Source organism: Panulirus ornatus, chromosome 30 (assembly GCF_036320965.1).
Source record: "Panulirus ornatus isolate Po-2019 chromosome 30, ASM3632096v1, whole genome shotgun sequence".
NCBI lineage: Eukaryota > Metazoa > Arthropoda > Malacostraca > Decapoda > Palinuridae > Panulirus > Panulirus ornatus.
The window spans coordinates 26,733,100-26,854,995 of NC_092253.1; the positions used below are offsets into that span (position 1 = coordinate 26,733,100).

The 121,896-nt window shown below is 41.3% G+C and overlaps 1 protein-coding gene across 1 annotated transcript; it reads right to left on the minus strand.

Moving 5' to 3' along the window:
• Positions 1–15,673: 15,673 nt before the first annotated feature.
• LOC139758521 (UDP-galactose translocator-like) lies at positions 15,674–121,174 on the minus strand. The gene is made up of 7 exons (XM_071680041.1): positions 121,101–121,174; positions 72,188–72,307; positions 58,443–58,516; positions 57,135–57,275; positions 52,892–53,518; positions 34,058–34,193; positions 15,674–16,308 (listed from the first exon to the last, which is right to left on the minus strand). Exons 2-6 carry the CDS (start codon positions 72,234–72,236, stop codon positions 34,068–34,070), a joined length of 1,017 nt encoding a protein of 338 aa, XP_071536142.1. The 5' UTR covers positions 72,237–72,307; positions 121,101–121,174; the 3' UTR covers positions 15,674–16,308; positions 34,058–34,067.
• Between the last annotated feature and the right edge of the window lie 722 nt (positions 121,175–121,896).

Genomic DNA, 121,896 nt, shown 5'->3' on the forward strand with positions numbered 1-121,896 from the left:
CCTCCACCTTCGACACATATATTCTCTTGGTCAATCTTTCCTCACTCATTCTCTCCATGAGCCCGAACCATTTCAAAACACCCTCTTCTGCTCTCTCAACCACGCTCTTTTTATTTCCACACATCTCTCTTACCCTTACGTTACTTACTCGATCAAACCACCTCACACCACACATTGTCCTCAAACATCTCATTTCCAGCACATCCATCCTCCTGCGCACAACTCTATCCATAGCCCACGCCTCGCAACCATACAACATTGTTGGAACCACTATTCCTTCAAACATACCCATTTTTGCTTTCCGAGATACTGTTCTCGACTTCCACACATTCTTCAAGGCTCCCAGAATTTTCGCCCCCTCCCCCACCCTATGATCCACTTCCGCTTCCATGGTTCCATCCGCTGCCAGATCCACTCCCAGATATCTAAAACACTTCACTTCCTCCAGTTTTTCTCCATTCAAACTCACCTCCCAATTGACTTGACCCTCAACCCTACTGTACCTAATAACCTCGCTCTTATTCACATTTACTCTTAACTTTCTTCTTTCACACACTTTACCAAACTCAGTCACCAGCTTCTGCAGTTTCTCACATGAATCAGCCACCAGCTCTGTATCATCAGCGAACAACAACTGACTCACTTCCCAAGCTCTCTCATCCCTAACAGACTTCATACTTGCCCCTCTTTCCAAAACTCTTGCATTCACCTCCCTAACAACCCCATCCATAAACAAATTAAACAACCATGGAGACATCACACACCCCTGCCGCAAACCTACATTCACTGAGAACTAATCACTTTCCTCTCTTCCTACACGTACACATGCCTTACATCCTCGATAAAAACTTTTCACTGCTTCTAACAACTTGCCTCCCACACTATATATTCTTAATACCTTCCACAGAGCATCTCTATCAACTCTATCATATGCCTTCTCCAGATCCATAAATGCTACATACAAATACATACAAATCTTTCTTTTTTCCTTCAAACTATTCGCCATTTCCCGCGTTAGCAAGGTAGCGTTAAGAACAGAGGACTGGGCCTCTGAGGGAATATCCTAACCTGGCCCCCTTCTCTGTTCCTTCTTTTGGAAAATTAAAAAAAAAACAAGAGGGGAGGATTTCCAGCCCCCGGCTCCCTTCCCTTTTAGTCGCCTTTTACGACACGCAGGGAATACGTGGGAAATATTTTTTTTCCCCTATCCCAGGGATTATATATATATATATATATATATATATATATATATATATATATATATATATATATATATATATAGGGGAAGAGTGGTTTGGGAATGTCATGGGAGTATGTGATAGAGTGTAAGAAAGTAAACTCTAGACTGATATCGGTAAAACTGAAAGTGGATAGAGAGAGATGGGTGATTATTGGTGCATATGCACCTGGGCATGAGAAGGAAGATCATGAGAGGCCAGTGTTTTGGGAGCAGCTGAGTGAGTGTGCTAGTAGTTTTGATGCACGAAACCGGGTTATAGTGATGGGTGCTTTAAATGCAAAGGTGAGTAATGTGGCAGTTCAGGGAATAATTGATATACATGAGGTGTTCAGTGTTGTAAATGGAAATGGTGAAGAGCTTATAGATTTATGTGCTGAAAAAGGACTGCTGATTGAGAATACCTGGTTTAAAAAGAGAGATATACATAAGTATACATATGTGAGTAGGAGAGATGGCCAGAGAACGTTATTGGATTATGTGTTAATTGATAGGTGCACGAAAGAGAGACCTTTGGATGTTAATGTGCTGAGAGGTGCAACTGGAGGGATGTCTGATCATTATCTTGTGGAGGCGAAGGTGAAGATTTGTAGAGGTTTTCAGAAAAGAAGAATGTTGGGGTGAAAAGAGTGGTGAGAGTAAGTCAGCTTGGGAAAGAGACTTCTGTGAGGAAGTACCAGGAGAGACAGTACAGAATGGAAAAAGATGAGAACTAAGGACGTAAAGGGAGTGGGGGAGGAATGGGATGTATTTAGGGAAGCAGTGATGGCTTGCGCAAAAGATGCTTGTGGCATGATAAGTGTGGGAGGTGGGCAGATTAGAAAGGTTAGTGAGTGGTGGGATGAAGATGTAAGATTATTAGTGAAAGAGAAGGGAGAGGCATTTGGACGATTTTTGCAGGGAAATAATGCAAATGACTGGGAGATGTATAAAAGAAAGAGGCAGGTGAAGAGAAAGGTGCGAGAGGTGAAAAAGAGGGCAAATGAGAGTTGGGGTGAGAGAGTATCATTAAATTTTAGGGAGAATAAAAAGATGTTTTGGAAGGAGGTAAATAAAGTGAGTAAGACAAGGGAACAAATGGGAACTTCAGTGAAGTGGGCCAATGGGGAGGTGATAACAAGTAGTGGTGATGTGAGGAGGATATGGAATGAGTATTTTGAAGGTTTGTTGAATGTGTTTGATGATAGAGTGGCAGATATAGGGTGTTTTGGTTGAGGTGGTGTGCAAAATGAGAGGTTAGGGAGAATAATTTGGTAAACAGAGAAAGGTAGTAAAAACTTTGCGGAAGATGAAAGCCGGCAAGGCAGCGGGTTTGGATGGTATTGCAGTAAAATTTATTAAAAAAGGGGATGACTGTATTGTTGACTGGTTGGTAAGGTTATTCAATGTATGTATGTCTCATGGTGAGGTGCCTGAGGATTGGCGGAATGCTTGCATAGTGCCATAGTACAAAGGCAAAGGGGATAAAAGTGAGTGCTCAAATTACAGTTTAGTATTCCTGGGAAATTATATGGGAGGGTATTGATTGAGAGGGTGAAGGCATGTACAGAGCATCAGATTGGGGAAGAACAGTGTGGTTTCAGAAGTGGTAGAGGATGTGTGGATCAGGTGTTTGCTTTGAAGAATGTATGTGAAAAATACTTAGAAAAGCAAATGGGTTTGTATATAGCATTTATGGATTTGGAGAAGGCATGTGATAGAGTTGATAGAGATGCTCTGTGGAAGGTATTAAGAATATATGGTGTGGGAGGCAAGTTCTAAGAAGCAGTGAAAAGTTTTTATCGAGGATGTAAGGCATGTGTCCATGCAGGAAGAGAGAAAAGTGATTGGTTCTCAGTGAATGTAGGTTTGCAGCAGGGGTGTGTGATGTCTCCATTGTTGTTTAATTTGTTTATGGATGGGGTTATTAGGGAGGTGAATACAAGAGTTTTGGAAAGAGGGGCAAGTATGAAGTCTGTTGTGGATGAGAGAGCTTGGGAAGTGAGTCAGTTGTTGTTTGCTGATGATACAGTGCTGATGGCTGATTTGCGTGAGAAACTGCAGAAACTGGTGACTGAGTTTGGTAAAGTGTGTGAAAGAAGGAAGCTGAGAGTAAATGTGAATCAGAGCAAGGTTATTAGGTACAGTAGGGTTGAGGGACAAGTTAATTGGGAGGTAAATTTGAATGGAGAAAAACTGAAGGAAGTGAAGTGTTTTAGATATCTGGGAGTGGAATTGGCAGCAGATGGAACCATGGAAGCGGAAGTGAATCATAGGGTGGGGGAGGGGGCGAAAATTCTGGAGCGTTGAAAGATGTGTGGAAGTCGAGAATATTATCTCGGAAAGCAAAAATAGGTATGTTTGAAGGAATAGTGGTTCCAACAATGTTATATCGTTGCAAGGCGTGGGCTATGGATAGAGTTGTGCGGAGGATGGTGGATGTGCTGGAAATGAGATGTTTGAGGACAATATGTGGTGTGAGGTGGTTTGATCGAGTAAGTAATAATAGGGTAAGAGAGATATGTGGTAATAAAAAGAGTGTGGTTGAGAGAGCAGAAGAGGGTGTTTTGAAATGGTTTGATCACATGGAGAGAATGAGTGAGGAAAGATTGACCAAGAGGATATATGTGTCACAAGTGGAGGGGACGAGGAGAAGTGGGAGACCAAATTGGAGGTGGAAAGATGAAGTGAAAAAGATTTTGAGTGATCGGGGCCTGAACATGCAGGAGGGTGAAAGGCGTGCTAGGAATAGAGTGAACTGGAACGATGTGGTATATCGGGGTTGACGTGCTGTCAGTGGATTGAACCAGGGCATGTGAAGCGCCTGGGTTAAACCATGGAAAGTTCTGTGGGGCCTGGATGTGGATAGGGAGCTGTGGTTTCAGTGCATTATTACATGACAGCTAGAGACTGAGTGTGAACGAATGTGGCATTTGTTGTCTTTTCCTAGCGCTATCTCATGCACATGAGGGGGGAGGGGGTTTTTATTTCATGTATGGCGGGGTGGTGATGGGAATGAATAAAGGCAGACAGTAAGAATTATGTACATGTGTATATATATATATATGTCTGTGTGTGTATATATATGTATACGTTGAGATGTATAGGTATGTATATATATATAATAAATATTTTTTATTATTATTTTGCTTTGTCGCTGTCTCCCGCGTTAGCGAGGAAGCGCAAGGAAACAGACGAAAGAAATGGCCCAGCCCGTCCACATACACATGTATATACATACACGTCCACACACGCAAATATACATACCTATACATCTCAACGTATACATATATATATATATACATATATATGGGATAGAGGAGAAAGAATACTTCCCACGTATTCCCTGCGTGTCGTAGAAGGCGACTAAAAGGGAAGGGAGTGGGGGGCTGGAAATCCTCCCCTCTCGTTTTTTTTTTATTTTCCAAAAGAAGGAACAGAGAAGGGGGCCAGGTGAGAATATTCCCTCAAAGGCCCAGTCCTCTGTTCTTAACGCTACCTTGCTATCGCGGGAAATGGCGAATAGTATGAAAGAAAAAAGAAATATATATATATATATATTTTTTTTTTTTTTTTTTTTTTTATACTTTGTCGCTGTCTCCCGCGCTTGCGAGGTAGCGCAAGGAAACAGACGAAAGAAATGGCCCAACCCCCCCCATACACATGTACATACACATGTCCACACACGCAAATATACATACCTACACAGCTTTCCATGGTTTACCCCAGACGCTTCACATGCCCTGCTTCAATCCACTGACAGCACGTCAACCCCGGTATACCACATCGCTCCAATTCACTCTATTCCTTGCCCTCCTTTCACCCTCCTGCATGTTCAGGCCCCGATCACACAAAATCTTTTTCACTCCATCTTTCCACCTCCAATTTGGTCTCCCTCTTCTCCTTGTTCCCTCCACCTCCGACACATATATCCTCTTGGTCAATCTTTCCTCACTCATCCTCTCCATGTGCCCAAACCACTTCAAAACACCCTCTTCTGCTCTCTCAACCATGCTCTTTTTATTTCCACACATCTCTCTTACCCTTACGTTACTCACTCGATCAAACCACCTCACACCACACATTGTCCTCAAACATCTCATTTCCTGCACATCCATCCTCCTGCGCACAACTCTATCCATAGCCCACGCCTCGCAACCATACAACATTGTTGGAACCACTATTCCTTCAAACATACCCATTTTTGCTTTCCGAGATAATGTTCTCGACTTCCACACATTCTTCAAGGCCCCCAGGATTTTCGCCCCCTCCCCCACCCTATGATCCACTTCCGCTTCCATGGTTCCATCCGCTGCCAGATCCACTCCCAGATATCTAAAACACTTCACTTCCTCCAGTTTTTCTCTATTCAAACTCACCTCCCAATTGACTTGACCCTCAACCCTACTGTACCTAATAACCTTGCTCTTATTCACATTTACTCTTAACTTTCTTCTTTCACACACTTTTCCAAACTCAGTCACCAGCTTCTGCAGTTTCTCACATGAATCAGCCACCAGCGCTGTGTCATCAGCGAACAACAACTGACTCACTTCCCAAGCTCTCTCATCCCCAACAGACTTCATACTTGCCCCTCTTTCCAAAACTCTTGCATTTACCTCCCTAACAACCCCATCCATAAACAAATTAAACAACCATGGAGACATCACACACCCCTGCCGCAAACCTACATTCACTGAGAACCAATCACTTTCCTCTCTTCCTACACGTACACATGCCTTACATCCTCGATAAAAACTTTTCACTGCTTCTAACAACTTTCCTCCCACACCATATATTCTTAATACCTTCCACAGAGCATCTCTATCAACTCTATCATATGCCTTCTCCAGATCCATAAATGCTACATACAAATCCATTTGCTTTTCTAAGTATTTCTCACATACATTCTTCAAAGCAAACACCTGATCCACACATCCTCTACCACTTCTGAAACCACACTGCTCTGAATATATATATTCAAGATATTCCTATGAGTCCACGGGGAAAATGAAACACGAACATTTCCCAAGTGCACTTTCGTAAAATAATCACATCATCAGGGGAGACACAAGTGAGAAATATACCAGTCAGTTGATATACATCGAGGAGATGAAGCTAGGTCGCCATTTGGTAAGCATGTGATTGTCCAAAACATGTATATATATTTATATATATATATATATATATATATATATATATATATATATATATACATATATATATATATATATATATATATATATATATATATATATATATATATATATATATATTTCCCTGGGGATAGGGGAGAAAGAATACTTCCCACGTATTCCCTGCGTGTCGTAGAAGGCGACTAAAAGGGGAGGGAGCGGGGGGCTGGAAATCCTCCCCTCTCAATTTTTTTTAATTTTCCAAAAGAAGGAACAGAGAAGGGGGCCAGGTGAGGATATTCCCTCAATGGCCCAGTCCTCAGTTCTTAACGCTACCTCGCTAACGCGGGAAATGGCGAATAGTTTGAAAAAAAAAAGATATATATATATATATATATATATATATAGATAGTGAGTGGTGGGATGTAGAAGTAAGATTATTAGTGAAAGAGAAGAGAGAGGCATTTGGACGATTTTTGCAGGGAAAAAATGCAATTGAGTGGGAGATGTATAAAAGAAAAAGACAGGAGGTCAAGAGAAAGGTACAAGAGGTGAAAAAGAGGGCAAATGAGAGTTGGGGTGAGAGAATATCATTAAGTTTTAGGGAGAATAAAAAGATATTCTGGAAGGAGGTAAATAAAGTGTGTAAGACAAGGGAGCAAATGGGAACTTCAATGAAGGGCGCAAATGGGGAGGTGATAACAAGTAGTGGTGATGTGAGGAGATGGAGTGAGTATTTTGAAGGTTTGTTGAATGTGTTTGATGATAGAGTGGCAGATATAGGGTGTTTTGGTCGAGGTGGTGTGCAAAGTGAGAGGGTTAGGGAAAGTGATTTGGTAAACAGAGAAGAGGTAGTAAAAGCTTTGTGGAAGATGAAAGCCAGCAAGGCAGTGGGTTTGGATGGTATTGCAGTGGAATTTATTAAAAAAGGGGGTGACTGTATTATTGACTGGTTGGTAAGGTTATTTAATGTATGTATGACTCATGGTGAGGTGCCTGAGGATTGGCGGAATGCGTGCATAGTGCCATTGTACAAAGGCAAAGGGGATAAGAGTGAGTGCTCAAATTACAGAGGTATAAGTTTGTTGAGTATTCCTGGTAAATTATATGAGAGGGTATTGATTGAGAGGGTGAAGGCATGTACAGAGCATCAGATTGGGGAAGAGCAGTGTGGTTTCAGAAGTGGTAGAGGATGTGTGGATCAGGTGTTTGCTTTGAAGAATGTATGTGAGAAATACTTAGAAAAGCAAATGGATTTGTATGTAGCATTTATGGATCTGGACAAGGCATATGATAGAGTTGATAGAGATGCTCTGTGGAAGGTATTAAGAATATATGGTCTGGGAGGCAAGTTGTTAGAAGCAGTGAAAAGTTTTTATCGAGGATGTAAGGCATGTGTACGTGTAGGAAGAGAGGAAAGTGATTGGTTCTCAGTGAATGTAGGTTTGCGGCAGGGGTGTGTGATGTGTCCATGGTTGGTTAATTTGTTTATGGATGGGGTTGTTAGGGAGGTGAATGCAAGAGTTTTGGAAAGAGGGGCAAGTATGAAGTCTGTTGGGGATGAGAGAGCTTGGGAAGTGAGTCAGTTGTTGTTCGCTGATGACACAGCGCTGGTGGCTGATTCATGTGAGAAACTGCAGAAGCTGGTAACTGAGTTTGGTAAAGTGTGTGAAAGAAGAAAGTTAAGAGTAAATGTGAATAAAAGCAAGGTTATCAGGTTCAGTAGGGTTGAGGGTCAAGTCAATTGGGAGGTAAGTTTGCATGGAGAAAAACTGGAGGAAGTAAAGTGTTTTAGATATTTGGGGGTGGATCTGGCAGCGGATGGAACCATGGAAGCGGAGGTGGATCATAGGGTGGGGGAGGGGGTGAAAATTCTGGGAGCCTTGAAGAATGTGTGAAAGTCGAGAACATTATCTCGGAAAGCAAAAATGGGTATGTTTGAAGGAATAGTGGTTCCAACAATGTTGTATGGTTGCGTGGCGTGGGCTATGGATAGAGTTGTGTGCGCAGGAGGATGGATGTGCTGGAAATGAGATGTTTGAGGACAATGTGTGGTGTGAGGTGGTTTGATCGAGCAAGTAACGTAAGGGTAAGAGAGATGTGTGGAAATAAAAAGAGCGTGGTTGAGAGAGCAGAAGAGGATGTTTTTGAAATGGTTTGGGCACATGGAGAGAATGAGTGAGGAAAGATTGACCAAGAGGATATATGTGTTGGAGGTGGAGGGAACGAGGAGAAGTGGGAGACCAAATTGGAGGTGGAAAGATGGAGTGAAAAAGATTTTGTGTGATCGGGGCCTGAACATGCAGGAGGGTGAAAGGAGGGCAAGGAATAGAGTGAATTGGATCGATGTGGTATACCGGGGTTGACATGCTGTCAGTGAATTGAATCAGGGCATGTGAAGCGTCTGGGGTAAACCATGGAAAGCTGTGTAGGTATGTATATTTGCGTGTGTGGACGTATGTATACACATGTATATGGGGGTGGGTTAGGCCATTTCTTTCGTCTGTTTCCTTGTGCTACCTCGCAAACGCGGGAGACAGCGACAAAGCAAAAAAAAAAAAAAACGTAAATAATAATTACAATTATATATACATGGATCGAGTGATATGAGATGTAAGCATAACTAGGGAAAAGGGGTGCAGAGATGGAGTGTGGCAGGGAGAGTTCGTGGTTAGTAGCAAGCCTGTTTGCGGATGATACTGTGTTATTTGCAGAGAGTGATACAGAGTTGCAGAAGGTTGTAAGTGTTTTATGATGTGTTTAAGCATGGGAGATTAAAGGTAAATGCAAGTATAAGTAAAGAAATGGGGTTTGAAAGGAAAGAGAGTTAAAGAATATATTTTGTAAAACCATATAGAGTGAAAGATGAGTGTACTAAACTGTGCTGTGGATATGGGGGGAAAAAAGACTGGAAGAAGTGAGAGAATTTAAGTGCTGAGAGCTGTTTTGGTTTAGTGCAGTGATATGGATGGAGAAATAAAGGAGAGAACAGTACAGGGTATGAGTCATTGGGTGCCTTAATGGACGTGGAATGAGGCACAGAGGTCAAGACTCCAGGCTGTGGAAATGAGCTATTTATTTAAGAAAAGCATGTGGTGTGACTAGATGGAATGAAGAAAGAAATGAAAGGGTGTATGAGAGATGTGGTATGGCAAGGAATACAAAGTGAGTGAATTGTGGAATAGTAGAACAGGTGAAACGTAACATTTTGAAATAGTTTGGGCATGTGGAAAGAATGCAAGACTGGGAGTTTACAAGGATAGTGTATGATAGTACAATTAAATAGTACAATTAAAGGGGTTAGTGTGAGTTGAAGACCACCAGTGACATGGGCAAATAGGGTGGAGGAATACTGGAGGGAGAGAAACAGAGGATGAATGCGTGGAATGGTGTATGCGAGGGAGGCATGTAAGGATAGGGTTAAGTGGATATTCTTTTGCCTCGGCTACCCCTTGTTGGGAGTTCCCAGAGGGAGCAAGTGTTAGGGATATAGACAGACAGATCTGTGATATAGATAGACAGATCTGTGGTGTTTATGACATGTAAGAGAGCAACGGCAACATTATACATTCTATGAGTGTAGATAACTATAATTTTCAACTCGTCAACATTGGAAAGCAACCCAACAATGCAATACATCATGACAGAGTTTAAAAATTCTTTGTCTTCTTTAACCGGGAGGTCCCATTCACTGTGTTGTGAGTGGTACATGATACACTGGAATAAGCATTCAAGCAGGATACATCATTCACAATGGCCAAAATGATGGGTGAGGAAGCAATGAGTGGTGAGGGTATGAAAGCGTTGGGTGTGATGGGCAAAGAAGCAGCGAGTAGTGAGGGTGGGAAGGATAAAAGAAAAAGCTGATTGCTGAGGATGGTGGGATGGATAAACCAGTGAGGGGTGAGGATGGGGAAGCAATAAGTGGGGAAAGTTAGGAAGAAGGGAGCAATAAATGGGAATGGTAGGGAGTAAGGGGGAACAGGAATGGAGAGGATGAGGTAACAGTGAGTGGGAAAGCAGAGATGTATGGGGGGGGGGGAAGGTTGGGAGAACAATAATTGGAGAATTAGTGAGGAGGATTGGGGAAAGTGAGTTGGAAGGATCAGGGAGCAGTACGAAGGAAAGCATTGGTCTGTGCTTCACCATAATTTTGGAATCTCCTTAACTAAGCAAGGCATAACACTTACCCTTCTCCACTCCCTTGGTATTGCATCCTCTTCCAGCAATTTTCTGAACAATGTCCCATATGGCTTGCCATTTGTTGCTGCACACTCTCTTAGTTTTGTTGCTGCACACTCCCTAAGTTTTGTTGCTGCACACTCCCCAAGTTAGTACAAATGGAGAGACTTCATCAGGATCATGTGCATTATAAGGATCAAACCCCTTTAGTAATCTGCTTTTGTCATTTCTATCAGTTTCAATGCATTCCAATTCCTCTTCCCTATCTAATCTCATTAAAAGTGGGGCTATAGAGTCCTGAACTTTTCAATTTCAATGCATTCCAAGTCCTCTTCCCCATCTCATCTCATTGGAAGTGCACTTTAGATACACTTCTGAACTTATTTAGGTCTGCACATCTCTGTTCATCCCCTAATAATCTGCTTATGTCATTTCTATCATTTTCAAATGCATTGCAAGTCCTCTTTTCCATCTCATCTCATTGGAAGTGAGGCCATCATGTCCTGCATTTTAAATACACTTCTGAATTTTTCACTTAGTGTTTACATACCTATTCACTCTCCTATACAGCTTTTCACTCTCAAGCCCTTAGTGTGATGAGCTGCTTTTACCTGCAATTAACTTTGGACAAAATTATGGAAAGGTTTGCATTTTCTCCCTTACTATCTACAATACAATAATTCCTCAACTTACATTATGCTGAATAAAGTTATTTTGCAATTACATAACTGAATAGTTATAACCATTTCTTGCAACAACATTGATGTTATTTTAAAGTTATGATGTTTCCAGCAGAGGTGTGACAATGTTGTGTTGTTTACTGTAAATGACAAAAGAAAGAGTCATAAAAAAGGAGAGCAAAAACCTTAGAATTGTTGTTGAATATAGCTAAATGTTTTGAAGCTGATGAATGTGTGCCTGACACTGTTCAGGTGCACTTATGTCCAGCAACAACAGAAAGGAATATCATTAAAGATTCTGTCAAGATTAAAGAACTTTCAAAAATTGCAACTGCCTAATCTACTACTCAAATGATTACAAGTGGGTTAATAACTGATGTAGAATGGTTATTTTGAACAGTATTTGACAGTAGGATCAGCATGATGTTGAATGCATGCCAGTATGCTTTTCAACATGGAGAAAGCAAAGAATTTGTTTAAGGATTGAATCTTGAGAGAGTTCTATGATGAAGCCTTTACATTTATCTGCTGTATTGTAATTTTCTTCTGTTTCCCATTTTAGAAAGTTAATACAAGGAGGGGAGGATTTCCGGCCCCCCGCTCCCGTCCCCTCTAGTCGCTTTCTACGACACGCGAGGAATACGTGGGAAGTATTCTTTCACCCCTATCCCCAGGGATAATATACATATATATATACATATACACACACACACACATACACGCACATATGCACATACACACACACACACACACACATACATATATATACATATGAAAAATGTAAGAAACAATTTAGAAAACAAACTTTCCTTTCCTCAAATCAACAATACCCATGATAACGTTTTAAATACAAGTCAGTGACCAAAAAAAAAACTGGCTTCATTAGTTTAGGTGTCCTTTTCTTGACGTAGCAACCACCTACATGGTGCTCAGGCAGCTGTCATATATATATATATATATTTTTTTTTTTCCAAAAGAAGGAACAGAGAAGAGGTCCAGTCCTCTGTTCTTAACGTTACCTCGCTATCGCGAGTGAATGTAGGTTTGCGGCAGGGGTGTGGGGTGTGTGATGTCTCCATGGTTGTTTAATTTGTTTATGGATGGGGTTGTTAGGGAGGTAAATGCAAGAGTCCTGGGAAGAGGGGCAAGTATGAAGTCTGTTGGGGATGAGAGAGCTTGGGAAGTGAGTCAGTTGTTGTTCGCTGATGATACAGCGCTGGTGGCTGATTCATGTGAGAAACTGCAGAAGCTGGTGACTGAGTTTGGTAAAGTGTGTGGAAGAAAGTTAAGAGTAAATGTGAATAAGAGCAAGGTTATTAGGTACAGTAGGGTTGAGGGTCAAGTCAATTGGGAGGTGAGTTTGAATGGAGAAAAACTGGAGGAAGTGAAGTGTTTTAGATATCTGGGAGTGGATCTGTCAGCGGATGGAACCATGGAAGCGGAAGTGGATCATAGGGTGGGGGAGGGGGCGAAAATTTTGGGAGTCTTGAAAAATGTGTGGAAGTCGAGAACATTATCTCGGAAAGCAAAAATGGGTATGTTTGAAGGAATAGTGGTTCCAACAATGTTGTATGGTTGCGAGGCGTGGGCAATGGATAGAGTTGTGCGCAGGAGGATGGACGTGCTGGAAATGAGATGTTTGAGGAAAATGTGTGGTGTGAGGTGGTTTGATCGAGTAAGTAACGTAAGGGTAAGAGAGATGTGTGGAAATAAAAAGAGCGTGGTTGAGAGAGCAGAAGAGGGTGTTTTGAAATGGTTTGGGCACATGGAGAGAATGAGTGAGGAAAGATTGACCAAGAGGATATATGTGTCGGAGGTGGAGGGAACGAGGAGAAGAGGGAGACCAAATTGGAGGTGGAAAGATGGAGTGAAAAAGATTTTGTGTGATCGGGGCCTGAACATGCAGGAGGGTGAAAGGAGGGCAAGGAATAGAGTGAATTGGAGCGATGTGGTATACCGGGGTTGACGTGCTGTCAGTGGATTGAATCAAGGCATGTGAAGCGTCTGGGGTAAACCATGGAAAGCTGTGTAGGTATGTATATTTGCGTGTGTGGACGTGTGTATGTACATGTGTATGGGGGGGGGGTTGGGCCATTTCTTTCGTCTGTTTCCTTGCGCTACCTCGCAAACGCGGGAGACAGCGACAAAGTATTAAAAAAAAAAAAAAAAAAATTGTAATTTTCTTATTTAGAAGGATTTTTAACCTCATTTGTCAACAAAATGTTTCCAATCTATCATCTGAGAATCCAAATCTTATTTATTACATTCTTCCACAGGAAAATCCACTTTAACATCATTTAGATTAAAGTTGCATTCCCCACAAACACACTGACAAAGTTAATCTAGGGCTTCCTGATCATTTTCAAAGTTTTTCTCTTCCTTCTTGTTTGTCTTGCTATGCTTAAACTCCTTACTTTCTTCTGCCTTTGAAGTGCTGGTTGGCCATGCCACCTAATCTCTCCCAAAATATATTCCTATCTTATGCTTTTGATATTTTTGAATGCACTACATCTCTCTCATCTAACTATCCCTCACTATTTGTAGCCAAAGGTACCCATGCTGTCTCTTATTGTAGCTTTCAAAGGTCGTTCCATAAAAATTAATTTCCCAAGTTCTAACAAACTCTAGTTCTGTGTATTTTATAAGATTGTATCTCCCATCTGAGTCTAGCTTCTACTTTGATCCACAGTTTATGTCCTTATTAACTATGATGTCATACTTGAGCATAATATGATCACTTTTACCCACTGATGTACATATTCTAAATCTCCACGTTATTGTGTGTAAAGCCAGTATCTAGTAATGATGATGTGTCAGCCCCTCTGGTACTATTGCACCAGTACAAGAAAATTTTCTGTATACACATGCCCCTCCAATAAACTCTAAATTCACCAGTTTATTTCTTCATAACTGATTTCTCCCACTAACTGACCATCTCTCAGGGGTACATGCCTTGCTGCTTCCTCTACCAAACTGATTGTTCCTTCACTATTCAAAGTAAATAATAGTTCTGGTTCACTACAATTCTTTTGAAAATTACAGATTACCATCACCAATATGCAAGTCTTTCCAGCAGTCTTTCTTTGAAGGAACTAATCATCAGCACTTCCTAAAACCTGTCAGTGAGCAGATGATTTTTTGACTCCCTCCTATATAGAAAAAATAATGAAAATAGGCACTGAATTCATAAACATAATTCTTTATCTTCAGAAACGAGACTTGACTCTCTTGTTTAGGAAAAACACTATCTCTTGAATCAGCCAAGCAAAGTAAGTATGTAAGTTACTTTCACATTATGTAAATTTTTTAGTGGTAAGGAGCAGGAAAACTATTAAAACCCTTTTGATTCCTTATAAATCAAGAGTAAAGCAATTACATCTAAAGAAATACATATAATTTTCTAGATTGGCCTATCCGAAGTACTGGCAGCATGGTCATGATTATGGGCACTACTGGCAATGGTAAACACCATACATAAAAGTGGCAAGTCATAAGAAAAGGCACAAATTCATCCACTGTGGTTACTAGCAGGATGTTGAAGTCTCCAGGCAGCTCCAGTGACATATTGGTTTGGGTTACAATGCACATGGAGTTCATTTCATGGCAGGAAGTTGTGGGCATAGACTGATGCCAGTAGCATCTTGCCAAGAAAGCGGAGAGTGGTGCCAGTAACACTAAAGGGTAAAGAAAGCAAATCCCCTTTCCTTTTTATTTTCTCCTTCCCTCTTTGCGATCAAGTACTCTTCTGAAGAGATTAGGTTAGATTTCATTTCTTTAGTAGTTTTTATGTTATGTTTTTGGAGTTCACCAGTTATGGAGACGATACTGCTGTGGACACCCCCTTGAATGAGTTTCAGTTGGGACAAGCCTCAAATATAAAGATAGATAAACATGTTGACTGATGTTTATACCCCAACTATAGCTAGTTATTTCTTATTCAATATGTAGACTCCATCTGTTTTCCATTTACTAATAGTCCATCTGCAAACACATACATTACTTCCAAATTCAACTTCGTTTCAAACAGCTTTTCTGGTCTCTCTCTCTCCACTAGTGAAGGGGCTGTTCTTGTTTCTAGTGTCTTTTGATTCCTTTGTTTCTGCCTTCCAGTTGTATTATAAATTCATATCTCTCACCCTTACCATGATCAACACCCAACTGAATTTCCTTTAATTGGGAGCTTTCTAAGCCTACTGAAGTACCTCCTGTTTAAATCATTCCATGCTGAATGCATCCTCATGGGACATAAATGACAAGCAGGGACAATGAAATCTGGACTATTATTATGATTAACAGAACTGAAAATACTTTTCATATAAAGGATTCAGGATCCCAAAACAATCAATACAGAAACTATTTTGGGTAACTTGTGAATGATCAGTGTGTTTTATTTCACAAAAGCTGTTAATGAAGTGTGGAGCAGAATTACACAAAAATTCAGGGACAAATAAGCAACAAAAAATCATCTCATTTTACTAGTCATCATACATAACAATGGTTGGCTAATATGAAAGCTAACAGGCCCCTGCTTACTGCTTGTTTTCATCTGTTGCTATCTATATAAGACTGAGGAGTTTTTTCTTTACACAGAATATTTCTTTCACAGTCACAGTACATTTCTAGGGGAACATGTGCCCAGAAATAATAATTATGCCAACTTTACTTTGGAAGATAACTGTTCAAGAGAGAAGGTCAGGGTCTTCAATGACCAGCTAGGCATTTACAATAAAAAAATAAAGCCCCACTATTCGATATGTTTACGAGTTGAGAGAGCAGAGCAGTACCAAATTTAATTATAAATACTGAACACACAAGTAAAGCTAACAGGGGACTCTTGCAAGGCACCAACTATATAAATATAAAATACCAACTATAAGCAACCACGGAACTTTAACAATTAAAATTCAGTCATGATAAAAATTAACAGCATTATCCATGTTACAATACAAAAATATATACATATATATATACATATATATATATGTTGATGATATGATGGGAAAATCACAACAATGTACATTCCTGTATGCCAATTCAAACACATATTCCACTTGCATTCTTGAAGTGCAGTCTCACTCACCTACAACACCTTCATCTGGAAATAAAAGTAAAAGTGCATTCACAAACTTTGGCATACATGCATGCGAGGCAAATGTGCAACAGATAAAATACCACATACTTTGTTATGATCACCCATAAAAGATTTAATAAAATAATATTTATTTATAAATAATAAATATCTATTTTATTTATCTATTTATTTATTTTACTCTATCGCTGTCTCCCACATTAGAGAGGTAGCGCAAGGAAACAGACGAAAGAATGGCCCAACCCACCCACATACACATGTATATATATACACGTCCACACACGCAAATATACATACCTATACATCTCAATGTATACACACATAGACATATACATATATACACATGCACATACTTCATACTGTCTGACTTTATTCATTCCCATCGCCACCCCACCACACATGAAATAACAACTCCCTCCCCCCACATGTGCGTGAAGAAGCACTAGAAAAGACAACAAAGGCCACATTCGTTCACACTCAGTCTCTAGATGTCATGTATAATGCAATGAAACCACAGCTCCCTTTCCACATCCAGGCCCCACACAACTTTCCATGGTTTACCCCAGACACTTCACATACCCTGGTTCAATCCATTGACAACACGTCGACCCCGGTATACCACATCGTTCCAATTCACTCTATTCCTTGCACGCCTTTCACCCTCCTGTATGTTCAGGCCCCGATCACTAAAAATCTTTTTCACTCCATCTTTCCACCTCCAATTTGGTCTCCCACTTACTTGATCAAACCACCTCACATCACATATTGTCCTCAAAACATCTCATTTCTGGCACATCCACCCTCCTCCACACAACTCTATCTATAGCTCACGTCTTGCAACCATATATCATTGTTGGAACCACTATTCCTTCAAACATACCCATTTTTGCTTTCCGAGAAAATATTCTCAACTTCCACACATTCTTCAACGCCCCCTCCCCCACTCTGTGATTCACTTCTGCTTCCATGGTTCCATCCACTCCCAGATATCTAAAACACTTCACTTCCTCCAGATTTTCTCCATTCAAACTTACCTCCCAATTAACTTGTCCCTCAACTCTACTGTACCTAATAACCTTGCTCTTATTTACATTTACTCTCAGCTTTCTTCTTTCACACACTTTACCAAACTCAGTCACCAGCTTCTGCAGTTTCTCACACGAATCAGCCACCAGCGCTGTATCACCAGCAAACAACAACTGACTCGCTTCCCAAGCTCTCTCATCCACAACAGACTGCATACTTGCCCCTCTATCTAAAACTCTTGCATTCACCTCCCTAACAACCCCATCCATAAACAAATTAAACAACCATGGAGACATCACACACCCCTGCCACAAACCAACATTCACTGAGAACCAATCACTTTCCTCTCTTCCTACACGTACACATGCCTTACATCCTTGATAAAAACTTTTCACTGCTTCTAACAACTTGCCTTCCACACCATATATTTTTAATACCTTCCACAGAGCATCTCTATCAACTATCAACTCTATCAATAAAATCATAAATAACAAACATCCAGGAAATAAATGATAAGTGCAAATCATGGGGAGTCATTTTCTTTTTCATATGAAAGGACATAGATATCTATGTTATACTGAAGTCATTCAAAATATATTACATCATTGAAAATAAGGTATAATCAAATTCAAAAGTTTGCATACTAACAACTAATTTATCATTTATCAATTTTTTTGAAATAAGCCGAACCCATAAAACCTCAAGAATGGAACATATATGGTCATAAAAAATAGCTGGCTTTAACATGTCATAGACATTTTATAGCATCAAACTTCAATTCATAAACTTTCTTGCTAGTGCATAATCATAGTGACCTATATCTGTCCTGGAGTAAGATCCCCTTTATTAAGAATAACACTGTTCACTGTCAGAGAAGCATACGAACTTCTAAAGCCATTAGATTACCATTATATAACCTTGAGGTTATATGATAAATGTAAAAACCTACAATCATTTTGTATTTCTGGCTATATATTAAGTGCTTATTGAACCACATCCTTGATTTTTCTTCCCTTTCAGGACCCAAAATTCTTTCCCAAAACTATGTCCAGAGAATAATCTTTAAATGGATTTCATTGATAATTATAAAGTGTAAATCAAGTTTACGTACACTAAATACACTTCTTTTACTAAAATATTAAAGCACTAATCAATATGTTAGTAAATACATTAACCTTGCATAAACCTGATCATTCACAATGAGGATTTATCACTGTTCTTAATACTGAGCTTTCAATATCATTATCAAGTTAACCTTTGAATGACTTTGGCATTTCAAAAATGTTCTATAAATGGTACAACTGTACACTATGACTCTACTTTTATATGAATGAATGAATGACCTGATAAATTAGCTTCATCATTCTGTGCAGGACTTTTCTTTTTTAACCAATAACAATGACATAGTGAGGCAGCCAAAAAGCCATCCTATAACAGCATATCATCTTTGTCTACATCTCAAATAGTTTTTTTTTTTTTTTCTTTTTTTTTTTACTTTGTCGCTGTCTCCCGCGTTTGCGAGGTAGCGCAAGGAAACAGACGAAAGAAACAGTTAGGTAGAAAAAAAAAATAAAATAAATCCACACCAGTAGATCATCTTTGCCTACATCCCAAGAGCCATTTCCAGTAGTTGATATGGGTGGTTCTCAGAGAATTCTACCTAAACATTTGGATCATTCAATACATATATACATTTATGACTTGGATACTGAACATGTATATGAAAATATTCATTAGGTAATTCACCACATGAAGCAAAAGTTATCTATAAGTCAATCCAAAAACTATTAGAACAAGGTATGTATGCATTTAACAAAATCAACTAATTTCCAGATCAGCATATGATGTAGCATACTTGTTCCCAATATGGACCAAAACTTTCACTTTTGATCCAAAAAAAAAATACTTTTCCATTTTGAAATGTAAGTAAACTGAGAAGCATTATGGTTCAATACTATTTCAGATTTCTAAATATTCTGGAAGAAGTTATGGTGACCACTTCTGATTGCCGGATGATTATGGACAGGGAAAACACAGTGATATACAGATCTCATCTCAGCAGTCCACTGAGATTTACTCAAGACTAACATGCAGATGCTGTAATAAAAACTGATGCTCCCAAATGATGAAAAATATTTTGATACCCTAACAAGTCAAGTAACCCAGGCAGGTAGAGATAAAAGGAAACACTAAACCAGAAGGGTGTTCCATTATGTCACCTGCACTGCAGCATAGTCGTTGGGACTAAAATAAGAATAGCCGGAAATATTATATGGACGATACCAATAATATCCATATAAAGCTTTCTCCATGGCCAAACACTGAAATTTCTTCAAGTTGTGAACTGGGTCATTCCTATCATATAATGCTTGATGAAGAAACTTTATCAATTGTATATCCTCTTCTAGATATCAGAAGTTAACCCTCATGTTTTTCTCATTTACTAATTCATGTAACAAATTCACTACATACACATGAATGACATGACTCATCACCGTGTTGCTGAGCTACTTCTAATGATTTTACGTCAGTAATATTCCATCCTCGACAAAATAAGTACATTTGTGCTGTTATATGATTAATATGGTACATGGCTTCACAACCTAACCTGGCATAACAGGTTATGTAGGTTGGAAAATATCCAAATATCTAACATCTATAATGAGAATGCTGTGAAATTCTTAAAAGTTGTCTATGAATGTCAATACTACACTATAAAGTAAACCTGAACTAAATCATAAAAGCTAATATCCAACAATTCATATAATATCACAAAGTATTACAAAGCAATTACAATTGCTAATGAAATCTGGTATAAGACTTCAATGCTAATTGCTAACGAAATCTGGTAAAAGACTTTCCTAAAACATACTATATTAACTAATATCATATATACAGGTAAATGTTATGATCACAATATGATCCACTGTGTTGCAATTATTCAGTCTAACCTTTACATGCCCACAATTTTACTCCAACATGCTTTAATTTTCATGCAAAAATTAATAAAAGTACTGTCATGTATTTCCCTCTACAGTCTGTCTGGATGCAGCAACAATAACAGTTAAATCATGCTAGCTGTCATCTCTAACATAAACATATGCAAATAAAACTTAAGGAAGACACATTAAGAAGCAGTTCTCTACACACACACACACGCACACACAGAAAAAAAATGCATCCCAGGATGCAGGATAAACACTTGAACCAATTAAGTCTATACAACAAAAAATGTTCAGTAATTATTAATGTGAATGTGGCTAACAGATCCATCTGCATTTCAAAACTGTAACACAAAGGATAATTTGACACACTGTTAAGACTGTTCTGGAACTAATGTTCTACTTGAAGTGATTCATGCATAATACGATTACCATGCACTGCATGAATTGACAACAAAGGGGAAAAGCTGATGCAACTAAATAGGTCTTGCGAGGTGTCAAAATGATTTATCTGTTAAAAGATGATATTGGTAATAAAGCAACCTAGTGTTAGGAGTTGGTCAATATTTTTGATAGATCATAAAGTATCTAAGTTACTTAAGAAAAACAGTCTGTATTTAAGTTACTTAAGAAAGACAGTTTCAGTAAGGTAAGGAAACAGAAGATTCATCTGTCATGCATCACCTGCGAGTGTCAGGCCATAATGAAACATAACATGAGCAAGATCTATACCAGTAAAGTTGCCAGCATAAAAAACTAGACTTCACTATGAGCTTTAAACTATAGCAACTTGGTTTCCTAGTCTACGAACACAGTGTACTTATAAGAATTTCATGGAGAAAGTTGGTCACTGATCTTGGACATTATCAGCTCAGGGGTGAGAAAGCATCAGTCTTGAAAAGCACAATATTGTCATACAAAGTCTCAACCAGCAATGCAAGTATGAACTAGTTTACATCAAACTTCCAAGAAACAGATAATTTCTCTTATTTTAGCAGTAAATAAGTATCAAAGATCACCTTTAAACAACAACTTGACTAGGAAGAATAGCAGTTTGCTGACCCACAAAATGTTACAGCATTGATATTGACCAAAATTCATAGTTGGATTTCTGAGCTGGGCATGTAGCTTCTTAAATGGTACAGAAAGTCAAATCATGAAAATCATGGAAGCTCTAATAACATGCTGCCAAGTCTTTGTGTGCTAAGTCATAAACTCAGTATGTTTATTAGACAAATCTAAAAAACTTCTAATCACTTCATTAAGCCATTTACAGAGGGGCCAAATGTGGCTAAAAATCAATCTTCATTCCATCATATTAAGAAGTACTTTTAATTTCAGTTCTAAGAACTTTTAGACCTGACTAGCTTACTGTCAGAGTTCTACAAGCAATATTTCAGCAGTTTATTAAAAAATACAATATGAAATTATGCACTTGTGCCAAAATGACAATTTTAGCCTCCAAAGGCATATGAGACCCTAATAACTTAAAAAACAAGGAAAGATGCAATCTTCAATTCATCTTTAAATAATGAAAGTTCTCCAAATAATACAGTGACCACTAATGAAGTAGGTGCAAGCAGGTCTGTGGCAATTATATTGACACAAATCACTTTACCCATCATAAAATGTTGATGGTGTCTACCAGTGAACTTGGTGCCCTCTAGCGAGCAGTGACAACCACAAAACATGATGGTATACCACATGAGCCCACCTCAAGAGCAGTTTAGCTGTTGTAGGAGGCAAAAATGTCACTGTGTGCTCCCCATTTATGCCCTGGATTTTTGTTATCTTTTCCCCCTCTTAGTACCTCTACCATCCAATATGGTTAGAAATACGGACCTTACATGAAGCAAGGTTAATAAGCCATTTAAGGAAATTTCTAATATTACCAGTGTGAGCTTCTGATCAGTATAACAATGGGTAAAGAAATTTAATGGTCATAGCAGCACCACTCCACAGACTCAAGTAGAATGCCCTGAGAAATCCAGAAAAACTTCACTTTGAATGTTCTTATGCATTGAGTGGATGCAAATGCCATGCTTGAGTGCAAAAGAGGTAAAAGTAAAACCTTAGACTTTTCAGTGATGTGTCAGTAAAGACAAAGCAGCACTGTTTAAACAAGGACCTTAGATACTGAAGCTGCATCTCACATCACTCGTAACTCATAGGCACCAGAAGAGAAGGTCAATTTTTGCAAGAAATACGTGCTGTGGAATATGGCTAAGTTCAGAAGTGTCTTCTGGAAAGATGAATCCAGTTTTCCTGTGACAGGAAGCTAAAGCAGACAGGTGTACAGTCAACAAGGCTGTGATCCATTTGACCCAAAGTAAATTACAAGCACTGTGAAGTTCCCTACTTCTCTTACAGTGTAGGATTGTTTCAGTTATTATGATATTGGGGACCTTTTAATGATATCAAAGAACAAAACTAAGAAGAGACATGGTTACCTTAAGCTCTTCCAGATTCACTCAAAAAGTGCAAAGCCGAAGTGTTTGTGCAAGATGGAGCTCCATGTCACACTGCTAAATTAGTTACTGATTGACCTATGGACTGTGCAGTCGAGTTTTTTGGTGACTGTCCCAAGATTACACCAGATATGAACCCAAAATAAAACTTGTGGGCACTTATGAAAATGAGATTAGGTAACGGATACTTAGGCGCTACCCAAGCTGGAGGCAGCCATTTGTGAAATTTGGGCAAAGATGGAACCTAAATGGGTTCAGAACCTTGCTAACTCAGTTCCTGGTTGTTTCAAGAAGTGTATAAAGAGGAAAGGGAAACCAATTAAGTACTAGTTGATGGTGAATACATGGTCTTCATTGTTTTATTTCATGTTTATCCTTGATGGCTTTGCCACAGCCCCCTTGCACATACTTCACCGATGGGCAATGTATGCAAAGAAAACCATGTAGGTTTGAAGAGATGATTTTGCCATAAGTAAAACAAAACAGCATAACTCATATAATGAATATAGTTAGTTTCTGCAGTTCAAGAATTCAGGGGTCAGTATCCAATATGCAGCAACACCTAATACATCAAACTGTGTGTTCTAATGCTCCTAATGTAGTGGCGATCATTTATTACACCAATAAATGATACCTAAGAAACAACTCAAGATTCAGCAGCAATATCTGGAACAGCCTCTTTCAGTAATTTTCCAGCTTTACAAAAGCATAACATGGTAGTATAAGATTTACCTAAATAAATACTATTCCTCTTAGTAAGGAAAGTAATTTTATCTGATCCTTTAGGCTTTAACATGACAGCATCAAGTCTTTTTGCCAGGTCCAGGTTTTGCTTGAAAGCAGTTTTGATGGGGCTTGAAGATAATTCTGATGGAAGCAATTTCTATTGGTGTGGCCTCTGTAACTGGTAAGGAGTGAATGGCCGACTCGAGTGGCACAGCTTCTTGAAGTGACATGTCGAGACCTCTCCACCAAGGAATCTGATATTTGTTGCCATCTGATAGCTTTGTAATTGAATAACATTTTGTTGAGCATTTCAACCAAAGAAAATTTCTCACAGATGTCAATACCTATGGCTGGAGCTGAAACATTTTGCAAAGTCCTTCTCATTTCATGTCTGTGCTACAAATGCTCTTTGTTTCCTAAGTATGTATGGTGGAGTGAAACAGATGTTCCTGCTCTGCTATGGCTGTTTTCTGGTAAATTTTCCCATTGGTGTGAAGGGTTGTGCCTGTTCCAGTGAATGTTTCAAACTAAAATCAAATGGTCTTACATTAGGACAGTGGGGGGTTCTAAGGCCAAATCCTTGGGGAATATTAACTTTCCAACACAATATGCATGCGAACAAAACCAGTTTCAAAATGCAGTATTGCATCAAAAGAAGCACTCTGAAAAAGATTATTCAAGATATGCAGAACCTGAGAGGAGCCAGGAGCCAGGACCTTGGGTCAATAACTTGGGTTTCTATTTATGTCTATCAGAGGCCAGGTAGTCTATATCCAGACAAACTAAAAGTAATACTGGGACTGTATCACCATCCAACATCACTGAAACCTCTATCCTGGTTGGTTACACTTAGACGATTGCCTCATCACTACATGATCTAAACGAAGCATGTACAAAAATGGAGTCCTGACTTACAATGGAATTTGAATTTACGACTGTATCTAATTTGTGTTCGGAAACTTTTTCCATAAACTGCTAGTATGATGTGCCTTAGGGTAGCTGTCATATGATCTAAACACCCAGTAGCTGAAGCAAAAATTAATGCAAGCACACCTGGAGTAATGGTCTACATGAAAGGCTTTAATCAAAAGAAAACATAAATCCTTTTGGGAAAAATACATTAAATCTCAATTAAAAAAAAATCTGATAAAGAATGCTAATCACAAGACTGCCTGAACTACCAAGAAATGACAGTAGTTTTTAAAACACATGTAATGGATACCTTAACATTAGCATCAGAGATAATCTATTGCATAGCTAATACAGCAAGTAAATAAAAGAAACTATAAAACAAGAATACATCAAAGCTTAAAATGGGCCTATAAAATGGAATATCATAAGGAAATTATTTCATCCTTAAAATTAAAAAACAGCTCCTTCACCAATAAAATACTATTCTTGAATTATATGTCGACATCTGGTACTGTACAGTCTTATTCCACAACTTATTCCCACCCAAAGTTGAAGGAACCAATCACTGATAAGAGATTTATATAGATAATATATGCCATCAGCTCTAATCGGCAAAAAATCATCAACAGGGGTCGGTTACCGACACCTAATTCTGGTAAATGGGCTCATATCACACAGGCCCCTGCCTTACTATAGAATGTACATAAATTAGAGTGTGGCTCAGACAGCAATAAGAAACTACTACTGAATCTGCACATACTAAGAAAACATGAAAAGTGCTCTTGAATTCAATATCAAAGATATTCAAATTCTAATCATGGCAAGGCAAGTCAGAGGGATGATCATGAGCTGGGGTTGTAGCATTCATGTTCCATTTAGCATCACCACATGGTTTAATTGCCTATGAGTGCTATGTTTAAGTGGTTGGAGTTGTATATATGGCTTATAAAACTACATTCTGAATTCTGAAAAGATTCTACCATCCATAAAAGTCAAAGAAGGATTTTAATATTCAAAGATTTTAACGTTATCCTGACAACAGATATTGTACCCCCAAACAACACTTCTGTGCCATAACAGACACTGAACTCTCCTTCAACACACTCCTCTACATACCCAAGACCTTGGCTCCTCTCCCACCTTATGAGTCACTTTGCCCTCCATGATTCCATCCACTGTAAGGTCCATTCCAAGGTATCCAAGGCAGTCCACTTCCTCCAGGTCCTCCCTCCATTCAAACATACCCTTAAACCATCCTGTCTCTTCTTATTGTATCTTGTCAACTTACTTTTGATCCCATTTACCTTCAACTTTCTCCAGTAACACACAATACCAAATTCTGTTACAAGCTTCTGGAGTTTCTCTCTTTGATTTCACCACCAGAACCATGTCATGTTTCACCTTCCAGCCCTCAGTTTGTCCAACCCTCTAGGACATCTTGTATTCACCTTCCTCACCAACCCATTCATTGTCAGGTTTTTAAAGACCTAAGGTGACAACACATATCCTCAATGAGATCCCACCTTCAAAGAGAATCACTCATCCTCCTCTATTCCTACTAACACACATGCCGTACTGTCCACATAAAAACACCTCACAACATTTAATAAATTTCAATTTACCCCATATATTCATAATACCATCAACAAGACCTCTATCATATGCTTCTTCCATATCCATATTTGCCACATCAAATTCACTCCCTTCTTCCAAGTATTTCTAAAACAACTTCTTCAAAGCAAACATCCTGCTCCATAAACACTATCTCTCCTGAAGCCACACTGCTCCATCTCAATGAGATGATCTGTCCATTCCAATGCCCTCTTAATCGCCATTCTTCCATACGCCTAATCAATACACTCAACAGAATTAAACCTCTGTATTTTGAGTTCACTTTACACCTCTTGCCTTTATAATCATCTTTTCTGGAACACTATGCTCTCCTCAGTAATTAGTGTAATAGAGAATAGAGAATATCAGGCAAAATTTCTGTGTACATAACACTGTAAACTGATTCCAAAATTGAAAGAGCATTTCTATTTTGCAAGTTCACTTCAGGCGGGCAATCCCAAACTTGAACACTTGGACCAGGGCCATGCTTAATTTTGAATTTGCCCATTTTTGGGTCTCTCAGCCTGACATGTACAGATAAGCCAGAGATACACAAGAAAGCCATATGCATACAATATTTCATATGGATAAAGAGTGCAACAACCCTGAGCAGGTAAAGCTGAATGCAATCATACCAATTTCACAGGAAAACCAGAAAAAGCCCAGAGAAGATATTTCTCCAAGCTATTGGCGTGTTCACCAAGTGGATTATCAGGCATGGTATGTTACCAATAGTCTCAGCAAAAAAATCCAACAATTACCATATAGAATAAGACTTTCATATGTCAGGAATTATTTGCAAAGCAAATCCTATTACTTATCTATGGTTGGGATACTGTATGTCTGGCAGCATGGTAGTCTCTGACGTCTGCTAAGTGTCATTTGTCATGTCTGCTAAGTGTCAATTGTCACCTCAGTTACCCATGTTATTGAGAGTAGTGGCATGCACCTTTTGCTCATTACCCTTACTTCTAATAATAAATTCACCATTTCAATTCCAGATATTTTTTTCTCAACCAGTAACTAACCATGGGTCATAAGTTGTCCCAAGAAGAAAAGGTACATATTCTTGCTTACAAGCAAAAAATGTGTCTGTGTGTAAGATTTCAAGATGTACTGGCAGTGTCAAGTCCACAATCCAGACAAATGTTGCTTTAACTCATAGGCTTCCTTCTCACATCATCCCTCCTTGAAAAGCTGGGTCTGGTTGACCTAGGAAGACCAATAAGGTGACCAAAACCCTAAAAAAGTATGAAGTGTTGAAAACTCCAATCTTATCTGCAACTCAGCTGAAAAAGTCACCCCAAAATCAATGCAGGGGTGTCAAGAGAGAATAAAACAACACTACTTGGTGAAGGATTTCAAGTTGCCATCACACCAAGCTGCAAAGAAACCCCTTCTCACACATCTAATACCAATAAAATGCCTAGCTTTTGCTGTAAGTACAAAAATTTGATAGTACTCCCATGGCACAAAGTGATGAAACCTCCATCTAAATGCATCACAACAAGGCAAGGAAGGATGTGACTGTCAAGTTATGTCAGCCACTATTCACCTCATTACACACTGAAAACAGTAAAGCATCCTGAGTCTGTGATGGTATGGGGTTGTTTAAGTTGGGTAAGGGGTTGAGAAGGGTTGTATTTTCTCCCTAAAAAATATGAACAATAATAGAGAACATTACTCATATGTACTCAATTATTTGTAGGATTTTTTTTTATCATGGTTCCAATGCTTTTATGCAAGACAGTGTACCTTGTCACAAAGCAAGCTCAGAAATGCAGTGGCTAGCAAAGAAAAATTAGAAGTGTTTGATGAGCCAGGAAACTACCTGATCTAAAGCCAACAAAAAATTCTTGAAATATGATAAAATAACCAATCACTGTGCAACACCGCATTAGAGCCCATGCTGCAACAGGAAGTTAGAAGGATATGGACAATGAATACCTCAGGAAGTTATCAGATTCAATGCCAAACAGGATGAAGCAGGTAATTATAGCTACAGACAACATAATAGAATACAAAAATGTAAGAATGTAAACTTAGTTTCATTTCATAATATTTATGCAAAAAAGAACGAACAAAACTGTGGCAAATCAGGAATGCTGGATTTTTAACAGAAACTGTAAAGCAGAGATACACTGCAAGTCCAATGTCACACAATCCTGCAAACAAATAATATGAAAACCAAATAATATGAAACCAGAAAAGTTCAGATATGAGGAATATCTCCATGCTGCTGTGATTTTCACTAGAATAGCCTTCTTCTGGAATATTCCAACTTTTGGGTCACCAGATTTGGGATTGTCTATCTGTAGTATCAGGAGATAATTTGTCATTTTGTGATCAAGTATATGGTGTTCAGAGGGTATGGCGTTGTTTATCTGTATTCCATACGGTACATTGTTTATAGAAATTTGAACTTCATTTTGGTTCAAGTGCTGTCCATCTATTAAGTCCATATGTGCCTTTCTGTTAGCAGCAGCTGCTGTTAATAAATCCCGCATGCTAAATGCCTGGTGGTGAAAGTTTCTATGTATAGAAAATATTTTATTTTCATTTATTTATTTTGCTTTGTTGCTGTCTCCTGCGTTAGCGAGGTAGCGCAAGGAAACAGACGAAAGAATGGCCCAACCCACCCATATACACATGTATATACATACACGTCCACACACGCAAATATACATACCTATACATCTCAACGTATACATATATATACACACACAGACAAAAATGTAAGAATGCACATAATTCATAGTCTGACTTTATTCATTCCCATCGCCACCTCGCCACACATGAAATAACAACCCCCTCCCCCCTCATGTGTGCGAGGTAGTGCTAGGAAATGACAACAAAGGCCCCATTCGTTCACACTCAGTCTCTAGCTGTCATGTAATAATGCACCAAAACCACAGCTCCTTTTCCACATCCAGGCCCCACACAACTTTCCATGGTTTACCCCAGACGCTTCACATGCCCTGGTTATATCCACTGACAGCACGTCGACCCCGGTATACCACATCGTTCCAATTCACTCTATTCCTTGCACGCCTTTCACCCTCCTGCATATTCAGGCCCCGACCACTCAAAATCTTTTTCACTCCATCTTTCCACCTCCAATTTGGTCTCCCACTTCTCCTCGTTCCCTCCACCTCTGACACATATATCCTCTTTGTCAATCTTTCCTCACTCATTCTCTCCATGTGACCAAACCATTTCAAAACACCCTCTTCTGCTCTCTCAACCACACTTTTTATTACCACACATCTCTCTTACCCTTACATTACTTACTCGATCAAACCACCTCACACCACATATTGTCCTCAAACATTTCATTTCCAGCACATCCACCCTCCTGCGCACAACTCTATCCATAGCCCACGCCTCGCAACCATACAACATTGTTGGAACCACTATTCCTTCAAACACCCATTTTTGCTTTCCGAGATAATGTTCTTGACTTCCACACATTCTTCAAGGCTCCCAGGATTTTTGCCATCTCCCCACCCTATGATTCACTTCTGCTTCCATGGTTCATCCACTGCCAAATCCACTCCCAGATATCTAAAACAGTTCACTTCCTCCAGTTTTTCTCCATTCAAACTTACCTCCCTAACTGAATTGACCCTCAACCCTACTGTACCTAATAACCTAGCTCGTATTCACATTTACTCTCAACTTTCTTCTTTCACACACTTTACCAAACTCTGTCACCAGCTTCTGCAGTTTCTCACGTGAATCAGCCACCAGCGCTGTATCATCAGCAATCAACAACTGACTCACTTCCCAAGCTCCCTCATCCACAACAGACTGCATACTTGCCCCTCTTTCCAAAACTCTTGCATTCACCTCCCTAACAACCCCATCCATAAACAAATCAAACAACCATGGAGACATCACACACCCCTGCCGCAAACCTACATTCAATGAGAACCAATCACTTTCCTCTCTTCCTACACGTACATATGCCTTATATCCTCGATAAAAACTTTTCAGTGCTTCTAACAACTTGCCTCAAACACCATATATTCTTAATACCTTCCACAGAGCATCTCTATCAACTCTATCATAGGCCTTCTCCAGATCCATAAATGCTACATACAAATCCATTTGCTTTTCTAAGTATTTCTCACATACATTCTTCAAAGCAAACACCTGATCCACACATCCTCTACCACTTGTGAAACCACACTGCTCTTCCCCAATCTGATGCTCTGTACATGCCTTCACCCTCTCAATCAATACCCTCCCATATAATTTCCCTGGAATACTCAACAAACTTATAACTGTAATTTGAGCACTCACCTTTGTCCGCTTTGCCTTTGAACAATGGCACTATGCAAGCATTCCTCCAATCCTCAGGCACCTCACCATGAATCATACATACATTAAATAACCTTACCAACCAGTCAACAAGACAGTCACCCCCTTTTTTATAAATTCCACTGCAATACCATCCAAACCTGCTGCCTTGCCGGCTTTCATCTTCCACAAAGCTTTTATTACCTCTTCTCTGTTTACCAAATCATCTTCCCTAACCCTCTCACTTTGCACACCACCTCGACCAAAACACCCTATATCTGCCACTCTATCATCAAACACATTCAACAAACCTTCAAAATACTCACTCCACCTCCTTCTCACATCACCACTACTTGTTATCACCTCCCCATTAGCCCCCTTCACTGAAGTTCCCATATGCTCCCTTGTCTTATGCACTTTATTTACCTCCTTCCAAAACATCTTTTTATTTTTTTTATTTTTTTTATTATACTTTGTCGCTGTCTCCCGCGTTTGCGAGGTAGCGCAAAGAAACAGACGAAAGAAATGCCCACCCCCCCCCCATACACATGTATATACATACGTCCACACACGCAAATATACATACCTACACAGCTTTCCATGGTTTACCCCAGACGCTTCACATGCCTTGCTTCAATCCACTGACAGCACGTCAACCCGGTATACCACATCGCTCCAATTCACTCTATTCCTTGCCCTCCTTTCACCCTCCTGCATGTTCAGGCCCCAATCACAAAATCTTTTTCACTCCATCTTTCCACCTCCAATTTGGTCTCCCTCTTCTCCTTGTTCCCTCCACCTCCGACACATATATCCTCTTGGTCAATCTTTCCTCACTCATCCTCTCCATGTGCCCAAACCACTTCAAAACACCCTCTTCTGCTCTCTCAACCACGCTCTTTTTATTTCCACACATCTCTCTTACCCTTACGTTACTCACTCGATCAAACCACCTCACACCACACATTGTCCTCAAACATCTCATTTCCAGCACATCCATCCTCCTGCGCACAACTCTATCCATAGCCCACGCCTCGCAACCATACAACATTGTTGGAACCACTATTCCTTCAAACATACCCATTTTTGCTTTCCGAGATAATGTTCTCGACTTCCACACATTCTTCAAGGCCCCCAGGATTTTCGCCCCCTCCCCCACCCTATGATCCACTTCCGCTTCCATGGTTCCATCCGCTGCTAGATCCACTCCCAGATATCTAAAACACTTCACTTCCTCCAGTTTTTCTCCATTCAAACTCACCTCCCAATTGACTTGACCCTCAACCCTACTGTACCTAATAACCTTGCTCTTATTCACATTTACTCTTAACTTTCTTCTTCCACACACTTTTCCAAACTCAGTCACCAGCTTCTGCAGTTTCTCACATGAATCAGCCACCAGCGCTGTATCATCAGCGAACAACAACGGACTCACTTCCCAAGCTCTCTCATCCCCAACAGACTTCATACTTGCCCCTCTTTCCAAAACTCTTGCATTTACCTCCCTAACAACCCCATCCATAAACAAATTAAACAACCATGGAGACATCACACACCCCTGCCGCAAACCTACATTCACTGAGAACCAATCACTTTCCTCTCTTCCTACACGCACACATGCCTTACATCCTCGATAAAAACTTTTCACTGCTTCTAACAACTTTCCTCCCACACCATATATTCTTAATACCTTCCACAGAGCATCTCTATCAACTCTATCATATGCCTTCTCCAGATCCATAAATGCTACATACAAATCCATTTGCTTTTCTAAGTATTTCTCACATACATTCTTCAAAGCAAACACCTGATCCACACATCCTCTACCACTTCTGAAACCACACTGCTCTTCCCCAATCTGATGCTCTGTACATGCCTTCACCCTCTCAATCAATACCCTCCCATATAATTTACCAGGAATACTCAACAAACTTATACCTCTGTAATTTGAGCACTCACTCTTATCCCCTTTGCCTTTGTACAATGGCACTATGCACGCATTCCGCCAATCCTCAGGCACCTCACCATGAGTCATACATATATTAAATAACCTTACCAACCAGTCAACAATACAGTCACCCCCTTTTTTAATAAATTCCACTGCAATACCATCCAAACCTGCTGCCTTGCCGGCTTTCATCTTCCGCAAAGCTTTCACTACCTCTTCTCTGTTTACCAAATCTTTTTATTCTCCCTAAAATTTAATGATACTCTCTCACCCCAACTCTCATTTACCCTCTTTTTCACCTCTTGTACCTTTCTCTTGACCTCCTGCCTCTTTCTTTTATACATCTCCCACTCATTTGCATTATTTCCCTGCAAAATTTGTCCAAATGCCTCTCTCTTCTCTTTCACTAATAATCTTACTTCTTCATCCCACCACTCACTACCCTTTCTAATCTGCCCACCTCTCACGCTTCTCATGCCACAAGCATCTTTCGTGCAAGCCATCACTGTTTCCTTAAATACATCCCATTCCTCCCCCACTCCCCTTACGTCCTTTGCTCTCACCTTTTCCCATTCTGCACTCAGTCTTTCCTGGTACCTCCTCACACAAGTCTCCTTTCCAAGCTCACTTACTCTCACCACTCTCTTCACCCCAACATTTTCTCTTCTTTTCTGAAAACCTCTACTAATCTTCACCTTTGCCTCCGAAAGATAATGATCAGACATCCCTCCAGTTGCACCTCTTAGCACATTAACATCCAAGTCTCTCTTTCACACGCCTATCAATTAATACGTAATCCAATAAAGCTCTCTGGTCATCTCTCCTACTTACATACGTATACTTACGTATATCTCTCTTTTTAAACCAGGTATTCCCAATCACCAGTCCTTTTTCAGAACACAAATATACAAACTCTTCACCATTTCCACTTACGACCTTGAACACCCCATGCACATCAATTATTCCCTCAACTGCCACATTACTCACCTTTGCATTCAAATCACCCATCACTATAACCCGGTCTCGTGCATCAAAACTACTAACACACTCACTCAGCTGCTCCTAAAACACCTGCCTCTCATGATCTTTCTTCTCATGACTAGGTACATAGGCACCAATAATCACCCATCTCTCTCCATCAACTTACACTTTTACCAATATCAATCCAGAGTTTACTTTCTTATACTCTATCACATACTCCCACCACTCGTGTTTCAGGAGTAGTGCTACTCCTTCCTTTGCTCTTGTCCTCTCACCAACCCCTGACTTTACTCCCAAAACATTCCAAAACCACTCTTCCCCTTTACCCTTGAGCTTTGTTTCACTCAGAGCCAAAACATCCAGGTTCCTTTCCTCAAACATACTACCTATCTCTCCTTTTTTCTCATCTTGGTTACATCCACACACATTACACACCCCAATCTGAGCCTTCAAGGAGGATGAACACTCCCCGCATGACTCCATCTGTTTCCCCTTATAGAAAGTTAAAATACACGGAGTGGAGAGTTTCTAGCCCCCCCACTCCTGTCCCTTTTAGTACACATATACATACAAAAACATATACATATGCTTGCTTGCCTTCATTCATTCCTGGCACCACCCCGCCCACAGAAAACAGCAACGCCACCCCCTACATCATACAGGCCACCCCCTACATCATACAGTTCAACTTCCATCCATCTTTCCATTTCTTGCCATTAGAGGAATCACCCAATATCTATGCCCCAGCATGCACACTTTAGATCAAGCCAAAATCTTCATTATTGGAACATGCCCCTTTGTTGTATGCAGAACGTGCTTCCTGATTCTTGAGATTTCACCTTTACAATTTCAATAACCACTCTTCTTTGTATGTGAGACAGCATTTCTTTTTAGAGTGAGCTCCACTGATGGTACATGCTGTTGCCTTCCACTTAAACATAGTTTATGATGGTCTCCATGGTCTTTTGGATTGCCCTGGTGGTGAAAAGCAATATGAGAGTTCCTGACCATAACATATTAAAACACCAAACTGGACAGCTTCCATTTCAACTGGTCTTAATTCATTAATTCACACTACCTTATTTTCCTGACAAAACTCAGCATTTCTAATCATTAGAATATACTAAAATTAACTTATTTCAGTTAATATCCCTTCAGTTAAACATTTTACTACAGTTATTCATCATCTGCAGTTAAAAAGACAACCAAAATTAAAGACCAAGTTTGCTCTACATTTAACCACTTTTGTTGTATAAAATTATCAATTTTCAGTTTACCATCAAATGAATTACTACAATTTCTGATTATTACAAGGAATAGTTTGATATTATGTTAGAATCTCCCTCATCCAACGGAAAGGTCCCAGAAGCAAGTATTAAAATGTTCATGCACTAAATGTCAAGATTGTGGATAGATGACTAACACCAGCTTCTCTCTCTCTCTCTCTCTCTCTCTCTCTCTCTCTCTCTCTCTCTCTCTCTCTCTCTCTCTCTCTCTCTCTAATATTAGTGAGTATGCATTTTTCATTCAACACATATTACAACTATAATTTGTACTTTCAGCAAATACAACTTTAATTTGTACAAACCACTAGGGAATATGTCTGCCTTATACATGAAAGGAAGCACTGACAGCTGCAGTAGCAAGTCAACAAAAATGCTCTCTCTCTCTCTCTCTCTCTCTCTCTCTCTCTCTCTCTCTCTCTCTCTCTCTCTCTCTCTCTCTCTCTCGTTTTTTTCTGGTCTGAGTTCTGGTTGCATTTTGAAAACCTATAAGATTGTTTAGATCAATCAATTCCGGGATTCAGAATGAAAGACTAATAAGTAAACATGATAAAGTTTGAGATGCTGTGATGTTACCTACAGAGTGATGCCAGCAGCAGACACTCTAGTAAAGTAGCCTTTGTGACAATAAACATTACATATTTCAGTAGGTTGGCAAGGTTATGTGCACTTCCCATCAGCCCCACACACATGCAGCTTTGAGAAAACAGTGTGCTATAACTGTGTAAATAAGCATGTCCTTGTGCAACACTCATACCTACTGATTCACATGTTCACCGTATCCTTTCAACGTTGCAAATCGTTATATTGGCATTACAAGGGGCACCATGAAAGTGTACCCATCTTTATCTAGTGAATAAAAGTAAGTTGGTACCAGTCTATGATACAAAAAATGTACCTCAGAGCATCAGGAATGGCCAGAAGAGTAATAACCTTCAGGTTAGGAGCACGTCTGATGTTTCCAAAGCAATCTATTACAACGAAGTAGGTGAAGAGAAGCAATGGTAACTCCTGTCTTCCCACAACTCCAGATTACTCAATAGAATGTATGGGGGCTGCATGCCAAATGATGTATCTACTTCTGCATTCATGAGGAACAGAAACACAATGACTATAACAAAGACCATTTTGAAAGATGTCACTCATAGCAGTTACTACAGTAACAATGTGGCTGGGGAAGTGCTACCCATGATGCACACAACCCACAGACAGTTTACCCTCCCTTGCTAGTGGTTGTCAAGAAGACATTGGGAGGCTAGCTAAACACCTAAGGCCCATGCATGTCAACTGCTTGTAAATAATCAACAAATTTCAACAGTCATTTTTATCTAGGACCCCCACACCTACCTGCCAATTTTACTCCTCTTCTATCTATCCATTCATGTCATTCATCACAATATGCTTCTGCTCCACTACTACTGCCTATACATCTTTCTCTACATCTCTAGAAAGTATTACAGTTCTTTCTAGTTCTCTGGAAAGTATGAAACAACTTCTCTCTGTTAAAACATGGCACAAATGCAACTACCAGCACAGCACAAAAGCAGTTACTGATTTGATCTGATTTTGTAGAATTTATAAAGTTCTTGGTATCCCCGGAATAGAGTAGAAAGAAACTGTCCATCTATCTCCTGAACGTCGTAAAAATCAACTAAGAGGGGCAGGAGAGAGTGGCTGGAAATCTTCCCTTCCCGTAGTACTTCCCAAAAGAAAGAACAGGGCAAGGAGCCAAGTGAGGAATTTTCTCTCCAAAGCTCTACATATGTTCTTGACACTAACTCACTCATGCAGGGAAATGGTGAGCATGTATGAAAAAAAAATAAAGTTCTAGAATCTAATGCTTAGAAAAAGATATCTAAAAACTTAAAACTATTTACAAAGCATTAAAACTATTTACAAAGAATTACATATTTTGGCTTTAAAATATATCTAAAAACTTAAACTAATAATATAAAATTATATATTTTGGCTTTCTTTGAAAAAAAAAATCATCAGACAGGAGGAACACTGTGGTTTCAGAGGTGGTAGAGAATATAAGGATTAGGAGTTTTTTTTTTCAAGATTATGTGTGAGAAATACCTAGAAAAAGAGAAGAATTTGTACATGGCATTTACAGATCTTGAGAAAATATATGACAGGGATGATAGAGATAGAGATGCCTTGCAGAAGGTAGTATGAATATATGGTGCTGGAGGAATGCTGCCAAGAGCAGTGCGAAGTCCTTATCAAAGGTGTAAGGCATGACTGTGAATAGGAAGGGAGGAGATTGAGTGGTTCCCAGTGAGGGTCAGTCTACAAGTGTGTGATGTCACCATGGCTCTTTAATTAATTTATGGATGGGGTAGTAATGAAGGTAGTAATGAAGGTAAATGCAAGAGGCCTGAAGAGAGCAGCTGAGTATGCAGTCTTTTGGGGATGAGGGAGCCTGGGAAGTGAGTCAGTTATTGTTAGCTGATGATACAGCACCGGTAGCAGATTCAAGGGAAAAACTGCAGTAGTTGCTGAGTTTGTTCAGGGGAGTGTGTGAAAGAAGGAAGATGAGAGTAAATGTGAATAAAACAAGGTTATTAGGTTTAGTGAGGCAGAGGAAAAGGTTAGTTGGAGTGTAAGAACGAATGGAGAAAACTGGAAGAAGTGATGTGTTTTCAATACCTGCGAGTGGACATAACAGTAAACAGAATCATGAAAGCAGAAGTGTCATAAGGTGGGTGAGGGGGAGAAGGTTCTGGGTGCATTGAAGGATGCATGTAGAGAGGCCAGCATCTAGGAGGGGAAAGTGGGTATGTTTGAAGGCATGGGCTATTGATTTGTGCGGAGGAGAGTGGAAGTGTTGGAAATTAAAAGTTTGAGGACAATAAGTGGTGTGAGGTAAAGCAATTGAGTAAGTAATAAACGGGTAAGAGAGAGGAGTGGTAATAAAAGGAGTGTGGTTGAGAAAGCTGAGGAGAGTGTGCCAAAACTGTCTGGAAATATGGAGAAAATGATTAACAAGAGTTTGACAAAGAGGATATTTTTCAGAAAAGGAGGGAACAAGGAGAAGGGGAGACCAGATTGGAGATGGAAAGATGGAGTGAAAAACATCTTGAGTGACTGCAGCCTGAACATGCAGGAGAGTGAAAGGCATGCCCAGGATAGAGTAGCAAATGTGGCCTTCTTTCATCTGTTCCTGGTGCTACCTTGCTAACAAGAGAAACAGTGGTCAAGTATGAAAATAAATCTATATTATCATCACATCAAAATTTTTCCAAAACTTTCATTCCATAGTTATTACATAATTCTTACTTGACTCTTAAGACACATATATTTTTTGGAATTCTATTGGCACATGTTCTGTGCCAATACTCTAACTGTTTATTTATCTATGTCTCTGACACCTATTCCCTTCTGGAACTCCCTCAAGGGGGTGGCGACAGCAACAGAGCCTCCATAACTAGTGAACTCCAGTGCTGCTTCTCAGCCTTTTGTGCCTGACCCTTAACAGGCCACTGGCGGAGGGCAAGTCTAGCACGTTTTTGCCGACTACTTTTACCTAATGTTTCTACCTAAAGCTCCTTCCTAAATGTTCCTACCTACTACTTCTATCTATTGCTCCTACTACACACAGCATTTACCACATGAAAATCTAGAGTTACAAAGAATGAGCTGTTTGAGTTATGTGTTGTCAAGTGTTATGTAAGACAAGGTGAGATTGTATGTTTCTGGACAGAATGCCAGTAGTCCATGTGAGGGTGAAACAGAACGAAAAGACAGCTACCTAGGTAAGGGGACTGCAACTTGTCAGCCGCTTTAGTATTGGCTCACTATGCAGCTGTCACTAACCCTCCCAATACCCAGACGGGTAGTACTGGTAATATACCTCCCTGCTCACTGTCTGCCTACCAACGACTACCTACTCTAACAGTAGGTCTCATACATTAGGAAAGGTCTCTTTTTATAAGTGACCATATCAACACAGTGTGATCAATCTTGTTCCAGGTGTACCTCACGTATGTGGGAAACAACAAAGAAGTATGTAAAAGAATTATTCCCCCCTGTATCATTTGGCAATCAATTTGTGGTTCAAGTAGTAAAAAAGATGACACACAAAACTTCACTCCAGCTCAAAACATAAGGAGAAAAATGGCCATCTCAATGAAGGAACATGATCTTCACATTTCTTTCTTTTTCTTTCATACTATTCGCCATTTCCCGCGATAGCGAGGTAGCGTTAAGAACAGAGGACTGGGCCTTCACATTTATGTCTCTAAATAATGTATCAAGTGCTACATGTCTCAACAGCTCTCCTAACTCACACATAGACTGCACATCTGGAATATGAAACAAGATGGATAGGAGATAATTCTCAGGCTCATGTAACACTGCTACGAATGACAATACAAGCCACAAGCCACAGCAGAATGAAACTGTGGGTACTAAACACAGAAGCTTCCCTAATCCATTACATGGAGAGATTTCAGCTGAATACAAACAGGTATCCCAAATACCTATTTGAGAGTGACAGTTGGAAACATATAATGAGTAAACACAATAACTTTTGTGATCACAATAAGAATATACTATTCAGCTCAGTGGCCTGTTAAGGGTAACACACTAAAGGCTAAGAAACAGCACTGGAGTTCTTTAGTTGTGGGGACTCATGCTGTGGCCCCCTTTGTGAGGGAGTACCAACTGGAACAGGCATCAGAGATAGAAAGACAGATAGAACTCAAATACAATTCTAGTATACTTTGACCTGTCTTGTACTGTGGACAAGAAATTTTTCTTGCTGGAGTTGTTCAAGTTGACCACAAACAGAGAAATAATGATGAATTCTTTTATGGGAGCTGACTATCTGGCCAACAAGAGATAATGATCATGTTATGTTGATGATCTGTCAGAGTGGACTTCCTCATGTCAGAGTCCAGCTGCTTTCATCTGACAGGTTTATCAGATTTTGTCTTTCAAACTTTATCAAGTGCTGAAAAAGCTAGCTTTCTTCATCTCTTGCACAAATGAACTGCAACTTGGATGACTTATTACTGAGAAGCACATCCAAAAGTTACAGAAGCAGGAATATGACACACATGTAATTTGCTAAAGGTTGTTACCCAATTATCTGATAATCCTTAAGGCTTCACATATCACAGGGTGAGGAATTCTACTGAAAAATATGAGATTCATTGTCATATAGTGTTAAAAATGGCTAGCTGCCAGAAAAACTTAGACAGCCTACTGATTCATAAGCTAATGCAGAAAAAGAGCACAAGAAATCCAATATACCATTTAGTACAAGAGTGCAGCACAAGATTGCTTCAAGCTGGCTTTAAGTGCATTTGTGCAACAGGACTCAAGTTGTACTAAAGAAATTGAAAGGCTGTCCTATAAATACTATACTACTACTTCCTATAAATACTATACTATCACTGGTCAACATACTGTTGTTTGCAAATTAAGATTGAAAACACACAAAATCATATGAATATATATATATATATATATATATATATATATATATATATATATATATATATATATATATATATTTTTTTTTTTTTTTTTTTTTTTTTATACTTTGTCGCTGTCTCCCGCGTTTGCGAGGTAGCGCAAGGAAACAGACGAAAGAAATGGCCCAACCCCCCCCCCATACACATGTACATACACACGTCCACACACGCAAATATACATACCTACACAGCTTTCCATGGTTTACCCCAGACGCTTCACATGCCTTGATTCAATCCACTGACAGCACGTCAACCCCTGTATACCACATCGCTCCAATTCACTCTATTCCTTGCCCTCCTTTCACCCTCCTGCATGTTCAGGCCCCGATCACACAAAATCTTTTTCACTCCATCTTTCCACCTCCAATTTGGTCTCCCTCTTCTCCTCGTTCCCTCCACCTCCGACACATATATCCTCTTGGTCAATCTTTCCTCACTCATTCTCTCCATGTGCCCAAACCATTTCAAAACACCCTCTTCTGCTCTCTCAACCACGCTCTTTTTATTTCCACACATCTCTCTTACCCTTACGTTACTTACTCGATCAAACCACCTCACACCACACATTGTCCTCAAACATCTCATTTCCAGCACATCCATCCTCCTGCGCACAACTCTATCCATAGCCCACGCCTCGCAACCATACAACATTGTTGGAACCACTATTCCTTCAAACATACCCATTTTTGCTTTCCGAGATAATGTTCTCGACTTCCACACATTTTTCAAGGCTCCCAAAATTTTCGCCCCCTCCCCCACCCTATGATCCACTTCCGCTTCCATGGTTCCATCCGCTGACAGATCCACTCCCAGATATCTAAAACACTTCACTTCCTCCAGTTTTTCTCCATTCAAACTCACCTCCCAATTGACTTGACCCTCAACCCTACTGTACCTAATAACCTTGCTCTTATTCACATTTACTCTTAACTTTCTTCTTCCACACACTTTACCAAACTCAGTCACCAGCTTCTGCAGTTTCTCACATGAATCAGCCACCAGCGCTGTATCATCAGCGAACAACAACTGACTCACTTCCCAAGCTCTCTCATCTCCAACAGACTTCATACTTGCCCCTCTTTCCAGGACTCTTGCATTTACCTCCCTAACAACCCCATCCATAAACAAATTAAACAACCATGGAGACATCACACACCCCTGCCGCAAACCTACATTCACTGAGAACCAATCACTTTCCTCTCTTCCTACACGTACACATATATATATATATATATATATATATATATATATATATATATATATATATATATATTTTTTTTTTCATACATATTTGCCTTCTCCCGCACTAGCAGGGCAGTGTTCAAGAACAGATGACTGAGCATTGGAGGGAAAACTTCTCACCTGGCCCCCTTCTCTGTTCCTTCTTTTGGAAAATAAAACAGGAGGGAAGGATTGCTAGCACCCTGCTCCCATTCCTTTTAGTCGCATTCTATGACACACAGGGAATACATGGGTAGTATTCTTTCTTCTATCCCCAATATGTGAAGTGTCTGGGGTAAACCATGGAAAGGTCTAGGGGCCTGGATGTGGATAGGGAGCTGTGATTTTTGGGGCATTACACATGACAGCTAGAGACTGAGTGTGAACAAATATGGCCTTTTTGTCTGCTTTCCTGGTGCTACCTTGCTGAAGTGGGGAGTAGCAACAGGAATGGATGAAGGCAATCAAGTATAACAATAATAATAATAATAATAATAATGATAATAATAATGATAATAATAATAATAATAATATTAATAATAATAATAATAACAATAATAATAATAAAAATAATAATAATAATAACAATAATAATAATAATAATAACAATAATAATAATAATAATAATAATAATAATAATAATACCTCACAAACGCGGGAGACAGCGACAAAGCAAAATAAATAAATAAACATAACAATAATAATAACAATAACAATAATTATCCCTGGGGATAGGGGAGAAAGAATACTTCCCACATATTCCCTGCGTGTCGTAGAAGGCGACTAAACGGGAAGGGAGCAGTGGGCTGGAAATCCTCCCCCTCTCGGTTTTTTTTTTTTCAATTTTCCAAAAGATGGAACAGAGAAGGAGGCCAGGTGAGATAGGTAGTATGTTTGAGGAAAGGAACATCGATGTTTTGGCTCTGAGTGAAACGAAGCTCAAGGGTAAAGGGGAAGAGTGGTTTGGGAATGTCTTGGGAACAAAGTCAGGGGTTAGTGAGAGGACAAGAGCAATGGAAGCAGTAGCACTACTCCTGAAACTGGAGTGGTGGGAGTATGTGATAGAGTGTAAGAAAGTAAACTCTACATTGCATGGGTAAAACTGAAGGTGGATGGAGAGAGATGGGTGATTATTGGTGCATATACACCTGGGCATGAGAAGAAAGATCATGAGAGGCAAGTATTTTGGGAGTAGCTGAGTTAGTGTGTTAGTAGTTTTGATGCACGAGACCGGGTTATAGTGATGGGTGATTTGAATGCAAAGGTGAGTAATGTGACAGTTGAGGGAATAACTGGTGTACATGGGGTTTTCAGTGTTGTAACTGGAAATGGTGAAGAGCTTGTAGATTTATGTGCTGAAAAAGGACTGGTGATTGGGAATACCTGGTTTAAAAAGAGAGATATACATAAGTATACGTATATAAGTAGGAGAGATGGTCAGAGAGTGTCATTGATTTACGTGTTAATAAATAGGTGCACGAAAGATAGACTTCTGGATTTTAATGTGCTGAGAGGTGCAACTGGAGGGATGTCTGATCATTATCTTGTAGAGGCGAAGGTGAAGATTTGTAGAGGTTTTCAGAAAAGAAAAGAGAATGTTGGGGTGAAGAGAGTGGTGAGAGTAAGTCAGCTTGGGAAGGAGACTTGTGTGAGGAAGTACCAGGAGAAACAGAGTATAGAATGGAAAAAGATAAGAACAAAGGACATAAGGGGAGTGGGGGAGGAATGGGATGTATTTAGGGAAGAAGTGATGGCTTGAGCAAAAGATGCTTGTGGCATGAGAAGCGTGGGAGGTGGGCAGATTAGAAAGGGTAGTGAGTGGTGGGATGAAGAAGTAAGATTATTAGTGAAAGAGAAGAGAGAGGCCATTTGGACAATTTTTGCAGGGAAATAATGCAAATGACCCAGAGATGTATAAAAGAAAGAGGCAGGAGGTCAAGAGAAAGGTGCAAGAGGCGAAAAAGAGGGCAAATGAGAGTTGGGGTGAGACAGTATCAGTGAATTTCAGGGAGAATAAAAAGATGTTTTGGAAGGAGGTAAATAAAGTGCATAAGACAAGGGAACAAATCGGAACTTCAGTGAAGGGGGTAATGGGGAGGTGATAACAAGTAGTGGTGATGAGAGAAGGAGATGAAGTGAGTATTTTGAAGGTTTGTTGAATGTGTTTGATGATAAAGGGGCAAATAAAGGGTGTTTTGGTCGAGGTGGTGTGCAAAGTGAGAGGGTTAGGGAAAACAATTTGGTAAACAGAGAAGAGGTAGTAAAAGCTTTGCAGAAGATGAAAGCCGGCAAGGCAGCGGGTTTGGATGGTATTGCAGTGGAATTTATCAAAAAAGGGGGTGACTGTATTGTTGACTGGTTGGTAAGGTTATTCAATGTATGTATGACTCATGGTGAGGTGCCTGAAGATTGGCGGAACGCTTGCATAGTGCCACTGTGCAAAGGCAAAGGGGATAAAAGTGAGTGCTCAAATTAGAGGTATAAGTTTGTTAAGTATTCCTGGGAAATTATATGGGAGGGTACTGATTGAGAAGGTGAAGGTACGTACAGAGCATCAGATTGGGGAAGAGAAGTGTGGTTTCAGAAGTGGTAGGGGATGTGTGGATCAGGTGTTTGCTTTGAAGAATGTATGTGAGAAATAATTAGAAAAGCAAATGGATTTGTATGTAGCATTTATGGATCTGGAGAAGGCATATGATAGAGTTGATAGAGATGCTCTGCGGAAGGTATTATGTATATATGGTGTGGGAAGCAAGTTGCTAGAAGCAGTGAAAAGTTTTTATCGAGGATGTAAGGCATGTGTACGTATAGGAAGAGAGGAAAGTGATTGGTTCTCAGTGAATGTTGGTTTGCAGCAGGGGTATGTGATGTCTCCATGGTTGATTAATTTGTTTATGGATGGAGTTGTTAGGGAGGTGAATGCAAGAGTTCTGGAAAGAGGGGCAAGTATGCAGTCTGTTGTGGATGAGAGAGCTTGGGAAGTGAGTCAGTTGTTGTTCTCTGCTGATACAGCGCTGGTGGCTGATTCATGTGAGAAACTGCAGAAGCTGGTGACTGAGTTTGGTAAAGTGTGTGAAAGAAGAAAGTTGAGAGTAAATGTGAATAAGACCAAGGTTATTAGGTACAGTAGGGTTGAGGGACAAGTTAATTGGGAGGTAAGTTTGAATGGAGAAAAACTGGAGGAAGTGAAGTGTTTTAGATACCTGGGAGTGGATTTGGCAGCAGATGGAACCATGGAAGCAGAAGTGAATCATAGAGCGGGGGAGGGGGCGAAATATCTGGGAGCGTTGAAAAATGTGTGGAAGTCAAGAACCTTATCTTGGAAAGCAAAAATGGGTATGTTTGAAGGAATTGTAGTTCCAACAATGTTGTATGGTTGCAAGGCGTGGGCTATAGATAGAGTTGTGCGGAGGAGGGTGGATGTGCTGGAAATTAGATGTTTGAGGACAATATGTGGTGTGAGGTGGTTTGATCGAGTAAGTAATAAAAGGGTAAGAGAGGTGTGTGGTAATAAAAAGAATATGGTTGAGAGCAGAAGAGGGTGTTTTGAAATGGTTTGGTCACATGGAGAGAATGAGTGAGGAAAGACTGACCAAGAGGATATATGTGTCAGAGGTGGAGGGAACAAGGAGAATTGGGAGACCAAATTGAAGGTGGAAAGATGGAGTGAAAAAGATTTTGAGTATATATATATATATATATCTTTTCTATCTTTTCTTTCTTTCAAACTATTCGCCATTTCCCGCATTAGCAAGGTAGCGTTAAGAACAGAGGACTGGGCCTCTGAGGGAATATCCTCACCTGACCCCCTTCTCTGTTCCTTCTTTTGGAAAATTAAAAAAAAAACAAGAGGGGAGGATTTCCAGCCCCACGCTCCATCCCCTTTTAGTCGTCTTCTACGACACACAGGGAATACGTAGGAAGTGTTCTTTCTCCCCTATCCCCAGGGATAATATATATATTTATTTATTTATTATTTCATTTTGCTTTGTCGCTGTCTTACGTGTTTGCGAGGTAGCGCAAGGAAACAGACGAAAGAAATGGCCCAACCCACCCCCATACACATGTATATACATAAATGTCCACACACACAAATATACATACCTATACATCTCAATGTACACATATATATACGCACACAGGCATATACATATAAACACATGAACACAATTCACACTGTCTGCCTTTATTCATTCCCATCGCCACCCCGCCACACATGGAATAACATCCCCCTCCCCCTCATGTGTGCGAGGTAGCACTAAGAAAGGACAACAAAGGCCCCATTCGTTCACACTCAGTCTCTAGCTGTCATGCAATATTACCCGAAACCACAGCTCCCTTTCCCCATCCAGGCCCCACACAACTTTCCATGGTTTACCCCAGACGCTTCACATGCCCTGATTCAATCCACTGACAGCACGTCAACCCCAGTATACCACATCGATCTAATTCACTCTATTCCTTGCCCGCATTTCACCCTCCTGCATGCTCAGGCCCCGATCACACAAAATCTTTTTCACTCCATCTTTCCACCTCCAATTTGGTCTCCCACTTCTCTCGTTCCCTCCACCTCCGACACATATATCCTCTTGGTCAATCTTTCCTCACTCATTCTCTCCATGTGCCCAAACCATTTCAAAACACCCTCTTCTGCTCTCTCAACCACGCTCTTCTTATTTCCACACATCTCTCTTACCCTTACATTACTTATTCGATCAAACCACCTCACACCACATATTGTCCTCAAACATCTTATTTCCAGCACATCCACCCTCCTGCGCACTATTCTATCCATAGCCCACGCCTCGTAACCTAACCTAACCTAACCTTCAAACATACCCTGTTTTTGCTTTCGGAGATAATGTTCTTGACTTCCACACATTAATCAAGGCTCCCAGGATTTTCGCCCCCTCCCCCACCCTATTGTTCACTTCTGCTTCCATAGTTCCATCCGCTGCCAGATCAACTCCCAGATATCTAAAACACTTCACTTCCTCCAGTTTTTCTCCTTTCAAACTACCTCCCAGTTGACTTGACCCTCAACCCTACTGTACCTAATAACCTTGCTCTTATTCACATTTACTCTTAACTTTCTTCTTTCACACACTTTACCAAACTCAGTCACCAGCTTCTGCAGTTTCTCACATGAATCAGGCACCAGCGCTGTATCAGCAGAGAACAACAACTGACTCACTTCCCAAGCTCTCTCATCCCTAACTGACTGCATACTTGCCCCTCTTTCCAAAACTCTTGCATTCACCTCCCTAACAACCCCATCCATAAACAAATTAAACAACCATGGAGACATCACACACCCCTGTCGCAAACCAACACTCACTGAGAACCAATCACTTTCCTCTCTTCCTACATGTACACATGCCTTATATCCTCAATAAAAACTCTTCACTGCTTCTAACAACTTGCCTCCCACACCATATATTCTTAGTACCTTCCAGAGAGCATCTCTATCAACTCTATCATATGCCTTCTCCAGATCCATAAATGCTACATACAAATCCATTAGCTTTTCTAAGTATTTCTCACATACATTCTTCAAAGCAAACACCTGATCCACACATCCTCTACCACTTCTGAAACCACACTGCTCTTCCCCAATCTGATGCTCTGTACATGTCTCCACCCTCTCAATCAATACCCTCCCATATAATTTCCCAGGAATACTCAACAAACTTATACCTCTGTAATTTGAGCACTCACTCTTATCCCCTTTGCCTTTTTTTTTTTTCCCAAAAGAAGGAACAGAGAAGGGGGCCAGGTGAGGATATTCTCTCAAAGGCCCAGTTCTCTGTTCTAAACGCTACCTCGCTAACGCGAGAAATATGTGAGAAATACTTAGAAAAGAAAATGGATTTGTATGTAGCATTTATGGATCTGGAGAAGGCATATGACAGAGTTCATAGGGATGCTCTGTGGAAGGTATTAAGAATATATGGTGTGGGAGGCAAGTTGTTAAAAGCAGTGAAAAGTTTTTATTGAGGATGTAAGGCATGTGTACGTGTGGGAAGAGAGGAAAGTGATTGGTTCTCAGTGAATGTAGGTTTGCGGCAGGGTTGTGTGATGTCTCCATGGTTGTTTAATTTGTTTATGGATGGGGCTGTTAGGGAGGTGAATGCAAGAGTTTTGGAAAGAGGGGCAAGTATGAAGTCTGTTTGGGATGAGAGAGCTTGGGAAGTGAGTCAGTTGTTGTTTGCTGATGATACAGCGCTGGTGGCTGATTCATGTGAGAAACTGCAGAAGCTGGTGACTGAGTTTGGTAAAGTGTGTGAAAGAAGAAAGTTAAGAGTAAATGTGAATAAGAGCAAGGTAATTAGGTACAGTAGGGTTGAGGGTCAAGTCAATTGGGAGGTAAGTTTGAATGGAGAAAAACTGGAGGAAGTAAAGTGTTTTAGATATCTGGGAGTGGAACTGGCAGCGGATGGAACCATGGAAGCGGAAGTGGATCATAGGGTGGGGGAGGGGGCTTCTGGGAGCCTTGAAGAATGTGTGGAAGTCGAGAACATTATCTCGGAAAGCAAAAATGGGTATGTTTGAAGGAATAGTGGTTCCAACAATGTTGTATGGTTGCGAGGGGTGGGCTATGGATAGAGTTGTGCGCAGGAGGATGGATGTGCTGGAAATGAGATGTTTGAGGACAATGTGTGGTGTGAGGTGGTTTGATCGAGTAAGTAACGTAAGGGTAAGAGAGATGTGTGGAAATAAAAAGAGCGTGGTTGAGAGAGCAGAAGAGGGTGTTTTGACATGGTTTGGGCACATGGAGAGAATGAGTAAGGAAAGATTGACCAAGAGGATATATGTGTCGGAGGTGGAGGGAACGAGAAGTGGGAGACCAAATTGGAGGTGGAAAGATGGAGTGAAAAAGATTTTGTGTGATCGGGGCCTGAACATGAAGGAGGGTGAAAGGAGGGCAAGGAATAGAGTGAATTGGATCGATGTGGTATACCGGGGTTGACGTGCTGTCAGTGGATTGAGTCAGGGCATGTGAAGCGTCTGGGGTAAACCATGGAAAGCTGTGTAGGTATGTATATTTGCGTGTGTGGACGTATGTATATACATGTTGTATGGGGGTGGGTTGGGCCATTTCTTTCGTCTGTTTCCTTGCGCTACCTCGCAAACGCGGGAGACAGCGACAAAGCAAAAAAAAAAAAAGAAAAAATATATATATATATATATATATATATATATATATATATATATATATATATATATATATATATGTCGTAGAAGGCGACTAGAGGGGACGGGAGTGGGGGGCCAGACATCCTCCCCTCCTTGTATTTTTTTTAACTTTCTAAAAATGGGAAAAAGAAGAAGGAGTCACGCGGGGAGTGCTCATCCTCCTCGAAGGCTCATACTGGGGTGTCTAAATGTGTGTGGATGTAACCAAGATGTGAAAAAAGGAGAGACAGGTAGTATGTTTGAGGAAAGGAACCTGGATGTTTTGGCTCTGAGTGAAACAAAGCTCAAGGGTAAAGGGGAAGAGTGGTTTGGGAATGTCTTGGGAGTAGTCAGGGGTTAGTGAGAGGACAAGAGCAAGGGAAGGAGTAGCAGTACTCCTGAAACAGGAGTTGTGGGAGTATGTGATAGAATGTGAGAAAGTAAATTCTCAATTAATATGGGTAAAACTGAAAGTTGATGGAGAGAGATGGGTGATTATTGGTGCATATGCACCTGGGCATGAGAAGAAAGATCATGAGAGGCAAGTGTTTTGGGAGCAGCTGAATGAGTGTGTTAGTGGTTTTGATGCACGAGACCGGGTTATAGTGATGGGTGATTTGAATGCAAAGGTGAGTAATGTGGCAGTTGAGGGAATAATTGGTATGCATGGGGTATTCAGTCTTGTAAATGGAAATGGTGAAGAGCTTGTAGATTTATGTGCTGAAAAAGGACTGGTGATTGGGAATACCTGGTTTAAAAAGCGAGATATACATAAGTATACTTATGTAAGTAGGAGAGATGGCCAGAGAGCGTTATTGGATTACGTGTTAATTGACAGGCGTGCGAAAGAGAGACTTTTGGATGTTAATGTGCTGAGAGGTGCAACTGGAGGGATGTCTGATCATTATCTTGTGGAGGCTAAGGTGAAGATTTGTATGGGTTTTCAGAAAAGAAGAGTGAATGTTGGGGTGAAGAGGGTGGTGAGAGTAAGTGAGCTTGAGAAGGAGACCTGTGTGAGGAAGTACCAGGAGAGACTGAGTACAGAATGGAAAAAGGTGAGAACAATGGAAGTAAGGGGAGTGGGGGAGGAATGGGATGTATTTAGGGAATCAGTGATGGATTGCGCAAAAGATGCTTGTGGCATGAGAAGAGTGGGAGGTGGGTTGATTAGAAAGGGTAGTGAGTGGTGGGATGAAGAAGTAAGAGTATTAGTGAAAGAGAAGAGAGAGGCATTTGGACGATTTTTGCAGGGAAAAAATGCAATTGAGTGGGAGATGTATAAAAGAAAGAGACAGGAGGTCAAGAGAAAGGTGCAAGAGGTGAAAAAAAGGGCAAATGAGAGTTGGGGTGAGAGAGTATCATTAAATTTTAGGGAGAATAAAAAGATGTTCTGGAAGGAGGTAAATAAAGTGCGTAAGACAAGGGAGCAAATGGGAACTTCAGTGAAGGGCGCAAATGGGGAGGTGATAACAAGTAGTGGTGATGTGAGAAGGAGATGGAGTGAGTATTTCGAAGGTTTGTTGAATGTGTTTGATGATAGAGTGGCAGATATAGGGTGTTTTGGTCGAGGTGGTGTGCAAAGTGAGAGGGTTAGGGAAAATGATTTGGTAAACAGAGAAGAGGTAGTGAAAGCTTTGCGGAAGATGAAAGCCGGCAAGGCAGCAGGTTTGGATGGTATTGCAGTGGAATTTATTAAAAAAGGGGGTGACTGTATTGTTGACTGGTTGGTAAGGTTATTTAATGTATGTATGACTCATGGTGAGGTGCCTGAGGATTGGCGGAATGCGTGCATAGTGCCATTGTACAAAGGCAAAGGGGATAAGAGTGAGTGCTCAAATTACAGAGGTATAAGTTTGTTGAGTATTCCTGGTAAATTATATGGGAGGGTATTGATTGAGAGGGTGAAGGCCTGTACAGAGCATCAGATTGGGGAAGAGCAGTGTGGTTTCAGAAGTGGTAGAGGATGTGTGGATCAGGTGTTTGCTTTGAAGAATGTATGTGAGAAATACTTAGAAAAGCAAATGGATTTGTATGTAGCATTTATGGATCTGGAGAAGGCATATGATAGAGTTGATAGAGATGCTCTGTGGAAGGTATTAAGAATATATGGTGTGGGAGGAAAGTTGTTAGAAGCAGTGAAAAGTTTTTATCGAGGATGTAAGGCATGTGTACGTGTAGGAAGAGAGGAAAGTGATTGGTTCTCAGTGAATGTAGGTTTGCGGCAGAGGTGTGTGATGTCTCCATGTTTGTTTAATTTGTTTATGGATGGGGTTGTTAGGGAGGTAAATGCAAGAGTTTTGGAAAGAGGGGCAAGTATGAAGTCTGTTGGGGATGAGAGAGCTTGGGAAGTGAGTCAGTTGTTGTTCGCTGATGACACAGCGCTGGTGGCTGATTCATGTGAGAAACTGCAGAAGCTGGTGACTGAGTTTGGTAAAGTGTGTGGAAGAAGAAAGTTAAGAGTAAATGTGAATAAGAGCGAGGTTATTAGGTACAGTAGGGTTGAGGGTCAAGTCAATTGGGAGGTGAGTTTGAATGGAGAAAAACTGGAGGAAGTGAAGTGTTTTAGATATCTGGGAGTGGATCTGGCAGCGGATGGAACCATGGAAGCGGAAGTGGATCATAGGGTGGGGGAGGGGGCGAAAATTCTGGGGGCCTTGAAGAATGTGTGGAAGTCGAGAACATTATCTCGGAAAGCAAAAATGGGTATGTTTGAAGGAATAGTGGTTCCAACAATGTTGTATGGTTGCGAGGCATGGGCTATGGATAGAGTTGTGCGCAGGAGGATGGATGTGCTGGAAATGAGATGTTTGAGGACAATGTGTGGTGTGAGGTGGTTTAATCGAGTGAGTAACGTAAGGGTAAGAGAGATGTGTGGAAATAAAAAGAGCGTGGTTGAGAGAGCAGAAGAGGGTGTTTTGAAGTGGTTTGGGCACATGGAGAGGATGAGTGTGGAAAGATTGACCAAGAGGATATATGTGTTGGAGGTGGAGGGAACAAGGAGAAGAGGGAGACCAAATTGGAGGTGGAAAGATGGAGTGAAAAAGATTTTGTGTGATCGGGGCCTGAACATGCAGGAGGGTGAAAGGAGGGCAAGGAATAGAGTGAATTGGAGCGATGTGGTATACCGGGGCTGACGTGCTGTCAGTGGATTGAATCAAGGCATGTGAAGCGTCTGGGGTAAACCATGGAAAGCTGTGTAGGTATGTATATTTGCGTGTGTGGACGTATGTATATACATGTGTATGGGGGGGGTTGGGCCATTTCTTTCGTCTGTTTCCTTGCGCTACCTCGCAAACGCGGGAGACAGCGGCAAAGTATAAAAAAAAAAAAAATATATATATATATATATATATATATATATATATATATATATATATATATATATTTTTTATTTTTTATATATATATATGTAAATGCCCATACATGCACATATACATACATATACATTTCAATGTGTACATACACAGACATATACATATATACAAATGTACATATTCATACTGGTGCCTTCATCCATTCCTGTCGCCACCCTGTCACACAGGAAACAGCGTTCCCCCACCCCCCGAGGTATAAACACACATATTCATCCATTTCTGGTGCTACCCCGCCCCACATGAAATAGCATCGCTACCCCCTGAGACAGAGGAGTATGAATACTGCCAATGCACCCCTGCTGTAGAAAATGACAAATGGGAGCAGAACCATCTGGCTGGAAATCCTCCTTTCCATGAACACTCTCTGGTGAAGGAACAGAGCAAGGAACCAAGTGAGGACTTATCCTTCTACGACTCAGTCATCCATTCTTGATGTTTCCTCGCTAATGTGGAAAACGGCATGTATTATAAAATAATACACATATAGTTTTTAACTAAGAACTAAAGAATACTTTGTCATGCTTAATGGCAAATGTCAAAGGACAACATAGCCTCTCATTTCAATCAGTCTCATTCAAGTGTACTCGAAAAGATTTTACTAATATGATAATACAAAGCATTTGAACTAAGTGAGAGAATTATATTGCATAACTTAGTGTTTGTAAAGAAATGTGCAAGAATACATAAATTCTGTCAGTAAATAACCAAGCTCCTCATATGAAAAGGCTAACAGTGTCTACCCTGTTTCCCAGTTTTCATGTGGTATCAAACTCTCACATTAGAAGGATCAGCTTAGAGTGAAGTCTTTGATAAGATAGACTGACCAGCCCTTCACACAACAAATATCACTCCATCAACCATAGCCAAGAACAGATATAAGCCTGCATCTTAGTGTTAAAAAGCAGAGCATTACCATTACACCACCAATACCCCCCTCAATGCGTATATTTAGAAAAAAAGTTTCATAAGTACAGTCCTCTGTGTATCCAAAAGTTAACAAACAACCAGGTTATATTTTCATGCATCAAACTTTTTGCATTCCATGAAGGAGTGTGAGAAGGTAAACAGAACTTTTGGCAGTTGCATAATAAAGCCTGAAACACTCAACATAATCATTCAATTTACACCCTCCCTACCATGGGGTTAGCTGCAGGTTTCTTGGGCTCATGGCTGTACAGGAAGATTGAGCCAATCACTAAGGCTGCACCAACTACAAACTGGAAAGTTATTACAAAACCAAACATGAATACTGAAGACACAGTAGATATAACAATGGCTAATGAGGTTGCAAAACCTTTCAGAATATTATCTGCATACTTAACAACCATAGCTACGAGAAGTCCTCCAACTGCATTGAGGACCACAAGGTACCATACATAAGCGTCATACCCAAATAAAAACCCTTTTTCTGTGATAGTAGAGTAGTCATTAAAAAATGAAGTTATTACACCTAATGGTATTGAGAGGAAGGACAACTGTACATTCCTGACCCAAACTGAAACATCTGACCCTTTCAGTATTTTTTCAAAGTAGATGCCAGCAAAACCAGAGCAGCAGCACGCAGCTATAGCGGCTAAACAGCCTAGCAGACGATTCTGCCCAGCATCAGTGGAAGTGGTTCCCTTATCAGATGAGGAGAGCTGAACAAGAGCAACACCCACTGTAAGAAGTACCAGTGATACCCATTGTGTTCCCCGAAGCTGTTTACGCAGGATCAACACAGCAAAAATGGCAGTTGTGAGAATCTTCATCTGGTAGGTAACCTGATGGGGACAAAATAAAATTCATCTCAAAAAGTGAAACGTATGTAGCTCATAAAATATTTAGTTTATCCAATCACCTACGCATTTACAGTGATATGTAAAAATCTTAACATATTCTAATGGTCAAAACTACCATTCACTATATGAGATTTCCCACTAAGTAGGAAAATTCATTCCTGATTAGGAAGGGTTAACTACATCAAAGCTCTGGACGACACACACTAATTTGAATGACAAAAAAAACCTCCTCAACCATTTCTATGTACTAAATAAGATATTTTGTTATTATATATTGATACAATGTAGTAAGATCTTGCAAAATAACACATCAACTGAGTGTGAAGACTAGTCGTGTAAATGACATAAATCAGGAAGGTATAAGTAGAGGTATGCTATTTCATATATTGTATCTATTGTACTATCATCAAAATCCATTCCCAGTACGACTGGGTGGCTCTTGCATACACAGCCTCTTAAATCAAGCATATACTTTTTTCTTAAATTCCCTTCAAAATCCCTTTCAGTAACTGTTTTCTCATGCATATATGGGTTTCCCAGGCTCATTTTTCATCAATCATAACACAAGATTCTAAAATGTGCATGTGCCTGTACACTACACATATGTGTATTCTAAATATAAACACAGTACATATAAAGCAGCACTTACCAATACCCTATACATAATTAGATGTCACTAATGGTGACTATTAGGCAAAGTTCTATGGCACAAAGCACTTCAGTATCCATGGTTAGGCTGGATGTGGCATCTAAAGTACAAATATAGAATGAATCATCATACAAGGCAAGTGTTGACTGGCTGAAACACAAGGGAGCACCATTTACATAAGAGAAAATGCTTCTTAAAAGGAGTTTTGAAAGGAACTTCCCATATTTTTCAGACTTTTTATGAATGGTACAAATTTTGGCAGACAATTTTTAAACGAAAGACATTAAGCTGTGAGCAGATGTAAAAACAGCCCATGTATGCACATGCTATATACAAATTCTGTTCAAAAGGTATAAGAAGTACCTCAACAGTAAAGAGAATTTAGCTGAAATGTTACACAAGTTCCATGATGCTTTGGCTTCAGCTATACCCCATTACCTCATGCTAGCACTTCAATGTATCTATTTCTTTTTTTTTTTTTTTTTTTTTTGCTTTGTCGCTGTCTCCCGCGTTTGCGAGGTAGCACAAGGAAACAGACGAAAGAAATGGCCCAACCCACCCCCATACACATGTATATACATACATCCACACACGCAAATATACATACCTACACAGCTTTCCATGGTTTACCCCAGACGCTTCACATGCCTTGATTCAATCCACTGACAGCACGTCAACCCCGGTATACCACATCGCTCCAATTCACTCTATTCCTTGCCCTCCTTTCACCTTCCTGCATGTTCAGGCCCCGATCACACAAAATCTTTTTCACTCCATCTTTCCACCTCCAATTTGGTCTCCCTCTTCTCCTCGTTCCCTCCACCTCCGACACGTATATCCTCTTGGTCAATATTTCCTCACTCATTCTCTCCATGTGACCAAACCTTTTCAAAACACCCTCTTCTGCTCTCTCAACCACGCTCTTTTTATTTCCACACATCTCTCTTATCCTTACGTTACTTACTCGATCAAACCACCTCACACCACACACTGTCCTCAAACATCTCATTTCCAGCACATCCATCCTCCTGCGCACAACTCTATCCATAGTCCACGCCTCGCAACCATACAACATTGTTGGAACCACTATTCCTTCAAACATACCCATTTTTGCTTTCCGAGATAATGTTCTCGACTTCCACACATTCTTCAAGGCTCCCAGAATTTTCGCCCCCTCCCCCACCCTATGATCCACTTCCGCTTCCATGGTTCCATCCGCTGCCAGATATCTAAAACACTTCACTTCCTCCAGTTTTTCTCCATTCAAACTCACCTCCCAATTGACTAGACCCTCAACCCTACTGTACCTAATAACCTTGCTCTTATTCACATTTACTCTTAACTTTCTTCTTTCACACACTTTACCAAACTCAGTCACCAGCTTCTGCAGTTCCTCACATGAATCAGCCACCAGCGCTGTATCATCAGCGAACAACAACTGACTCACTTCCCAAGCTCTCTCATCCCCAACAGACTTCATACTTGCCCCTCTTTCCAAAACTCTTGCATTCATCTCCCTAACAACCCCATCCATAAACAAATTAAACAACCATGGAGACATCACACACCCCTGCCGCAAACCTACATTCACTGAGAACCAATCACTTTCCTCTCTTCCTACACGTACACATGCCTTACATCCTCGATAAAAACTTTTCACTGCTTCTAACAACTTGCCTCCCACACCATATATTCTTAATACCTTCCACAGAGCATCTCTATCAACTCTATCATATGCCTTCTCCAGATCCATAAATGCTACATACAAATCCATTTGCTTTTCTAAGTATTTCTCACATACATTCTTCAAAGCAAACACCTGATCCACACATCCTCTACCACTTCTGAAACCACACTGCTCTTCCCACATCTGATGCTCTGTACATGCCTTCACCCTCTCAATCAATACCCTCCCATATAATTTACCAGGAATACTCAACAAACTTATACCTCTGTATCTATTTCTTATTAGAGGTAAAATTGTGTGGGTGCTGACTTAAGGAGTAAACTTATTTTCAAGACTTAAGCAATAAAACCATGACTTAAGATTAATCATACATTTTTTATGATAAATGTAGCTCCTAGCCAGCCAACTTCACTGTAAGCATTAATGACAAAATGGCAGCACATCCAATGCCTGCTAAAAAACATGCATACCTAGTCAGACTAAGTCTTGTTAGCAGTTTCCATGATAAATGAATCACAAAGACAATATGGACAGGAGTTCTTTGTCTCTGACAGATATATGATTCAATTCCTCTTGTTAACCATTTGATCTCAATCATGGTAAACATCACAATCCATGGTAAAGTGCAACTATGATGTTCTTAGTGTTTTTATACAATGCTCACTAAAACTTCACCCATCTGCAAACCAAGACTGAGAATCTCTAGGCTTCAAAGAAGTAATTCTATAACATACACAACATGGCTTGTCACTTTCCATGACATCTTTATAATCTACAACAAGGCATTTAACCATCATGGTTTTTTCACATAAATGTAAAGTTTCCATGTCTGAACCCCCTCCTCCTTATACTATCTTGTGTACGTATTTGTTAATGAGGATCATGATTGGCAGGCCTGCATGAAATGGTTGTCTTGAGAGGGAGATATATCACTGGAGGAACTGGGCTTTCCATACATGGATCCAGTTTTTTGGACAGAAGAAAACTGTCAAGAATGATTCCTGTATGCAGACCCCCTTTGCTACTGTTATATGGAGCAAAATCTCATTTGACAACTCTGTTTCAGCAAAATCTAGGTTAATAGTAAAGACTAAAAAACTGTATAACATAATTCAAAATAAAATCAAAGTACTATTATAAATTCATCCAATATTCATACAACTAACTTACTCATAAATTCTTTTACAGCTTTGAATGCACTTCATCAAAGTAATCTTTTATGAAGACATGCAATGATCATCTGTCAAGAAGCATATTTTTACCTGGTAGGTAGCAGCATCTAGGTTAGAGGCACTAACATATAGCAAGTTGTTCTGGACGAGGTAAATGAATGAGGGGACACACACTTTGAGTGTGTCAACCTTCTGCTGCCAAATTTGAGTGTACAGTGCCATGAAGCAGTGCTACAAGAAAAAATAAGTCATTAGTTAACCTTCTAACATCTGAAGTATTGAACTCATCATGACTTAAAATGAATGGTAACATTATATCGTGAGTGATGTGGCCAAGAAATTCTGCATAAGCAACTGGCAGAGAAATTTCTTGCCAACATAATATGGTCATGTGAAAACTGAAGTAATTTATCTAACTAAAACAGAAAAGAAAAAGGGAAAAAGAATCTCTCCCTGGCTACTCATATCGACTCAGAATCATAAGCTATTGATGATGTGCTTCTCCTCAGTTTGAGGAAACTAATCCATAAAAAATCTTTTAAGCAAAATTAGAGATTAGTCCTCACAAAAAAAAGTAATGGGTCACTCCTTTCCAAGTTTTTAAGAACTATTATTTTGTGGGGACAAGCAAGCCTTTTTTTTCACACAGCATGGAAAGTCCAAAACAAGGACATAGCCCCAACACCTATATAGTATCTGAAAATCAACTATTTATGTAAAACAGATTATGTATTGTACATCTGACAGTGCTGTGCCCTGAACATTTATTACCTGATAGTCTGAACACACACATAAGTGATGTGTCAGTTAATTAATATATCACTGAGAAATAAAAAAAGAGGCCCTTTCATATGGTAAGACAAAAAGTCTGTTCCTTTTAATTTATTCAAAACTGCTGCATCAAGGGCAATCTAATATCAAGAGTAACCAAAGTCACTGGGTTAACCAGTAGGAGAGCTAAATATCAACATTCACAAAGAATGCTGCTATCTGACTATTACAGGTTCATACAGAAAGTACCAAGCAAAAACAAAAACTCATTAATGAGTGAGGTTAGGGTAGATAGATAAAAATTCATATAAGAAAAAGTGGTAGTAATACAATAACACAAAGAGGAACAAAAAAAAAGTAAATCAATGAAGTACAGTAGGGTGGTGATGAAGTATGACAACAGATGATTATCTGATTATGATATGAACATTTTGTTAAGGAAAGATGAAGGCCATAGGAAAGAAGAAAGTACAAGAGTAGGAACAAAGGTGAAAGGAATTCAAAAATGAAAAGATAATAATCACAGCAACTGAAAATTTCACAAGGATCATCATGCATTTAGTGTGATGCAGATCATTAGGTGCTCTCTGCCAGACATATACATAATGGTGAAGCATTACAGCTTACTTGTAAGGAGCCCTCTTGTTTGAACACTAATAGGAGAGAAGCCAACAGTTTCACAAATTCTGCCATCACTACAGCTGAAAAAAAAAAGCCATCTTAAAACAATCACATCATGCCCTACAGCAAGAAGACATAACTACATACAATCATCACTTTCTGGAGAGCAAGTCATTTAGAGAGCTCTCAGTATATTTATCACATACAGGTTATGAGTAATGTTGACATCTTAAGGATCAAGAAATAAATGAGTGTCCAAACATATATCAAACAGTATTTGGGTAACTCGTAAAAACATAATCAAACCTCATCACCCTATACCCAGTGTTCTTATTCTGGGTGACCTTCCTCTCTTGACCTCACTTATGTTTAATCAATTTTAAGCTAAAGATCTAGAAGCAAAGTTTTTACTATCTCCTCCCTTCAAAGTGCATGGTAATACCATGATAATTTTACAGTGATGATTCAAATAAGAAATATTTCAAGGCAACCAGGGACAGAAAATAAAATTATTTTTGCTAAAAAAAAGCCATTTCTACATACAGTACTACTGACTGGTAGTGATCATTAAAGCCCCCTAGTATCTGAAAGGTATATGAAAGCAGGAAATGAGCACAGGGGCTATGAAAGATAAGTAAATAATAAATGCTGGAGATGACCCACAGCTTTTCCATAAATTCTTCAGGAAAAATATTAGTTAAAGAGCAGCTAAACAGGCTAAGGGATTCAAAGGGAAGCTTTGTTGAGAATGATGTAAAGATGTGCATGGAGTTGAATGACAAGCACAGTAGAAAACACTATAGCTTTAATGCCAATGAGATGGAAGAGCAACAATGAGTTGGAAACCCTCCCCTTCTAGTTCTTCAATTTCTAAAAGAAGAAGCAAGAGTCAAGTGGAGAGTACACTCCTGCTCAAAGGCTCAGTCAGATTGGGGTGGCTGAATGTGTGTGGATGTAACCAAGATGAGAGGAGAGGAGACATAGGTAGTATGTTTGAGGAAAGAAACATGCATGTTCTGGATAAGAGTGAAACAAGGGCTAAGAAAGTAGTAGTTCTACTCCTGAAGCAGGAGTTGTGGAGAAGTGTGTGATAGAGTGTAAAATTGTAAATTCTAACTGATGTGAGTAAAACTGAAAGTGGATGGCGAGAAGTGGGTGATCACTGGTGCTTATGCACCTGGTTATGAGAAGAAAGATCATGAGAGCCAAGTGTTCTGGGAGCAGTTGAATGAGTGTGTCAGCAGTTTTGGTGCACGAGACTGGGTATTAATGATGGGTAATTTGAAAGCAAAGGTAAGTAATGTGGTAGTTGAGGGTATGGGTAATTTGAGTGCAAAGTAAGTAATGTGGTAGTTGAGGGTATAATTGGTGTGCAAGAGGTATTCAGAGTTATAAATGAAAATGGTGAAGGGCTTGTGGAGTTATGTGCTGAAAGACTGGTGACTGGGAATACCTGGTTTAAAAAGAGATAATACACAAGTATACATATGTGAGAAGAGAAATGGTCAATGGACATTATAAGATTATGTATTAATTGATAGGGGACGGGAGCGGGGGGCTAGAAACCCTCCCCTCCTTGTATTTTGACTTTCTAAAAGGGGAAACAGAAGGAGTCACGCAGGGAGTGCTCATCCTCCTCGAAGGCTCAGATTGGGGTGTCTAAATGTGTGTGGATGTAACCAAGATGAGAAAAAAGGAGAGATGGGTAATATGTTTAAGGAAAGGAACCTCGATGTTTTGGCTCTGAGTGAAACGGAGCTCAAGGGTAAAGGGGAAGAGTGGTTTGGGAATGTCTTGGGATTAAAGTCAGGGGTTAGTGAGAGGACAAGAGCAAGGGAAGGAGTAGCACTACTCCTGAAACAGGAGTGGTGGGAGTATGTGATAGAGTGTAAGAAAGTAAACTCTAGATTGATATGGGTAAAAATGAAAGTGGATGGAGAGAGAGGAGTGATTATTGGTGCATATGCACCTGGGCATGAGATGAAAGATCATGAGAGGCAAGTGTTTTGGGAGCAGCTGAATGAGTGTGTTAGTGGTTTTGATGCACGAGACCGGGTTATAGTGATGGGTGATTTGAATGCAAAGGTGAGTAATGAGGCAGTTGAGGGAATAATTGGTATACACGGGGTGTTCAATGTTGTAAATGGAAATGGTGAAGAGCTTGTAGAGTTATGTGCTGAAAAAGGACTGGTGATTGGGAATACCTGGTTTAGAAAGAGAGATATACATAAGTATACGTATGTAAGTAAGAGAGATGGCCAGAGAGTGTTATTGGATTACATGTTAACTGATGGGCGTGCGAAAGAGAGACTTTTGGATGTTAATGTGCTAAGAGGTGCTACTGGAGGGATGTCTGATCATAACCTTGGTGAGGCGAAGGTGAAGATTTGTAGAGGTTTTCAGAAAAGACGAGAGAATGTTGGGGTGAAGAGAGTGGTGAGAGTAAGTGAGCTTGGGAAGGAGACTTGTGTGAGGAAGTATCAGGAGAGAATGAGTACAAAATGGAAAAAGGTGAGAACAAAGGACATAAGGGGACTGGGGGAGGAATGGGATGTATTTAGGGAAGCAGTGATGGATTGCGCAAAAGATGCTTGTGGCATGAGAAGCATGGGAGGTGGGTTGATTAGAAAGGGTAACGAGTGGTGGGATGAAGTAAGATTATTAGTGAAAGAGAAGAGAGAGGCATTTGGACAATTTTTGCAGGGAATAACGCAAATGAGTGGGAGATGTATAAAAGAAAGAGGCAGGAGGTCAAGAGAAAGGTGCAAGAGGTGAAAAAGAGGGCAAATGAGAGTTGGGGTAAGAGAGTACCAATAAATTTTTGGGAGAATAAAAAGATGTTTTGGAAGGAGGTAATTAAAGTGCGTAAGAAAAGGGAACAAGTGGGAACTTCAGTGAAGGGGGCTAATAGGGAGGTGATAACAAGTAGTGGTGATGTGAGAAGGAGATGGAGTGAGTATTTTGAAGGTTTGTAGAATGTAATTGATGATAGAGTGGCAGATATAGGGTGTTTTGGTCGAGGTGGTGTGCAAGGTGAGAGGGTTAGGGAAAATGATTTGGTAAACAGAGAAGAGGTAATAAAAGCTTTGCGGAAGATGAAAGCTGGCAAGGTAGCGGGTTTGGATGGTACTGCAGTGGAATTTATTAAAAAGGGGGGTGACTGTATTGTTAACTAGTTGGTGAGGTTATTTAATGTATGTATGATTCATGGTGAGGTGCCTTAGGATTGGCAGAATGCGTGCATAGTGCCATTGTACAAAGGCAAAGTGGACAAAGGTGAGTGCTTAAATTACAGAGGTATAAGTTTGTTGAGTATTTCTGGGAAATTATATGGGAGGGTATTGATTGAGAGAGTGAAGGCATGTACAGAGCATCAGATTGGGGAAGAGCAGTGTGGTTTCAGAAGTGGTAGAGGATGTGTGGATCAGGTGTTTGCTTTGAAGAATGTATGTGAGAAATACTTAGAAAAGCAAATGGATTTGTATGTAGCATTTATGGATCTGGAGAAGGCATATGACAGAGTTGATAGAGATGCTCTATGGAAGATATTAAGAGTATATGGTGTGGGAGGCAAGTTGTTAGAAGCAGTGAAAAGATTTTATCGAGGATGCAAGGCATGTGTACGTGTAGGAAGAGAGGAAAGTGACTGGTTCTCAGTGAATGTAGGTTTGCGGCAGGGGTGTGTGATGTCTCCATGGTTGTTTAATTAGTTTATGGATGGGGTTGTTAGGGAGGTGAATGCAAGAGTTTTGGAAAGAAGGGCAAGTATGCAGTCTGTTGTGGATGAGAGAGCTTGGGAAGTGAGTCAGTTGTTGTTCGCTGATGATACAGCGCTGGTGGCTGATTCATGTGAGAAACTGCAGAAGCTGGTGACTGAGTTTGGTAAAGTGTGTGAAAGAGGAAAGTTAAGAGTAAATGTGAATAAGAGCAAGGTTATTAGGTACAGTAGGGTTGAGAGTCAAGTCAATTGGGAGGTAAGTTTGGATGGAGAAAAACTGAAGGAAGTGAAGAGTTTTAGATATCTGGGAGTGGATTTGGCAGCGGATGGAACCATGGAAGGGGAGGTGAATCATAGGGTGGGGAGGGGGCAAAAATTCTGGGAGCCTTGAAGAATGTGTGGAAGTCGAGAACATTATCTCATAAAGCAAAAATGGGAATGTTTGAAGGAATAGTGGTTCCAACAATGTTGTATGGTTGCGAGGCGTGGGTTATGGATAGAGTTGTACGCAGGAGGGTGGATGTGCTGGAAATGAGATGTTTGAGGACAATATGCAGTGTGAGATGGTTTGATCGAGTAAGTAATAATTGGGTAAGAGAGATGTGTGGTAATAAAAAGAGTGTGGTTGAGAGAGCAGAAGAGGGTGTTTTGATATGGCTTGGTCACATGGAGAGAATGAGTGAGGAAAGATTGACCAAGAGGATATATGTGTCAGAGGTGGAGGGAACGAGGAGAAGTGGGAGACCAAATTGGAGGTGTAAAGACGGAGTGAAAAAGATTTTGAGTGATTGGGGCCTGAACATGCAGGAGGGTGAAAGGCATGCTAGGAATAGAGTGAATTGGAACGATGTGGTATACCGGGGTTGACGTGCTGTCGATGGATTGAACCAGGTCATGTGAAGCGTCTGGGGTAAACCATGGAAAGTTCTGTGGGTCCTGGATGTGGAAAGGGAGCTGTGGTTTCGGTGCAATATTACATAACAGCTAGAGACTGAGTGTGAATTAATGGGGCCTTTGTTGTCTTTTCCTAGCGTTACCTCACACACATGAGGGGGGAGGAAGTTGTTATTTCATTTGTGGCGAGGTGGCGATGGAAATGAATAAAGGCAGACAGTATGAATTATTTATTTATTTATTTATTTATTTTGCTTTGTCGCTGTCTCCCGTTTTAGCGAGGTAGCGCAAAGAAACAGATGAAAGAATGGCCCAACCCACCCACATACACATGTATATACATACATGTCCACACACTCAAATATACATACCTATACATCGCAACGTATACATATATATACACACTCAGACATATACATATATACACATGTACATAATTCATAGTGTCTGACCTTATTCATTCCCATCGCCACCCCGCTACACATGAAATAACAACCCCCTCCCCCAAATAAGTGCGAGGTAGCGCTAGGAAAAGACAACAAAGGCCCCATTTGTTCACACTCAGTCTCTAGCTGTCATGTAATAATGCACTGAAACCACAGCTCCCTTTCCACATCCAGGCCCTACAGAACTTTCCATGGTTTACCCCAGACGCTTCACATGCCCTGGTTCAATCCATTAACAGCACGTCGACCCCGGTATACCACATCGTTCCAATTCACTCGATTCCTTGCACGCCTTTCACCCTCCTGCATGTTCAGGCCCCGATCACTCAAAATCTTTTTCACTCCATCCTTCCACCTCCAATTTGGTCTCCCACTTCTCCTCGTTCCCTCCACCTCTGACACATACATCCTCTTGGTCAATCTTTCCTCACTCATTCTCTCCATGTGACTAAACTATTTCAAAACACCCTCTATGTACATGTGTATATATATGTATACGTTGAGATGTATAGGTTTGTATATTTGCGTGTGTGGACGTGTATGTATATACATAATGTATGTGGGTGGGTTGGGCCATTCTTTCGTCTGCTTCCTTGTGCTACCTCGCTAATGCAGGAGACAGCGACAGAGCAAAGTAATATTAATTGATAGGCATACAAGAGAGAGACTTTTGGATAATGTATTTCTAGTTTCTCAGCCACAAAAATTTTGCTTGGGTAAACCTCAAAATCTTTTTAATCACACTTGAAAGATAAGATTTCTTCTTTATTCATGTCCCATTGTTTGAAATTAGGGTTACTTGAATCTTTTTCTAATATTTATGAATATCTTTTTAATGAATGATATTTTGCTGTTTAATTTAGGCATTGCATGTGAATGCACTACCCTTAGCTGTTACTTTGATTCGTTACTTTTAGAAGCTTTTAAGCCTAAACTCATTCTGGGCTCAAACTGTAAAAAGGCATAAACAGTATTCTTGATACACCAATAGCTTAGCAAGTACTTTTTTGCCCCCACAAAGTGGGCAGAAGTAGTAGTAGGAGCATTAGACAGAAGTAATTAGGAAAATTAGGTAGGAGCATCTGCAAACACTGTGCTTGATATGCCCTCTGCCAGTGGCCTGTTAAAAGTGATGCACTAAAGGCTAAGAAGTGGCACTGGAATTCTTTGGTTATGGAGACTGTCGCCGTGGCTACCCCTATGAGGGGCTTCCAATTGGAACAGGTGTCAGAGATACAGAGAGACAGAATGTACTGAAAGGGGCAGTAGTGGGATGTCTGATCACTATCTTATGGAGGAAAAGGTGAAGATTTGTAGAGATTTTCAAAAAAGAGGAGACAATGATGGGAAAAGAGAGTAGTGTACAACAGTAAAACGTGAGAGCAAATGAAGCGATGAGAGTGGGTGTGGAATAGGATGTATTTAAGGAGGAAGTTACAGCACGTACAAGAGATGCATGTGGCATGAGAAAGGTGGGAGGTGTGCAGATTAAAAAAGGTAGTGAGTGGTGGGATGAAGAAGTAAAGTTGCTGGTGAAAGAGAAAAGAGAGGCATTTGAAGAGTAATTACAAAGGAGTGCAAATGATTGGGAGATGCATAAGAGAAAGAGGCAGGAGGTCAAGAGGAAGGTGCAGGGGTTGAAAAAGTGATCAAATGAGAGTTGGTGTGAGAGAGTATCATTAATCTTTAGGGTATTGATTGAGAGGGTGAAGGCATGTACAGAGCATCAGATTGGGGAAGAGCAGTGTGGTTTCAGAAGTGGTAGTGGATGTGTGGATCAGGTGTTTGCTTTGAAGAATGTATGTGAGAAATACTTAGAAAAGCAAATGGATTTGTATGTAGCATTTATGGATCTGGAGAAGGCATATGATAGAGTTGATAGAGATGCTCTGTGGAAGGTATTAAGAATATATGGTGTGGGAGGCAAGTTGTTAGAAGCAGTGAAAAGTTTTTATCGAGGATGTAAGGCATGTGTACGTGTAGGAAGAGAGGAAAGTGATTGGTTCTCAGTGAATGTAGGTTTGCGGCAGGGGTGTGTGATGTCTCCATGGTTGTTTAATTTGTTTATGGATGGGGTTGTTAGGGAGGTAAATGCAAGAGTTTTGGAAAGAGGGGCAAGTATGAAGTCTGTTGGGGATGAGAGAGCTTGGGAAGTGAGTCAGTTGTTGTTCGCTGATGATACAGCGCTGGTGGCTGATTCATGTGAGAAACTGCAGAAGCTGGTGACTGAGTTTGGTAAAGTGTGTGGAAGAAGAAAGTTAAGAGTAAATGTGAATAAGAGCAAGGTTATTAGGTACAGTAGGGTTGAGGGTCAAGTCAATTGGGAGGTGAGTTTGAATGGAGAAAAACTGGAGGAAGTGAAGTGTTTTAGATATCTGGGAGTGGATCTGGCAGCGGATGGAACCATGGAAGCGGAAGTGGATCATAGGGTGGGGGAGGGGGCGAAAATTCTGGGGGCCTTGAAGAATGTGTGGAAGTCGAGAACATTATCTCGGAAAGCAAAAATGGGTATGTTTGAAGGAATAGTGGTTCCAACAATGTTGTATGGTTGCGAGGCGTGGGCTATGGATAGAGTTGTGCGCAGGAGGATGGATGTGCTGGAAATGAGATGTTTGAGGACAATGTGTGGTGTGAGGTGGTTTGATCGAGTGAGTAACGTAAGGGTAAGAGAGATGTGTGGAAATAAAAAGAGCGTGGTTGAGAGAGCAGAAGAGGGTGTTTTGAAGTGGTTTGGGCACATGGAGAGGATGAGTGAGGAAAGATTGACCAAGAGGATATATGTGTCGGAGGTGGAGGGAACAAGGAGAAGAGGGAGACCAAATTGGAGGTGGAAAGATGGAGTGAAAAAGATTTTGTGTGATCGGGGCCTGAACATGCAGGAGGGTGAAAGGAGGGCAAGGAATAGAGTGAACTGGAGCGATGTGGTATACCGGGGTTGACGTGCTGTCAGTGGATTGAATCAAGGCATGTGAAGCGTCTGGGGTAAACCATGGAAAGCTGTGTAGGTATGTATATTTGCGTGTGTGGACGTATGTATATACATGTGTATGGGGGGGGGTTGGGCCATTTCTTTCGTCTGTTTCCTTGCGCTACCTCGCAAACGCGGGAGACAGCGACAAAGTATAATAATAATAATATAAAAAAAAAGATGTTTTGGATGGAGGCAAAGAATGTGTGAAAGAAAAGAGAATAATTGGGAACACTGATGAAGGAAGCAAAAGGAAAAGTGATAACAGATAGTGATGGAGTGAGGAGGAGAATGAGTGAATATTTAGGATTGTTAAATGCGTTTGATGATAAAGTGGCACAAGTAGGGTGGTATGCAAAGTGAGTCAGGGAGAGTGGTTTGGTGAAAATAGAAGAGGCAGTGAAAGCCTTGCAGGTGAAATCCAGCAAGGTGGTAGGATTGGATGGTATTGCAGCTGAATTTATTAAGAAAGGGAATGACTTTGTTACTGATTGGTTAGAAAGTATACTCAATGTATGTATAAATCATGGTGAAGTGCCTGAGGACTGGAGGAAAGTATGTATAGTACCACAGTATAAAGGCAAAGGGGATAATCGTGAGTGTTCAAACTACAGAGGCAAAAGTTTGTTGAGTTTACTTGGAAAATTATATGGCAGGGTATTGATTGAGAGGGTGGAAGCATGTAAAGAGCATCAGATTGGGGAGGAGCAGTGTGGTTTCTGATGTGGTTGAGGATGTGTGGATCAGGTGTTTACTTTGAAGAATGTGTATGAGAAATAACTAGAAAACAGATGGATTTGTATGCAGCATTAATGGATCTGAAGCAGGCATATGATAGGGTTGATAGAGATGCTTTGTGGAAGGTCTTAAGAATATATGGCATGCAAAGTAAGCTACTTGAAGCAGTGAGAACTTTCCATCAAAGGCGTAAGGCGAGTGTATGAGTAGGAAGAGAGGAGAGTGACTGGTTCCCAGTATCAATGGCAAGCAACAACTGACTCACTTTCCAGGCCCTCTTTTCCCCAACAGAATGCATGCATGCCCCTCTCTCCAAAACTCTTGCATTTATCGCCCTCACCAGCCCAGCCATAAACAAATTAAATAACCATGGTGACATCACATACCCCTGCCACAAACCAACCTTCACTGGGAACCAATCACTATCTTCTCTTACTACTTATACACATGCCTTAAATCCCTGATAAAATCTTCTCACTGTTTCTAGCAGTGTACATCCCACACCATATGTTCTTAAGACCTTCCACAAAGCATCTCTATCAACCCTATCATGTGCTACTCCAGATCGATAAACGTCACATACAAATCCATCTGTTTTCTAAGTATTCCTCACATATTTTCTTCAAAGTAATCAACTGATCCACACATCTTTCAATCAATACCCTCCTATATGAATTTCCTAGCATACTCAACAATTTTACCCCTATTATACCCGCAACTGCCACATGACTAATCTTCACATTTAAATTAACCATCAATAATATCTAGTCTCACACATCAAAACTGCTAACACACTCACTCAGCTACTCCCATGATCGTTCTTTGCATGGGCAGGTGCATAAGCACCAATAAATACTCATCTCTTGCCAACCACTTTCATTTTACCCACATCAATCTAGAATATAATTCCTTACACTGCATCAAATACTTCCACACCTGCTTCAGGAGTAGTGCAACTCCTTCCTTAGCTTTCTTCAGTCAGAGCCAGAGCATCCAGATTTCTTTCCTCAAACATACTACCTATCTCTACTCTCTTCTCATCTTGATACATCCACACACATCCAAACATCCCAGTCTGAGCCTTCAAGGAGGATGAAAACTCCCCACCTGGTTCCTTCTGTTTCCTTCTTAAGAAACTGAAATACAAGAGAAGGAGTGTTTCCAGCCCTGACCCCACATTACTACTACCCCCTTTAATCACCTTGTATGACATGCAGGGAATACAGAGGTAGAATTCTTTATCCCTTACCTCAGGAATAAGAATTTCTATGTTTTTCAATATGTGCCAAAAAGTGGCAGTTGTTGCCTGTATTTTCTAACAAAAAAAAGTGTGCTAAGGTGGAGAATCTGACACAATGTAACAAAAGTGTTATGCTGTGGTGATACCTAGAAATGCAATTTGTTGCCCAAGTTTTCTCTCTGAAAAGAAGCAAACTTTCAACTGAGAAACTTAAAAAAAATTAGCTATTTTCACTACAAACTGATTGCTTACCATCAACTACTCTAATAATAGGGTTGTAACATTATGCTTGATATCAGTATATCATTTTCCGAAGTAAATCAATTAATGCCTTATTTTTGTTTTAAGCTGCCCATATCTTTTTTTTTTTTTTATTGTTTTTATACTTTGTCGCTGTCTCCCGCGTTTGCGAGGTAGCGCAAGGAAACAGACGAAAGAAATGGCCCAACCCACCCCCATACACATGTATATACATACATCCACACACGCAAATATACATACCTACACAGCTTTCCATGGTTTACCCCAGACGCTTCACATGCCTTGATTCAATCCACTGACAGCAGGTCAACCCCGGTATACCACATCGCTCCAATTCACTCTATTCCTTGCCCTCCTTTCACCCTCCTGCATGTTCAGGCCCCGATCACACAAAATCTTTTTCACTCCATCTTTCCACCTCCAATTTGGTCTCCCTCTTCTCCTTGCTCCCTCCACCTCCGACACATATATCCTCTTGGTCAATCTTTCCTCACTCATCCTCTCCATGTGCCCAAACCACTTCAAAACACCCTCTTCTGCTCTCTCAACCACGCTCTTTTTATTTCCACACATCTCTCTTACCCTTACGTTACTCACTCGATCAAACCACCTCACACCACACATTGTCCTCAAACATCTCATTTCCAGCACATCCATCCTCCTGCGCACAACTCTATCCATAGCCCACGCCTCGCAACCATACAACATTGTTGGAACCACTATTCCTTCAAACATACCCATTTTTGCTTTCCGAGATAATGTTCTCGACTTCCACACATTCTTCAAGGCCCCCAGAATTTTCGCCCCCTCCCCCACCCTATGATCCACTTCCGCTTCCATGGTTCCATCCGCTGCCAGATCCACTCCCAGATATCTAAAACACTTCACTTCCTCCAGTTTTTCTCCATTCAAACTCACCTCCCAATTGACTTGACCCTCAACCCTACTGTACCTAATAACCTTGCTCTTATTCACATTTACTCTTAACTTTCTTCTTCCACACACTTTACCAAACTCAGTCACCAGCTTCTGCAGTTTCTCACATGAATCAGCCACCAGCGCTGTATCATCAGCGAACAACAACTGACTCACTTCCCAAGCTCTCTCATCCCCAACAGACTTCATACTTGCCCCTCTTTCCAAAACTCTTGCATTTACCTCCCTAACAACCCCATCCATAAACAAATTAAACAACCATGGAGACATCACACACCCCTGCCGCAAACCTACATTCACTGAGAACCAATCACTTTCCTCTCTTCCTACACGTACACATGCCTTACATCCTCGATAAAAACTTTTCACTGCTTCTAACAACTTTCCTCCCACACCATATATTCTTAATACCTTCCACAGAGCATCTCTATCAACTCTATCATATGCCTTCTCCAGATCCATAAATGCTACATACAAATCCATTTGCTTTTCTAAGTATTTCTCACATACATTCTTCAAAGCAAACACCTGATCCACACATCCTCTACCACTTCTGAAACCACACTGCTCTTCCCCAATCTGATGCTCTGTACATGCCTTCACCCTCTCAATCAATACCCTCCCATATAATCTACCAGGAATACTCAACAAACTTATACCTCTGTAATTTGAGCACTCACTCTTATCCCCTTTGCCTTTGTACAATGGCACTATGCACGCATTCCGCCAATCCTCAGGCACCTCACCATGAGTCATACATACATTAAATAACCTTACCAACCAGTCAACAATACAGTCACCCCCTTTTTTAATAGATTCCACTGCAATACCATCCAAACCTGCTGCCTTGCCGGCTTTCATCTTCCGCAAAGCTTTCACTACCTCTTCTCTGTTTACCAAATCATTTTCCCTAACCCTCTCACTTTGCACACCACCTCGACCAAAACACCCTATATCTGCCACTCTATCATCAAACACATTCAACAAACCTTCAAAATGCTCACTCCATCTCCTTCTCACATCACCACTATCTTAGGTGCCAAAATATCTGGTCTCTACTCATGAAAACATCATACTTTGAGGATAAAATTGTTTTAATCCTCCCTCTGAGTAAGCGCTCTTATCAATGCCTTTTTTGTTGTTTGTTTGTTTTATGCTGCCTATACCTTAAGTGCCAAAATATCTGGTCTCTACTCATGAAAATATCATACTTTGGGGGTAAAATTGTGTTTAAACCCTCCCTCTAAGTAATCGCTCTTTTATTGGCTGATAGGACTCTGTAGGTGAGACGTAATATTCTGTGGCAGATATCTTTAGAGATAAAAATTTGGTTGATAGGACTCTGTAGGTGAGACATAACATTCTGTGGCAGATACTTTTTTAGAGATAAAAATTTGGTTATCTTTACAATCCTAATCAGATTAGCTAAATTTCCACTGTGGCACAGAGGTATGGCCCAGTCCTCAACTCCAGAAGACACATGTAATCAAACAGCTGAGTAATAATGAAAAGCTCTTACTCCCTACAGTATCCTCAATGTGAGATGTACTTCCTTGTCATATTCTCAACAAAGCTAAACTTTATCAACCTACAGGTTGTCAACTCAGATGTGAATGGCAATGATAATTGTTCATTTAAGTTAACCTTATTGTCTAACCATAATCAGAAGAGTTCAGTAATTTAGAAAACTTTCAACCTTCCCAGATAACAACGTGCATGAAAATCTTAACCTAAAGATTCAGACAGCATTAAACAGCAGAGTAATTGATGGAGATCTCTCAAAACCACAGCTTCATCCTCCTGCTACTATTCCACATTACTTTCAATTCTTTTACATGTCATCTAAATTATATGTCATTCCCTTCATAGCATCAACATTTCTCATTCCATCCTTCTATCTTCCTACTATCTTACTTTCACAGCCTCAATCTGTTTAAACTATTTCAAGATCTTGCACCCTAGTATTCATTTTCATTATATGGTGATTATTCACAAATGTAAATTACATTATAGTGTAACACTTTTCTAGCAACTGTCCAAAATTGAAAATTTAAGTTTCATCATTCAACTAAAAGTTCCCCTCTTTTATCAAAGCCTTCACCATTACAAAACACTGTACCAAAGAATTAAAAAAATAAAAGGTTTTCATTTTAACCTTATCAAAATGCTGACATTCTAACTTCCCTTTCCCAAACACTACTGAGTTTAATTTTTCTAAAGTTCTGTGATTTACTGGGACATTTAGAGGTATATCATTTGTGCAACATAAGCTTGCATGTCAATCCTCTTGAATTGTATGATAAGGAACACAATAAGTTGTTTCAATTTCCATATGTAAGACAACTCAAAATAACAGCAAAAAAGGTGTATACAGCCACATTCACTGAATACCAAGCCAAGGAAAATCTAAACATCCCTTAAATAACAGATAAAGGACAAACACAGTATTACCACATGAAATACCAAGCCAAGGCATATCTTAACATCCCTTAAAAAACTGATGAAGGACGAACATAGAGTATTACCAAGGGAAAACTAGAAAAAACTTACCAGATGATGCAATAAACATATCTCCAGGCCGAGTGCGACCATAACGCATGCTGAGTGCCACTGCAGCATTCTGCACTGTTAAAGTCACCAAACTCACATATTTCAGAGCACTGCCTTGTACTGGAAGGGTGAGAAGGTAAATAGATTAATCAAAGGTTCATAAACACACATAAACAAACAAGACAAAATTAAAAAAAGTTGAGGACTATGGATCTGTCTAACATGGAAAATGGTAGAAAAAAGGGTGACCTGATTACTGCCTTCAAGGTTCTAATTAAGAAGGATAACATCAAGAGTGAACGGATCTTCATAAGATGCAATGCTAGAGTAATCAGAAGTCAAGACAAAAAGTTAGCCAAGATGCCTTATATAAAGGGTATGAAGAAATACTGGGCTGGTTCAGAGTAAGAATGGTGAAGGTAACTGAATAAGCAATGAAACTGAATACTAGCAGTATAACAAAAGTTTAAAAGGCTATTTGACAGTAATAGAGTTTCAGAGATGGTGTCCCAAGAGTGAAGAACTCTCTCTGCATATGGTATACATAGATAAGTGATGAATTGAGGAGGAGATTGACTGCTGAAGGACTGTTAAATGTGTTTGATGACATGGTGGCAGATGCATAGTGTTTGGTTCGGGGTGGTATGTAAAGTGAGAAAGTCACAGAGAATGATTTAGTGAAGATAGAAGAGATAGTGAAAGCCTTGCAAAGGATGAAATGAGGCAAGTCAACTAAAGTGAATGGTACTGATGATTTTATCAAGAAAGTGGGTGACTGTTGTTGATTGGTTATTTAAGATTTTCAATGTATGTATGGATCATTGTAAGGTACCTGAGGATTGACAGAACACATGTACAGTGCCACTGTATATAGGTAGAGAGAATAAAGAAGAGTGTTCAAACTACAGAGGTAAAAGTCTGTTGAGTGGACTTGGTAAGTTGTATGGGAGGGTAGTGACTGAGAGAGTAAAGGCATGTACAGAGCATTAGACGAGGGAGGAGCAGTGTGGTTTCAAATGTGGTAGAAGATTGTGGATCAGATGTTTGCATTGAAGAATGTGTGTGAGAAATACATAGAGAAATAGATGGATTTGTAAGTAACATTTATGGATCTGGAGAAAGCATATGATAGGGTTAACAGAGATGCCTTGTGAAAAATCAAGAATATACAGTACAGGAGGAAAGCTACTAGAAGCAGTGAGAAGTTTTTATCAAGTATGGGTAAGAAGAGAGGAGAGTGAACAGTTCCAAATAAAGATTGGTCTGCAGAGGGGTGTGTGACATCACCACTGTTGTTTAATTTGCTTGTGGTGGGGTGGTGAATGAGGTATACGTAAAATTCTTTGAGAGGGTGGTGAGTATGCAGTCTGTAGGAGATGAGAGGGCCTGGGAAGTGAGTCATTTGTTGTTTGCTGATGATACAGCACTTGTGGCAGATTCAAGTAGACAACTGCACAAGTTGGTGACTGAGCCTGGAACATTGTAGGAAAGAAGGAAGTCGAGAGTAAATGTACATAAAGGGAACGTTATTAGGGTTAGCAGAGTTGAGGGACAAGTTGGATGAGGTGTGAGTCTAAATGGAGAAAAATTGGAGGAAGTGAAGTGTTTTAGATACCCGAGAGTAGAAATACCAGTGAATGGAAACATGGAAGTGGAAGTTAGTCGGTAGGGTGAGGGAGTGAAGGTTCAGGGAGCACTAACAAATGTGCAAAAACAGGCATGTTTATTATTATCATATGAATGCAAGGAATGGGGTATAGATAAAATTGTGGAAAGGAGAATGATGTGCTGAAAATGAGACATTTGAGGACAATATATGGTGTGAGGTGGTTTAATCAAGGAAGTAATGAAAGGGTAAGACACATGTGGTAATAAAAAGATTATGTGGAGAGAATGAGTGAAGAAAGGTTGACAGAAAAAATATTGGTTATAAATGGAGGGAACATGGAGAACAGGAAAACCAAATTGAAGATGGAAGAATGGAATGAAAAAGTTTGATTGAGCAGGGAATGACCATGCACGAAGGTGAAAGGTGTGCTTGGGATAAGAGTGAATTAGAGCAATATGTTATACAAGGGTCGACATACAGCCAATAGACTAAACCAAGGCATGTGAAGCATCTGGGGTAAACCACGGAAAAGTCTGTGGGGATTGTTTGTGAGTGGGGAGCTGTAATTTTGGTGCACTATACATGAGTTAGAAAATGGATATGACTGGAGCAGCCTTTCTTTGTCCGTTACTGGTGCTACCTCACTAATGAAGGAAACAGCAATCAAGTATAAAAAAAAGAACCACATACTGTTTTTTCTTATCTATTTTACTTGATCATCGTTTCCTGCATCAGCAATGTGGCACCAAGAAACAGATGAAAAGCAACCCATTCACTCACATAAATATATATATAAACACCCATATACGTACATATAAATACACATACAAATACATGTCAACATATACATCTATACATACATATACATACACTGATCTATATATTATTCATTTTTTTCATCATACTTTGTCGCTGTCTCCCGCGTTAGTGAGGCAGCGAAAGGAAACAGATGAAAGAATGGCACAACCCACCCACATACACATGTATATACATACACGTCCACACACACAAATATACATACCTATACATCTTAACATATACATATATATACACACACAGACATATACATATATACATATTTCATAGTCTGCACTTATTCATTCCCGTCGCCACCCCGCCACACATGAAATGAAAACCCCCTCCCCCCGCATGTGTGTGAGGTAGCGCTAGGAAAAGACAAGAAAGGCCACACTCATTCACACTCAGTCTCTAGCTGTCATGTATAATGCATCGAAACCACAGCTCCCTTTCCACATCCAGGACCCACAGAACTTTCCATGGTTTACCCCAGACCCTTCACATGCCCTGGTTATATCCATTGACAGCATGTCGAACCCGGTATACCACATCCTTCCAATTCACTCTATTCCTTGCACACCTTTCACCCTCCTGCATGTTCAGGCTCCAATCACTCAAAATCTTTTTCACTCCATCTTTCCACCTCCAATTTGGTTTCCCACTTCTCCTAGTTCCCTCCACTTCTGACACATATATCCTCTTTGTAAATCTTTCCTTGCTCATTCTCTCCAGGTGACCAAACCATTTCAGAACATGCTCTTCTGCTCTCTCAACCACACTCTTTTTACCCTTTCATTACTTACTCGATCAAACCACCTCACACCACATACTGTCCTCAAATATCTCATTTCCAGCACATCCACCCTCCTCCGCATAACTCTATCTATAGCCCATGCCTCGCAACCATATATCATTGTTGGAACCACTATTCCTTCAAACATACCCATTTTTGCTTTCTAAGATAACGTTCTCGACTTCCATTCTTCAACGCTCCCAGAACTCTCACCCCCCTCCCACACCCTATTATTCACTTCTGCTTCTATTACCTCCCAGCTGTACCTAATAACTTTGCTCTTATTCAATGGAGCTGTCAATGAATTGAAACAGGGAATGTGAAGTGTCTGGGTTAAACAATGGAAAGTTCTGTGGGGCTTGGATGTGGAAAGGGAGCTGTGGTTTCAGTGCATTATACATGACAGCTAGAGACTGAGTGTAAACGAATGTGGCCTTTGTTGTCTTTTCCTAGCACTACCTCGCGCACATGCAGGGGAGGGGGTTATTTCATTATGTGCCGGGTGGCGACAGGAATGAATAAGGGCAAACAGTTATGTACATGTGTATATATGTATATGTCTGTGTGTGTATATATATGTAAATGTTGAGATATATAGATACGTATATGTGCATGTATGGACGTGTATGTATATACATGTGTATGTGGGTCTGTTGGGCCATTCTTTCATCTGTTTCCTTGCGCTACCTCGCTAACGCGGGAGACAGCGACAAAGTATAATAAAAAATAACATATATGGGGATAGGGGAGAAAGAACACTTCCCACGCATTCCTCATGTGTCATAGAAGGCGACTAATGGGGACAGGAGCGGGGGGGCTGGAAACCCTCCCCTCCTTGTATCTTAACTTTCTAAAAGGGGAAACAGAAGAAGGAGTCACGCGGGGAGTGCTCATCCTCCTCGAAGGCTCAGATTGGGGTGTCTAAACGTGTGTGAATGTAACCAAAATGAGAAAAAAGGAGAGATAGGTTGTATGTTTGAGGAAAGGAACCTGCATGTTTTGGCTCTGAGTGAAACAAAGCTCAAGGGTTAAAGGAGAAGAGTGGTTTGGGAATGTCTTGGGAGTAGTCAGGGGTTAGTGAGAGGACAAGAGCAAGGGCAGGAGTAGCACTACTCCTGAAACACGAGTGGTAGGAGTATGTGATAGAGTGTAAGACAGTAAACACTCAATTGATATGGATAAAACTGGAAGTTGATGGAGAGAGATGGGTGATTATTGGTGCATATGCACCTGGGCATGAGAAGAAAGATCATGAGAGGCAAGTGTTTTGGGAGCAGCTGAAAGAGTGTGTTAGTGTTTTGATGCACAAGACCAGGTTATAGTGATGGGTGATTTGAATGCAAAGGTGAGTAATGTGGCAGTTAAGGGAATAACTGGTGTACATGGGGTGTTCAGTGTTGTAAATGGAAATGAAGAGCTTGTAAATTTATGTGCTGAAAAAGGATTGGTGATTGGGAATACTTGGTTTAAAAAGAGAGATATACATAAGTATACGTATGTAAGTAGGAAAGATGGCCAGAGAGCATTATTGGATTGCGTGTCAATTGATAGGCGTGCAAAAGAGAGGCTTTTGGAAGTTAATGTGTTGAGAAGTGCAACTGGAGGGATGTCTGATCATTATCTTGTGGAGGCGAATGTGAAGATCTGTAAAGTTTTTCAGAAAAGAAGAGAGAATGTTGGGGTGAAGAGAGTGGTGAGAGTAAGTGAGCTTGGGAAGGAGACGTGTGAGGAAGTACCAGAAGAGACTGAGTACAGAATGGAAAAAGGTGAGAACAAAGGAGGTAAGGGGAGTGAGGGAGGAATGTGATGTATTTAGGGAATCAGTGATGGATTGCACAAAAGATGCTTGTAGCATGAGAAGCGTGGGAGGTGGGCAGATTAGAAAGGATAGTGAGTGGTGGGATGAAGAAGTAAGATTATTAGTGAAAGAGAAGTGAGGCATTTGGACAATTTTTGCAGGAAAATAATGCAAATGAGTGGGAGATGTATAAAAGAAAGATGCAAGAGGTCAAGAGGAAGGTGCAAGAGGTGAAAAAGAGGGCAAATGAGAGTTGGGGTGAGAGAGTATCATTACATTTTAGGGAGAATACAAAGATGTTTTGGAAAGAGGTATATAAAGTGCTTAAGACTAGGGAACAAATCGGAACTTCAGTGAAGGGGGTTAATGGGGAGGTGATAACAAGTAGTGGTGATGTGAGATGGAGATGGAGTGAGTATTTTGAAGGTTTGTTGAATGTTTGATGATAGAGTGGCAGATATAGGGTGTTTTGGTCGAGGTGGTGTGCAAAGTGAGAGGGTTAGGGAAAATGATTTGGTAAACTGAGAAGAGGTAGTAAAAGCTTTGCGGAAGATGAAAGCCGACAAGGCAGTGGGTTTGGATGGTATTGCAGTAGAATTTATCAAAAAAGGGGGTGACTGTATTGTTGACTGGTTGGTAAGGTTATTTAATGTATGTATGTCTCATGGTGAGGTGCCTGAGGATTGGCGGAATGCTTGCATAGCGCCATTGTACAAAGGCAAAGGGGATAAAAGTGAGTGCTCAAATTACAGAGGTATAAGTTTGTTGAGTATTCCTGGGAAATTATATGGGAGGGTATTGATTGAGAGGGTGAAGGCATGTACAGAGCATCAGATAGGGGAAGAGCAGTGTGGTTTCAGAAGTGGTAGAGGATGTGTGGATCAGGTGTTTGCTTTGAAGAATGTATGTGAGAAATACTTAGAGAAACAAATGGATTTGTATGTAGCATTTATGGATCTGGAGAGGGCATATGATAGAGATGCTCGGTGGATGGTATTAAAAATATATGGTGTGGGAGGCAAGTTGTTAGAAGCAGTGAAAAGTTTTAATCGAGGATGTAAGGCATGTGTACGTGTTGGAAGAGAAGAAAGTGATTGGTTCTCAGTGGATGTAGGTTTGCGGCAGGGGTGTGTGATGTCTCCATGGTTGTTTAATTTGTTTATGGATGGGGTTGTTAGGGAGGTGAATAAAAGAGTTTTGGAAAGAGGGGCAAGTATGAAGTCTGTTGTGAATGAGAGAGCTTGGGAAGTGAGTTAGTTGTTGTTCGCTGATGATACAGCGCTGGTGGCTGATTCGTGTGAGAAACTGCAGAAGCTGGTGACTGAGTTTGGTAAAGTGTGTGAAAGAAGAATGCTGAGAGTAAATGTGAATAAGAGCAAGGTTATTAGGTACAGTAGGGTTGAGGGACAAGTCAACTGGGAGGTAAGTTTGAATGGAGAAAAACTGGAGGAAGTGAAGTGTTTTAGATACCTGGGGGTGGATTTGGCACCAGATGGAACCATGGAAGCAGAAGTGAATCATAGGGTGGGAGAGGGGACGAAAGTTCTGGGAGCCTTGAAGAATGTTTGGAAGTCGAGAACATTATCTCGGAAAGCAAAAATGGCCATGTTTGAAGGAATAGTGGTTCTAACAATGTTATATGGTTGTGGGGCATGGGCTATGGATAGAGTTGTGAGCAGGAGGGTGGATGTGCTGGAAATAAGATGTTTGAGGACAATATGTGGTGTGAGGTGGTTTGATCAAGTAAGTAATAATAGGGTAAGAGAGATGTGTGGTAATAAAAAGAGTGTGGTTGAGAGAGCAGAAGAGGGTGTTTTGAAATGGTTTGGTCACATGGAGAGAATGAGTGAGGAAAGATTGACCAAGAGAATATATGTGTCAGAGGTGAAGGGAACGAGAAGAAATGGGAGACCAAATTGGAGGTGGAAAGATGGAGTGAAAAAGATTTTGAGTGATCAGGGCCTCAACATGCAGGAGCGTGAAAAGCGTGCAAGGAATAGAGTGAATTGGAACAATGTGGTATACTGGGGTCGATGTGCTGTCAATGGATTGAAACAGGGAATGTGAAGCGTATGGGGTAAACCATGGAAAGTTCTTTGGGGACTGGATGTGGAAAGGGAGCTGTGGTTTCGGTGCATTATTACATGACAGCTAGAGACTGAGTGTGAACGAATGTGGCCTTTGTTGTCTTTTCCTAGCGCTACCTGGCACACATGAGGGGGGAGGGGGTTGTTATTTCATGTGTGGCGAGGTGGCGATGGGATTGAATAAAGGCAGACAGTATGAATTATGTACATGTGTATATATGTATATGCCTGTGTAAATATATGTATACGTTGAGATGTATAGGTATGTATATTTGCGTGTGTGGACGTGTATGTATATACATGTGTATGTGGGCGGGTTGGGCCATTCTTTCGTCTGTTTCTTTGCGCTACCTCGCTAACGCGGGAAACAGCGACAAAGCAAAATGAATAAATATAATATAGAGGATAGGGGAGAAAGAGTACCTCCCACGCATTCCTCACGTGTCGTAGAAGGCGACTAAAGGGGACGGGAGCGGGGGGGCAGAAACCCTCCCCTCCTTGTATTTTAACTTTCTAAAAGGGGAAACAGAAGAAGGAGTCACGCGAGGAGTGCTCATCCTCCTCGAAGGCTCAGATTGGGGTGTCTAAATGTGTGTGAATGTAACCAAGATGAGAAAAAAGGAGAGATAGGTAGTATGTTTGAGGAAAGGAACCTGGATGTTTTGGCTCTGAGTGAAACGAAGCTCAAGGGTAAAGGGGAAGAGTGGTTTGGGAATGTCTTGGGAGTAAAGTCAGGGGTTAGTGAGAGGACAAGAGCAAGGGAATGAGTAGCACTACTCCTGAATCAGTTGTGGGAGTATGTGATAGAGTGAAAGAAAGTAAATTCTAGATTGATATGGGTAAAACTGAAAGTTGATGGAGAGAGATGGGTGATAATTGGTGCATATGCACCTGGGCATGAGAAGAAAGATCATGAGAGGCAAGTGTTTTGGGAGCAGCTGAATGAGTGTGTTAGTGGTTTTGATGCACAAGACCGGGTTATAGTGATGGGTGATTTGAATGCAAAGGTGAGTAATGTGGCAGTTGAGGGAATAATTGGTATATATGGAGTGTTCAGTATTGTAAATGGAAATGGTGAAGAGCTTGTAGATTTATGTGCTGAAAAAGGACTGGTGATTGGGAATACCTGGTTTAAAAAGCGAGACATACATAAGTATACTTATGTAAGTAGGAAAGATGGCCAGAGAGCGTTATTGGATTACATGTTAATTGATAGACGCATGAAAGAGAGACTTTTGGATGTTAATGTGCTGAGAGGTGCAACTGGAGGGATGTCTGATCATTATCTTGTGGAGGCTAAGGTGAAGATTTGTGGGGGTTTTCAGAAAAGAAGAGAGAATGTTGGGGTAAAGAGAGTGGTGAGAGTAAGTGAGCTTGGGAAGGAGACTCGTGTGAGGAAGTACCAGGAGAGACTGAGTACAGAATGGAAAAAGGTGAGAACAAAGGAGGTAAGGGGAGTGGGGGAGGAATGGGATGTATTTAGGGAAGCAGTGATGGCTTGTGCAAAAGATGCTTGTGGCATGAGAAGCGTGGGAGGTGGGTTGATTAGAAAAGGTAGTGAGTGGTGGGATGAAGAAGTAAGATTATTAGTGAAAGAGAAGAGAGTGGCATTTGAATGATTTTTGCAGGGAAAAAATGCAAATGAGTGGGAGAGGTATAAAAGAAAGAGGCAGGAGGTCAAGAGAAAGGTGCAAGAGGTGAAAAAGAGGGCAAATGAGAGTTGGGGTGAGAGAGTATCATTACATTTTAGGGAGAATAACAAGATGTTCTGGAAGGAGGTAAATAAAGTGCTTAAGACAAGGGAGCAAATGGGAACTTCAGTGAAGGGGGCTAATGGGGAGGTGATAACAAGTAGTGGTGATGTGAGGAGGAGATGGAGTGAGTATTTTGAAGGTTTGTTGAATGTGCTTGATGATAGAGTGGCAGATATAGGGTGTTTTGGTCGAGGTGGTGTGCAAAGTGAGAGGGTTAGGGAAAATGATTTGGTAAACAGAGAAGAGGTAGTAAAAGCTTTACGGAAGATGAAAGCCAGCGAGGCAGCAGGTTTGGATGGTATTGCAGTGGAATTTATTAAAATAGGGGGTGACTGTATTGTTGACTGGCTGGTAAGGTTATTTAATGTATGTATGATTCATGGTGAGGTGCCTGAGGATTGGCAGAATGCTTGCATAGTGCCATTGTACAAAGGCAAAGGGGATAAGAGTGAGTGCTCAAATTACAGAGGTATAAGTTTGTTGAGTATTCCTGGTAAATTATATGGGAGGGTATTGACTGAGAGGGTGAAGGCATGCACAGAGCATCAGATTGGGGAAGAGCAGTGTGGTTTCAGAAGTGGTAGAGGATGTGTGGATCAGGTGTTTGCTTTGAAGAATGTATGTGAGAAATACTTAGAAAAGCAAATGGATTTGTATGTAGCATTTATGGATCTGGAGAAGGAATATGATACAGTTGATAGAGATGCTCTGTGGAAGGTATTAAGAATATATGGTGTGGGAGGCAAGTTGTTAGAAGCAGTGAAAAGTTTTTATAGAGGATGTAAGGCATGCGTACGTGTAGGAAGAGAGGAAAGTGATTGGTTCTCAGTGAATGTAGGTTTGCGGCAGGGGTGTGTGATGTCTCCATGGTTGTTTAATTTGTTTATGGATGGGGTTGTTAGGGAGGTGAATGCAAGACTTTTGGAAAGAAGGGCAAGTATGAAGTCTGTTGGGGATGAGAGAGCTTGGGAAGTGAGTCAGTTGTTGTTCGCTGATGATACAGCGCTGGTGGCTGATTCATGTGAGAAACTGCAGAAGCTGGTGACTGAGTTTGGTAAAGTGTGTGAAAGAAGAAAGTTAAGAGTAAATGTGAATAAGAGCAAGGTTATTAGGTACAGTAGGGTTGAGGGTCAAGTCAATTGGGAGGTAAGTTTGAATGGAGAAAAACTGGAGGAAGTAAAGTGTTTTAGATATCTGGGAGTGGATCTGGCAGCGGATGGAACCATAGAAGCGGAAGTAGATCATAGGGTGGGGGACGGGGCAAAAATCCTGGGAGCCTTGAAGAATGTGTGGAAGTCGAGAACATTATCTCCGAAAGCAAAAATGGGTATGTTTGAAGGAATAGTGGTTCCAACAATGTTGTATGGTTGCGAGGCGTGGGCTATGGATAGAGTTGTGCGCAGGAGGATGGATGTGCTGGAAATGAGATGTTTGAGGACAATGTGTGGTGTGAGGTGGTTTGATCGAGTAAGTAACGTAAGGGTAAGAGAGATGTGTGGAAATAAAAAGAGCGTGGTTGAGAGAGCAGAAGAGGGTGTTTTGAAATGGTTTGGGCACATGGAGAGAATGAGTGAGGAAAGATTGACCAAGAGGATATATGTGTCGGAGGTGGAGGGAACGAGGAGAAGTGGGAGACCAAATTGGAGGTGGAAAGATGGAGTGAAAAAGATTTTGTGTGATCGGGGCCTGAACATGCAGGAGGGTGAAAGGAGGGCAAGGAATAGAGTGAATTGGATCGATGTGGTATATCGGGGTTGACGTGCTGTCATTGGATTGAATCAGGGCATGTGAAGCGTCTGGGGTGAACCATGGAAAGCTGTGTAGGTATGTATATTTGCGTGTGTGGACGTACGTATATACATGTGTATGGGGGTGGGTTGGGCCATTTCTTTCGTCTGTTTCCTTGCGCTACCTCGCAAACGCAGGAGACAGCGACAAAGCTTGTGAAAGAGAAAAGAGAGGCATTTGGACAGCACCTTAGGGAAGGAAGTCAAATGATATGGAGATGTATAAAAGACAGCAGCTGGTGGTAAAGAGGGCAAATAAGAGTTGGGGTGAAAGAGTATCATCAAACTTTCGGGAGAATAAAAAGATGTTTTGGAAGGAGGTAAATAATATGCAAAAGACAAGAGGACAACTAGGAAGAGCGGTAATGGAGGCAAAAGGGGAAGTGATAACAAGTAGCGATGAAATGAGGAGATGGAGTGAGCATTTTAAAAGACTGTTAAATGTGTTTGATGATAAGAATGACAGATGTGGGGGTGTTTTGGTCGAATTAGTAAGTGAAGTAAGAGAGTCATGGAGAGGGCTCAGTGAAGAGAGAAGAGATGGAAAAGCTTTGCCCATGATGAACTGCAACAAGGCACCAGAAGAGGCTAGTATTGCAACTGAGTTTAATAAGAAAGGGGGTGACCGTATTGTTGATTGGTTGGTAGGAATATTCAGTGTATGTATGGATTGTGGTGAAGTGCCTGAGGATTGATGGAATGCATGTACAGTGCTAATGAATATAGGAAAAGGGGATAAAGGAAATTGAATATCGGAAAAGGGGATAAAGGAAAGTGTTCAAACTACAGAGGTACAAGTTTGTAAAGTATACCTGTTAAGTTAAATGGGAGGGCATTGATTTACAGGGTGAAGGTATGTATTGAGAATCAGATTGGGAAGAACCAGTGTGGTTTCAGAAGTGGTAGAGGATGTGTGGCTCAGATGTTTTCTTTAAAGAATGTGGGTAAGAAATACTTAGAAAAAAGATTCGTTTGTGGCATTTATGGATCTGATTTCTGTGGTTGCTAAATGGTCAGTGATTTTTCCCAAGTGCTCCATTTTGAGTAGTTCACAGCTTTGTTTTACTTTCTTTTGACAGGGTAGAAGATCAGGCAGTTGAGGCATACTTTAGAGTAGAGCAGATAAATTGTTTGTAGCAATGCTAAGGGACTCTTTTCTCATCCAAATCTGGTGTCAGAGAGTGTTTTGCAGGAACTTAGCTTATTATTTTGTGTTGCTGTTATTGGTCCATGGAGTAAACGTCATACGTGTGTCATATGTGATGCTTGAAATGATTGGTGTTTTGTTCGCAGAGAGTGATTGTCCATTCAAGGTAACTGAAAAGTGTGAGTTGGATTTATGTTTCTCTGGGATTAAAAGTGACTGAGGACTTCTGTGGAGATTCAGACATTCTGTTCAGGGCTCACTGAGAACTTTGTGGAGAAGCAGACATTCTGTTCAGGGTTCTAAGTGTGTAATGTAATGTATGTCTGTTACTCCTACAGTGGTGTACGAGTGTTGTGATGTGATTGTGAGATCATTTTCATATAAACGGAGCATGTCGTGGTTTGCTGAATGTAATGGGAGACTGTGTAGGAAGTGACTAAAAAGTTAGGAGAAAGAACTGCTCCTTGGGGAACTTTTTGCTTGGTTTAAGTGTTTTAGATGTGAAGGAATTGTGAGTGACTCTGGCATGGCTGCCAGTTAAGACAGTGGCCAACCATGAGGTGGGGACAGCATGGTAGTGCTTTGTTATTGTTTATTACCAATACTACTGCTTGGGATCAGAGTTTTGGTTGGGTGAAGCTCTTGGATGTGTTATGCGAGGTCAGTGTGTTGAGTGGTGATGAAGTATATGGGTTTGAATTTGCTTTAGTCTGTTGTGGATCAGCTTTTTACAGATCCTGGATACTAAAGGCAAAAGTAATATAGAGCACTAGGAGGAGGGGGAGCTGGGTGGTTTGGAGGGCTTTCTGATTGGCATTATGTTAGCAACTTTCCAGATCCTAAGGATTCTGTTTTGTGGCCAGGTGTGGTTAAAGATATATGTCAGACCTTGGATTGTAATTGGGCCAAAGTGTTTTAAGTGACAGTTTGATATGCTGTCAGGGCCTGTTGCAGGAGTTTTAATTGCATTGCAGGCAACACCTGGAGTGATGGCCACGTGACCAGTTGTTTATGGAAAATAAATGTGTAGGTTTTTCATGATTTTCCTCTTTAAGGGCAATGCTGATTTTTGAGCAGTGTCTCATGAATATTTTTGTGAGAACAGATGTCTTTAGAGAAAGTCAGAGGTGCTTCATGAGACAGGGCTGGATTAGTGCAGTAATCAAAGGTTCTTCTTTAAGGTGTGCTAGGTTCACTGCTGTGTGTCTTGTGGTTCAATGTGTTCAGGAAGGAGTGCCAGTTTGTTGTTTGCCTTTCAATGATTAGGTTGATGATGGTGTTATTTAGATTATGGATTTGTTCTCTGATTTCTATTGATGGTGTGGTTCTGTCTGACCTGGTTTCTTTGTCTAATGAGGTATATAACAAGTAGGGAAAAGTTTGGGTTATATTTATTTCTTTGTTCCTGTGGCATGTGCTTTTTGCTGGCTTGGTTGGGGATGTTGATGAAGTGTGGGACTGCATGATTCAGGGACTGGAAATCATCCAAAATGAAGTTTTGGGGTTTGTTTCCATGTACTGAGTGAAGGCTGACTAGTCTACTTTCTGTATTTAGTGAAACTCTTTACACTGGTTGTGTACAGTGGGAGGCATTACCAGACATCACCAGCAGCCTTAGGTGAGAAGTCACCTCCAATGTGACTGTATCATTGCAGTCCTGGGATTATATGATTACGCCAAATCATATATAAGTTAGGGAAGGTATGCAGTCATTAAGTCTTCAAGAATACTATCAAACATACTTAAAATAATATTTATCTTATTTATCTTTCTTCGTCGCTGTCTCCCGCGTTATCGAGGTAGCGCAAGGAAACAGACGAAAGAAATGGCCCAACCCACCCCCATACACATGTATATACGTACATGTCCACACACGCAAATATACATACCCATACATCTCAATGTACACATATATATACACACAGACACATACATATATACACATGCACACAATTCACACTGTCTGCCTTTATTCATTCCCATCGCCACCTCGCCACACATGGAATAACATCCCCCTCCCCCCCTCATGTGTGTGAGGTAGCACTAGGAAAAGACAACAAAGGCCACATTTGTTCACACTCAGTCTGTAGCTGTCATGCAATAATGCCCGAAACCACAGCTCCCTTTCCACATCCAGGCCCCACACAACTTTCCATGGTTTACCCCAGACGTTTCACATGTCTTGATTCTATCCATTGACAGCACGTCGACCCCGGTATACCACATCGATCCAATTCACTCTATTCCTTGCCCTCCTTTCACCCTCCTGCATGTTCAGGCCCCAATCACACAAAATCTTTTTCACTCCATCTTTCCATCTCCAATTTGGTCTCCAACTTCTCCTCGTTCCCTCCACCTCTGACACATATATCCTCTTTGTCAATCTTTCCTCACTCGTTCTCTCCATGTGCCCAAACCATTTCAAAACACCCTCTTCTGCTCTCTCAACCACACTCTTTTTATTTCCACACATCTCTCTTACCCTTTTATCACTTACTTGATCAAACCACCTCACACCACACATTGTCCTCAAACATCTCATTTCCAGCACATCCATCCTCCTGCGCACAACTATATCCACAGCCCATGCCTCGCAACCATACAACATTGTTGGAACCACTATTCCTTCAAACATACCCATTTTTGCTTTCCGAGATAATGTTCTCGACTTCCACACATTCTTCAAGGCTCCCAAGGATTTTCGCCCCCTCCCCCACCCTATGATTCACTTCCACTTCCATGGTTCCATCCGCTGCCAGATCCACTCCCAGATATCTAAAACAATTTACTTCCTCCAGTTTTTCTCCATTCAAACTTACCTCCCAATTGCCTTGACCCTCAACCCAACTGTACCTAATAACCTTGCTCTTATTCACATTTACTCTTAACTTTCTTCTTTCACACACCTTACCAAACTCAGTCACCAGCTTCTGCAGTTTCTCACATGAATCAGCCACCAGCGCTGTATCATCAGCAAACAACAACTGACTCACTTCCCAAGCTCTCTCATCCACAACAGACTTCATTTTTGCCCCTCTTTCCAAAACTCTTACATTCACCTCCCTAACAACCCATCCATAAACAAATTAAACAACCATGGAGACATCACACACCCCTGTCACAAACCTACATTCACTGAGAATCAATCACTTTCCTCTCTTCCTACACGTACACCTGCCTTACATCCTCGATAAAAACTTTTCACTGCTTCTACATCTCAATGTATACATATATATACACACACAGATATTCCTATGAGTCCACGGGGAAATGAAACACCTAAAGTTCCCAAGTGCACTTTCATGTAATAATCACATCATCAGGGGAGACACAAGAGAGAAATATAAGTCAGTTGATATACATCGAAGAGACTAGCTTCGTCTCTTCGATGTATATCAACTGACTTATATTTCTCTCTTGTGTCTCCCCTGATGATGTGATTATTACACGAAAGTGCACTTGGGAACTTTTCGTGTTTCATTTTCCCCGTGGACTCATAAGAATATCTTGATCACGTGCAAAATTGTGATCCTTTCCAACACACAGACATATGCATATATACACATGCACATAATTCATACTATTATTATATTATTATTTTACTTTGTAGCTGCCTCTCGCATTTGCGAGGTAGCGCACGGAAACAGACGAAAGAAATGGCCCAACCCACCCCCATACACATGTATATACATACACATCCACACACACAAATATACATACCTATACATCTCAATTCTTACACTCTATCACATACTCCCACAACTCCTGTTTCAGGAGTATTGCTACTCCTTCCCTTGCTCTTGTCCTCTCACTAACCCCTGACTTTACTCCCCAGACATTCCCAAACCACTCTTACCCTTTACCCTTGAGCTTCGTTTCACTCAGAGCCAAAACATCCAGGTTCCTTTCCTCAAACATACTACCTATCTCTCCTTTTTTCACATCTTGGTTACATCCACACACATTTAGGCACCCCACTCTGAGCCTTCGAGGAGGATGAGCACTCCCCGCGTGACTCCTTCTTCTGTTTCCCTTTTTTGAAAGTTAATACAAGGAGGGGAGGATTTCTGGCCCCCTGCTCCCGTCCCCTCTAGTCGCTTTCTACGACACACGAGTGTAAGTGTAAGTGTAAGAAAGTAAATTCTCGATTAATATGGGTAAAACTGAAAGTTGATGGAGAGAGGTGGGTGATTATTGGTGCTTATGCACCTGGGCATGAGAAGAAAGATCAAGAGAGGCAAGTGTTTTGGGAGCAGCTGAATGAGTGTGTTAGTGGTTTTGATGCACGAGACCGGGTTATGGTGATGGGTGATTTGAATGCAAAGGTGAGTAATGTGGCAGTTGAGGGAAAAATTGGTATACATGGGGTGTTCAGTGTTGTAAATGGAAATGGTGAAGAGCTTGTAGATTTATGTGCTGAAAAAGGACTGATGATTGGGAATACCTGGTTTAAAAAGCGAGATATACATAAGTATACTTATGTAAGTAGGAGAGATGGCCAGAGAGCGTTATTGGATTACGTGTTAATTGACAGGCGTGCGAAAGAGAGACTTTTGGATGTTAATGTGCTGAGAGGTGCAACTGGAGGGATGTCTGATCATTATCTTGTGGAGGCTAAGGTGAAGATTTGTATGGGTTTTCAGAAAAGAAGAGTGAATGTTGGGGTGAAGAGGGTGGTGAGAGTAAGTGAGCTTGAGAAGGAGACCTGTGTGAGGAAGTACCAGGAGAGACTGAGTACAGAATGGAAAAAGGTGAGAACAATAGAAGTAAGGGGAGTGGGGGAGGAATGGGATGTATTTAGGGAATCAGTGATGGATTGCGCAAAAGATGCTTGTGGCATGAGAAGAGTGGGAGGTGGGTTGATTAGAAAGGGTAGTGAGTGGTGGGATGAAGAAGTAAGAGTATTAGTGAAAGAGAAGAGAGAGGCATTTGGATGATTTTTGCAGGGAAAAAATGCAATTGAGTGGGAGATGTATAAAAGAAAGAGACAGGAGGTCAAGAGGAAGGTGCAAGAGGTGAAAAAAAGGGCAAATGAGAGTTGGGGTGAGAGAGTATCATTAAATTTTAGGGAGAATAAAAAGATGTTCTGGAAGGAGGTAAATAAAGTGCGTAAGACAAGGGAGCAAATGGGAACTTCAGTGAAGGGCGCAAATGGGGAGGTGATAACAAGTAGTGGTGATGTGAGAAGGAGATGGAGTGAGTATTTTGAAGGTTTGTTGAATGTGTTTGATGATAGAGTGGCAGATATAGGGTGTTTTGGTCGAGGTGGTGTGCAAAGTGAGAGGGTTAGGGAAAATGATTTGGTAAACAGAGAAGAGGTAGTGAAAGCTTTGCGGAAGATGAAAGCCGGCAAGGCAGCAGGTTTGGATGGTATTGCAGTGGAATTTATTAAAGAAGGTGGTGACTGTATTGTTGACTGGTTGGTAAGGTTATTTAATGTATGTATGACTCATGGTGAGGTGCCTGAGGATTGGCGGAATGCGTGCATAGTGCCATTGTACAAAGGCAAAGGGGATAAGAGTGAGTGCTCAAATTACAGAGGTATAAGTTTGTTGAGTATTCCTGGTAAATTATATGGGAGGGTGTTGATTGAGAGGGTGAAGGCATGTACAGAGCATCAGATTGGGGAAGAGCAGTGTGGTTTCAGAGGTGGTAGAGGATGTGTGGATCAGGTGTTTGCTTTGAAGAATGTATGTGAGAAATACTTAGAAAAGCAAATGGATTTGTATGTAGCATTTATGGATCTGGAGAAGGCATATGATAGAGTTGATAGAGATGCTCTGTGGAAGGTATTAAGAATATATGGTGTGGGAGGAAAGTTGTTAGAAGCAGTGAAAAGTTTTTATCGAGGATGTAAGGCATGTGTACGTGTAGGAAGAGAGGAAAGTGATTGGTTCTCAGTGAATGTAGGTTTGCGGCAGGGGTGTGTGATGTCTCCATGGTTGTTTAATTTGTTTATGGATGGGGTTGTTAGGGAGGTAAATGCAAGAGTTTTGGAAAGAGGGGCAAGTATGAAGTCTGTTGGGGATGAGAGAGCTTGGGAAGTGAGTCAGTTGTTGTTCGCTGATGACACAGCGCTGGTGGCTGATTCATGTGTGAAACTGCAGAAGCTGGTGACTGAGTTTGGTAAAGTGTGTGGAAGAAGAAAGTTAAGAGTAGATGTGAATAAGAGCAAGGTTATTAGGTACAGTAGGGTTGAGGGTCAAGTCAATTGGGAGGTGAGTTTGAATGGAGAAAAACTGGAGGAAGTGAAGTGTTTTAGATATCTGGGAGTGGATCTGGCAGCGGATGGAACCATGGAAGCGGAAGTGGATCATAGGGTGGGGGAGGGGGCGAAAATTCTGGGGGCCTTGAAGAATGTGTGGAAGTCGAGAACATTATCTCAGAAAGCAAAAATGGGTATGTTTGAAGGAATAGTGGTGCCAACAATGTTGTATGGTTGCGAGGCGTGGGCTATGGATAGAGTTGTGCGCAGGAGGATGGATGTGCTGGAAATGAGATGTTTGAGGACAATGTGTGGTGTGAGGTGGTTTGATCGAGTGAGTAACGTAAGGGTAAGAGAGATGTGTGGAAATAAAAAGAGCGTGGTTGAGAGAGCAGAAGAGGGTGTTTTGAAGTGGTTTGGGCACATGGAGAGGATGAGTGAGGAAAGATTGACCAAGAGGATATATGTGTCGGAGGTGGAGGGAACAAGGAGAAGAGGGAGACCAAATTGGAGGTGGAAAGATGGAGTGAAAAAGATTTTGTGTGATCGGGGCCTGAACATGCAGGAGGGTGAAAGGAGGGCAAGGAATAGAGTGAATTGGAGCGATGTGGTATACCGGGGCTGACGTGCTGTCAGTGGATTGAATCAAGGCATTTGAAGCATCTGGGGTAAACCATGGAAAGCTGTGTAGGTATGTATATTTGCGTGTGTGGACGTATGTATATACATGTGTATGGGGGGGGTTGGGCCATTTCTTTCGTCTGTTTCCTTGCGCTACCTCGCAAACGCGGGAGACAGCGACAAAGTATAAAAAAAAAAAAAAAAAATACATCTCAATGTACACATATATATACACACACAGACACCAACATATATACCCATGCACACAATTCACACTGTCTGCCTTTATTCATTCCCATCGCCACCTTGCTACACATGGAATACCATCCCCCTCCCCCCTCATGTGTGCGAGGCAGCGCTAGGAAAAGACAACAAAGGCCACATTCGTTCACACTCAGTCTCTAGCTGTCATGCAATAATGCCCGAAACCACAGCTCCCTTTCCACATCCAGGCCCCACACAACTTTCCATGGTTTACCCCAGACACTTCACATGCCCTGATTCAATCCACTGACAGCACGTCAACCCCGGTATACCACATCGATCCAATTCACTCTATTCCTTGCCCTCCTTTCACCCTCCTGCATGTTCAGGCCCCGATCACTCAAAATCTTTTTCACTCCATCTTTCCACCTCCAATTTGGTCTCCCACTTCTCCTCGTTCCCTCCACCTCCAACACATATATCCTCTTGGTCAATCTTTCCTCACTCATTCTCTCCATGTTCCCAAACCATTTCAAAACACCCTCTTCTGCTCTCTCAACCACGCTCTTTTTATTTCTACACATCTCTCTTACCCTTACATTACTTACTCGATCAAACCACCTCACATCACACATTGTCCTCAAACATCTCACTTCCAGCACATCCACCCTCCTGCGCACAACTCTATCCATAGCCCATGCCTCGCAACCATACAACATTGTTGGAACCACTATTCCTTCAAACATACCCATTTTTGCTTTCCGAGATAATGTTCTCGACTTCCACACATTCTTCAAGGCTCCCAGGATTTTTGCCCCCTCCCCCACCCTATTATTCACTTCCGCTTCCATGGTTCCATCCGCTGCCAAATACACTCCCAGATATCTAAAACACTTTACTTCCTCCAGTTTTTCTCCATTCAAACTTACCTCCCAAATGACTTGACCCTCAACCCTACTGTACCTAATAACCTTGCTCTTATTCATATTTACTCTTAACTTTCTTCTTTCACACACTTTACCAAACTCAGTCACCAGCTTCTGCAGTTTCTCACATGAATCAGCCACCAGCGCTGTATCATCAGCGAACAACAACTGACTCACTTTCCAAGCTCTCTCATCCACAACAGACTTCATATTGCCCCTCTTTCCAAAACTCTTGCATTCACCTCCCTAATAACCCCATCCATAAACAAATTAAACAACCATGGAGACATCACACACCCCTGCCGCAAACCTACATTCACTGAGAACCAATCACTTTCCTCTCTTCCTACACGTACACATGCCTTACATCCTTGATAAAAACTTTTCACTGCTTCTAACAACTTTCCTCCCACACCATATATTCTTAATACCTTCCACAGAGCATCTCTATCAACTCCATCATATGCCTTCTCCAGATCCATAAATGCTACATACAAATCCATTTGCTTTTCTAAGTATTTCTCACATACATTCTTCAAAGCAAACACCTGATCCACACATCCTCTACCACTTCTGAAACCACACTGCTCTTCCCCAATCTGATGCTCTGTACATGCCTTCACCCTCTCAATCAATACCCTCCCATATAATTTACCAGGAATACTCAACAAACTTATACCTCTGTAATTTGAGCACTCACTCTTATCCCCTTTGCCTTTGTACAATGGCACTATGCACGCATTCTGCCAATCCTCAGGCACCTCACCATGAGTCATACACACATTAAATAACCTTACCAACCAGTCAACAATACAATCACCCCCTTTTTTAATAGATTCCACTGCAATACCATCCAAACCTGCTGCCTTGCCGGCTTTCATCTTCCGCAAAGCTTTTACTACCTCTTCTCTGTTTACCAAATCATTTTCCCTAACCCTCTCACTTTGCACACCACCTCGACCAAAACACCCTATATCTGCCACTCTATCATCAAACACATTCAACAAACCTTCAAAATACTCACTCCATCTCCTTCTCACATCACCACTACCTGTTATCACCTCCCCATTAGCGCCCTTCACTGAAGTTCCCATTTGCTCCCTTGTCTTACGCACTTTATTTACCTCCTTCCAGAACATCTTTTTATTCTCCCTAAAATTTAATTCATAGTGTCTGCCTTTATTCATTCCCATCGAAACCTTGCAACACGTGGAATAACAACCCCCTCCCCCACATGTGTGCGAGATAGCGCTAGGAAAAGACTACAAAGGCCCCATTCATTCACACTCAGTCTCTAGCTGTCATGTAATAATGCACCGAAACCACAGCTTCCTTTCCACATCCAGGCCCCCACAGAAAAAGAAAGGAAAAACTTAATCAGGACTCTGCAGGTGTTTGTAGACTTGACTCTTAAAGATAGAAAGGCTATAAGAAGAGAATTCCACAGCATAGCAATTTGTAGTGTATCATGTCAATCTTCAAGCAGTTGGTCTCCATACAGAAAGTGGGAAACCACAGCCATATAAGTGCATTGGAACAAAGCCTTGGGTGTGGGGAGACATGTAGACAGCTCACATGAACAGTGGCCAAGGTAATACCTGCTGGACACAGAAAGAGCAGCAACATTACAGCATACAGAAAGGGATAATTGAAGAGAAATGATGCTAAAAGAATCAATGAGGACTTTTTATACCAACCTGGTTAATAAAAAGGTGAAACATTATATGAGCAATACTCCATATTAGGTTGAATAAAATTCCTGTAACTGTGAAACATCAGCTCGCAAGGAAAATATTTACCACTATAAGCTTTTGGGATGCAAAATTTTAGTTGATTCTGGGGGGATTCCACAGCACAGTGAGGGATATGGTTATACCCACCATGTTAATATTATCAAATGGTTGAACTGCAGTGTTGTAAAACTGAGCAAAGATAAAAAAATGACTCTTTGAAGATAAAGATTTAAGGAGAAACTTCATTTCAGCACTACAAAACCTAACTATTGCAGGATAGTGCTTCCCCATTCTAACATAATGCACAGGTCCAAATTGACAGAAAAAAAAATGTTCAGTGTGAGAAAGAAAACAAATATTGAAAGGATAAGAGTAAGGAAAAGCGACTTTAAGAGTGTAAAATAAAATAATCAGCACAGAGTGAATAGGGATATAGCAGACCATTTATTGAAGGACAAAAAGAGTAGGCAACAGGAGATAACACTAAGAACACCACTACTGACAGGACAGGATGGGAAAGTCAGTCCATCAATGACTACTGCAATGTAAATATCAGACAGGAAACCAAGAATTAGTGTGCAGAGAGAAGTAGAAAAGTCAAAAAAGAGAAATTAGAAAACAGAAATTTTCTACAACCTGTCAAAAGCTTTAGATATGTTTAAGGTTAAAACAAAAGTATCACCAAAATCCCTGAGAGAGAAGGACCAGAGGCTTGCCTCATACGAGAGATCAGTAGTCTAACACCACAAAATCCATTATAGTGATCAGAGAAGAACGAAATGTGATTCTGGAGGCTTGAGAAATTGTGAGTTAATGAAAGATTAAAGGCACAAGTCAAACAATATGGTAATAGTTGGATGGGTTGGATCAGCCCCCTTTATCGAGAAGGGTTGAACCAAGGCATGCTTCCAAAACAGGAAAAAGTTTGGATTTACAGAGTAAGAAAATAGGCAAACACATATTGCAGTTAATTCAGAGGCACGCTCATTTACAACATGAGGAAACACGCTGTTTGGAACATATGCCATGTCTACCTAGAGTTGGGATAGATCTATTAATGCTATCTAGAGCTGGAGAGCTGGGATAGAACTATTAATGCTATCTAGAGCTGGGATAGAACTATTAAAGTTCCTACACAAGGAAAATACAGGGGATTGCATTAAGTCGGCTGGAGAAGATAAATGTAGAGGATTAGAATCGAAATCCTCCATAATTGGCTCTGAGGAAAATTTATTTATTTATTATTTTGCTTTGTCGCTGTCTCCCACGTTAGCGAGGTAGCGCAAAGAAACAGACGAAAGAATGGCCCAACCCACCCATATACACATGTATATACATACACGTCCACACACGCAAATATACATACCTATACATCTCAACGTATACATACATATACACACACAGACATATACATATATACACATGTACATAATTCATACTGTCTGCCTTTATTCATTCCCATCGCCACCTCGCCACACATGAAATAACAACCCCCCCTCATGTGTGCGAGGTAACGCTAGGAAAAGACAATAAAGGCCACATTCATTCACACTCAGTCTCCAGCTGTCATGTAATAATGCACCGAAACCAGCTCGTTTTCCACATCCAGGCACCACAGTACTTTCCATGGTTTACCCCAGACCCTTCACATGCCCTGGTTCAATCCATTGACAGCACGTCGACACCGGTACACCATGTTGTTCAAATTCACTCTATTCCTTGCACGCCTTTCACCCTCCTGCATGTTCAGACCCCGATCACTCAAAATCTTTTTCACTCCATCTTTCCACCTCCAATTTGGTCTCCCACTTCTCCTCGTTCCCTCCACCTCTGACACATATATCCTCTTGGTCAATCTTTCCTCACTCATTCTCTCCATGTGACCAAACCATTTCAAAACACCCTCTTCTGCTCTCTCAACAACACTCTTTTTATTACCAAACATCTCTCTTACCCTATTATTACTTACTCGATCAAACCACCTCACACCACATATTGTCCTCAAACATCTCATTTCCAGCACATCGACCCTCCTCCACACAACTCTATCCATAGCCCACGCCTCGCAACCACATAACATTGTTGGAACCACTATTCCTTCAAACATACCCATTTTTGCTTTCCGAGATAATGTTCTCGACTTCCACACATTCTTCAACGCTCCCAGAACTTTCGCCCCCTCCCCGAACCTATGATTCACTTCCGCTTCCATGGTTTCATCCGCTGCCAAAGCCACTCCCAGATATCTAAAACACTTCACTTCCTCCAGTTTTTCTCCATTCAAACTTACCTCCCAACTGACTTTACCCTCAACCCTACTGTACCTAATAACCTTGCTCTTATTCACATTTACTTTCTTCTTTCACACACTTTACCAAACTCAGTCACCAGCTTCTGCAGTTTCTCACATGAATCAGCCACCAGCATTGTATCATCAGCGAACAACAACTGACTCACTTCCCAAGCTCTCTCATCCACAACAGACTGCATACTTGCCCCTCTTTCCAAAACTTTTGCATTCACCTCCCTAACAACCCCATCCATAAACAAATTAAACAACCATGGAGACATCACACACCCCTGCCGCAAACCTACACTCACTGAGAACCAAACACTTTCCTCTCTTCCTACACGTACACCTGCCTTACATCCTCGATAAAAACTTTTCACTGCTTCTAACAACTTGCCTCCCACACCATATATTCTTAATACCTTCCACAGAGCATCTCTATCAACTCTTATCATATGCCTTCTCGAGACCCATAAATGCTACATACAAATCCATTTGCTTTTCTAAGTATTTCTCATATACATTCTTGACAGGTTCTCCTCCAGCTCACTAGTGATCAGATCCTGAACCTGTTGACTCGTATAAATAATAAGTGGGATTATGCGGGTATGCTGAAGAAATCGCAGAGTCGTGGAGGAGGGCATAGAATACAACTACAGTAGGTGTTGTCCACATGGCTCGCATCCCCACCGTGTACATCACAGATTACGACAAGGATCCTGTCGAGGTGGAGCCCTACTGGGACCCATGTTTTGTCTTAACGTGACGTACGTGTGCACCCCTCCTACCGTCTGCCCCAGCTCCAGCATCACTTACTCCGGCTTGCTGTCGTATTCCATCACAAAGAAAAAGGGCGTAGTTGGCGTAGTGGGTCGGAGGCGTCAGTGGCTACTACTGCAACCCAACGACAAACCGACAGCCCGCCACCGTGGGGGCCCTGGGACGCCCTCGACGAGAGTTACTCGGCTACTGCTGAGAGATTGACTTGAGGAGGCAGAAGTGATATTGTGACAGTGATTGTGTCAGCGTCGCGTCGACTCGCCGCAGTGTATCGAGACAGACTTCCCCAGAACTTTTAAAGGGGAAGTAAATGTTTATAGTTGTGTTACTGGAGTGATAGTTTTCATGCATGGTGTTTTTGACAAGAAAATAGTGAAGTTGGAGAAAAATGTAGCTTAGACATTGAAGCTTATTGACACAGTGGTGAAATTGATGAGAACTGCTATTGACGTTTGTGTGAATAAATTGTACATTTCCTTTCCATAGCCAGAGGTTGAACCATTATGTGACATTCATTTTTTTTCATTCATTTCAAGCTAAAAGTTTGTTTTCTAAATTGTTTCTTACATTTTTCATATGTATATATGTGTGTGTGTGTGTGTGTGTGTGTGTGTGTGCGTGTGTGTGTGTGTGTGTGTGTATATGTATATATATATGTATATTATCCCTGGGGATAGGGGTGAAAGAATACTTCCCACGTATTCCTCGCGTGTCGTAGAAAGCGACTAGAGGGGACGGGAGCGGGGGGCCGGAAATCCTCCCCTCCTTGTATTAACTTTCTAAAATGGGAAACAGAAGAAGGAGTCACGCGGGGAGTGATCATCCTCCTCGAAGGCTCAGAGTGGGGTGCCTAAATGTGTGTGGATGTAACCAAGATGTGAAAAAAGGAGAGATAGGTAGTATGTTTGAGGAAAGGAACCTGGATGTTTTGGCTCTGAGTGAAACGAAGCTCAAGGGTAAAGGGGAAGAGTGGTTTGGAAATGTCTGGGGAGTGAAGTCAGGGGTTAGTGAGAGGACAAGAGCAAGGGAAGGAGTAGCAATACTCCTGAAACAGGAGTTGTGGGAGTATGTGATAGAATGTAAGAAAGTAAATTCTCGATTAATATGGGTAAAATTGAAAGTTGATGGAGAGAGGTGGGTGATTATTAGTGCATATGCACCTGGGCATGAGAAGAAAGTTCATGAGAGGCAAGTGTTTTGGGAGCAGCTAAATGAGTGTGTTAGCGGTTTTGATGCACGAGACCGGGTTATAGTGATGGGTGATTTGAATGCAAAGGTGAGTAATGTGGCAGTTGAGGGAATAATTGGTATGCATGGGGTGTTCAGTGTTGTAAATGGAAATGGTGAAGAGCTTGTAGATTTATGTGCTGAAAAAGGACTGATGATTGGGAATACCTGGTTTAAAAAGCGAGATATACATAAGTATACTTATGTAAGTAGGAGAGATGGCCAGAGAGCGTTATTGGATTACGTGTTAATTGACAGGCGTGCGAAAGAGAGACTTTTGGATGTTAATGTGCTGAGAGGTGCTACTGGAGGGATGTCTGATCATTATCTTGTGGAGGCTAAGGTGAAGATTAGTATGGGTTTTCAGAAAAGAGGAGTGAATGTTGGGGTGAAGAAGGTGGTGAGAGTAAGTGAGCTTGGGAAGGAGACCTGTGTGGGGAAGTACCAGGAGAGACTGTGTACAGAATGGAAAAAGGTGAGAACAATGGAAGTAAGGGGAGTGGGGGAGGAGTGGGATGTATTTAGGGAATCAGTGATGGATTGCGCAAAAGATGCTTGTGGCATGAGAAGAGTGGGAGGTGGGCTGTTTAGAAAGGGTAGTGAGTGGTGGGATGAGGAAGTAAGAGTATTAGTGAAAGAGAAGAGAGAGGCATTTGGACGATTTTTGCAGGGAAAAAATGCAATTGAGTGGGAGATGTATAAAAGAAAGAGACAGGAGGTCAAGAGAAAGGTGCAAGAGGTGAAAAAAAGGGCAAATGAGAGTTGGGGTGAGAGACTATCAGTAAATTTTAGGGAGAATAAAAAGATGTTCTGGAAGGAGGTAAATAGGGTGCGTAAGACAAGGGAGCAAATGGGAACTTCAGTGAAGGGCGTAAATGGGGAGGTGATAACAAGTAGCGGTGATGTGAGAAGGAGATGGAATGAGTATTTTGAAGGTTTGTTGAATGTGTCTGATGACAGAGTGGCAGATATAGGGTGTTTTGGTCGAGGTGGTGTGCAAAGTGAGAGGGTTAGGGAAAATGATTTGGTAAACAGAGAAGAGGTAGTAAAAGCTTTGCGGAAGATGAAAGCCGGCAAGGCAGCAGGTTTGGATGGTATTGCAGTGGAATTTATTAAAAAAGGGGGTGACTGTATTGTTGACTGGTTGGTAAGGTTATTTAATGTATGTATGACTCATGGTGAGGTGCCTGAGGATTGGCGGAATGCGTGCATAGTGCCATTGTACAAAGGCAAAGGGGATAAGAGTGAGTGCTCAAATTACAGAGGTATAAGTTTGTTGAGTATTCCTGGTAAATTATATGGGAGGGTATTGATTGAGAGGGTGAAGGCATGTACAGAGCATCAGATTGGGGAAGAGCAGTGCGGTTTCAGAAGTGGTAGAGGATGTGTGGATCAGGTGTTTGCTTTGAAGAATGTATGTGAGAAATACTTAGAAAAGCAAATGGATTTGTATGTAGCATTTATGGATCTGGAGAAGGCATATGATAGAGTTGATAGAGATGCTCTGTGGAAGGTATTAAGAATATATGGTGTGGGAGGCAAGTTGTTAGAAGCAGTGAAAAGTTTTTATTGAGGATGTAAGGCATGTGTACGTGTAGGAAGAGAGGAAAGTGATTGGTTCTCAGTGAATGTAGGTTTGCGGCAGGGATGTGTGATGTCTCCATGGTTGTTTAATTTGTTTATGGATGGGGTTGTAAGGGAGGTGAATGCAAGAGTCCTGGAAAGAGGGGCAAGTATGAAGTCTGTTGGGGATGAGAGAGCTTGGGAAGTGAGTCAGTTGTTGTTCGCTGATGATACAGCGCTGGTGGCTGATTCATGTGAGAAACTGCAGAAGCTGGTGACTGAGTTTGGTAAAGTGTGTGGAAGAAGAAAGTTGAGAGTAAATGTGAATAAGAGCAAGGTTATTAGGTACAGTAGGGGTGAGGGTCAAGTCAATTGGGAGGTGAGTTTGAATGGAGAAAAACTGGAGGAAGTGAAGTGTTTTAGATATCTGGGAGTGGATCTGTCAGCGGATGGAACCATGGAAGCGGAAGTGGATCATAGGGTGGGGGAGGGGGCGAAAATTTTGGGAGCCTTGAAAAATGTGTGGAAGTCGAGAACATTATCTCGGAAAGCAAAAATGGGTATGTTTGAGGGAATAGTGGTTCCAACAATGTTGTATGGTTGCGAGGCGTGGGCTATGGATAGAGATGTGCGCAGGAGGATGGATGTGCTGGAAATGAGATGTTTGAGGACAATGTGTGGTGTGAGGTGGTTTGATCGAGTAAGTAACGTAAGGGTGAGAGAGATGTGTGGAAATAAAAAGAGCGTGGTTGAGAGAGCAGAAGAGGGTGTTTTGAAATGGTTTGGGCACATGGAGAGAATGAGTGAGGAGAGATTGACCAAGAGGATATATGTGTCGGAGGTGGAGGGAACGAGGAGAAGAGGGAGACCAAATTGGAGGTGGAAAGATGGAGTGAAAAAGATTTTGTGTGATCGGGGCCTGAACATGCAGGAGGGTGAAAGGAGGGCAAGAAATAGAGTGAATTGGAGTCATGTGGTATACAGGGGTTGACGTGATGTCAGTGGATTGAAGCAAGGCATGTGAAGCGTCTGGGGTAAACCATGGAAAGCTGTGTAGGTATGTATATTTGCGTGTGTGGACGAGTGTATGTACATGTGTATGGGGGGGGGGGTGGGCCATTTCTTTCGTCTGTTTCCTTGCGCTACCTCGCAAACGCGGGAGACAGCGACAAAGTATAAAAAAAAAAAAAAAAAAAAAAAAAAAATTCTTCAAAGCAAACACCTGATCCACACATCCTCTACCATTTCTGAAACCACACTGCTCTTCCCCAATCTGATGCTCTGTACATGCTTTCACCCTCTCAATCAATACCCTCCCATATAATTTCCCAGGAATACTCAACAAACTTATACTTCTGTAATTTGAGCACTCACTTTTATCACTTTATATTTATTTATTCATTATACTTTGTCGCTGTCTCCTGCGTCTGCGAGGTAGTGCAAGGAAACAAACGAAAGAATGACCCAACCCACCCACATACATGTCCACACACGCACATTTACACACCTATACAGCTCAACATATACACATATATACACACACAGACATATACATATATACACATGTACATAATTCATACTGTCTGCCCCCATTCATTCCTGTCGCCACCCCACCACACATGAAATGAAAATCCCCTCCCCCCGCATGTGCACGAGGTAGCGCTAGGAAAAGACAACAAAGGCCACACTCGTTCACACTCAGTCTCCAGCTGTCACGCACAATGCACCAAAAACACAGCTCCCCCTCCACATCCAGGCCCGACAAAACCTTCCACGGTTCACCCTACACGTTTCACATGCCCTGCTTCAATCCATATATATATCTTTTCTTTCAAACTATTCGCCATTTCCTGCATTAGCAAGGTAGCGTTAAGAACAAAGGACTGGGCCTGAGGGAATATCCTCACCTGGCCCCCTTCTCTGTTCCTTCTTTTGGATAAAAAAAAAATATATATATATATATATATATATATATATATATATATATATATATATATGGAGCGATGTGGTATACAGGGGTTGACGTGCTGTCAGTGGATTGAATCAAGGCATGTGAAGCGTCCGGGGTAAACCATGGAAAGCTGTGTAGGTATGTATATTTGCGTGTGTGGACGTGTGTATGTACATGTGTATGGGGGGGGTTGGGCCATTTCTTTCGTCTGTTTCCTTGCGCTACCTCGCAACCGCGGGAGACAGCGACGAGGTATAAAAAAAAAAAAAAAAAAAAAAATATATATATATATATACATCCCTGGGGATAGGGGAGAAAGAATACTTCCCACGTATTCCCTGCGTGTCGTAGAAGGCGACTAAAAGGGAAGGGAGCGGGGGGCTGGAAATCCTCCCCTCTCGTTTTTTTTTTTTTTTTTTTTTTTTTTCCAAAAGAAGGAACAGAGGAGAGGTCCAGGTGAGGATATTCCCTCAAGGGCCCAGTCCTCTGTTCTTAACGCTACCTCGCTATCGCGGGAAATAGCGAATAGTATGAAAAAAAAAAAAAGAAAAAAAAATATATATATATATATATATATATATATGTGTGTGTGTGTATATTGTCCCTGGGGATAGGGGTGAAAGAATACTTCCCACGTATTCCTCGCGTGTCGTAGAAAGCGACTAGAGGGGACGGGAGCGGGGGGCCAGAAATCCTCCCCTCCTTGTATTAACTTTCTAAAATGGGAAACAGAAGAAGGAGTCACGCGGGGAGTGCTCATCCTCCTCGAAGGCTCAGAGTGGGGTGCCTAAATGTGTGTGGATGTAACCAAGATGTGAAAAAAGGAGAGATAGATAGTATGTTTGAGGAAAGGAACCTGGATGTTTTGGCTCTGAGTGAAACGAAGCTCAAGGGTAAAGGGGAAGAGTGGTTTGGGAATGTCTGGGGAGTAAAGTCAGGGGTTAGTGAGAGGACAAGAGCAAGGGAAGGAGTAGCAATACTCCTGAAACAGGAGTTGTGGGAGTATGTGATAGAGTGTAAGAAAGTAAATTCTTGATTAATATGGGTAAAACTGAAAGTTGATGGAGAGAGGTGGGTGATTATTGGTGCATATGCACCTGGGCATGAGAAGAAAGATCAAGAGAGGCAAGTGTTTTGGGAGCAGCTGAATGAGTGTGTTAGTGGTTTTGATGCACGAGACCGGGTTATATTGATGGGAGATTTGAATGCAAAGGTGAGTAATGTGGCAGTTGAGGGAATAATTGGTATACATGGGGTGTTCAGTGTTGTAAATGGAAATGGTGAAGAGCTTGTAGATTTATGTGCTGAAAAAGGACTGATGATTGGGAATACCTGGTTTAAAAAGCGAGATATACATAAGTATACTTATGTAAGTAGGAGAGGTGGCCAGAGAGCGTTGTTGGATTACGTGTTAATTGACAGGCGTGCGAAAGAGAGACTTTTGGATGTTAATGTGCTGAGAGGTGCACCTGGAGGGATGTCTGATCATTATCTTGTGGAGGCTAAGGTGAAGATTTGTATGGGTTTTCCGAAAAGAAGAGTGAATGGTGGGGTGAAGAGGATGGTGAGAGTAAGTGAGCTTGAGAAGGAGACCTGTGTGAGGAAGTACCAGGAGAGACTGAGTACAGAATGGAAAAAGGTGAGAACAATAGAAGTAAGGGGAATGGGGGAGGAATGGGATGTATTTAGGGAATCAGTGATGGATTGCGCAAAAGATGCTTGTGACATGAGAAGAGTGGGAGGTGGGTTGATTAGAAAGGGTAGTGAGTGGTGGGATGAAGAAGTAAGAGTATTAGTGAAAGAGAAGAGAGAGGCATTTGGACGATTTTTGCAGGGAAAAAATGCAATTGAGTGGGAGATGTATAAAAGAAAGAGACAGGAGGTCAAGAGAAAGGTGCAAGAGGTGAAAAAAAGGGCAAATGAGAGTTGGGGTGAGAGAGTATCATTAAATTTTAGGGAGAATAAAAAGATGTTCTGGAAGGAGGTAAATAAAGTGCGTAAGACAAGGGAGCAAATGGGAACTTCAGTGAAGGGCGCAAATGGGGAGGTGATAACAAGTAGTGGTGATGTGAGAAGGAGATGGAGTGAGTATTTTGAAGGTTTGTTGAATGTGTTTGATGATAGAGTGGCAGATATAGGGTGTTTTGGTCGAGGTGGTGTGCAAAGTGAGAGGGTTAGGGAAAATGATTTGGTAAACAGAGAAGAGGTAGTGAAAGCTTTGCGGAAGATGAAAGCCGGCAAGGCAGCAGGCTTGGATGGTATTGCAGTGGAATTTATTAAAGAAGGTGGTGACTGTATTGTTGACTGGTTGGTAAGGTTATTTAATGTATGTATGACTCATGGTGAGGTGACTGAGGATTGGCGGAATGCGTGCATAGTGCCATTGTACAAAGGCAAAGGGGATAAGAGTGAGTGCTCAAATTACAGAGGTATAAGTTTGTTGAGTATTCCTGGTAAATTATATGGGAGGGTGTTGATTGAGAGGGTGAAGGCATGTACAGAGCATCAGATTGGGGAAGAGCAGTGTGGTTTCAGAAGTGGTAGAGGATGTGTGGATCAGGTGTTTGCTTTGAAGAATGTATGTGAGAAATACTTAGAAAAGCAAATGGATTTGTATGTAGCATTTATGGATCTGGAGAAGGCATATGATAGAGTTGATAGAGATGCTCTGTGGAAGGTATTAAGAATATATGGTGTGGGAGGAAAGTTGTTAGAAGCAGTGAAAAGTTTTTATCGAGGATGTAAGGCATGTGTACGTGTAGGAAGAGAGGAAAGTGATTGGTTCTCAGTGAATGTAGGTTTGCGGCAGGGGTGTGTGATGTCTCCATGGTTGTTTAATTTGTTTATGGATGGGGTTGTTAGGGAGGTAAATGCAAGAGTTTTGGAAAGAGGGGCAAGTATGAAGTCTGTTGGGGATGAGAGAGCTTGGGAAGTGAGTCAGTTGTTGTTCGCTGATGATACAGCGCTGGTGGCTGATTCATGTGTGAAACTGCAGAAGCTGGTGACTGAGTTTGGTAAAGTGTGCGGAAGAAGAAAGTTAAGAGTAAATGTGAATAAGAGCAAGGTTATTAGGTACAGTAGGGTTGAGGGTCAAGTCAATTAGGAGGTGAGTTTGAATGGACAAAAACTGGAGGAAGTAAAGTGTTTTAGATATCTGGGAGTGGATCTGGCAGCGGATGGAACCATGGAAGCGGAAGTGGATCATAGGGTGGGGGAGGGGGCGAAAATTCTGGGGGCCTTGAAGAATGTGTGGAAGTCGAGAACATTATCTCGGAAAGCAAAAATGGGTATGTTTGAAGGAATAGTGGTTCCAACAATGTTGTATGGTTGCGAGGCGTGGGCTATGGATAGAGTTGTGCGCAGGAAGATGGATGTGCTGGAAATGAGATGTTTGAGGACAATGTGTGGTGTGAGGTGGTTTGATCGAGTGAGTAACGTAAGGGTAAGAGAGATGTGTGGAAATAAAAAGAGCGTGGTTGAGAGAGCAGAAGAGGGTGTTTTGAAGTGGTTTGGGCACATGGAGAGGATGAGTGAGGAAAGATTGACCAAGAGGATATATGTGTCAGAGGTGGAGGGAGCAAGGAGAAGAGGGAGACCAAATTGGAGGTGGAAAGCTGGAGTGAAAAAGATTTTGTGTGATTGGGGCCTGAACATGCAGGAGGGTGAAAGGAGGGCAAGGAATAGAGTGAATTGGAGCGATGTGGTATACCAGGGTTGACGTGCTGTCAGTGGATTGAATCAAGGCATGTGAAGCGTCTGGGGTAAACCATGGAAAGCTGTGTAGGTATGTATATTTGCGTGTCTGGACGTATGTATATACATGTGTATATATATATATATATTTATATATATATATATATATATATAAGCAAATGGATTTGTATGTAGCATTTATGGATCTGGAAAAGGCATATGATAGAGTTGATAGAGATGCTCTGTGGAAGGTATTAAGAATATAAGGTGTGGGAGGCAAGTTGTTAGAAGCAGTGAAAAGTTTTTATCGAGGATGTAAGGCATGTGTACGTGTAGGAAGAGAGGAAAGTGATTGGTTCTCAGTGAATGTAGGTTTGCAGCAGGGGTGTGTGATGTCACCATGGTTGTTTAATTTGTTTATGGATGGGGTTGTTAGGGAGGTAAATGCAAGAGTTTTGGAAAGAGGGGCAAGTATGAAGTCTGTTGGGGATGAGAGAGCTTGGGAAGTGAGTCAGCTGTTGTTCGCTGATGATACAGCGCTGGTGGCTGATTCATGTGAGAAATTGCAGAAGCTGGTGACTGAGTTTGGTAAAGTGTGTGAAAGAATAAAGTTAAGAGTAAATGTGAATAAGAGCAAGGTTATTAGGTACAGTAGGGTTGAGGGTCAAGTCAATTGGGAGGTAAGTTTCAATGGAGAAAAACTGGAGGAAGTGAAGTGTTTTAGATATCTGGGAGTGGAACTGGCAGCAGATGGAACCATGGAAACGGAAGTGGATCATAGGGTGGGGGAGGGGGCGAAAATCCTGGGAGCCTTAAAGAATGTGTGGAAGTCGAGAACATTATCTCGGAAAGCAAAAATGGCTATGTTTGAAGGAATAGTGGTTCCAACAATGTTGTATGGTTGCGAGGCGTGGGCTATGGATAGAGTTGTGCACAGGAGGATGGATGTGCTGGAAATGAGATGTTTGAGGACAATGTGTGGTGTGAGGTGGTTTGATCGAGTAAGTAACGTAAGGGTAAGAGAGATGTGTGGAAATAAAAAGAGCGTTGTTGAGAGAGCAGAAGAGGGTGTTTTAAAATGGTTTGGGCACATGGAGAGATTGAGTGAGGAAAGATTGACCAAGAGGATATATGTGTCGGAGGTGGAGGGAACGAGGAGAAGTGGGAGACCAAATTGGAGGTGGAAAGATGGAGTGAAAAAGATTTTGTGTGATCGGGGCCTGAACATGCAGGAGGGTGAAAGGAGGGCAAGGAATAGAGTGAATTGGATCGATGTGGTATACCAGGGCTGACGTGCTGTCAGTGGATTGAATCAGGGCATGTGAAGCGTCTGGGGTAAACAGTGGAAATCTGTGTAGATATGTATATTTGCGTGTGTGGATGTATGTATATACATGTGTATGGGGGTGGGTTGGGCAATTTCTTTCGTCTGTTTCCTTGCGCTACCTCGCAAACGCGGGAGACAGCGGCAAAAAAAAAAAACAGAGAAGAGGTAGTAAAAGCTTTGCGGAAGATGAAAGCCGGCAAGGCAGCAGGTTTGGATGGTATTGCAGTGGAATTTATTAAAAAAGGGGGTGACTGTATTGTTGACTGGTTGGTAAGGTTATTTAATGTATGTATGACTCATGGTGAGGTGACTGAGGATTGGCGGAATGCGTGCATAGTGCCATTGTACAAAGGCAAAGGGGATAAGAGTGAGTGCTCAAATTACAGAGGTATAAGTTTGTTGAGTATTCCTGGTAAATTATATGGGAGGGTATTGATTGAGAGGGTGAAGGCATGTACAGAGTATCAGATTGGGGAAGAGCAGTGCGGTTTCAGAAGTGGTAGAGGATGTGTGGATCAGGTGTTTGCTTTGAAGAATGTATGTGAGAAATACTTAGAAAAGCAAATGGATTTGTATGTAGCATTTATGGATCTGGAGAAGGCATATGATAGAGTTGATAGAGATGCTCTGTGGAAGGTATTAAGAATATATGATGTGGGAGGCAAGTTGTTAGAAGCAGTGAAAAGTTTTTATCGAGGATGTAAGGCATGTGTACGTGTAGGAAGAGAGGAAAGTGATTGGTTCTCAGTGAATGTAGGTTTGCGGCAGGGGTGTGTGATGTCTCCATGGTTGTTTAATTTGTTTATGGATGGGGTTGTTAGGGAGGTAAATGCAAGAGTCCTGGAAAGAGGGGCAAGTATGAAGTCTGTTGGGGATGAGAGAGCTTGGGAAGTGAGTCAGTTGTTGTTCGCTGATGATACAGCACTGGTGGCTGATTCATGTGAGAAACTGCAGAAGCTGGTGACTGAGTTTGGTAAAGTGTGTGGAAGAAGAAAGTTAAGAGTAAATGTGAATAAGAGCAAGGTTATTAGGTACAGTAGGGTTGAGGGTCAAGTCAATTGGGAGGTGAGTTTGAATGGAGAAAAACTGGAGGAAGTGAAGTGTTTTAGATATCTGGGAGTGGATCTGTCAGCGGATGGAACCATGGAAGCGGAAGTGGATCATAGGGTGGGGGAGGGGGCGAAAATTTTGGGAGCCTTGACAAATGTGTGGAAGTCGAGAACATTATCTCGGAAAGCAAAAATGGGTATGTTTGAAGGAATAGTGGTTCCAACAATGTTGTATGGTTGCAAGGCGTGGGCTATGGATAGAATTGTGCGCAGGAGGATGGACGTGCTGGAAATGAGATGTTTGTGGAAAATGTGTGGTGTGAGGTGGTTTGATCGAGTAAGTAACGTAAGGGTAAGAGAGATGTGTGGAAATAAAAAGAGCGTGGTTGAGAGAGCAGAAGAGGGTGTTTTGAAATGGTTTGGGCACATGGAGAGAATGAGTGAGGAAAGATTGACCAAGAGGATATATGTGTCGGAGGTGGAGGGAACGAGGAGAAGAGGGAGACCAAATTGGAGGTGGAAAGATGGAGTGAAAAAGATTTTGTGTGATCGGGGCCTGAACATGCAGGAGGGTGAAAGGAGGGCAAGGAATAGAGTGAATTGGAGCGATGTGGTATACAGGGGTTGACGTGCTGTCAGTGGATTGAATCAAGGCATGTGAAGCGTCTGGGGTAAACCATGGAAAGCTGTGTAGGTATGTATATTTGCGTGTGTGGACGTGTGTATGTACATGTGTATGGGGGGGGGTTGGGCCATTTCTTTCGTCTGTTTCCTTGCGCTACCTCGCAAACGCGGGAGAAAGCGACAAAGTATAAAAAAAAAAAAAATATATATATATATATATATATATATATATATATATATATATATATATATATATATATATATATATATATAAATGTGAATAAGAGCAAGGTAATTAGGTACAGTAGGGTTGAGGGTCAAGTCAATTGGGACGTAAGTTTGAATGGAGAAAAACTGGAGGAAGTAAAGTGTTTTAGACATCTGGGAGTGGATCTGGCAGCGGATGGAACCATGGAAGCGGAAGTGGATCATAGGGTGGGGGAGGGGGCGAAAATCCTGGGAGCCTTAAAGAATGTGTGGAAGTCGAGAACATTATCTTGGAAACCAAAAATGGCCATGTTTGAAGGAATAGTGGTTCCAACAATGTTGTATGGTTGCGAGGCGTGGGCTATGGATAGAGTTGTGCGTAGGAGGATGGATGTGCTGGAAATGAGATGTTTGAGGACAATGTGTGGTGTGAGGTGGCTTGATCGAGTAAGTAACGTAAGGGTAAGAGAGATGTGTGGAAATAAAAGGAACATGGTTGAGAGAGCAGAAGAGGGTGTCTTGAAATGGTTTGGGCACATGGAGAGAATGAGTGAGGAAAGATTGACCAAGAGGATATATGTGTCGGAGGTGGAGGGAACGAGGAGAAGTGGGAGACCAAATTGGAGGTGGAAAGATGGAGTGAAAAAGATTTTGTGATCGGGGCCTGAACATGCAGGAGGGTGAAAGGAGGGCAAGGAATAGAGTGAATTGGATCGATGTGGTATACCGGGGTTGACGTGCTGTCAGTGGAGTGAATCAGGGCATGTGAAGCATCTGGGGTAAACCATGGAAAGCTGTGTAGGTATGTATATTTGCGTGTGTGTACGTATTTATATATATGTGTATGGGGGTGGGTTGGGCCATTTCTTTCGTCTGTTTCCTTGCGCTACTTCGCAAACGTGGGAGACAGCGACAAAGCAAAAATATATATATATATATATATATATATATTTTTTTTATACTTCTTTTAAACTATTTGCCATTTCCCGCGTTAGCGAGGTAGCGTTAAGAACAGAGGACTGGGCCTTTTTTGGAATATCCTCACCTGGCCCCCTCTGTTCCTTCTTTTGGAAAATTAAAAAAAAAAATGAGAGGGGAGGATTTCCAGCGCCCCGCTCCCTCCCCTTTTAGTCGCCTTCTACGACACGCAGGGAATACGTGGGAAGTATTCTTAATCCCCTATCCCCAGGGATAATATATATTTATTTTTTTTTTTTATTATACTTTGTCGCTGTCTCCCGCGTTTGCGAGGTAGAGCAAGGAAACAGACGAAAGAAATGGCCAACCCCCCCCATACACATGTATATACATACGTCCACACACGCAAATATACATACCTACACAGCTTTCCATGGCTTACCCCAGACGCTTCATATGCCTTGATTCAATCCACTGACAGCACGTCAACCCCGGTATACCACATCGCTCCAATTCACTCTATTCCTTGCCCTCCTTTCACCCTCCTGCATGTTCAGGCCTCGATCACACAAAATCTTTTTCACTCCATCTTTCCACCTCCAATTTGGTCTCCCTCTTCTCCTTGTTCCCTCCACCTCTGACACATATATCCTCTTGGTCAATCTTTCCTCACTCATCCTCTCCATGTGCCCAAACCACTTCAAAACACCCTCTTCTGCTCTATCAACCACGCTCTTTTTATTTCCACACATCTCTCTTACCCTTACGTTACTCACTCGATCAAACCACCTCACACCACACATTGTCCTCAAACATCTCATTTCCAGCACATCCATCCTCCTGCGCACAACTCTATCCATAGCCCACCCCTCGCAACCATACAACATTGTTGGAACCACTATTCCTTCATACATACCCATTTTTGCTTTCCGAGATAATGTTCTCGACTTCCACACATTCTTCAAGGCCCCCAGAATTTTCGCCCCCTCCCCCACCCTATGATCCACTTCCGCTTCCATGATTCCATCCGCTGCCAGATCCACTCCCAGATATCTAAAACACTTCACTTCCTCCAGTTTTTCTCCATTCAAACTCACCTCCCAATTGACTTGACCCTCAACCCTACTGTACCTAATAACCTTGCTCTTATTCACATTTACTCTTAACTTTCTTCTTCCACACACTTTACCAAACTCAGTCACCAGCTTCTGCAATTTCTCACATGAATCAGCCACCAGCACTGTATCATCAGCGAACAACAACTGACTCACTTCCCAAGCTCTCTCATCCCCAACAGACTTCATACTTGCCCCTCTTTCCAAAACTCTTGCATTTACCTCCCTAACAACCCCATCCATAAACAAATTAAACAACCATGGAGACATCACACACCCCTGCCGCAAACCTACATTCACTGAGAACCAATCACTTTCCTCTCTTCCTACACGTACACATGCCTTACATCCTCGATAAAAACTTTTCACTGCTTCTAACAACTTTCCTCCCACACCATGCCTTGATTCAATCCACTGACAGCACGTCAACCCCGGTATACCACATCGCTCCAATTCACTCTATTCCTTGCCCTCCTTTCACCCTCCTGCATGTTCAGGCCCCGATCACACAAAATCTTTTTCACTCCATCTTTCCACCTCCAATTTGGTCTCCCTCTTCTCCTTGTTCCCTCCACCTCCGACACATATATCCTCTTGGTCAATCTTTCCTCACTCATCCTCTCCATGTGCCCAAACCACTTCAAAACACCCTCTTCTGCTCTCTCAACCACGCTCTTTTTATTTCCACACATCTCTCTTACCCTTATGTTACTCACTCGATCAAACCACCTCACACCACACATTGTCCTCAAACATCTCATTTCCAGCACATCCATCCTCCTGCGCACAACTCTATCCATAGCCCACGCCTCGCAACCATACAACATTGTTGGAACCACTATTCCTTCAAACATATCCATTTTTGCTTTCCGAGATAATGTTCTCGACTTCCACACATTCTTCAATATATATATATATATATATATATATATATATATATATATATATATATATATATATATATATATATTTCTTTTTCTTTCTTTTAAACTATTCGCCATTTCCCGCGTTAGCGAGGTAGCATTAAGAACAGAGGACTGGGCCTTTGAGGGAATACCCTCACCTGGCCCAATTCTTTGTTCCTTCTTTTGGAAAATTAAAAAAAAAAAACGAGAGGGGAGGATTTCCAGCCCCCCGCTCCCTCCCCTTTTAGTCGCCTTCTACGACACGCAGGGAATACGTGGGAAGTATTCTTAATCCCCTATCCCCAGGGATAAATATATATATATATATATATATATATATATATATATATATATATATATATATATATATATACACATGTACATAATTCATACTGTCTGCCTATATTTATTCCCATCGCCACCTCGCTACACATCAAATAACAACCCCCTCTCACCTCATGTGTGCGAGGTAGCGTTAGGAAAAGACAACAAAGGCCCCATTCGTTCACACTCAGTCTCTACTGTCATGTAATAATGCACTGAAACCACAGCTCCCTTTCCACATCCAGGCCCCACAGAACTTTCCCTGGTTTACCCCAGATGCTTCACATGCCCTGGTTCAATCCATTCACAGCACGTCGACCCCGGTATACCACATCGTTCCAATTCACTCTATTCCTTGCACGCCTTTCACCCTCCTGCATGGTCAGGCCCCGATCACTCAAAATCTTTTTCACTCCATCTTTCCACCTCCAATTAGGTCTCCCACTTCTCGTTCCCTCCACCTCTGACACATATATCCTCTTTGTCAATCTTTCCTCATACATTCTCTCCATGAGACCAAACCATTTCAAAACACCCTCTTCTGCTCTCTCAACCACACTCTTTTTATTACCACACATCTCTCTTACTCTTACATTACTTACTCGATCAAACCACCTCACACCACATATTATCCTTAAACATCTCATTTCCAGCACATCCACCCTCCTGTGCACAACTCTATCCATGGCCCACGCCTCGCAACCATACAACACTGTTGGAACCACTATTCCTTCAAACATAGCCATTTTTGCTTTCCGAGATAATGTTCTTGACTTCCAAACATTCTTCAAGGCTCCCAGAATTTTCACCCCCTCCCCCACCCTATGATTCACTTCCGCTTCCATGGTTCCATCCGCTGCCAGATCCACTCCCAGATATCTAAAACACTTTACTTCCTCCAGTTTTTCTCCATTCAAACTTACCTCCCAATTGACTTTACCCTCAACCCTACTGTACCTAATGACCTCGCTCTTATTCACATTTACACAGAGCATCTCTATCAACTCTATCATATGCCTTCTCCAGATCCATAAATGCTACATACAAATCCATTTGCTTTTCTAAGTATTTCTCACATACATTCTTCAAAGCAAACACCTGATCCACACATCCTTTACCATTTCTGAAACCACACTGCTCTTCGCCAATCTGATGCTCTGTACATGCCTTCACCCTCTCAATCAATACCCTCCCATATAATTTACCAGGAATACTCAACAAACTTATACCTCTCTAATTTGAGCACTCACTTTTATCCCCTTTGCCTCTGTACAATGGCACTATGCAAGCATTCCGCCAATCCTCAGGCACCTCACCATGAGTCTTACATACATTAAATAACCTTACCAACCAGTCGACAATACAGTCACCCCCTTTTTTAATAAATTCCACTGCAATACCATCCAAACCTGCTGCCTTGCCGGCTTTCATCTTCCGCAAAGCTTTTACTACCTCTTCTCTGTTTGCCAAATCATTTTCCCTAACCCTCTCACTTTGCACACCACCTCGACCAAAACACCCTATGTCTGCCACTATATCATCAAACACATTCAACAAACCTTCAAAATACTCACTCCATCTCCTTCTCACATCACCACTACTTGTTATCACCTCCCCATTAGCCCCCTTCACTGAAGTTCCCATTTGCTCCCTTGTCTTATGCACTTTATTTACCTCCTTCCAAAACATCCTTTTATTCTCCCTAAAATTTAGTGATACTCTCTCACCCCAACTCTCATTTGCTCTCTTTTTCACCTCTTGCACCTTTCTCTTGACCTTCTGCCTCTTTCTTTTATACATCTCCCATTTATTTGCATTATTTTCCTGCAAAAATCATCCAAATGCCTCACTTTTCTCTTTCACTAATAATCTTACTTCTTCATCCCACCACTCGCTACCCTTTCTAATCTCCCCACCTCACACGCTTCTCATGCCACAAGCACCTTTTGTGCAAGCCATCACTGCTTCCCTAAATACATCCCATTCCTCCCCCACTCCCCTTACCTCCTTTGTTCTCACCTTTTTCCATTCTGTACTCAGTCTCCCCTGGTACTTCCTCACACAAGTCTCCTACCCAAGCTCACTTACTCTCACCACTCTCTTCACCCCAACATTCTCTCCTTTTCTGAAAACCCCTACAAATCTTCACCTTCGCCTCCACAAGATAATGATCAGACATCCCTCCAGTTGCACCTCTCAGCACATTAACATCCAAAAGTCTCTCTTTTACGCGCCAATCAATTAAGACGTAATCCAATAACGCTCTCTGGCCATCTCTCCTACTTACATATGTATACTTATGTATATCTTGCTTTTTAAACCAGGTATTCCCAATCACCAGTCTTTTTTCAGCACATAAATCTACAAGTTCTTCACCATTTCCATTTACAACACTGAACACCCCATGTATACCAATTTTTCCCTCAACTGCCACATTACTCACCTTTGCATTCACATCACCCATCACTATAACCCGGTCTTGTGCATCAAAACTACTAACACACTGATTCAGCTGCTCCCAGAACACTTGCCTCTCATGATCTTTCTTCTCATGCCCAGGTGCATATGCACCAATAATCACCCATCTCTCTCTATCCACTTTCAGTTTTACCCATATCAATCTAGAATTTACTTTCATACACTCTATCACATACTCCCACAACTCCTGTTTCAGGAGTAGTGCTACTCCTTCCCTTGCTCTTGTCCTCTCACTAACCCCTGACTTTACTCCCAAGACATTCCCAAACCACTCTTCCCCTTTACCCTTGAGCTTCGTTTCACTCAGAGCCAAAACATCCAGGTTCCTTTCCTCAAACATACTACCTATCTCTCCTTTTTTCTCATCTTGGTTACATCCACACACATTTAGACACCCCAATCTGAGCCTTCGAGGAGGATGAGCACTCCCCGCATGACTCCTTCTTTCTTTTTTTTTTTTTTTTTGCTGCCTCCCGCGTTTGCGAGGTAGCGCAAGGAAACAGACGAAAGAAAAGGCCCAACCCACCCCCATACACATGTATATACATACGTCCACACACACGCAAATATACATACCTATACAGCTTTCCATGGTTTACCCCAGACGCTTCACATGCCCTAATTCAATCCACTGACAGCCCGTCAACCCCGGTATACCACATCGATCCAATTCACTCTATTCCTTGCCCGCCTTTCACCCTCCTGCATGTTCAGGCCCCGATCACTCAAAATCTTTTTCACTCCATCTTTCCACCTCCAATTTGGTCTCCCACTTCTCCTCGTTCCCTCCACCTCCAACACATATATCCTCTTGGTCAATCTTTCCTCACTCATTCTCTCCATGTGCCCAAACCATTTCAAAACACCCTCTTCTGCTCTCTCAACAACGCTCTTTTTATTTCCACACATCTCTCTTACCCTTACATTACTTACTCGATCAAACCACCTCACACCACACATTGTCCTCAAACATCTCATTTCCAGCACATCCACCCTCCTGCGCACAACTCTATCCATAGCCCACGCCTTGCAACCATACAACATTGTTGGAACCACTATTCCTTCAAACATAGCCATTTTTGCTTTCCGAGATAATGTTCTCGACTTCCACACATTCTTCAAGGCTCCCAGGATTTTCGCCCCCTCCCCCACCCTATGATTCACTTCCGCTTTCATGGTTCCATCCACTGCCAGATCCACTCCCAGATATCTAAAACACTTTACTTCTTCCAGTTTTTCTCCATTCAAACTTACCTCCCAATTGACTTGACCCTCAACCCTACTGTACCTAATAACCTTGCTCTTATTCACATTTACTCTTAACTTTCTTCTTTCACACACTTTACCAAACTCAGTCACCAGCTTCTGCAGTTTCTCACATGAATCAGCCACCAGCGCTGTATCATCAGCGAACAACAACTGACTTGCTTCCCAAGCTCTCTCATCCACAACAGACTTCATTTTTGCCCCTCTTTCCAAAACTCTTGCATTCACCTCCCTAACAACCCCATCCATAAACAAATTAAACAACCATGGAGACATCACACACCCCTGCCGCAAACCTACATTCACTGAGAACCAATCACTTTCCTCTCTTCCTACACGTACACATGCCTTACATCCTCGATATAAACTTTTCACTGCTTCTAACAACTTGCCTCCCACACCATATATTCTTAATACCTTCCACAGAGCATCTCTATCAACTCTATCATATGCCTTCTCCAGATCCATAAATGCTACATACAAATCCATTTGCTTTTCTAAGTATTTCTCACATACATTCTTCAAAGCAAACACCTGATCCACACATCCTCTACCACTTCTGAAACCACACTGCTCTTCCCCAATCTGATGCTCTGTACATGCTTTCACCCTCTAAATCAATACCCTCCCATATAATTTACCAGGAATACTCAACAAACTTATACCTCTGTAATTTGAGCACTCACTCTTATCCCCTTTGCCTTTGTACAATGCCACTATGCACGCATTCCTCCAATCCTCAGGCACCTCACCATGAGTCATACATACATTAAATAACCTTACCAACCAGTCAACAATACAGTCACCCCCTTTTTTAATAAATTCCACTGCAATACCATCCAAACCTGCTGCCTTGCCGGCTTTCATCTTCCGCAAAGCTTTTACTAACTATTCTCTGTTTACCAAATCATTTTCCCCAACCCTCTCACTTTGCACACCACCTCGACCAAGACACCCTATATCTGCCACTCTATCATCAAACACATTCAACAAACCTTCAAAATACTCACTCCATCTCCTTCTCACATCACCACTACTTGTTATCACCTCCCCATTAGCGCCCTTCACTGAAGTTCCCATTCGCTCCCTTGTCTTACGCATTTTATTTACCTCCTTCTAGAACATCTTTTTATTCTCCCTAAAATTTAATGATACTCTCTCACTCCAACTCTCATTTGCCCTCTTTTTCACCTCTTGCACCTTTCTCTTGACCTCCTGTCTCTTTCTTTTATACATCTCCCACTCAATTGCATATACATATCTATATATATCTATATTTATTTATTCATTTTGCTTTGTCGGTCTCCCGTGTTAGCAAGGTAGCGCAAGGAAACAGACGAAAGAACAGCCCAGCCCACCCACATACACATGTATATACATACATCTCCACACACGCAAATATACATACCTATACATTTCAACGGATACATATACATAAACACACAGACAGAGACATATATACACATGTACATAATAATTCATACTGTCTGCCTTTATTAATTCCCACCGCCATCCCGCACACATGAAATATCAACCCTCTCCCCCTTCATGTGTGCAAGGAAGTGCTAGGAAAAGACAACAAGGGCCCCATTCGTTCACACTCAGTCTCTAGCTGTCATGTAATAATGCACCGAGGCCACAGCTCCCTTTCCACATCCAGGCACCACAGAACTTTCCATGGTTTACCCCAGATGCTTCACATGCCCTGGTTCAATCCATTGACAGCACGTCGACCCCGGTATACCACATCGTTCCAATTCACTCTATTCCTTGCATGCCTTTCACCCTCCTGCATGTTCAGGACCCGATCACTCAAAATCTTTTTCACTCCATCTTTCCACCTCCAATTTGGTCTCCCACTTCTCGTTCCCTCCATCTCTGATACATATATCCTCCTGGTCAACCTTTCCTCACTCATTCTCTCCATGTGACCAAACCATTTCAAAACACCCTCTTCTGCTCTCTTAACCACACTCTTTTTATTACCACACATCTCTCTTACCCTGACATTACTTACTCAATCAAACCACCTCACACCACATATTGTTCTCAAACATCTCATTTCCAGCACATCCAACCTCCTCTGCACAACTCTATCCATAGCCCATGCCTCGCAACCATATAATATTGTTGGAACCACTATTCCTTCAAACATACCCAATTTTGCTTTCCGAGATAATGTTCTCGACTTCCACACATTCTTCAATGCTCCTAGAACTTTTGCCCCCTCCCCCACCCTATGATTCACTTCCGCTTCCATGGTTCCATCCACTGCCAAATACACTCCCAGATATCTAAAACACTTCACTTCCAGTTTTTCTCCATTCAAACTTACCTCCCAATTGACTTGTCCCTCAACCCTACTGTACCTAATAACCTTGCTCTTATTCACATTTACTCTCAGCTTTCTTCTTTCACACACTTTACCAAACTCAGTCACCAGCTTCTGCTGTTTCTCACTTAAATCAGCCACCAGCGCTGTTTCATCAGCAACTGACTCACTTCCCAAGCTCTCTCATCCACAACAGAATGCATACTTGCCCCTCTTTCCAAAACTCTTGCATCACCTCCCTAACAACCCCATCCATAACAAATTAAACAACCATGGAGACATCACACACCCCTGCCGCAAACCTACATTCACTGAGAGCCAATCACTTTCCTCTCTTCCTACACGTACACATGCCTTACATCCTCGATAAAAACTTTTCACTGCTTCTAACAACTTGCCTCCCACACCATATATTCTTAATACCTTCCACAGAGCATCTCTATCAACTCTATCATATGCCTTCTCCAGATCCATAAATGCTACATACAAATCCATTTGCTTTTCTAAGTATTTCTCACATACATTCTTCAAAGCAAACACCTGATCCACACATCCTCTACCACTTCTGAAACCATACTACTCTTCCCCAAGCTGATGCTCTGTACGTGCTTTCACCCTCTTAATCAATGCCCTCCCATATAATTTCCCAGGAATACTCAACAAACTTATACCTCTGTAATTTGAGCATGCACTTTTATCCCCTTTGCCTCTGTACAATGGCACTATGCAAGCATTCCGCCAATCCTCAGGCACCTCACCATGAGTCATACATACATTAAATAACCTCACCAACCAGTCAACAAATCAGTCACCCCCTTTTTTAATAGATTCCACTTCAATACCATCCAAACCTGCTGCCTTGCCGGCTTTCATCTTCCGCAAAGCTTTACTACCTCTTCTCTGTTTACTAAATCATTCTCCCTAACCCTCTCACTTTGCACACCACCTCGACCAAAACACCCTATATCTGCCACTCTATCATCAAACACATTCAACAAACCTTCAAAATACTCACTCCATCTCCTCACATCACCACTACTTTTTACCACCTCCCCATTAGCCCCCTTCACTGAAGTTCCCATATATATATTTATCATACTTTGTCACTGTCTCCCACGTTAGCGAGGTTGGGCAAGGAAGCAGATGAAAGAATGCCCCAACTCACCCGCATACACATGTATATGCATACAAGTCCACACACGCACAGATACATACCTATACATTTCAACATATACATATATATATATACATACATAGACATATACATACATACACATGTACATAATTCATACTTCCTGCCTTTATTCATTCCCGTCACCACCCCGCCACACACAAAACGACAACCCATTCCCCCCGCACGCGCACAAGGTGGCGCAAGGAAAGGACAGCAAAGGTCAAATTCGTCCACGCTCAGACTCTAGCTGTCACGTATAATGCATCGAAACCGCAGCTTCCTTTTCATTTCCAGGCCCCACAGACCTTTCCATGGTTTATCCCAGACGCTTCACATGCCCTGGTCCAGTCCATTGACAGCATGTATACCACATCGTTCCAATTCACTCTATTCCTTGTATGCCTTTCACCCTCCTGTATGTTCAGGCCCTGATCGCTCAAAATCTTTTTCAGTCCATCCTTCCACCTCCAATCTGGTCTCCCACTTCTCCTCGTTCCCTCCACCTCTGACACATATATCCACTTTGTCAACCTTTCCTCAATGATTCTCTCCATGTGACCAAACCATTTCAATACATCCTCTTCTGCTCTCCCAACTACACACTTTTTATTACCACACATCTCTCTTACCCTGACATTACTTTCTCGTTCAAACCACCTCACACCACATATTGTCCTCAAACACCTCATTTCCAACACATCCACCCTACTCTGCACAACCCTATCTATCGCCCATGCCTCACAACCATATAACATTGTTGGAACCACAAGTCCTTTAAACGTACCCATTTTTGCTTTCCGAGATAACATTCTTACCTTCCACATATTCTTCATTGCTCCCAGAACCTTCGCCCCCTCCCCAACCCTGTGACTCACTTCCGCTTCCATCCGCTGCCAAATCCACTCCCAGATATCTAAAACACTTCACTTCCTCCAGTTTTACTTCACTCAAACTTACCTCCCAATTTACTTGTCCCTCAACCCTACTGAACCTAATAACCTTGCTCTTAAGTCACATCTACTTTCAGCTTTCTTCCTTCACACACTGTTTTTTTCACACATATTCACCATTTCCTGCATTAGCGAGGCAGTGTCAAGAACAGAGGACTGATCCTGAGAGGGGAAAATCCTTCCTTGGCCCCCTTCTCTATTCCTTCTTTTTGAAAAGTTAAAACTGGAAGGCACGATTTCCAGCTCCCACTCCTGACTCTTTTAGTCACCTTCTACAACAAGCAGGGAATGCGTGGAAAGTATTCCTTCTCCCTTATCCCTATTTCTGAACATACAGTATTCATAAGGGATTGATTAGGGCATTCATATATCCATGCTATTTCAGCTTAAAAAAAAAAGTAGTCTATATTGTGAATGTGAGATGTATGTTTGTATTTGGGTGACTGATCTGATCAGAGCATTACGGATGATATAATAATTTTTCACAGTTTTTTATATCAAACATTGTTCTTCCAAGTCATGAGAACACAACATAGGAAACCTGGGTGGTATACACTTTGTTATTCTGGTACATATCAACCACTTTCAACATATTTGGGGTTTCTGTCACACTACAAAATTCTAACCAGAGTACACCAGCCAAGCTCAAGAAATGCACCATCTATATGATGACGGACGTTAGAATACAGACAACAAAGTGAGCAGCCAAGCATGCGACACCCAGCAGGAGATGATTATAATGCTGCATTTCACTAACCGTGAGGATAATTGAGCTCTTCGTAAGTTCTATAGATATCTTCTGGGTGTATCACATCCTCAGTGATCGACCCCAAATCTTTCTAATATACATAACGTTTATCACTTTATATCATGCATTAAAATATAATGCTACAAGGAATACTCTGCAACTGTTATTGTATTATCTAAACACTACACTAGCACTGCAGCAGAAAATCATATATCCTTCAAAGTTACCAGCGTCACATAGAAATTCTAGACAATTACCAAATAAAATAACAGATTACTTGGTGGATTAGAGAATGAAACAAAATTCCTTCAACAAGAGAAGTGTACGTGAAGTGAATATTCTACCATAACATGTAATACATGTCATTACCAAAAATGAACTAAAAGCTAAACTCGACAAGTAATTGCAAGACGAAGGCAAATATTAGCCTGAGCCTTTATAAACCCCTTAAAATGTAAAAGTAAGTGGTCAATAATCCCGGATCTGTGGCATACACGACCAGCATACGTCACACAAATTAAGTTATATACCTCTACGCTGACGTGATAGCAGGGCCTCTGACACTTGGGCCGGTTGAAGGGCGAGCCTCAGCCAGGTTGTTGACGTCGAGGGGTCGCTTATATCACCAACACTGATTGCTTGGGGGAAAATACAACGACACCTTTAGGCAATATACAGACACACTTTTAGGCAAATTCTCTATCGAGTCTTAGAGGAAAAGAAGTTGTAGTAATTACAACTTACAACTATATTTTTAATCGGTCTTATGCATGTGGCTCTAATTGAAAGCTGTCCTCCTCGCTCCGTGATTTTCCCTTAGTAACCTTAAGGCGATATAGGGTGAAATTTACTTTCTGTTATTAGAAAGAAGTATGCTGTGTAACATTTTCTAACTATCACTGTTGTTGTTGTTGTTGTTAAGATTATAATATTACAAACATAAGAAGACGTTGTGCACTCACAGCTCAGATTGTTGTCCAAAGAGAAAGAGTCTTACAAGTTTAACCTGGGATGTTTACTCATATACTACTGAAAAAATGACCAGTACCTTTATATTTGTTATGTTACAATGAAGGACTAGTAATGTATATACTGAAAACTAATGATCTAGACTAGTAAAGACAGCGTCAGGTGAAGGTAAAAGGGAACATTTGCACCTAAAATATCTTGCCCTTCATATATTCTGTGATTATCAGAAGAAAAGTGAAAGAATCGGGTATATACTCGACAAGAACATGTCATTCTTAAAAATACTTTCGAAAGCACATGATAAACATAACTTAAATAAGAAGAGTATTGATGGGGGTTGAATAAACATCCCATAAA

What these genes read in the sequence shown, in the direction of transcription:
- LOC139758521 (XM_071680041.1), bottom strand. Translation starts at nt 72,236, where the DNA reads ATGCGTTATGGTCGCACTCGGCCTGGAGATATGTTTATTGCATCATCT. An exon ending in AACAAGAGGGCTCCTTACAA is followed by an intron (nt 57,276 to 58,442) that starts GTAAGCTGTAAT and finishes TTTTTCTTGTAG; the next exon opens with CACTGCTTCATGGCACTGTA. An exon ending in TAGATGCTGCTACCTACCAG is followed by an intron (nt 53,519 to 57,134) that starts GTAAAAATATGC and finishes TGTCCCCATCAG; the next exon opens with GTTACCTACCAGATGAAGAT.